Source organism: Mustela erminea, chromosome 19 (genome assembly GCF_009829155.1).
Source record: "Mustela erminea isolate mMusErm1 chromosome 19, mMusErm1.Pri, whole genome shotgun sequence".
Taxonomy (NCBI): Eukaryota; Metazoa; Chordata; class Mammalia; order Carnivora; family Mustelidae; genus Mustela; species Mustela erminea.
This window is the reverse complement of record NC_045632.1, coordinates 11,748,030-11,886,673: the sequence shown is the minus strand read 5'-3', so window position 1 is coordinate 11,886,673 and position 138,644 is coordinate 11,748,030. Positions and strand designations below refer to the sequence as shown.

At 43.5% G+C, this 138,644-nt stretch overlaps 5 protein-coding genes, 1 long non-coding RNA gene, 1 other non-coding gene and 1 pseudogene across 25 annotated transcripts; 3 read left to right on the top strand and 5 right to left on the bottom strand.

The window, feature by feature from the left end:
* Positions 1-9,551: 9,551 nt before the first annotated feature.
* Positions 9,552-22,879, bottom strand: LOC116579414 (zinc finger protein 28 homolog). Its single transcript, XM_032324820.1, has 8 exons — positions 22,442-22,879; positions 21,850-21,941; positions 13,519-13,645; positions 13,256-13,351; positions 11,294-11,457; positions 10,573-10,687; positions 9,942-10,037; positions 9,552-9,708 (listed from the first exon to the last, which is right to left on the bottom strand). The coding sequence occupies exons 1-8, from the start codon at positions 22,659-22,661 to the stop codon at positions 9,638-9,640; spliced, it is 981 nt and encodes a 326-aa protein (XP_032180711.1). The 5' UTR covers positions 22,662-22,879; the 3' UTR covers positions 9,552-9,637.
* Positions 18,700-18,806, top strand: LOC116580413. Its single transcript, XR_004281648.1, has one exon. It is a non-coding gene; the product is annotated as a U6 spliceosomal RNA (small nuclear RNA).
* Positions 22,880-27,393: 4,514 nt separating the features above from the next.
* On the bottom strand, positions 27,394-51,253 carry LOC116579358 (zinc finger protein 471-like). 3 transcript variants are annotated; one of them, XM_032324631.1, is made up of 5 exons: positions 51,050-51,253; positions 48,124-48,201; positions 40,302-40,428; positions 37,521-37,616; positions 27,394-33,733 (listed from the first exon to the last, which is right to left on the bottom strand). In XM_032324631.1, the coding sequence occupies exons 2-5, from the start codon at positions 48,154-48,156 to the stop codon at positions 31,716-31,718; spliced, it is 2,274 nt and encodes a 757-aa protein (XP_032180522.1). In that variant the 5' UTR covers positions 48,157-48,201; positions 51,050-51,253; the 3' UTR covers positions 27,394-31,715. The 3 variants fall into 3 exon arrangements, with proteins under 3 accessions (XP_032180522.1, XP_032180523.1, XP_032180524.1); XM_032324632.1 differs by lacking the exon at positions 51,050-51,253 and adding an exon at positions 48,937-50,247; XM_032324633.1 differs by lacking the exons at positions 40,302-40,428; positions 48,124-48,201; positions 51,050-51,253 and adding an exon at positions 38,924-38,949.
* A 16,728-nt stretch (positions 51,254-67,981) lies between these two features.
* LOC116579425 (zinc finger protein 28 homolog) lies at positions 67,982-78,377 on the bottom strand. Of its 5 annotated transcripts, none has more exons than XR_004281242.1 (5): positions 78,014-78,377; positions 75,962-77,787; positions 69,786-69,869; positions 69,440-69,525; positions 67,982-68,948 (listed from the first exon to the last, which is right to left on the bottom strand). XR_004281242.1 is itself a non-coding variant. In XM_032324833.1 (4 exons), exons 1-4 carry the CDS (start codon positions 76,275-76,277, stop codon positions 68,678-68,680), a joined length of 618 nt encoding a protein of 205 aa, XP_032180724.1. In that variant the 5' UTR covers positions 76,278-76,693; the 3' UTR covers positions 67,982-68,677. The 5 variants fall into 5 exon arrangements, 1 of the variants encoding a protein (XP_032180724.1); XR_004281244.1 differs by having other exon boundaries at positions 75,962-77,475; XR_004281245.1 differs by lacking the exon at positions 78,014-78,377 and having other exon boundaries at positions 75,962-76,135; positions 76,565-76,693.
* Positions 70,689-71,382, top strand: LOC116579422 (annotated as a pseudogene).
* Positions 78,378-80,801: 2,424 nt separating the features above from the next.
* On the bottom strand, positions 80,802-89,756 carry LOC116579437. Of its 3 annotated transcripts, XR_004281250.1 has the most exons (4): positions 89,717-89,756; positions 88,208-88,281; positions 85,650-86,363; positions 80,802-80,838 (listed from the first exon to the last, which is right to left on the bottom strand). It is a non-coding gene; the product is annotated as an uncharacterized LOC116579437 (long non-coding RNA). The 3 variants fall into 3 exon arrangements; XR_004281249.1 differs by lacking the exon at positions 89,717-89,756 and having other exon boundaries at positions 88,208-88,494; XR_004281251.1 differs by lacking the exons at positions 80,802-80,838; positions 89,717-89,756 and adding an exon at positions 83,122-83,139 and having other exon boundaries at positions 88,208-88,494.
* Positions 89,757-91,823: 2,067 nt separating this feature from the next.
* ZNF582 (zinc finger protein 582) lies at positions 91,824-107,870 on the bottom strand. The gene is made up of 6 exons (XM_032326142.1): positions 107,844-107,870; positions 106,930-107,104; positions 106,670-106,875; positions 103,094-103,220; positions 102,744-102,839; positions 91,824-93,456 (listed from the first exon to the last, which is right to left on the bottom strand). Exons 1-6 carry the CDS (start codon positions 107,868-107,870, stop codon positions 92,135-92,137), a joined length of 1,953 nt encoding a protein of 650 aa, XP_032182033.1. The 3' UTR covers positions 91,824-92,134.
* Positions 107,871-118,749: 10,879 nt separating this feature from the next.
* Positions 118,750-137,325, top strand: ZNF583 (zinc finger protein 583). Of its 11 annotated transcripts, none has more exons than XM_032324699.1 (5): positions 118,750-119,142; positions 120,454-120,550; positions 127,310-127,436; positions 127,724-127,822; positions 132,956-137,325. In XM_032324699.1, the coding sequence occupies exons 2-5, from the start codon at positions 120,542-120,544 to the stop codon at positions 134,431-134,433; spliced, it is 1,713 nt and encodes a 570-aa protein (XP_032180590.1). In that variant the 5' UTR covers positions 118,750-119,142; positions 120,454-120,541; the 3' UTR covers positions 134,434-137,325. The 11 variants fall into 11 exon arrangements, with proteins under 11 accessions (XP_032180590.1, XP_032180588.1, XP_032180586.1 ...); XM_032324697.1 differs by having other exon boundaries at positions 119,720-120,550; XM_032324695.1 differs by having other exon boundaries at positions 119,666-120,550.
* The last annotated feature ends 1,319 nt before the right edge of the window (positions 137,326-138,644 follow it).

The window sequence follows — 138,644 nt, the reverse complement described above, 5'->3', positions numbered from 1 at the left end:
CTAGTGCTTTCTGTCAAAAGAACATGCAAAGGCTACGGGACTCTGACGGGACCTCGCAAAAGACAAGTCAGGGGCAGGGACATAAATGTTCCAAGAAGGCGTTATAAACTTTTGAATTCCTTCGTGTCCTTATGTATTATGCAAGTAACTTCTGACCCTCAAAATACATTTCCAAAAATATTGCCTAGATTTTTAATGGTGTAATTAGTAAAGGATATTAAATATTTCGGGGTGAGATTAATCTCTTTATCTTTATTTCAAAGTATAGGTCATATTAAATGCAGATTTTGTTTACCAACCATAATGGTAATGGACTAGAACAGGCTCAATTTTAAGTCTTCCATCACGTGGGTGGTGTGACAAGAGTCAGCAGGAAGGTTTCGTAGGGTTTGAGAGAGTAAAGTTTTCTAAGATGATTGAAACCTTCATGGTAGTCGAGTTTCAATAACATACATTCAGATCTTTCCTCCGACTTAAATTTCATTTACAAGAAGCTGCAAGTTCGGGAATTCAGTAAAAATCACAGCTCAGCAACTGATCTACTGTTGCATTTGGCTTTCAGCATCGGCCGCCCCATGGTTAGAGTAAGATTGATTCTCGACACCATCACAAAGACCTTCACTTCCATTTTTGCTAACGGCCAGAATTTCAAGTGGCCTTTTAGTTCTCTAACTTCATTATAAATAAGCATTGCACATGCTTTTAGAACTAGAATTCCTCATCGCCTTTCGTAGTTGGTAAGATCTAGTCCTAACGTGCTGTGGGCCTTATAATCCTGCCGTTATCAAGAAGCGCTTTTTTTCAGGGTGCCTGGGTGGCTCAGTTGTTTAAGTATCTGCCTTTGGCTCAGGTCATGATCCCAGGGTGATCGAGACCCACATCAGCCTCCCTGCTCAGTGGGAGGTCTGCTTCACTCTCTGCCCCTCCCCCCACTCTCAAATATTTAAAAAAGCCTTTTGCAGGGATATATGCACTCATATATATAGCAGCATTATTTACAATAGCCAAATTATGGAAGCAGCCGAAGTGTCCATAGATAGATGAATGGGTAAAAATATGGTATGTACACACACACACACACACAATGGAATATTCAGCCATAAAAAGAATGAAATCTTGCCACTTGCAATGACATGAGCTAGAGAGTATTGTGCTCAGTGAAGTAAGTCCAAGGAAGACAAACACCTATGACCACTCGTGTGGAATTCAAGAATCAAAACAAACGAGCCGAGGGGAAAGAGAGAGAGAGAAAGTCAAAAAACACTCTTAATTACTGAGAACAAAGCGATGGTTACCAGAGCGGAGGCAGCCAAGGCTGCGGGAAATAGCGGCTGCGGATGGGAGCGCGCTCATTGTGACAAGCACCGGGTGACAGAGGGAAGTGCTGACTCGCTGAACCATACACCCGAAACTAGTATCACATGTATGTTAAGTACAATTAGAATTAAAATTTAAAAAAATGAAATTCAAAAAAAAAGAATAGCCTTTCCTAATACAAATAGAATTAAAAATGTCTGTCTTTTGATCTATCTCATTCCATAATCAATCCTTATTAGCCACTCCTCTATCCTTTACTAATCACTCTCTAGCATCAGTTGTCATAGGGGCCAGCATTCTTTGGTTGAGAACAAAAGCAGACTAACCTACAATCAGAAGTTAAATACTGGAAGAATATCAAGTCCCTCAGAGATTTAAAGAACTGAGCCAGGGTGTGAGAAAGCAGGGAAGGTTCCAGGGGAACAGGGGGTGAGCAGGAATGCAGAAACCTTCACGCTGCTGCAGGAGGCTGACCAAACTCCAACCACGGACGGCAGCCCCAAGGGACGTCTCACGTTCTGCAGAGCTCAACGAACACTCCAGGAAAACATCCATTGTGCCATACATAAGGCTGTGTATTGGCCCTGCTCCTGTCCCTGTGTCTCAATATCAATCAAATATATAAGAAATAAATCAATTAAATAAATAAAATATAAAGAATGAAACAACTGATTGGCTTAATTGGAGCCACGTGTAACTGCAGAACACCACAGAATGAAGAAAGTGGGCACAGCAACAGAAAGCTAGGAAAAGTGTGTTTAAGACAAAAACAGATTTCAACACATATACCAAAGAAACCATGTAGATACACACACACACACACACACACACACACACACACACACACATTCAATATTAATTTTGATGCTATGACTACAAGATTTTACACACTAGGTTTTCCAAGTCACACATCTCATTTAATATATTGTGGATGTACAGCTCTCCAAAGCAGCACACATAGAATCGAACCTCCTTCCGCTAACCAGACAATACAATATTGAATAACCACAATTTAATGAACCTGCTTGGCAGGACACTGAAATCGTACTTATCATAATTACAACAATTTTGCAATAGACATTATTTACATCTATTTATTCCAATAGGACAAAATCCCTAGATCTAGGATTATTGTTTCAAAAGGAACGCATCTTTATAATGTTGCCAGGTCATACTATGTTGCCATCCAAAAAGGAGACAGCTTTTCACAGCTAATGATCAAGTGTCTGTCTTCCCACACTGATGCCAGGACTGGATATTATCCAAATTTTAGATTTTAATCCCTCTGAAAGCCAAGGAAATTTGTTTTAATTTGTGGTTTTCTGGTTAATAAGGTTAAGAAATTTACAGATTTTCTCTATTCCTTTGAATTCTTCAACCAACATGCCCGTTGGCATGCACTGGCAATTTTTCCACTGCCTTGTATGTGTAATGGCACTTTGTTCCCAAATGACATGTAACTTCCTATAACTTCTATTATTTTGTCACCTGTTTTTTACATCTTTTTGGTGCCTTCCACCATGCGGAAGTTTTAAATCTTTGTATAGGCCAACCTACTCCTCATGTCTTCTAGGACCCCATGTCCTACTCAGTAAAGCTTTCCTCCTTTCTAGGTTTGCTTCTTACATATCATTTCGTAATTAGAAAGGTTAAATACAACTGCATGACATTTTTCTGTAATGTATGCGTGCTTTTTTTTTTAAGAGGGTAGACAACCACTGTCAAAACATCATTTCCCCTCTAACAAAAACCAGTCTTATTATATATCAAAATCTGAAATGCAAAAAAACCTATTTCAAAGATGTCCTGCTATGCTTGCCAAATTATCTTTCCTTGTGTAGTTTCAATTAAAACTGTCAAAGTAAACATATCCTACAGGACTCTGTCGTGAAGGACAATTTACCAATACTTTAACGGTATTGGGTATTTCATCTAGAAAAATGTATTTCTCCTCCACTGACATATTTTCATATCTCAATAGTCTAATAATTCCCTTTCACCTCTATTCATAAGTTGCCTTATAGTTTGTTTTTGAAGTGACAGTTGTATTACACACACAGAAATAATTAGAACCTTCAATACATTCTTCTCTGTGCCACAGCAGGGGTTGGCCAACTTCTTCTGTAAAAGGGTAGAGTAAAACTTGAGGCTTTGCAGGCCATATCGGCTCTGTCACAGCTATTCACCCCTGCCATTGTGGAATGAAAGCAGCCACAGGAAGATGTCAACGGCTGTGGCTGTATGCCAATAAAACTTTATTTACAGATGCTGATATTTAATGTAACTTTAAATTTAAATTTAATGTAACTTTCGTGTTGTCACAAAATACTCTTTGCTAGTTCAACCATTTAAAAATTATTATTATTTTTTTTTTTTTTTTTTAAATTTAGATCATGGGCCATACAAAACCAGTGAGACTTTGGTCACTGAGTCAGAGTTCACTGACACCTACTTTGGACCAGTTTATCTCAAGGTTGACAGTTCCTTAAAAGTTGGCGAGAGTCCATTCATATGCTCAGGTGATTTTAAATAGATCAAATCTTTCCAAACTAATTCTTGAGTAATATGTCAGCAGTTTTAACTCTGTAAATATACATCTTGCATTTTTTTTCTGATTGTTTCAGTTCTTTTGTTCCAAGAGGCCTACTGATCCATGTTCTCTACACACTTCCTAAAACTTATCAGACGTAGAGTAAAGCTGAATTCTCTTACCAATAGTCACGTCACCTTACCTGTATGCGGATGAGATGGAAAGCCACAGCTGTAACTCAACATTATAGAAACAAAATTTTAAACCACCATGGGCAGAACCTCACTGACTCCCTTGAAACTCCTGCTCCTGATCTAAACTGGTTTCTCCTGGCCGCCTCCTATGCATCTTTTCTATCCAGAGCTGACTGTTAATTCTTCAATGTCCCAAAGTAATATTTTACTCAACACTTGGTCTGGACCAGGCACTGTGCTAGGCACGTCTTACGTATTAACCAGGGTAAAGGATCTCAGCACAAGTTGTTACATAACGAGTGAATAAACTGTATTAACACTTATCGAAAATCAATCTAAGTGCAGTGTGACAAACACACTCATAAAGGACAAGACCGACCAGAGGGACCAGTTTTTCAACTAATGGAGGCTATGGTGACGGGAGCGAGGACTGACCCCAGAGAAATCTGGGAAGCAGATCCACAGGATTTGATGTGGAAGGTAAAGAGGGGCGTGCAGAAGGCTCCCCGCTATGAATTCTCTGATGAGCAAGGTGTGCGGTCTGCCTGAAGACTTTCCTGCTTTTCTTATAGTTATAGGATCTCTCCCCAGTGTGGACTCTCTTATGTTGATTAAGGTGTCCGATCTGGATGAAGGTTTTCCTACATTCTTTGCATTCATACGGTTTCTTTCCAGAATGAATTCTCTGATGGACACTAAGGGACTGACGATGGCTGAAGGCTTTGCCACAGGCACTACATTCATAAGGTTTCTCTCCAGTATGACTTCTGCGATGACAAATGAGCGAGGACTTTGTCTTGAACGCCTTCCCACATTCGATACATTCGTAAGGTCTTTGGCCAGTATGAAGCCTCTGATGCTGAGAACAGGATGAGTTATCACCAAAGGCCTTCCCACACTCGCTGCATTTATAGGGTTTCTCTCCAGTGTGTACCCTCTGGTGTTGAATAAGGTGTGTGGTTTGGCTGAAGGCTTTCCCACATTCCTTACACTCGTACGGTTTCTCGCCTGTATGAGTTTTCTGGTGCTGTGCAAGGTGAGCCTTCTGCGTGAAGGCTTTACTACAAACCTTACATTCATAGGGCTTCTCTCCAGTATGAATTCTCTGGTGAGTGGCCAGCTGAGAGCTGATGCTGAAGGATTTACCGCACTCCCCACATTCGAAGGGTTTCTCTCCGGTATGGATCCTCAGATGACTAGCAAGGTGAATGTTCTGCCTGAAAGCTTTCCCGCATTCTTTACATTTGAAAGGTTTTTCTCCAGAATGGACTCTCTGATGTTGAGTGAGTGACGCATGATGGCTGAAGGCTTTTCTGCAAACATCACACTCATATGGTTTTTCTCCAGTATGAATCCTTTGATGCACAGTAAGGGAGGAGCCGTATCTAAAGGATTTGTCACATACGTCACATTTGTAGGGTTTCTCTCCAGTATGAATCCTCCTGTGCTGATTGAGTCCTATGTGATCACTGAAGGCTTTCCCACAATCGATGCAATCAAAAGGTTTCTCCCCAGTGTGGTAATATCTCCAGTGACGGATAAGGGAAGTGTTCTGTATGAAAGCTTTCCCACATTCAATACATTCATAAGGCTTCTTGCCAGTGTGACATCTTTGATGTCTAGCAAAGGATGAGCCATCACTGAAGGCCTTTCCACATTCATTACATTTATAGGGTTTCTCTCCAGTATGAATTCTCTGATGAACAGTAAGGGATGAGCTCTGGGTAAAAGTTTTCTTACATTCATTACATTTGAAAAGTTTTTTTCCTGCATAGATTCCTGTATGTTTTATTACTACTGAATTTTTGGGCAAATTTTTCTTAACTGAGTCACGATTATGAACTCTCTCTTCTGAAATGTCCAAATGAAACCATCTCCCAGATTTATTAAGAGTACGTTCTCTTTCCTTAGAGAGGGTTTTGTTATGAGTGATTGTCTCTTGCCTGAATTGTGTCTCCTGACCTACCAGCTTCCTTTCAAACACACCCTTGGAATCCCAATTTCCTCTAAAAGTGGAACATTCCACATTTGGGTTTGAAGTTCTGTCGGTTACTTCAGCAAATGAATCTTGCTTTGGAAATAATTCCTGGGTCTCACGTATAGACTGTTGGCCTGAAAGACATCAAGAAAACAAGTTATTTCCTTTATTGTGCACTAGAAAAAAGAATTTGCTAAAAAGAAAATTGTGAATGAATTCACTAATTGGTGAAATAAACCCTAATTAAACCATATAACTATGTGGCTCTAAAACATGTGAACTGGCGGTCGATCACATAGGTAAAGCAAGCCCCAGCGTGAATTTATACTGGAGACTACAAGAGGTGAGCAAAAAAGAATCTATGTAGAATCAGTTACGCACTAGGAGAAAGGAACTGGGCAAATGTTTTGCAGTCATACCACCTGAAAATTCTGGTATTCCCTGCCTTTAGCCACTCTCCTGCCCTGCCTTGCTTCAGTGCCAGAGCGGTCACATCATGAAAGCTGTTCCAAGAAGCGCACCAAAGCATAAAGAAGGACAAAGTATTCGTTAGCATTTCTCAGGGTTATCTAAAAGCTGGTCATTCCCCTACAACCAGGAAGTGAGGTTTCTGCTAACCACAGCTTATCTGACTAATTTCAACAAAACCAACCTCTCCAGCCGGGCACTGAAGCTCAGCACACACACAGAATCATTTCTACGTGAGCGTGCGCACTTGCACTCACCTGACACTTGTCGGGCTGTTTGTTAACCTCGCACTTCTCTGGCCATATATTAATGAATAGGACCTTGCAGTTTAATTTCTTAGTTCAAAACAACTGTTTGTATGAAAATGATGAGTGCTGCCATTATGTTTAATGACATCACATACACAAATGAACAGCCATGTGTCGTCTTATGTCAGACTCTGAAGCTTACAGGGAGGAGCATAGACACCTGAAGTCCTTTTGCTAAACCACTTAGCGTGCACAAAAAAATTATGCACGTATACTTATATCTCGGTAAATACACACAGATATAAGTAGTATTGGGGAGATGATGCAGAGAATCAAATGTTTGGAAAAAGATGGTCTTAAAAAAGGGGAAATAGTCATTTTTAATGAAATCTAAGCACTTGAAGTTTTCCTTCTTAGATCACTAATAATACAAGGACGCCTGCTTTTGCAACCTCTATTCAACACTGTATTAGATGTTCCAGCCAAAGCAATCAGAAATAGAAATAAAAGGGATCCTAGTTAGAAAGGAAGAAGGAAAACTGTTACTTGAAGATGACATGTTCCCATATATAGAAAACCTTAAAGAATCCACCAGAAGAGTATTGGAGCTAAAAATCAATTCATCAAAACTACAAGACACAAGATCACAACACACAAAAATCAGTTGTAGCTCTATACACTTAAGAATGAACATCTGAAAAGGAAATTATGGAAACAATTCCATGAAGGAGAGCATTAAAAGAATAAATTATTTATGAGTAAATTTACCCAAGGAGGTACAAGATTGTATGCTGAAAACCGCAAAACATTGCTGAAGGAAATTAAGAAGATATAAATAAATGGAAAGACACCCTGCGTTCATTCACAGATAGGAAGAGAGGAAGAAAGAATTAAATAAGTAACAGAAACAAGACCAAGTTTGTGATGTGGTACAAATGGAAATGATAAATGAAAAAACTATGAAACCACAGGTCAACAAAGTAAATGCTTCTATAAAAATACCGCCCAACAAACTACTGTGCAGTCAGAAGAAACAGCATCTGCAAACTCACAGGCAACTCAGAAATGGGAACAAAATGTGTCCTATTTTTTTTTTAAAGATTTTATTTATTTATTTGACAGACAAGGATCACAAGTAGGCAGAGAGAGAGAGAGAAGGAAGTAGGGTCCCCGCTGAGCAGAGAGCCTGATGAGGGCTCGATCCCAGAACCCTGGGACATGACCTGAGCTGAAGGCAGAGGCTTTACCCACTGAGCCACCCAGGCGCCCCATAATGTGCCGTATTTTTGAGATAGCATGTACATCCATACAATATGAACACAAGGAAATACAACCCAAAAGAAATGTGGGTGATGAGTACAAAGACACCATTAACAGAATATGAACTCTAAATGGATTTAAACTATATATTTATCAACATTATGAGTACTCTGAGAAATGCAAATTAAATAAAACACCCATTTTCACCCAAGAGCTTGGCAAAAAATTTTTAAAATATAAAATATTCACTATTGGTGAAGATGTCTAGAAACAGGTATTCTCATATATTATTCGTGATATAGCACTTATATCCATGAAACTTTTTTTAAAAAATGTATACTTTGATCATACAAAGAGAGAAGTACAAACTGGGCTGAAATTCATTACAGGTAAAAACTGGGGAAAACCTAAATGCTCAAATGTCCTTTGTAAATCAGTGAAGTAAATTTGTATTCACTTATTGTAATACTACACAGCCATTAAAACAATGAAGTAAAACCACATATATCAAGTTTCTGAGAACAAAAATGGAAGGAGAGGGGCGCCTGGGTGGCTCAGTAGGTTAAAGCCTCTGCCTTCAGCTCAGGTCATGATCTTGGGGTCCTGGGATCGAGCCCCGCATCGGGCTCTCTACTCAGCAGGAAGCCTGCTTCCTCCTCTCTCTCTGCCTGCCTCTCTGCCTACTTGTGATCTTTGTGTGTCAAATAAATAAATAAAATCTTAAAAAAAAAAAAAAGAAAAGGATAAAGAGAATAAATGTAGAAATGGCATTCAATCTCTTTCACAATTAAAAAAGTAACTTTAGGATATAACCTTCCAACAAATAATAAACATTTTCATCAAAATAACCAGTGCTGGGAAGATGCAATTAATCCCACAGAGCAAGTTACAGAATCACTGCCAGTTGCAAAAAGCAAACAAAACATTGAGAGCCTAACAGATGTTCGCTTCCAGGGATGCAACAATTCCCCAAAGGTATAGTTTGCGCTTACATAAAGATTCCTGTCGCAAGCTCACTTTTAATACCAAAAATGTGAAGCGACCTCAGTGAACAGCGGGAGAGATGACACAGATACATGCGACAAACAGCTCTCTGTGTGACGGAACACACACTGCAATTCCAACCACGTGAAAAACGCGTGTTTTTCACAATGTGAAGCCTACGCTTGCTCAGCTAACGGACTATGACTACAGGTCATGGCTTTACATTCTGCTCCCAAACAGGTGATCAGATTACATTTCCTGTAAAAAATTTTCTAAATTTTCTAAAAATTTTCTAAAAAAATTTCTTCTTTCCCTTAGGTATCAATGTATATCAATCCCCCCAGGAGAAAAAAGAGGCAGAGATCCTGAACTTACATCTCTCCTGAACTTACATCTCTTGCTCTCCAGGACTGAGCTACTGGAGCTCAGTCCGCCCCTGCGCCTCTGCAATGCCCCACTGCAAAGTCTGCAAACTCTACTTCATCCATAACCATGTGTCATCCTCTCTACCAGACAGACCACTTACAAGTACAACATATGTGTAAATTCTCTCCTCCTCCAAGTACCTGCCAATGCCAAGCACAAGGGCTCCCTCAAATGACTTTCCGGTTGGGGTTCGTACAGGACTGGACGCATCGTCAAATAGGTGGGCTGGTGGTCACAAAGAACAGCTCAAAAGTACACTGGGGTCAGGACAGGGCATGCAGGGAACTGAGGCAACAGGAGTGGCTAAGAACAGGGAAAACATTACAGAGAATGAGCAATCACTAGAGAGAAGGCAGCAAAGGAGGAGGAAAGAGAGTCATGTGGAAACCCTAGACCTCCATCTCCTCTCTAGACCTGGAGGGCTTGGTAAAGTCCTGAGCATCCTTCCTGTCCGGGAGCGAGGACTGAGTTCTGCTGAGAGCTCGGATCTCTCCCCTGCCCCTGCTGGGCACAGCCCCCAGCCCTGCCGCACTCACCTGGGCACAGGCCCCTGGTCAGCTCTGTTCGCACCAGCCACGGCTCCCTCCCCTGCTCCAGCAGAGAGACCAAATCGGGTTTAGAAACACAGGGTCCTGCAGAGGGGCAGATAACAGGGTTCTGTCGCACACTTGACATTCTTAAATCAAGAACCAGTGTCTTGGTTCTGAGAGGAAAGTGTTTTATTACAGGAAGCAGAAAGAAAAGTGAGCAGCATCTGAGACACTGAAGACGCTGCCTCAAACATAATGAAGATGCCAACTTTCAGCTCTACAAACGTCAGATTCTTATCTCAGGAATCACGATAGAAATTTCGCCCAACACTTCAGCAGCCTCCTCCCTCCCCAACCTCTGCAGCCCAAAACTGACCAATGGGGCCCCAGGGTGGCTCAGTTGGTTAAGTGTCCGCCTTTGGCTCAGGTCACAACCCCGGGGTCCTGGGATCGAGTCCTGCACCAGGGTCCCTGCTCGTGGGGAGTCTGCTTCTCCCTCTCCCTCTGCCTCTCCCCCTGCTCATGCTCTAATAAAAAAATAAACAATCTTAAGACAAAACAGGACAAAACAAAAGCTGAGGAATGAAAGTGGCGGTGCCTGAAGACAGGTTCAGAATTAGGCGAGGGACACCCTTACCTACTGACCCCAGGTCACCATGGCTCTCCCATCTCACATTCTTACAGACGCTCTTCCGAGCTGGGTCCAGCTGCTGGGAGAAGTCTACAGCCACATTTGCGATGGCCACCAGGCCCTGAAATGGTACAAACACACTTCTTGCTCAAACGTGGCCACGAGCATGCAAAGGCTCTGGGGACGTATGTGAGGGGGCAACACGGGCAACGAATTCTGAGGTTCTGAGTGATAGAGGTCACCTAATGACTGGGCCTCGTCATATTGTCTATGTTTGGGAAACAAAAAAGGAGAAAAGATAGGAGAATCTGTTTCTGCCATGGAGAATCTGTAATTTTGCAGAAGAAAACAAAATTACAAGTAGCTGGAACTTCCTAACGCTGACCAAAGGCTTCCCCACTTCGACACGTCTGCAGGGTCTCCCTCTCTGACGTAATCTCTGATGAGAGGGGTGGGTTAAGATCCTGCTCAAAGACTTCTTAAGCCGTAGCATGTCCAATGTCTCTGATCAAGAGACTTGTTTGTGATTCGTTACAACTGAGTCGTCCCCCCCTTGTACTGTGCAGCAAGACTGCACGCTCTTCCTCCTGGAGGGATACTCTGCCTACAGGAAGCACCATACTCAGATGGAAACTTCTCCCAAACTCCCTTTGCTCATGGTCTCTCCCCTCAAAAAGGGTCTCTTTGGGAAGGATACTATGCCTTGACTAGAATTTATCTCACTTACGGGCTGCCTCTCGAACAGGGCACCATAATCCCAGTTTTCCCCTAAAATGGAACATTCCAGACTGTAGTTTGTGAGTCTCCCCATTATCACTGCCTGGGGTAACTTCTCTTTAGTGATGTCCTTCTTTGCAGGCAACTCCTTGATCTCTGGGACAATCTTCAAATCTGAAAGATATTAAGAAAAGAAGTTCTCTCCGTTATGCATTAATATGAAGAAAACTTCCAGAATGTAATCAGAGGAATTAAAATCCTCAAAAAATTATATTATGTCAAAAGCTTTTTTATATGACCAGCCAACCCTACATTCCCATATTTGTGTAGCTTTTATCCTAAAGGATACATTTATGAGCTGTCTCACCTAAATCTACAATGAAATATAGGTAAAATAAACAAAGAGGGAGGGGAGGCTTAAAAAGAAAATTGCTATATGAGCCTTATTTCAACATTATTAAGTAAAACTCACTTGGACTCTTTTCCCATTTTTCCAGGAAAAAATTCTTTTCTCCCTCTTTTTTAAACAATGCTTCTTTTATTACAATGCTAACTAACGAAAGTTCAAATCCCAGCCTTACAAGTGCAAGTTTTCATAATCAAGTAGAATCTTGGCAAGGAATGAAAGACTGACAGAAGAAAAAGCTATTTAGTTTTGTAAAACTCATTCGGGGGTGCCTGGGTGGCTCAGTTGTTAAGCTTCTGCCTCTGGCTCAGGTCATGATGCCTGGGTCCTGGGATCAAGGCCCTCATCGGGTTCCCTGCTTGGCGGGAAGCCTGCATCTCCCTCTCCCACTCCCCCTGATTCTGTTCCTTCTCTCACTGTGTCCCTCTCTGTCAAATAAATAAATAAATATAATCTTAAAAAAAACACAAAAAACAAAAAACAAAACTCATTCAGAAAACATGATTTAAATGTCAAATGGCAAAGTTTCACAGTTCTATATACTCTAGGACAAGCCATGAGAATTGGAAGTTCTGTGAGCGGCTTGTCCTGTTCTGTCAATACAAAGTCTTCCTTTGAAGTACGATTTCAAGGAAGACGTTTTACAAGAGTCTCAATTCTTCAGAAATGGCACCATCTCCTCTTGTGGTAACCTCCAAGAAAAGTCTGTAATTCTGACCCTGACCTTGACTGATTTGTTCCAGAAACAATGCTGTAATCGAAATAACTGTTTTCCCAAATGACAGAAATTTCATCACAACATCCTCAAGATCAGTCAAATCCGAACCCGCATTCTCTCCTGCTGAGAGCCAGTCACGCCACTGTCCGCTCCGCTCTGTGCCGGAAGGCCCACCTGCCCCAAACTGATGACAGCCCCACCCAGACCCGGCTCCGGACCTGCCGGTCTCCTTCTTGAGTTCTAATCCTTCTGCGGAAGGCTCTGCTCTCCTTCTTGTTTCTTTGGCTTGCAAGTGGGAGTGCTTTTTCCTCCTTGGTCCCTGTTCCTGTTCTCCGTGCACCGGATGGCAGTCTCTGCTCCACCCGAGGTGGCACGGATCCGCCCAGTCCCCCGGGGACACGGCTAATGCTTCAGGAGCTCGTGCTCTCCCACCAACCTGCACCTGACGGCCTTACTCAAAACTGACAACAAAAGTGAGCGAGAAAGTCTATACATGAAACAGTCACTTGATCAAAGAGAAAGAATATAAAAAAGACATCCGCATCAGCCAAGGATTGTTTAAACAAGAGACAGGATGATGCCAGCCTGAATGACAAGCGGTCTGAGAAGGAGCTGGAAAAATGGGATCCAAAGGAGGGGAAAGAAGTCCCGTTTTGGGCGGGGAGGGGGGGCAGCCAAGCTGGGAAGGAGGTGAGGCAGGATGAACACCTGGGGAGCCTGTGCTCAAAAGGCCTCAATTTCCCCTCCGGGCCTGGAGGCTTGGTTAGAGTCCACTGACAATCGAACATGGCTGAGGTCCTGAGCTGTGACCCACAGTGCCACCCCCTACAGTGGCCTCCCTTGCTCACCTGGGCACCGGCCTCTTGTCAACTTTCTCTTCGCCATCCAGGGCTCCTTCCTCTGTTCCAATGAGGAGATCATATCGGGCTTAGAAATGCAAAGTCCTAAGTACACAAGGAGAGGTAGAAGGGGGTCAGGCCGCAGGTCTGTGCAGACTCGGGCCACCGGGCTTGATGAAGGAGCAGCAGGGCCTGGTGCCAAAGGAGTAAAGGGCTCTGAGCTATAGCAGCAGCCAGGGAAGGGGGAGGAGTGGAGGCGGGGGCGCCCTTACCCAGCGACACCAGGTTCCTGTAGTTCTCCAGCATCACGGTCCGGTACAGAGTCCTCTGAGCAGAGCTCAGCCACTCCCACTCCTCCCGGGAGAAGTCTACGGCCACATCCCCAAATGTCACCAAGCTCTGAAAGGACAAAACCACATCCTTGCTCAGTCGACGCCCAAGCCCCCCTAGACCGGGGGGTTGTTATGGACCGAACTGTGTCCCCCAAATTCATATGTTGAAGTCTAACACCCAGTCCCTCAGAATGTGATTCATTTTGGCAAAAGGACCTTGGAAGAGGTGATTAAAAGTTAAATGAGGTCATGCGGCTGGGCCCTGATCCAATCTGACAGGCGTCCTTACAAGAAGAGGAGGAGACACCAGGGATGCGAGTGCACAGAGGGAAGGGCGTGTGGGGACACAGTGACAGTGCCACCATCTGCAAGCCAGAGAGAAGCCTCCGGGGAAACCACCCCCGCCAGCACCGTGATCTGCAACATCCAGCCCCACTGCAGACTGAGGCAGCAGCCTTCTGCAAGCACCTGGTGTGCTGCGCTGATGCACACAGGGCCTGAGGGCTGCCTCCTCCTTGCTTTGGGGGACAGACTAGCACACAAGGAGCGAGAGCCAGAGAAAAGAGAAAGACACCGAGATAGCCCGTCCTTGGAGGACTGGCAGTTTTGCGCAGCTGTACGCAGAGGAGAGCTATCTGACATCAATTCAGCACAACGAATAACGGAGGCTCCACTGCCCCACACACGAGAGCGACCGGAGCACTTAGCAGGAGGACACGCGTGTCACCTGGTCGGCACAAGAGTCAGAAGACCAATCTGAGGGTGAACCTTGACGGCACGAAGAACTCCACCTCGAAGTGGGTTCTAGGGAGTTCTGTTTCACTTCCAGTGTTCACCAGATGCTGAGCACGCACATCAATTAAAACAAAAACCCCAAAACTAAACTAAACCAACAAAATTCTCTTTTTTCCCAAAATAAAGATGAGTGTTTAATAAGAATGAAAAATACTACACGGGCGCCTGGGTGGCTCAGTTGTTAAATGTCTGCCTTCAGCTCAGGTCCTGATCCCAGAGTCCTGGGTTCGAGCCCCGCAACAGGCTCCCTGCTCAGCGGGGAGCCTGCTTCTCCCTCTCCCACTCCCCCTGCTTGTGTTCCCTCCCTTGCTGTGTCTGTCAAATGAATAAAATCTTTTTAAAATAAATAAATAAGTAAAATCTTAAAATTCTGATACATCCCTCTGGATGGAGATGACCAGCTGCCCGCAAATTCTAAAAGGCCACACCGAGATCCCGAAGCAAGGAAAGTCTGGGCTACCCTGAGGCTGCAGCCGCGGGCAGCCCCCGCTGCTGGCCCTGCCGTCTAAGCTGCTTCAGCTCCGTCCTGGCTCCCAACTGTGAAGTGGAAAAATCAGCAAAACCTCCCAGACCGTGGCCCGAATGGCGCACCCCGCACGCCGCCCTCAGGATGTGCAAGGCGCCATGTAGTGCGGATGCATGTCAGCTACCACGTGGCTGACCGCCCGAACTCTCCGGAAACCAAAGTCCCTTTGAGGTTCCTTTGAACCGAACTGTGTAAAGATGAGTCCAAAGGGCCTGTAAATGGCATCCGGACTGGCGTGAAGACAGGAAGCTCCTGACACAAGTCCCCCAGTCCCCACACCCGAAGACACCTGCTGACATGTGCACAAAGCAGCCAAGACCCCCGCAGCCCGAGCCTCCAGCAAGCGACACGCTCCCAGGCCGACTGGAGCGAGCAAGTGGGTGGTCACCGCACGGCCCAGACAGCCGATGGGACATGGGGACATGGCGACGCGACGCGTGGGCCAAATGAGCAGCGCGAGGCCTTTCGCCCGGCAGCCCGAGCCCAGCTGCGCCGGCGGGTCCCTGTCTCCGGCTCCGACGACCGTGCACGCCTCGGTGGCACCTCCGAGCACACAGAAGCACCGGGATTTCAGGGCCGACGCGGGGCGGAAGGAGCCGGACGCCGAGCAAACAACTCGTGCTCGTACCCACACGCGGGAGCCGGACTCCTGGCGCCTCCACAAGCAGAGGATAGAATGGTGGCTGCCAGGGCAGGGGGAGGAGATGTGGAGGTGACGGTCAGAGGGGACAGTTTCGTTCTGCAGGATGTGGGTACAGCCTCCGGCCTACAGAGAACGGTACGAGGTTACATCCTTACAGCTGCTAAGAGGGTAGGTCTTATGTCAAGTATTCTTGCTGTCAATAATAAAAATAATAATAATAATAATGGGAGGAGGAGGAAACTTTGGAAGGTGAGGAATAAGTGTCTGGTTTTGATGGCGGTGAGAGTCTCACCAGCATATACTCACCCTCGAGCTCACCAAGTGGCACACATGGACACCTGCCGCTTCCTATGTGTCAATCGTACCTCAATCAAGTGGCTTAAAAACAAACAAACAGGAGCACCTGGGGGGCTCAGTGGGTTAAAGCCTCTGCCTTCGGCTCAGGTCATGGTCCCGGGGTCCTGGGATCGAGCCCCACATTGGGCTCTCTGCTAAGCAGGAAGCCTGCTTCCCCTTCTCTCTCTCTGCCTGCCTCTCTGCCTACTTGTGATCTCTCTGTGTCAAATAAATAAATAAAATCTTTAAACAAACAAAAACCCATAACAATTTCTTTTTTTTTTAATATTTTTTTTATTTAAGTAGTCTGTATCCCCAATGTGGTGCTTGAACTCACAACCCTGGGATCAAGAGTCGTATGCTCTTCTGACTGAGCCAGCCGGATGCCCCCCAAAAACCCATTTCAGTGCAAATATTTTCAACTGGTTCAAAGGGATAGGTGCTCAGACACATACTACTTCTATGTTTTATTCTGACCTGATTCTAAAAGCCGGTTTCTCACAGATTCCAGCCTTACAGTCCTATCAGCATGCTCCTTGCCTGGCCAAGTCTTGTACTTACTTATTTCAGATATTCAAAATCTTTTCAGATGTTCTTTACCAAATGAAACATTATATAAAATACAATACATAGATTATATACAAAATGCCTTTCTAAAATCTATAGCATCTTCACAACATCTTTACAATAACTTTATAAATAGTCTGTTGGTGCAAGAGAAAATGGTGCCCAATTTTCTTGCATTTGTTACTATTTCGTCGTTGGTAAGAAAACTGGAATTTGGAGCCCCTACTACACAGAAGAGTAAAAGTTCCAAAATTTTCTCATACTTGGCAACACAGTTTTTTGAGAGTCTTTTTTTTTCTTAACAAGAAATGTCCCCTTCTCTACCTCTCTCCTTCTGTGTTCCAGAGGGACCTAGCATGAACCGAGTATGTGTAACCTTCCAAGTAAGGAAGACAAGTAAGGCAGTTTCTCACTTTAAACAGACTTGCCCTTTAGATAGAGAATCAGTGACTTCTGGGAGCACCTGGGTGGCTCAGTCAGTTAACTGTCTGTCTTTGGCTCAGGTCATGACCCCAGAGTCCTGGGATCGAACCCGCATTGGGGTCCCTACTGAGGAGGGAGTCTGTTTCTCCCTCTGCTCCTCCTGGGGGTGCCCGCACCCTCTCACTCATGTGCACTCTCTCTCAAATAAACAAATAAAAAATCTTTTTTTTTTTTTAAACCTACTCTTTTTTTTTTTTTTTTTAAGATTTTATTTATTTACTTGACAGATCACAAGTAGGCAGAGAGGCAGGCAGAGAGAGAGGGGAGGAAGCAGGCTCCCTGCAGAGCAGAGAGCCTGATGCGGGGCTCGATCCCAGGACCCTGGGATCATGACCTGAGCCGAAGGCAGAGGCTTTAACCCACTGAGCCACCGAGGAGCCCCCAAATAAAATCTTTTGAAAAAAAGAAAAAAAATGTAAATGCAACTACTTAAAGAAAAAAAAAGAACCAATGACTTCTGTTCATGCTATGGTCTGAATGTCTGCATCCCCCCAAAATCCATACTTTGGAATCCTAATGCCTAGTGTGACGGCATTTGGAGGTGGGGCCTTTTGGAAGGCCCTCTGGTCACGAGGGTGAATCCTCTTTAATGGTCTTAGTGTCCTTATAAAAGAGACCCCCCCCACTCCCCCCCAGCACCTTAGCTCCTTCCTCCGTAGGAGGACGTGGAGAGAGGGCGCCAGCCATGAAACAGGAAGCGGTCCGCACCAGCCAGCACACACCATCAGCCAAACCCACCATCCTGCTTTTCTCCAGCCTCCAGGACTCTGAGAAATAAAGGTCCATGGCGCATCAGCCGCGCAGTCCGTGCTGGTCTGTGATGGCAGCTGGGACAGACCAGGAGAGCCAGCAAATGCCTCTTACTGGGAACAGGAGCGATTACCACTCACAGCACTTGGAACATTACAGACACAATTCTATAGGCTTATACACAAGCTGACTCGACCCCCCAACCCTGACGGTTGGTCCCAGCACTGCTCCCACTTCAGAGATGAGGAAACCAAGAGCAGTAACTTGCCCACGATCACCCAGTCAACTGCAGGGCCAAGACTCTGAACCCAGCGGTCTGGCTCCACAGTCCACACTTGTAACCTCTACATCAGGGGCCAGCAACATCTTTGTGTACAAGGCCAGAGGGCAAATATTTTAGGCCTCAGAGGCCAGACGGCCTCTGCAACAGAGACTGAACCCTGCCCTTGCCACATGAGAGCTGCCACAGACCACGGCTAAACCATGTGTGTGCCACGCTCCAGGGAGACTTCATCCATGGGCACCAAGATGTACACTTACGTAATTTCACAGATGACACCATATTTTCATTTTTTTCAGTTGCTGAGAAACGTGACTGTCATCTGTTGCTCATGGGCTATGGGAAAAAAAAGGCGGTATGCCAGAGCGGGCCAGTTTGCCAGCTCCTTCCAGCACCATGGATCACCACGTTACTGGGCATCACCTGAGGGGCTGGCCCGTAAACTTCTAAATGACAACGAGACCAGGATGCTGACAGCCAACACCTACTGAGATCTCACTGTAGGCCATGCACCTTTATGTTTTTCTTGGCACTTTACGTGCATTCACTTAATCCTTCAACGAACCACATTAAGCCAGTACCATTATCATCCCCATTTTTACAAGTGAAGAAAATGTGGTTATTTACGTTGCCCTGAGGTTACATAGTGATTAAATGCGAACCCTAGCATCGGAACCCAGGCAGCCTGGCTCCTTTGCCACGCAGGACACCAGCAGGCCCCTATTAAAACGCTCTACTCTCGTGCTCGCTTCGGCAGCACATATACTAAAATTGGAACGATACAGAGAAGATTAGCATGGCCCCTGCGCAAGGATGACACGCAAATTCGTGAAGCGTTCCATATTTTTAAAAAAAAAAAAAAAAAAAAAAAAAAAAAAAAAAAAAAAAAAAAAAAAAAAACGCTCTACTCTGACAACAGCCATCATGCTTGCCATCCATTCACCCTGATGACGAAACAAGACCCACTGGGCAACATGGCTTTCAGATAGAACAAATTTTCTCCAACTCATGTCCCAATCAACCCTCTTTATTCAAAGGTACGCGAACCACCCTCGACGGAGCACGTCCTACTCTTATTCCCATTGTCAGCGTGGACATGCGCAAACTTCCCAAAGAGTTTTACAACATCACACTACACCAGAGAGAAAACATAATGGTAAATCCAGTGTAAGAATTTAATCTGGTGATCTTACTCTTAATCTTAATAAAGACAGAGACAAGGAGATTAAAGGCAAATAGAAAACAAAAGCAATTCTATCTTTACACAAAAATACTTTATGTTAATACTTCATAGGAAAAGAATGAAAGCCTTTTATAAGAAAAAAATGCACTAAAGAAGTTTCTCTTTGGTTCAAGTCAATTAATTTTTAAGGCACCTGAATGAACAGGTAATTTTTTCTATTTGGTGAAGTCTACTCTTTTTACACCATAAATTCTAGCTTCTGAGGCTCTACCCCTGTCCCATCTAAATAAAACTTTTAAAGTATTCTGATTTAGGGCGCCTGGGTGGCTCAGTGGGTTAAGCCGCTGCCTTTGGCTCGGGTCATGATCTCGGGGTCCCGGGATCAAGTCCCGCATCGGGCTCTCTGCTCAGCGGGGAGCCTGCTTCCTCCTCTCTCTCTCTGCCTCTCTGCCTACTTGTCATCTCTGTCAAATAAATAAATAAAATCTTTAAAAAAAAAAAATAAAATAAAGTATTCTGATTTCATGTCAGTTTAATAAACTTTAATCCACAAAGTAAAAACTTCTAGGAATGTATTCATAGGAAATGATCAGGGATAAAGCACACTTCCAGGTATAAAAGTGATTACCGTAATACTATATTAAATAGCAAAACACTGGCTACAAGAGACGCTCACACATTCCTCTACCAAATATTTTTTGAATCAGGACTCGCAGCTGAAACTGTCCAAAATCCCTGCCTGTTTCAAGTGTACCTGGAGCAGAAAAGCAGATGTATTAAGTAAATGTACTAGATGTTGAAATGTGCAGAGTTTAAAAAAGGAGTAATGCAGAGAAGAAGATGTGAGGAATTTGGGTGGGAGTCTTTGAAGCTACAGATAGAAGGTTCGGGAAAATGAGAAGGCAATTTTCAAGGAAGCAAAGTGAGTGATGGAGGAGGATGGAAAATGTGAGAGGTCCAGAGGACCAGGTCTTGTGGGGCCCTGTCAGCACATGAAGGATGTGGCCTTCATTCAGGGAAGCCACCGAAGGGTTCTGAGCAGAGAGCAACGCAGCAGTTAGAACAGAGCCTGCCTGGCTGCAGGCCTGGGACACGACTGCGGGAGCATATGTAGAAGCAGGAAGTCATGGGAGCAGAGTTGAGGGGCCGACTGTAGGATAATAAGGACCGGACAGCGACAGAGGAGTGGGCACGATGATAATTGTCAGGCTGGGAATACAGCATGAAAACAGTGCTGACAGGGTCTGCAATGAGGCAAACATGGGCGGCAGGGAGAGAGAGACAAGAACGAGAGAGCTTCTGCTTGAACAACTGACAGCATGACACTGCCACGGCCAGAGCCAGAGACAGCTGCGGGAGCAGCCAGGTGGGGGCAACTGCCGATGGCAGATGTGAATGTGTTAGGTCTGAACTACCTGCTCGACATTCAAGAGGAGTCAAGTTGGATGCACTGGCTTGGAGCTCAGAGGCCTGTGGCCGAGTTTTTATAGATGAGAACGGGCAGACCTCCTCAGGGGAATGTGGGCAGAGAGACGAGAACTGAGAGCCAAGAACACCAGCCTGAGGCACACTGACAGTTGTAGGTCTGGGAGATGAGGAAACCAGCAGTGAAAACTGAGACGCCAGAAAGGTGGAAGGAAGGCTAGATGCCTGCTGTGCTCTACAAGTCAAGGGGACAAAGGGTCCCACTGAAGAGCAAGGAATGAGCTATTTCAAGGGTGGGCAGGCACCTGTCTTTGTAAATAAAGTTTTATTGGAACACAGCCCTGCCATGCATTCACATATTGTCTGCGACTGCTTCTGCTCTAGACGGCAGAGTGGAACAGCCGCAGCAGAGACCTTACGGCCTGCAAAGCCTAAAACATTCACTTCCTAGCCCTTTACAGTGAAAGTCGGCCAACCCCTGAGCTACCTCAAATGCCAGTGAGAGCCAAAAAAGACTGAGGACTGGACAGAGCATCTGGTAAGGTGGCAATTACTGGTAACCTGCTTAAAGTAGTCTGGGTGGGCCAAGTGGAACCTGGTTCATTTATGAGACACAGAGGAAGAAACAAACAAAACTATCTGTTAGCATTTTAAGAAGCCACCCGATCAAGTGAGATACAGACAACTTCTCACACCGCACCAGCACCGCTCTTCTCTCTTCTGCCTGCCAAACATCCCCTTCTCCCTTCAAACCACGGCTGCAACATCACCGCCTTGGGGAAGAGCCTCCGCCCTTCCCTCACAGGCAGCTAGAAGCCAAGAGCTCCTCTAGTCAGCTCTCACCTGCACTTGAGAACCTTGTTTGCTTCCACAACTCTCCAACAGGCTGTGAGCTCCTTGAGCGCAGGGACTGGGGCTCAGTCATCCGTGTCTCCAAGGACTGGCACCAAGTAGATACCAAACCCACGGTATAGCACAAGCAGCTGTCATGCTTGCCCCAAGAGCACGTTTCAGCTCCACCAGAGTCCCTCTGAGAAAAGTGGCACAGCGAGGGGCTGAATCACTTCACCAACGAAGAATGAACACCGAATGGGATGAAGAGGAAGCAGGGAGGGAGGCCCTGGGCTACCCCTGTAGCCCATCACTCACCAGAATGTGAGGAAATGGGAACCAGCTCCCAGGACAGGTCTCTTAAACTGAAAACTTTTAAAAGAAAATAAACATTATTAAGTCCTGAAAAGCAAGACTGCACTTCAGAGAGGAGAGTGGAAATGCCAACTCACCTGAGACATGGCTCTTAGTTCAGCTCTTGTCCCTGCTGCCTCCTGTTTCTGCCTCTTCTCCTGGAGAAGGGCAGTGTCCCTGTAAGGAAGAGCTGGGGGAAGAGAAAGGAGTCGCTGGAGAGCGAGTCTACACCACGCTCCTGACCACCAGGCTGGAAATGGTCTCTTCCGGCTGCGTGTTCAACCAGGGCCGTAAATCAGAAAGGGCGTCAACAGGTGGAGAACCGAACGCTCGGGGACGAAAGGATGGGACCAATTTTGGAGGCACTGATCTGTCCACAAATGCCACTCCACCGAGGGACTGCCACGGCGGGAGAGGGGTTTCTTTCTCTGGGAGCATGAAACAGGATGGTGTGGGGTCAGGCTGACCCTGGGCGAGTCACGGTCCCTCCCGGCACCGCTGCAGGATGCGGGGACTCAGGGTAAACTTGGAAACCCTGCATTCCTCCGACCAGCCAGCCTCAGAGCCCGGGGACAACCACTCACCAGCACAGGGGCCCGAGCGGCCCTGTGCCCCAAGACCGCACTGCCCCCGCGTTCTGAGGGCGTGAATTCGCCCCAGTCCCCAGCCCCGACCACCTGTCACCCTCACCTCGGTTCTCAGGCCCCGCGGTCACCACTCCTCGTTGGCCTCTGAAGGGGGAGCCATTTCTCGCGCGCGGCCTTCCCCGGCCAGGGCGGGCGAAGGCAGCCGGGGTCCCCGCAGTCCGGCCTCGGCCCCCCCCGGGCTTTGTGCGGGGAGCGCCGCGCCGCGGTGGGGACCCCCGCCCGCGGGCCCGCGCGCCCCTGCCCGCACTCGCCACCGCCTGCATGTCGGCGCGGCGAGCTGGCTCTTTCCCTCCACCCACCGCGGGCGCGCCCCGCCCCGCGCCACCCCGCCCCGCGCCTACCACCGCCGCCGAGGCCCCGACCCCGCCAGCCGCCTGAACCCGGGCCCGGGGCCGCCACCGGAAGTGGGCGTGGGCGGCCACCGCAACGACCCCTGGGAAGCGTAGTCCCGGCCAGGGCGGCGGCAGGACTGAGCGGAGCGCAGGCCTCAGTGCGCCGGCCCTCCCCGGGCCCACACAGCGTCCGCCGTCTCCCTTAAGGGCCGGCTGCCTCCGGCTCTTCGGGACCGCTGCCTCCGGGTGGCTGTGGACACCCGGCCCGAGCCTGACCGGAAGTACAGGCCTCCCGACGGACAGACAGCGCCCCACGGGCTTCTGGGAGTCGGTGCCGGGTTAGGATGCGCGCAGGCGCGGTTCCAAGACGGGGGCGGGGCTGACGGCGAGGGGCGGGGCCGCAGGGCTGAAGTGGGCTGAAGTGGGCGGTGCTAGGGCGCGGCAGGTGGCTTGCTCCTCTGGTACGCGTCCCACGGGTGTTCCCGCCAACCGAGTGAGAGGACGCGCGCGCCGAAGGGCAGCGCTGGGGCCTTGTCGGTGTCCACAGTGTGGTTGTGCTGGGGGCGTGTGAGCACAACTTGCCTTCGCGTCCGATTCGCTGCGCACCTCTGACCCCAGGTGGGTCCCCATGTCCCTGGACACTCGGGCCTATCCAGTCCCCCCACGTCCGTCCTCCAGATGCCACTGCCCCTGCGCCTGTGGGTCCTGCACCTGCACGGCCTAACCCCAAAGTCGGGGCTAGTTCCCACCTATCACTCTCATAGATCGCTGCCCAGACTGTAGTCACAAATGCCACCACTCACCTCGTGACTTTTTAAAAATCTGCTGCATAACCTTCATCGTTATCTGGGTTAACTGGTGTTTTTCCACATTTACGTGTTGAGGGCCAGTCTTACCAGAGCCGTACAGGTGCCCAGGTCTTCTATATCTTGGTTGCAGTAGTTAGAGGACTGTAGGAATTTGTCAAAATAGAATTCTAGGGGGCGCCTGGGTGGCTCAGTGGGTTAAGCGGCTGCCTTCGGCTCGGGTCATGATCTCAGGGTCCTGGGATCGAGCCCCGCATCGGGCTCTCTGCTCAGCGGGGAGCCTGCTTCTCACTCTCTCTCTGTCTGCCTCTCTGCCTGCTTGTGATCTGTCAAATAAATAAAATCATTAAAAAAAAAATAGAATTCTACACCTAAAGTGATTATGTTTTACTGTACTAGCTTTTAAAAACTCATGAAACTTTACACTTAACCTCCTTAAATATTTTCTCATTAAAAATAAAGTTGTAAAGCCTTCACTGGCATAGAACTGAATTTAAAACACTTGAATTAAAAGACTTTCTTTGAATTAATAAAATGGCACTGGCTGGGGAGGGAGCTTAATTTTGAAGCAGCAAATAGAAAACCATGGGTAGAGAATATAACCTGTTCTTTTCTTTCAGAAACTGGCCTTGGGGTTATGATTGGTGTGTAAGACTTCTCTTTCACTTTATATAATGCCGGACTTCTCCTAGGCTTGATCAACATCTGACCCAAACCATCAATGGCCTGGGTGGTATCACAAGTGTCTTCCATTTCCACTTACCATTTACCATTGTACAATGCAGTTCAAGAAGGTGGACTGTCCCTAATACTCCCAAGCCCCAATATCCTATTTATTCTTGCCTGTCAGGATTAGTCACTGTAGCTTTTTTATCCTTCTAGTGGCAGGAGACATATGGAATGGACAGAGGTCATTTGGCCTTCATTGCAGCCATTGTCGTTCCTGATCTGAAGACTTCCTCCCAGGACTAAAACCTTTACACAAGCATAACTCAGAACTGGGAGACAGAAACTAACAATTTTGAACATGGAACATTATACCCAGACATGGCAATTAGCACAAGGAAATGCCCCAACCATGTTTTTCCAGTAACTTTGTAGAGCAACCCCACCCCACCCCTGCATTTTAACTTTCTAAAACCAACCACTATGTTTTTTCCCTTCTTTTCAAAAAATCTGCTCTCCTGATGACAAGAGCTTAAAATGGCCAGGTGACATTCAGCTTCTGATTTAATGACACCATTACTGTTTGCCATAATGGAAGAATTCCTCCATTCGACGCTAAAAACAAAACTCCATATCACCGGAACCCAGAAGCATGAGATAAAGAACCAAAAGTTTATATGTTTTTTTTAGATTTTATTTATTTGACAGAGAGAAATCACAAGTAGACAGACAGACAGGCAGAGAGAGAGAGAGAGAGAGGAAAGCAGGCTCCCCGCTGAGCAGAGAGCCCGATGCGGGACTCAATCCCAGGACCCTGAGATCATGACCTGAGCCGAAGGCAGCAGCTTAACCCATTGAGCCACCCAGGCGCCCAAGAACCAAAAGTTTTAACGTGGGTCCTTCAGCATAGACCTACCCTTTCTTTAGGATTTTTAATCCACTCCTAATTAAAAGTGTCATTAAGTGAAAAACTGTTCAAAAGGAAAAAATTTCCACTATGTTTAATATAAAAACGATGAGGCTTTTACATCCCAACCCTAAGTACACAATTTTTGCCAATAGAAAAATAGATCAACTGAACAATGAACACAAGCTTATGAGAGTAAGAGATATTGAGAGCAACAAATACAGTTAACACATAAAATGTAACATGATGAAGACTCGTTGTACTTGCTGGAGTGGAAATAAAAGACTTAGTGGGTGGTGGTACAAAGGAGTCTTTTTTTTTTTTTTTCCCCAGGAAGAACACTCCTCTTTCTGCTCCTCCCTCAGTGTTTTGGCCTTTGGGAGGGCCATGAGGTTATCTTGCACATTTCTGCTTATGAGTAGTCATGTCACAGAAAAAGGCAAAATATTTAGGCAAATAAAGGCCAAAGTGTTACAGAACATACCTATTGCTTGTTGTATGTATTAAAAAGCACAATATTTGGGTTCATCTATACACAGGCTGCCATTCAAATTCGTTCCACATGATAGCCTCTAACTAAAAACTGTTGAGTAAACTGGTTACGTGTGCTTTGTCTGAAACCCTACGTTGAAATACTACTCTTTACAGTGTATTTCGTGTGTCTACTTCTTAGTGATGGGGAGGGCAAGTAGTAGCGACTCACTCTGCAATATGCTCCCCAACCTCACAGGGAATTCACTAAGGTGGCAGTTCCCGGTGTTGTCTTGGAATGTGATTTAGGCTAGCATGAATGTTACCAAACCAAGTAAGAATAATGAGTTTTGTCTACGAGTCTTTAGTCAGGAAACCCAGACACCATGAGCTTCAGTAGAGGGAATTTGACAGAGGAAACTAATATAATATAAAGGTCGTGGGAGAGTGATCCGCAACTCGGATCAGTTACTGGAGAGCAGTTACCCACCCTGGAGCTTGAAGGCCAAAGGGTGGAGGGGATATTACCAAGCCAGGAACCAGGGCCACTTAGAGCTAGACAGAGCCACAGGGACATCCCTAGCAGGAGGTGGGACCATAATAAGGGGTGACTGGAAGGAGGTAGAACAGAGGTGATGTAGCTTTCACCATAGCCATCATGCAAAGCAGAGCAAGTGAGAGAGAAACACCCTGGCTTCCCCCTCAACTCTCACCTTCTGGTATATTGCTAGTGCCTCCCACTTAGTAAACCAGACAGAAAACCAGTTGTCAGAGCACCCGCAGAGCTTAAACACATGCGATAGTGTAGAGCAAGAGATGAGGCAGAAAATGGATCTTACAGCCAAAAGGCAAATGACTGGCACAGGAGCTCATAGGGCCTCCTCTGAGCTGGACCAGGGCAAGAATTGCCCCCATAGTCCCCTAGAATAACTACAGTACATGTCCTTGTAACCTAGAATTCTTCCAAAAATGCTATTTCCTGGGGTGCCTGGGCGGCTCAGTGGGTTAAAGCCTCTGCCTTCGGCTCAGGTCATGATTCCAGGGTCCTGGGATTGAGCCCCGCATTGGGCTCCCTGCTCAGCAGGGAGCCTGCTTCCTCCCCTCTCTCTCTCCGCCTGCCTCTCCGCCTACTGTGATCTCTGTCAAATAAATAAATAAAATCTTTTAAAAAAATGCTATTTCCTTCCCTTAATATGCACTTACCTTGGTAAATCGCTGCAATTCTTTAGGGAACTGTAGGAGTAAAAGTCATAGTGGTGTTATAGGAAGATTTTCCTCAGGAGTACCCAGCCTCCTGTCCACACACCCAGATCTGGGAACAGGGTGACAGGCAGCTTCTAGCATGGGTGATAACTGGACTGCGGCCTCCGAGACCAGATGTGAACTGTTTTTAGACAAGTAACAAAGTAAACTTTCAGCAGCTGACTACTGATTTCATTTGTAGATGAGCAATCACAGTCAGCAATCTGTCAGACCATCGGTGGTATGCTGGTAAAATTTGACTTGAAGCGTCCCAAGGGAAACAAGTGTGTGCATCCTACATGCAGGAAGTTTATCGTAATGTTACAGATGTGTAGCACACATTGACAAATGATAGGAAAATGCAAGCCTCTTGGATTGTCAATTCTGTATAGCAGTTGATTCTCTTAGAATGCCTTTGTTGACTTTTACCAACCTATGCTTAAAACTGACAAATGGGTAAAACTCTGACAATGTTGTTTGATATTTCCATTTACGTTAAAGAGTAAGATCAAAGTGAAACAAGCTGAGGACATAGGTCAGAACTTTGCTCGTTATGTCAATGACAGGCTGAATGAGCTCTTTGCTAAGTAATAGCTTTTGAGTACTAGAGGAATATTTCCTCTACTTTTTGCATAATTCACAATGTACAGACATGACACAACGTACAGGTTAGTAACCTGATTTACTAACATTTTCACTGTCAACTTTTAAAGTCAACCAGCCTTGATTTGTGGTGCATGCTGTTAAAGATTCCCATCATATTTGAGTCAAAGTTGCTAACATGTTGTCACCGAATGCAGAGTTGGGAAGAGAAGCAAAGTAGCAACAATTATGTGGTATGTTCCCCTCTGCAAACGTTAGTCATAAATAAAATATAGCAAATGCTCAAAACTCAGTTTCCAAACTATTGTCTGTGTTTAATACAACTTATTGGTTATAGTAAAAATTTAGACAATAACCTATAAACATATGTATATAATACATACAGGTTACATATTACCCAGTACAAACATGTATGTATTTCTATACACACATACATATATACCTTTTAGTAACCAGTTCAAAAAATCTCTAAAAATATAACAACTCTTACAAGCCAGAACGAGCCTGCCCAAGTGCACCACAAAATCAACTTTGCTTCTGGAGAGTTGCTGCTAGGGCTCAGCATTCCCTGGGCAGCTACCCTTGCTGGAGATCAGAAATCCCTTTCCAAGAGCAGCCCCCCTTCCCAGCATGCCAAACATCCTAAGGCTGGCAAGTAAAGTACTCTCTAAAGGTAGTGTTGCTTTCTTCATGGCACAGGTTCAAGGAAAGGCATTTTGGCCCTCTCTCAGGAAGCCTAATGACAAGGCAAGCAAGAAACTCAGACATGAGAAAGCAAGGTCAGCATCCCAAATTTTCTGGTTCCTTCCTGTATATCAGGCAAGGTCATTTCTGTGCTTTAAACATCATTTAGTTTCAGTCTGGCCTTATGAGATTTGCATGAATCTACCCAGAAAATTATGAGAAAAGCAATAAACTGCACAGATTAGCACATCAAATATCTAATACCCTGTGTGTATAGTGTAAATTCAGCCCAGTTCAAAATTTTATAATCTAGTATCTGAGGTCAAGCCCTATGAAAACCCATTTTTGCAGCCATTTTCTTGAATCTGATATAAATGTTGATACTTGGCAGAGTCTCTCAACCCTTCCCTAACCTCCTATATCAACCTCTAGGCTACTTTAGAATCAGATTTTCTTTCTTTCTTTTTTAAATCAAAGAAGCCATAGTGTTGGTGAGCTACAAGGGAAAGAGGCTAACCTTTAACCTTCATTCCCAGTTATCTCAGACAAAGGATAATTAGTTGGCATGGTTTCTTAAGATTTCTTATGGGCTTAAGAGTTTTAAAATCCCCAAATTCTGCCACAAATCCTCATTCCAGTAACCAGGATATCAAAGATGTCCTTTAATGTCAAACAAGTTACTTAAGAAATCTGCCAAAATTGTGAATTCACTTGGCATTGTAGCTCATTCTTTGATATTTAACAATCACAGAGCTACAGAGCTTCTTTTAATCATGTTACCAAAATGGCTGGGTGTTCTAGTCCATGCTTTAAAGCAAAAATTTTAAAAAGTCATTATTGCTTTTGCTTTATATTTTCCAATTCCATTATGAACAAGCATCATACAAACCCCTTGGACTGGCATTTCTTGTCTCTCTGACTGGTCTAAAAATTATCTCAACCACAGCTGATTAGCTGTTTTACTGTCGCTATTAAAGCATGCTACTTGGATGGCACAAAACACGAAGAGGAACCCTATAATCCTTTGCTCCGTTTCATCCAATAACCACATTTTTTATTTTAATACTAATCCACCTTTTCTCAGGATGTTTTGCCTGAAATCCCTTCAAGGATACCAATCTCTGCATTGGTTAGGTTTCTTTGGTTGACAGCAAAAAAACTTAATCTCATTTTAAAGTGGACACAAGATAATAATAAGACCCAACTTGGGAAGAATGAGAGACCTGTTTTCTGCAGTGAGCAGAGCAGCAGAAGCGCTGGCAGTATCCTAAGTTGTGGACAAAGGAGGACTCATTTACAGCCTCCTCCTGTGTCCTGAGGAGAGAGTTTCTGATTGGATTAAAGGGAACCAGGTACAACTGACAACACAAAACCTCACCAAACGACATCAGAGCAGCCCAGAGGAAAAGTCTATGTGTATCTCTGTGTGCATATTTTCAATTTGTATTGTAGACAAAAACAAAATAGCTGATATGTTTGTATTTTCCTAATTTTAACTTTATAAATTTCTGATATGTATAACCATACAATCATATTATCATTATGAAAATTACACCATCAGTTAGTACATTATGTCTTTCTGTGAGTACGAAAATCTACCTCATTCTTTTCAGTGAGTGTGTAATCTACTGAATTTTCTATAATTTAATTGATTAACTAGCTTACTAGTGCTAGACATTTAAGCTGCTCCAAATTTCTTGCATTTCTATAATAAATGTGCTTACGCATCTATATTTCTGCGCTTGTGCTTTTCAAGAAGATAAACTCCGAGATTTAGAATTGCAGCAAAGTGATTACATTTAAAATGTTGACAGGTAACACATTAGCTTCTAAAATGGCTTTTAAAAGATTTATCTTCCCAATGTACAAAAATATATTTCTCACATCTGCAACAGTACTAGATACTATCCATAAAATTTGTGCTGATTTATGTTAATGACAAGGACTTTTTAAATTTTTAATTTATCGGATCATTATTGTAGTTAGGAACTTCTATTTTATTTGACAATTTCATATTCTGTAACTGTGAGTTGCTTGTTGGTGTGATTTTCAAACTGTATCTTATCCTTGCTGCTTTTCAAGAGCACTTTTTAGAAGTATGTAATATGTATATTTTAAAAATTTCTCCCTGCCTATCATGTGCCTTTTAACTTTGCAATAGTGCCTTATACCATGCAAAAGGTTTAAATCTTCTACATGCTCCTTCCTGTCACTCTCTTCATGGCTTCTAGACTGTGTCCACCAAGTCTTCCCAAACTCAAAGGGATACAAATATTCTATAGTCTCTTCTAGAATTTTGTGTTTTCTATTACATCTTTAATCCAGATTCAGGGAACTTCTCTGTAAGGAGTAAAATGTAGCTCTGCTTTTACTTCTAGGTGGATAACTAACTGTCAAACACCATTTAAGTAATCCATCTCCCCCACTGATATATCAAAAATACCACTTTTGTGGAACACCTGGCTGGCTCAGTCAGAGGAACATATGACTCTTGATCTTGGGGATGTGAATTCAAGCCCTACACTGGATTTTGAGATTACTTAAAAATAAATAGAAACAAAAAAATACTACTTTTGCAATACACTGAATTCATGGGCATATCATCTTTTCCAAAAATTTCCTATTATGCTTACCCACTTAACACTCCACGTGATTTTCAGACCAAACTGTCAATGTAAAAATATCCTACAGTTATCATGACTGGAATTAGGAGAATGTAGACATCTTTACAATATTGAAACTTCTATCTAGAAACATGTGTGGCTCTCCATTTATTCAGAACCTCTGTTGTTCTTCAGCAGAGATTAATAATTTCCTTTCTACACAGAACTACCATTTCATTTTGGGGGGGTTGATATCAGAACTAAATTAGCCTCATGAAAGAAGTATTCCAAATACTACAAAGTATTATGTTTTAACTATGTTTAATTAGTTTTATGCTTTACACTCTACAACAGTGTGATTAGTGGTTCCTTGAAAGCTTAGAATTAATCTGTAAATCCAGGTGTCTTAAAATAGGGGTAAACTATTCCAGTTCTCTATTGCTTCAGTTTTAAATAATAAGGAATTTTTATTTCTTTGCCTTAATTAACTATAGTCTTATATTCTTCCCAATAAATTCTAATTCTTTTGTTTCAGTCTTATCCAGAGCTTTAGATACTTCCTAAAACATATTCTATGTACCAGGTCACACTCAATTTCTGCAGCAACAAAGACATACAGCCTTGGAATCACAAGAAAGCCACTATGTTATTCTGATGTCAAACTTTAAAAATACTACACATGCTAATCCTCATTATCCACCTTAAGATGTAGTTTCAGTTCCAAAATTATTATACTCTCCCAGTACTGATATACTGCTTTCCAGAGTTCACTCTTTAAAAATAATTTTTAAACAGACTCTGAATGACACTGACTTAACATTTATCAAGCACTTAGTCTGGGTCAGGCACTATGCTAAGCACTTTATAGGCATCAAATAGTTTAAATTTCCTAACCAGGGTTTTAAGAGAGTAGTTTAATTACATTTACATGTTTAAAAGACCACCATGGCAGTTGTGTGAAGAACGAACTTGAAGGGAAGAACACAGGATGTAGGACCAGTTTTTATATTGGAACAGTCCAGGAGAAATGACTGTGTTTGGGAGTAGGACAATGAGAATTGAAAGGAGTGGATGAATTCCAAAAATATCTAGCAGATATATCTACGGGGCTTGGTGACATATGGGGTGAGGAAGAGCTGGAGGCCTGAGACGACTCTGCAGAGTGAACTTTCTGATGATGACTAAGGTGCGCGCTTTGTCTGAAGACTTTTCCACATTCTTTACATTCATAAGATCTCTCTCCGGTATGAATTCTTCTATGTAGATTAAGGTGTCCAATCTGGCTGAAGGTTTTCCCACATTCCTGACATTCATATGGTTTTTCTCCGGAATGAATTCTCTGATGAACAGTAAGGGACTGACGATGGCTAAAGGCTTTACCACACACACTACATTCATAAGGTTTCTCCCCAGTATGACATCTTTGATGACAAATAAGGGATGATTTTGTTCTAAATGCCTTCTCACATTCAACACATCCATAGGGCCTTTGGCCAGTATGGAGTCTCCGATGCTGAGAACGGGATGAGCTATCGCTAAAAGCCTTTCCACATTCGCTACATTTATAGGGTTTCTCTCCAGTATGAACTCTCTGATGTTGAATAAGGCGGGTAGTCTGGCTGAAGGCTTTACCACATTCGTTACACTCATAAGGTTTCTCTCCTGTATGAATTTTATGATGCTGGGCAAGGTGTGCCCTCTGGTTGAAAGCTTTACCACATTCCTTACATCCATAAGGTTTCTCTCCAGTATGAATTCTCTGATGAGTAGCCAGCTGTGAACTGATGCTAAACGCTTTTCCACATTCTTTACATTCATAGGGTTTTTCGCCAGTATGAATTCTCAAATGACTAGCAAGGTGTATACTCTGTCTAAAGGCTTTCCCACATTCCTTGCATTCATAAGGTTTCTCTCCAGAATGCACTCGTTGATGTTGTGTGAGTGAAGCATGATGGCTGAAGGCCTTCCCACAGACAACGCACTCATAAGGCTTCTCTCCTGTGTGAATTCTTTGATGGACAGTAAGGGATGAGCCATAACTGAAGGTTTTCCCACACACTTTACATTTATATGGTTTCTCTCCAGTATGAATTCTCCTATGCTGAATAAGGCCTATGTGATCACTGAAGGCTTTCCCACAATCGATGCAATCAAAAGGTTTCTCTCCAGTATGATAATACCTCCAGTGACGAATAAGGGATGTGTTCTGCCTGAAGGCTTTCTCACATTCAATACATTCATAGGGTCTTTTGTCAGTGTGACATCTCTGATGTCGGGCAAAGGATGAGCCATCACTGAAGGCTTTCCCACATTCCTTACATTCATAGGGCTTCTCCCCAGTATGAATTCTCTGGTGCTGAGCAAGGTGTGCAGGCTGGCTGAAGGCTTTTCTACATTCCATACACTTATACGGTTTTTCTCCAGTATGAATTCTTTGATGTTGAATAAGGTGCACATTTTGGCTGAAGGCTTTCCTACATTCTTTACATTCAAAGAGTTTCTCACCAGTATGTATTCTGTGATGTTGAACAAGGTGCTGACTCTGGTTGAAGGCTTTCCCACATTCTTTACATTCATATGGTTTTTCACCAGTATGAATTCTCTGATGAACAGTAAGGGAGGAGCTGTGGGTAAAGGTTTTTTCACATTCATGACACTTAAAAAGTTTCTTTCCTGCATAGACTTTCTTGTGTTTCACTACCATGGAATTTTGGGAAAAGCTTTTCTTATCTGACTTGTGATTATAAACATTTTCTTCTACGTTGCCTAGATAGACAAATTTCCCAGTCTTGTTATAATTGTGATCTATTTCCTTAGTAAGGGTTTTCTCATAAGTGGTTACTTTTTGCCCAATAAATGCATCTTGACTTACCAACTGCCTCTCAAAAAGACTTTCACATTTCCAATTTTCTCTGTAAGTAAAACACTCAAGTCCATAGTCTGTTATTCTCTCCATTAACACATCATCATACATGAACTGCTTCAGAAATAATTCTTGTGTCTCATATATAGATCCCGAATCTGAAAGATAACAAAAAAGCAAGTGCTTCCTTTATCATGGGCTATAACAAGGGAAATATTTAATGTGGACAGGGTGGTTAAAAAATAGTGAATCCTGCAAAATCTATTATGTAACAGCACTTAAACTGAAAAATATGCAAGTATATTTCAGAGCTCAGGGAAACATGGAAAAAGTGATTAAGTGTAGGATAATGTAGGAAATGTAGGAAAAGAGAATTAAATGCAGGATAATGAGGTCCTAGAGAAGTAGGCTACAATAATAATACTGTCTTTTTTTAATCCTATATTAACATAACAGACTATAAATTAAATACCATTGCTCTATTCTTTCCCACTTCTAGTTGACTTGCATATACAGGTAGGTTAATGTTGTTTAAATATTAATATCATCACATAACTACTGCTGATCAAAAATTTCTACAGATTCCCAGCAACCACAAAACCATTATGCTTCATGACTTCTCTTGGGGTTTAGGTAAATGCCTAATCTTTTCATAACCAGGAATCAGTATTTCTATGTACCATTGCTACATGTTTCATACAGTGAGCTCCTCATTTCTCAGAGATCCCTGAACTCCAGGCTGCATAGTAAGGCATTTTTCCATTCATGTTCTCATTGTCACCAGCCTACGAAGAGTATCACTTCCCAGGCCACATCTTAATGGGGTTTTGCCATAAGTCTTTTTGAATAAACTGGTTTCATAATGATATATGTAGGTGCGTATTACTATTATGAAGTTCTTTTCACTGCCACTTAAAATAACTTTCTTGCCTTGTGAGATAAAATACAGGCTTCAGGGTAGGAATAATATGCTTTAAACACGAGTACTAAGTCACTTTACATGTATCACAGAAACTCAAACATTTTTAAGTTCTAAATAAAAGCATAAAGAAATTTATACTGAAGAGATGATACTAAGAGAAAACTTCAGGGAAAAGGCTGGCATCAAGGAAGGGCAAAAGGGGGCGCCTGGGTGGCTCAGTGGGTTAAGTCTGTGCCTTCGGCTCGGGTCATGATCTCAGGGTCCTGGGATCGAGCCCCACATTGGGCTCTCTGCTTGGCGGGGAGCCTGCTTCCTCCTCTCTCTGCCTGCCTCTCTGCCAACTTGTGACCTCTGTCTGTCAAATAAATAAATAAAATCTTTTAAAAAAGAAAGAAAGAAAGAAAGAAAGGGCAAAAGAGGGGTGCCTGGGTGGCTCATTCGTGAGGCATCTGCCTTCGGCTCAGGTCATGACCCCACATCAGTCTCCCTGCTCCGTGGGAAACTTGCTTCTCCCTTTCCCACTCCCTCTGCTTGTGTTCCCTCTCTGTCAAATAAATAATTTTTTTTTAAATCTTAAAAAGAAAAAAAAAAAAACAAGAAATGGCGAAAGAGAAAGTGCTTTCCTTTCCAATCTTATCCATAGTAAATTACTGACTAATCGAATGTTCTCTAAAGCAGTTTTCTACTATGTGTCAAGCACTATGGACACTAATGTAATAAAAGACCAGTTGTTCTTGAGGAGTACAGAAAGGGATTAGAAAGGCAAGACCAACAAAGAAAGTAAAAGAAGAAAACATGAAATATCAAGTGAGAGCCCATGTGGTAAAAAGTAAAACAAGTATTAAAGTTCAGAGATGGAAGAGATCAAATCTCCTAAAGCAGTTCAGAAGGGCCCTGAAGTGCTAACAAGCTTTCTACCCCTTCTTACTTCCTTCTTTCCCTCCTAATGCTCAGGCCTCAGTAATTCTAGAATTGAGGCCAATTCGAGAATTCTAGAAATGTACCTACTACCTACTGTTTTACTTACACAGATGACTGAGGGGAGAAATACTGGGCAGAAAAAACAGAAAGTTGGATACACCGTGGATTCTTCCTATGAAGGTAGCCTCAACATCACAACCTCCCATGGGAAACATGGTTGTCCCTTATCTTTTTGGCCCATCTCCACACAGATGCCGAGATAGCTTACTCACTTACTAAGAGTTGAATCTCTACTGTGACTCAATATCCCACCAATTTTATAGGCTTCAACCCCTTTTCCTTGTTCTGTTCTTCACAAGGCCAATTATTACTTCTTATCAGGGAAGTTCCTCCATTTCCCAATTTAAGGGAGGTGGTAGATTCCTATGTAACCAAAGTATAAAGTATATCTAAGCGGGGCTAATTTCCCTTCCAATATTTGGCTATTTGGAGGACCCTGGAAGTCTAGGATCCAAATCATCTCAAAATGTAAAGATCAAATCCTGTTATGGAAGTGGAAGGAGAATGTCATAAAGGCAAAATTATCACCTATGATCTCAACATTCCCTGAACTGAACATTCAGTTCAGTAGGGGAGGCAGAAAATAAGCATGCAAATCATAAGCAGGTTAATTATACACTTTCCTAAGTGTTACAAAGAAAATAAACTGGCTCGATAGAAAGTAACTGGGCTGAAATAAGGAATGTTCATTACAGAAGGTGGTCAGAGAAGGCCTTTGATGAGATGATGTTTGAGTTCTGGCCAGAGAGTCTGTGGGAATTCACAGTGCCTGGCTAGATAAGATTTAATAAACACATGCCTCCTGGGATGAAACTAGTTGGAAAACAAAGAAGGTGTGTCTAGAGAACTGAGCCCCCTTTAGGGTTTCAGGGTTGAAAAGAGCCAGATCCTCATTGTGGCTCAATGCACTAATCCAGGGAGTAAATGCATGTCTTAGGAGAAACATGTATCTTTGGCGGTCACACACCCCATGCACTCCCAGTCTACGTGCCTATCATAAGCACAGCTTGTTCTATTCACATGACACCCCCTATACCACTGTTCTGATTATTACAGCTTCATATTCATTCTTGTTTTTCTTATTCTCTTGTTGTATTAATAACATTCACAATAAAGGTGGAGGCAGAGTTTGGCTCTGGACCTTTCTTTGCCACTAGAGCATCTGGTCCCCAGGCTTCTCCTTTCTCCTACCAAGGTGTCTGGAGTACTCTTTTCATTCGCTGTCTCAGGGTTTGCTGGCCAAACCCAACAGGAGTCAAGCATGGACAGACAGCCAAGAGAAGGGCATAGTGGGCAGAGAAATCAGGAGGCGCAAAAGCCTGAATCAGTAAAGAGCTTGGTGAGTTCAGAAAAGGTGACTAACAATTAAGTAAAGAGCTTCTCAACTGTACTGTCAGGACTCATCAACATCTGTAAGGCAAACAGAGACTAAAGAATGATACTGCCTGCAGTCCAGAAGGAACCAAACTTGGAACTCAGACTGCGTCTGACCACACCTGGTCTCTCAAGGCTTAGAGATTCCACAGTTGACATACCTTTAACATATCTGAATACCTGGGTATCTCATAATTTAGAAAACTCTGCCCTAAAGTAGAGTGAAAAAGCTAAAAAATCACAGAGGATAAGTTAAGAGAAGTAGGATGGAGCTGGATGCATAAGGGGTGGTAAGGTCTTTCCTATTTGCAACAGAAAAGCAAAGAAAGATTTCAAGCAGCAGGAAATATTGTGATTTTCTAGTAGCACCTAATTTAGGAGTTAATATTTAAGAAACAGAGCAGCTTATTTAAGTCTAAATGGCAAAAAGAAAGGGGACAGGAAAGAGCTGGATAGAGATTTTTGCAAACTAAGTTAGCTATTAGAGAGAAGAGATATCTAGACATTTGGGGAGCCTATCCTAAGGAGCAAAGTTTCAATTTTCTCCTCGGACTTAGAAAGCTTGAAAAGAGTCTCTAAATAGCATAAGAAAGGAGAAAGTATCACCTTTGAAAATAGCTGAGCCATTATTTAGAAAGGATTCTCCTATCTGGTTCTCCCACACTCACCTGGGAATGGGCTTCTTGTCATCTCTGTCTTCATCTCCCAAGGCTCTTTCCCTTGCTCCAATAAGGAGATCACATATGGCTTAGAGATGCAAAGACCTACATACAAAAAAAACAAAAAACCAAACATGAAAATTGGCCATATTTGGGGCATTTCAGAACTATAAGTCAGTTCCTTAATACTGGTGGAATGATAGAACACGAATGATAAGATCAAAGGGTAAAACATTTTAGAGACAGATTATATAAAGCTTCTGGCATAGTCTAGTGGGACTGCCAACAGTCAACTCTATAATAAAGTTAAACAATTTTCTAAGGGAATTGGGGCAGAAATTCTGCCCAGCATTTACATAGGATCATCAGACAGCCAGTAACTGATGTATTGTAAAGAGCCCCTAGAGACAGAGTTTGGAGTCTGAGTCAAGTTAACTGTCTGGAATATTACTCAGCCATCAAAAAGGATGAATACCTTCCATTTGCATCAACATGGATGGGACTGGAGGGGATTATGCTAAGTAAAGTAAATCAAGCAGAGAAAGACTATTACTATATGGTTTCACCCATATGGGAAACATAATGAATAGCACGGAGAACATTAGGACAAAGAAGGGAAAAACGAAGTGGGGAGGGAATCAGGGGAGACTAACCATGAGAGACTATGGACTCTGGGAAACAAAATGAGGGTTGGGGGGGTATGCAAAATTGGTGAGCCTGGTGGAGGGCACAGATTGCATGGAGCACTGGGTGTTATACATAAACAATGAATATGGAACCTACATCAAACAGTAATGATGTACTGTATGATGACTAACATAACATAATAAAAAAAAAAAAGGAAAACAAAACTCTTCAAAGGAATATAACAGGGACGCCTGGGTGGCTCAGTTGGTTAAGCGGCTGCCTTCGGCTCAGGTCATGGTCCCAGCATCCTGGGATCGAGTCCCACATCGGGCTCCTTGCTCAGCAGGGAGCCTGCTTCTCTCTCTGCCTCTGCCTGCCATTCTGTCTGCCTGTGCTCGCTCTCTCTTCCTCTCTCTCTCTGACAAATAAATAAAATCTTAAAAAAAAAAAAAGGAATATAACAGAATCTATAGCCTCTACAATGTATCGTTTATAGTGTCTGAGATAAAATCCAGAATTATTACATCTAAGTAGAAAGAGGAAAAAGTGAATCACACTCAGAAAAATAAGTAATTAATGAAGAGCTAACCAGTAATAACACAGATGTTGGAATTAGTAGACTGGTATTTAAAAATAGCTATTATATCCATACCCAAAAACATAAAGGAGAACATGCTTAGAATTTTTCAGCAGAGAAATAGACATTATAAAAAAAGAGCCAAGTGGAAAGCTTAGAATTGAAAAATATACTCTCTGAGATTTAAAAATTCAGTACTTTCGGGCACCTGGGTGGCTCAGTGGGTTAAAGCCTCTGCCTTCGGGTCAAGTCATGATCTCAGGGTCCTGGGATCCAGTCCCACATCAGGCTCTCTGCTCAGCGGAGAGCCTGCTTCCTCCCCTCTCTCTCTGCCTGCCTCTCTGCCTACTTGTGATCTCGATCTGTCAAATAAATAAAAATAAAATCTTAAAAAAAAAAAATTCACTACTTTCATATCCCAGCTGGGGTACCAAAAACAAAAACAAAAAACAAAAAACCACGACAAAAAATAAATAAATACATATAAATAAATAAATAAAAATTCACTACATTTGGGGTGCCTCAGTGGTGCAATTGGTTAAGCATCGATCTCTTGGTTTTGGCTGAGGTCCTGATCTCAGTGTCATGGATCAAGTCCTCCATCAGGCTCTGTGCTCAGTGCAGAGTCTGCTTGAGATTCTCTCTCCCTTTTCCTTCCTACTCATGCTCAGTCTTTCTCAAATAAATAAACAAATATTTTTTGAAAATTCGCCACATTGACTTAACATGACATTAAAGAAGACACAAAAAGTGGAAGTAAATTTGAAGTTATGTCAATAGAAATTACCTAATCTGACAAAGAAAAGACATTTTATTTTTTTTTTAAGATTTTATTTTATTTATTTATTTTTTTTTTAATATTTCTTTTTTTTTTTTAAAGATTTTATTTATTTATTTGACAGAGAGAGATCACAAATAGGCAGAGAGGCAGGCAGAGAGAGAGAGGAGGAAACAGGCTCCCTGCCGAGCAGAGAGTCCGATGCGGGACTCGATCCCAGGACCCTGAGATCATGACCTGAGCCGAAGGCAGCGGCTTAACCCACTGAGCCACCCAGGCGCCCAAGAAAAGACATTTTAAGTAATGAACAGACCTTCAGCTACCTACAGCATAATATCAAAGGTTCTAATATACTTGTAATTGAAATACCGGGAGAGACAGCAGCGAAAATTATTTGAAGAAATAACACCAAAATTATTCAAATTTGATTAAAGAGATATATTTAAGTTTCAAGAAGCTCAGTGAACCACAAGCAGGATAAAAGGGGCTTCTCAGAGAAGCACTGCTGATGCATTGTTCATTCATCGATGAAATACATGTCTTCGGGGTGCCTGGGAGCTCAGATGGTTGTGCATCTGCCTTCAGCTCAGGTCATGATCTCCAGGTCCTGGGATCAAGCCCGAGTTGGGCTCCCTGTTCAGTGGGGAGTCTGCTCCTCTCTCTCTCTCTGCCCCTGCACCCCATTCGTGCTCCCTCACTCTATCTCCCTTTTAAATAAAATCTTTCTTAAAAGAATTTTAATAATAAATAAAAATGTAAAAATTTCCTAACGTAATTCTAAATTCTGTAGAGGGGAAAATATTCTTACCCAGTGATACCAGGTTCTGATAGTTCTCCAACATCATATTCTTGTACAAATTCCTCTGAGCAGGGTTCAGCCATTCCCACTCCTCCTGGGAAAAGTCTATTGCCACATCCTTGAACGTAACCAAGTCCTGAAATAACACAAACACACTCTTAATCAACCAATGCTCATTTCATGCATAACTCCAAGTTGAAGCTTTAAATTATTTCTACTTTATGTGAGAAATAGCCCTTGGAGGAGAAAAAAAAATTAAACCTTTATAATATGAAGCTCCAACCTAAAATAGTATTTACTAAAGTGTTAAACTGCATTTATGCAAGGATGCTAACCTATTTGTCGGCACGTGGAAATACGAACAGGTGGCCACAGGGCAGTAAATAAGAGCCTCAAGGAATGGCTTATATCTGTGGTTGAACCTTTAAAAACCAAGATTATCTAAACTGATATTTTGCAAATGGTACTCTATGAGATCCTAGAAGGGTTTTGTTTCAGAAGAGAAGGGGTTTCTGGACTGATGGGGCTGATTTTATCTTTTCTTACACAATAAAAACAATAAATATAATTAAAGTGCAATTTTCTCATTCTATACCATTTAGAACTAGCATGACATTCTACACCAGAATAAACTATATAGTAATACGAGAAATCACACAGCATTAAGACTATAACACATTCAATTTGTATACTGAGTCTAACAAACCTGTATGCTTAAGACAATAGCAAACTGAAACTGAATAAATAAAATTTTTAGTCTCTTTTTAAAATATATTTTTATTTATTTTTATTTTTTTAAGATTTTAATTATTTATTTGACAGACAGAGATCACAAGTAGGCAGAGAGGCAGGCAGAGAGAGAGAGGGAAAAGCAGGCTCCCCGCTGAGCAGAGAGCCCGAAGCAGGGCTCGGGGATCAATCCCAGGACTCCAGGATCACAACCTTAGCCAAAGGCAGAGGCCTTAACCCACTGAGCCACCCAGGCACCCCTAAAATATATTTTTAAAGATTTCTTTATTTTAGAGAGTAAGCAAGTGAGCAAGCAAGCACGGGGTGGGGGTGGACAGAAGGAGAAGGAGAGAGAGTCTTAGAGTCTTAGGCAGATACCACGCGGAGTACAAAGCCCGATGTAGGGCTCAATCTCACTAACCTGAGATCACAACCTCAGCCGAAACCAAGTGGTGGATGCTTAACCAACTGCACCACGCAGGCACCCCTAATTTTAAGTTTCTTTTTTTCCGTTTAAAGATATTATTTTTATTTATTTGAGAGAGAATGAGAGAGAGACCATGAGAAGGGAGAAGTCAGAGGGAGAAGCAGACTCCATGCTGAGCAGGGAGCCCGATGTGGGACTCGATTCTGGAACTCTAGGATCATGAACTGAGCCAAAGGCAGTTGCTTAACCATCTGAGCCACGCAGGTGCCCCCCCCTACTTTTTAGTTTCTTAAAGAATTAAATGCATTGAGAAAAATAAATGTCCAGTTATAATCACCAGCAGGTTGTAAGAAATTTTTTAAAATATGGGCATTTTTCATCTTCAGATTTGTTTATTTCCATCGAAAAGAAAAATCTTCATGCTTGTGCACTGCACACCAATGACAATGGTAACTGTCTATATAAAGACAAAGCTATACAAAGAATGTCTTAATTTGCTTTTTGACAATGGACACTTAAGTTTAGAACAAAGGCATGATACAAAGATATTCAAAGTATGGGACTTTAGAAGATATACAGACCTTTGAGAAAATATTTAGTGTATTTTTCAAATAAACGTATTAAAATTTTTTGTTATTTTTTTAAAGATTTTATTTATTTATTTGACAGAGACACAGCAAGAGAAGAAACACAAGCAGGGGAGTGGGAGAGGGAGAAGCAGGCTGGATTTCTGCCGAGCAGGGAGCCCATTGTGGAGTTCGATCCCAGGACCCTGGGACCATGGACCCGAGCTAAAGGCAGCTGCTTAATCGACTGAGCCACCCGGGTGCTCCTGTTATTTTCTTTTTCTTTTTTTTTTAAGATTTTATTTATTTATTTGATAGACAGAGATCACAAGTAGGCAGAGAGGCAGGCAGAGAGGGAGGAAGCAGGTTCCCTGCCGAGCAGAGAGCCCAATGTGGAGCTCAATCCCAGGACCCTGAGACCATGACCTGAGCCAAAAGCAGAAGCTTTAACCCACTGAACCACCCAGGCACCCCTATTTTTATTTTCTACACCCAATATGAGGCTTGAATTCATGACCCCAAGATCAAGAATTCATGATCTTCTGACTGAGCCAGCCAAGCACCCTGGTATTATATATTCTTTTTAAGATTCACTGTGAGCTACCGGTTCTCAGGAGTTTTGCTTTGCCCCTTCTAGTTAGTTGAGGCTGCCATTTTGGCTGATACCCATCATTTCCCATGTTCTTATAAAACTAAATGCATTCAGATGAATTTATCAAGGCAAGCAGAAGTAGCCACATTCTTTCCAATATTTAGTATAATTTGGTCACTAGTAAGGAAATTAGGTGTTTTGGATATTCCCACAGAAAAATGAATTTGATTGCTTGTGATCCTGGTACTTTGGCTAATTATTTGGTATGTACACCATCAGAATTTTCCCAGTGTTTATACAGGTATCTTTATATGCATTCTTATTTTTTACTGATAATCTTATATTAAATTAAATTCTAATTTTTTTAAAGATCTATTTATTTATTTGACAGAGAGAGAGATAGCGAGAGAGGGAACACAAGCTGGGGGAGTGGGAGAGGGAGAAGTAGGTCTCCTGCAGAGCAGGGAGCCTGATGCAGGGCTCGATTGCAGGACCCTGGGATCATGGCCTGAGCCAAAGGCAGATGCACAATGACTGAGCCACCCAGGCGCTAAATAAATTCTAATTTATAATATTTGAAGAGATTGTAATTATTTTTTAAGAAGAAAAACATTTACTGCAAGGTATCAAATAATATATGGGATTTCCAGAAGGACTAAAGAGCAAAGTTTGCATGATACACAAGCAAAAGCTATACATCAGGAGAAAAGCCTAAATTAGATCAAGATGGTGTTTTTCAAAAATCCCATTCTCCGTCCAGTGTCACCCACAGATAAAGCACCTAATATGCTAGGACTTGACCAGTAGGAATTTCAGCCAGAACTGCCCCAGAACAACCAAATACCTCTGCCACTATTTTGGCTTTAAAATCCTATTTCCCTGAACTTTGCTGCTGCTTCCTGTTGCTAACTTCTGCTTTCCACACATTGTACTGGAAGCCTCTACTTGGCATATATAAGTCATATACAGACCCTATTTGCAAAGGAGTCTGGGTAATGCCATTTTTAGCTTTCTGGTATGCCCCAATACACAATAAACAAAAACTCATCATATACTAGGCCAACAAAAGCCTTAAATTTTAACCTCCCAAATTTTCAGGCTATATATATATTTTTTAAAGATTTATTTATTTATTTGACAGACAGAGATCACAAGTAGGCAGAGAGGCAGGCAGAGAGAGATGGGTAAGCAGGCTCCCTGCTGAGCAGAGAGCCCAACATGGGGCTCGATCCCAGGACCCTGAGACCATGACCTGAGCCGAAGGCAGAGGCTTAACCCACTGTGCCACCCAGGTGCCCCCAGGCTATATTTTCAATTCAGGATTCAGAGCAACTGAAAACTATGAAGAGATGAATTTAAAACTTTATCTACTTGAAAACCTATACGTAACCAACAGACAGTAATAAAATTAAATTAGTGGGGCACCTGGGTGGCTCAGTGGGTTAAAGCCTCTGCCTTGGGCTCAGGTCATGAGTCCTGGAATCCAGCCCCACGTCGGGCTCTCTGCTCAGCAGGGAGCCTGCTTCCCCTTCTCTCTCTGCCTGGCTCTCTGCCTACTTGTGATCGCTCTCTATCAAATAAATAAATGAATCTTTAAAAAAAAGAAAAGAGGGGCGCCTGGGTGGCTCAGTGGGTTAAGCCACTGCCTTCGGCTCAGGTCATGATCTCAGGGTCCTGGGATCGAGTCCCACATCGGGCTCTCTGCTCAGCGGGGGCCTGCTTCCCTTCCTCTCTCTCTGTGATCTCTTCCCTTCCTCTCTCCTACTGTGATCTCTCTCTGTCAAATAAATAAATAAAATATTAAAAAAAAAAAAAAGAAAAGAAAAAAATTAAATTAGTAAAACAGAAAACAAATTTAGAGAGGATATGGAAAAATGGGAACCCTCATACACTGCTGCCAAGGAGGTAAAGTGGCACAGCCCCTTTGAAAAATACAGCTTAGCAGTTTCTTAAGAACTTAAATATGGGGGCGCCTGGGTGGCTCAGTGGGTTAAGCCGCTGCCTTCAGCTCAGGTCATGATCCCAGGGTCCTGGGATCGAGCCCCGCATTGGGCTCTCTGCTCAGCGGGGAGCCTGCTTCCTCCTCTCTCTCTGTCTGCCTCTCCGCCTGCTTGTGATCTCTGTCAAATAAATAAATAAAATCTTTAAAAAAAAAAAAAAAAGAACTTAAATATGAATTTACCGTATCACCCAGAAATTCTACTTCTAGGTTAATCTACCCAAGAAAAATGAAAATATTATGTACAAATAAAGATTTGTACATTTTTTTTAAGATTTTATTTATTCATTTGCCACAGAGAGAGCACAAGCAGGAGGAGCAGCAGGCAGGAGAGGGTGAAGCAGGCTCCCCGCTGAGCAGGGAGCCAGATGTGGAAACAATCCCAGGACCCTGGGATCATGACCCTGGGATCATGACCCAAGGCAAAGGCAGATGCTTAACTGACTGAGTCACCCAGCTGTCCCAAGACTTGCACATTTCACTATTTAATGTATACAGATTCATTTATTTATGTCTATCTCCCCCCCGCCCCCCGCCCCGAAAGTAAGTTCCACAGGGGCACGGTCTTTGTCAATCTTGCTGCACCAGCAGAATCTAAAAGACCATCTGGCATGTACAAGGTCAAAAAGTATCTGCTCAATAAATAACTTTAAAATAACCAGCAGAGGGGCGCCTGGGTGGCTCAGTGGGTTAAGGCCTCTGCCTTCGGCTCGGGGCATGATCCCAGGGTCCTGGGATCGAGCCCCGCATCGGGCTCTCTGCTCAGCAGGGAGCCTGCTTCCTCCTCTCTCTCTGCCTGTCTCTCTGCCTCTTTGTGATCTCTGTCTGTCAAATAAATAAATAAAATCTTTTAAAAAATAAAATAAAATAAAATAACCAGCAGAGCTTTAAAAAAAAAAAAAAGTTCCCAATTCTAAAATTTGCTAGAAAAATAAACTTGTAAGAACAGTCAAGGGAATTCTGGAAAAGATGAGTAATGGGAAGAATGTTAGCCCTTCCACCTTACAAAACACTGTAAATGCCCAAAGACAAGGCAAAAATTTCCCCAAATGTGCTTTATACCACAAATTATTCCAACACGTCAATATACCCAGTGCAATTTTATTCAGAGTCCCCAGGCAGAAGCAGATTGATAAAATCCTCACAGCTGACAAGCTGAAGAGTTCTGAAGAATGATGTAGGAGAAGAAACAATGATAATAAATGCTAATCTAGACTGTTCGTTCACAGAATACTATTATCTGCCAAAGAAAGGTTCTGGTAAATAAATACCCCAGGCTCTTGGTTGAGAACCCAAAGAAAGGACTACACCCCAGAACTGATGGTGAACCAGACATAACCCAGCTTTCAGAAGCACTGAGGCCCTGCCTCTAATCATCTCAGCTCCTGACCACACTAGGCCTGAGCTGATCTCAGCATAGCTACGCGCCGCAGGCAAGAGTAAACCGTCTCCATCAAAGTACACAGGAGGAACCTAGATATGCAGTACAAAGTCAGTGTACAACAAATCAAAAACACCCCACAATGATGCGGTATGTCACTGGGACACAGGACTATCTAAAAGAGCTCCTAATGACCAAACCTAGAACCTGAGCAACAAAAAAAAGTATAAAATAAATAAGCGTGAGTCCATGCTAGCTAATACAAATAAATGACTGGATAAAGAAATGGTGGATTTAGGCAGAAAATGGGGAATTATACAAAATAATCAGACATTCTAAAGCTAAAAATGTGGGGCGCCTGGGTGGATCAGTGGGTTAAGCCTCTGCCTTCGGCTCAGGTCATGATCGCAGGGTCCTGGGATCGAGCCCCGCACTGGGCTCTTAGCTCAGTGGGGAGCCTGCTTCCCTCTCTCTCTGCCTGCCTCTCTGCCTACAGGTGACCTCTCCCTTGTGTCAAATAAATAAATAAAATCTTTTTTAAGAAAATAATATAAAAAATAAATAAAACTGAAAACGCAATAAATGGAAGCTATGATTCAATGATGGACCTAACAGCAGATTAGAAAATTGAAGAGAATTAGAGCATAAGTGAAATATACAGAGTAAAAAAGATCTAGACTTTAAAGATTTTATTTATTTATTTGATAGAGACACAGCAAGAGAGGGAAAAGAAGCAGAGGAAGAGGGAGAGGGGGAAGCAGGCTTCCTGCTGAGCAGGAAGCCTGATGTGGGGCTGGATCCCAGGACCATGGGACCACGCCCTGCAACCAGTTCCTCACTATGCATGGATTCTGCTTAAGATTCTCTCCCTCTCCCTCTGCACTCCCCACCTGCTCATGCACTCTCTCTCTCAAATAAATAAATATTATTTTTTTTCAAACAAACAAACAGAAATACAAGTAAAACTGAATGTAGTGCAAGGCACCTTGGTGGCTCAGTCAGTTTAGCCTCCAACACTTGATTTCAGCTTAGGTCTTGATCTTGGGGTCATGGGATCAAGCCCCTAGTCAGGCTCACGCTCAGCAATTTATTTATTATTCCTCTCCCTCTGCTCCTCTCCTGGCTTATACATGCATGTGTGCAAGCACACTCTCTCTCCCCTTCTCTCTCAAATAAATAGTAAATAAATAAATAAATATCTTAAAAAAAAAAAACAACCTGAATGTAGTCCAGCAAAAGAATCAAGTATAAGATACAGGGAGCATTCCAAGTTAGTTAAGAAAGAGATGAGTTATTCAACAAATACCACTGGGTCAAACGGAGAGAGAAGTGGGAAAACAAGGAACCCTTGACTCATTTAGGACAAATTAAACATTTAATGTAACAACTTAATATAAATTTGGACCTTATCCTCACAGGAAAAAAATGACAAAAATCAAACATAAACTTGCAAGAAAACTATGAGAGGTAAAAACAAATCTTTTAGAAGAAAACCGGGTATCTACAGATGCTGGGGTAGACAAGGATTTCTTAAACAGGGTCCATAAAAACATAGAAGGGAAAAACCTATCTATATGAATAGAATTCCCTGAATGATATAGTTTCTCCTAAGAACTGGAAGGCAAAAAAAATCACTTTTATGTCTTAAATTTCATATATACATGATATAGATATCATATATGTAATTTCCAAAAATTGACTAGAATAAGGTTTTTTAGCTAAACAAAAAAAAAATTTAAGAACTTAAGGATAAAATTAGAGATCTGAACAGAATTCAGCCTGAAGGATGACTCCAATGCATTCTAAAAACAGAAGAGGGCCAGCAAATGCACATTTTACTTGGAACGCCACTCACTGGTACCAAGACACCTCTATTCCACATAACAGAAACCAAATCTTTTCCCAGGTGTCAACACTGAACCAAGAGTGAAGTGGAAAGAGGGCACTCAGAGAGGGTGCTGGGCCTCATCACACTCGGTTTCACTTACCCATCAGGCAGCCTGAGTTAGCACGCTCTGGGGAAAGTGGGAACCAGGCCAGTCAAAACCACTGTTAATCAGAGAATTTTCAAAAGAAAAGACGCCTTACTAAGTCCTGACGAGTAAGACTTTCACAGATGAGAATGGAAATAACTAACCTGGGATATGGCTTTAACTAGTTCAACAGTCATTTCCAGCCTTCCTCGCTGACTTCTCTCCTGGAGAACAGCAGTGTCCTAGAGAACAGGCGTGGAGAGAGAGAAAGGACAGTGAGGAGATGAGGCTTGTTCTCCACTCCTGGAACCATCAGCCTAAAAACTCTGTCCTCCCCTTCTTCCCCCGGCTTTCCTTGCTACTGCTGCCCAAACAGCCAGAACAGTCTAGGCACCTACAGCCAGGGAGGACTGCAACCTACAATTCTGTTTCTCTTATGCTCGCGTTCCTAAATTTAATCTTTTTTCCAAAAAGTTGCCATCCCATTCTTGGTCTTATTTTTATCGATAAACGTGGCTCTTTCCCTTTCCGCATCTCTGCTTCAGGCTTTGACACAATCTACAATTTGAAAATCTTTGCATTAGGCTCCCTGCTCAGCGGGAAGCCTGCTTCTCCCTCTCCCACTCCCCCTGCTTGTGTTTCCTCTCGCTGTGTCTCTGTCAAATAAATAAATAAAATCTTAAAAAAAAAATCTGACTCTTCAATGCATCAGATGCCAGGGTTATCATTCTCCACCCAATCCCCACAGGCCTGACCTGAATCTCAGGCTGGAACAATGGACAATGGGGCAACTTAGCATCTGATTTTGCCACCTTCACTCTCATCAGTCTTCAGTCCTTGGTTTCCCCTCCTTTTTGCCACCCAGAACTGAAGGTGTCACCTGCTCCAGTCGGGAGCTCTAGTCAGTCACCTCCCTGCATTGCTTTTTACTGGAATCCTTGAACTGGGAGCAGGGGCTTCTACTCTAGGGTTCTTACCTCAGCAACACACAACACCGAAAACCAACATACACCAAGAAGCTGGTGCTATCGGTCTTCCAAGTAGTGTCCCCATACACACCCGGCACTCTGGGCCAGCTACAAGCACACGGTGTGACACACAAACACTGGCCTAAGATCTTGTCGACCTCCTGACCACAGAGGACATCATCCCAAGCACCTAAAGGAAGCCACATCACACTCAGTCACACTCACCATGGTCTCGGAGGCCTGTGCACAAACACACAGGGTGAAACACAAACATCACACACACCCCCAAACTTACTCTCTTACACATACCACGGCTCAATGCGCCCTCCTCTCTGTCTTGCTCACGCGAGCACACTCCGCAGCCTAACCGAGGCTATACCTGCAAGCCTTCGGGGGACAATCTGCAGTCTCCATGGTCTCTGTCCTGCTCGCTCTGGTCTCACACAAAAGCACGTCTCCAGCTTTCCTCTCTGTCACACAAACAAACACAATAGCCCCTCACACTTCACACTCACAAACACACACACACACACGCACGCACATTCTCAGTGTCATCTGTGGTCGGGATTTCTGTCACACATAAAAACTGCTCAAGAACAAAATCCAACTGAGGAAAATTTAAACATCTAATTGGCTCTACTCGTCAGTTCCAGAACAGGGCTGCCGCCCACCCTGCAAGCAGAGGGGCTCCAAGGAGCTGCACGAAACATTCATTTTTCTAGAAAGGCGGTGGGGCAAGAAGCCAGCGAAAGAAAGGACAGGACTGTTTCGGGCACAGTAACTTCCCTTTAGCAGGAATGTGAGGGGTCGTGCACAGGTCACTTCGGCTTGCTTTCGGGGATGAAGGCCCACGTGACCTGTGACCTCACTAGAGCCGCCCAGAAAATTCTTGACTCCCCAGTGAAAACTCCATTTCCCGGGCAGGCTGAACCGCAGTTAGGATGGGTATTAACTGTCCGTCTGAGGACGTGGCCTCCATGTGGCCAAACTGGGCCAGAGGTTTTCTTTCTCCTACCACACACACACACCCTGGTCTCTCACCCTGTAGCTGCACCGCACCCATCTCACACACACCCAGTACACAGTGCCCTCTCTCACACCCAGACACCTGCACTACGACAGACACACCGACTGCAGCCTCGCATACTCACCAACGTGATCCTGACACCCCACAGTCTCTCACACACACCTGCCACCATCTCTGGCATCTCACACTTTATCTCACACATACCTCCCACATCTCTGGCAGCTCACACTCACACACACACCTCCCACATGTATGGCATCTGACCCTTTCCCTCTCTCACACACACACCTCTGACCATCTCTGGCATCCCACACTCTCTCACACACATCAACATGTGGCATTTCACATTTTCTCTCTCACACACACCTCTCCCACATCTCTGGCATCTTATACTCTCTCTCCCGCTCTCTCTCTCTCTCTCTCTCTCACACACACACACACACTCACCTCCTACATCTCTGGCATCTCACTCTCTCTCACACACATCCCACATCTCTGGCATCTCACACTTTCTTTCACACACACACACACACACACACCTCCTACATCTCTGGCATCTCACTTTCTCACACATTTACCACACTTCTGGCACCTCACACTTTCTCTCTCACATACACACCTCTCACCATCCCTGGCAGCTCACACTGTCACACACACACCCCACATCTCTGGCATCTCACACTCTCTCACACACACACCCCCTCCGCTCAGTCTCTCCCGGAGCCTCCCACCCGCGCTCCCCTTCCACGCGCAGGCACACCCCTTCTCTCGCTCTCTCTCACACTCCCGCCAGCGTACCCTGGTCCCTCGCTGGCCTCTGGGGTCCAGCCTCACTCACACGCCCACTCCCCTCACTCGCCCCGCCCAGCCGCCACCTAGCCGCGCCCGCCCCTCGGACTGCAAGATCGCGCCGCGCCGCGCGGGCCTCTGGGAAATGTAGTCGGCGCAGGGAGGGCTCGGCGGCGGCGAACGGGTTAGGACTACACCGCCGGGGTCAGGGCGGCCCGCCTCGCCTGCCCGGCCCGGTCCCCGGACCCCGACTGCCGACCCGCGGGAACAGCCCACCGGCCTCCGCCCGGAAACCACCGCCCTCACCCGAAGGGCCGCCAGGTCCGACGTCCGCGCTCCGAGCGCGCAGGCGGCGAATCTCCCGAGGCAGGCGGTGTAAGGGGGAGGAGCCCTAGGCAAGAAGGGCGGGGTGGGGCGGGGCTTGGCCGACGGGGCGTGTCCCTGGGCTGTAGAAAACCGGAGGAGGAACCCATGCGTCGGAGCGTGCGTGCCGGCGATTAAATAGCACGGCACTCGGGGGCGTGGCCCAGGGTTTGGGGGCGTGGCGGAGCTGGGCGGGAGTGTGCGCAGGCGCGTGGAAAGGGCACTCGGCCTCCCTTTGCCTGGAGACCGGAGCGTCCCTAGTTACCTGTTGGCAGGTGCGGCGAGAAGACAGTGCTGCTGCCGGCTCCCTGGGCGCGCTCAGGTGCAGGTTTTCGTGGCGACGCTGTGTCCGTGTGAGCGTGGAATGGCTCCGCGTGCGGCCCTCGAGCCTGTCCGTAGGAGCGTGGTTTTCCTCGTGCTAAGTTTTGCGACAGGAAGAAGAGCGGTCGGGAACCCCCACCGTGTCCTATCCCCACAGTGACGACAGCAAATTAGTAAATGTCTCTCCTTCTACGCGGGAGCGTCATCAGTATCTTTACTGTTGAGAGGCAGCGAATGAGACGACGCCCCTGCAGCCAGGCCGCGGGGCTCCGACACCGTCCTGCCCCACGACGGTGGACACGGACCCTGCTATGGGGCACCAAGAAAACTGTAGGATTGGGCCTGCCCTGGAAGGAAAAGTCACGCGGGGGGATAGCAGGGGAAAAAACAAAACAGACAAAATTCCCTAGCCTCTTGAGATCTGACTTTTAAGTGGACGGAGAACACAAATGAATGAGTAAAATCGTTTATCAAATGCTGGAAAAGGCTTTGGAGAAACAGCAGGGCAGAGGAATAGAGAGTAGAGGATATTAGAAAGTTTGCTTTGGAGAAATGAGTAAACGAGTGAAAATGGAGATAAGATACCATCCATAATCCCACAACTCAGAACTGCTGCTAACACTATGAACGTCTGTAGCCTGTTCCTTAAAACTTATTTTCCTCGGGCGCCTGTGGCTCAGTCAGTGAAGCATCTGCCTTCAGCTCAGGTCATGATCCCAGGGTGCTGGGATCAAGATCTGCATTGGACTCTCTGCTCAGTGGGGAATCTGCTTCTCCCTTGGCCTCTGCCCCTTGCCCTGCTTGTGCTCTCTCTCTCTCTCTCTCTCTCTCTCAAATAAATAAACTAAATCTTTATTTTTTTAAAACTAAATCTTTAAAAAAAAAACAAAACTCATGTATTTTCCTTTCACACCCTGGTTGAGATTTCTACACCTACATAAACAATTTAGAAAAATGCGGTACATAATCTCCGTAACATTTTTCTCCATTATATGGTGAACATCTTTCTGTATCAAAAAGCATTCTTGGGGGGGCTGGGTGGCTCAGTGGGTTAAGCCTCTGTCTTTGGCTCAGGTCATGATTTCAGGGTCCTGGGATCCAGCCCAGCGTCGGGCTCTTTGCTCAGTGGGGAGCCTGCTTCCCCTTCTCTCTCTGCCTGCCTCTCTGCCTACTTGCCTGCCTCTCTGCCTACTTTCAATCGATCTCTCTCTCTCCATCAAAAAAGAAATAAAATCTTTTTTTAAAAAGTGTTCTTCCGTGCATTTTTAAGTAATTGCAATGTCATAATAATTAATTGCCACATGCAATTTGAGCATAAGTGCTGTTGTTGGGCTCAAAATCCTGAACATTGAGCAAATTCTTACGATACTTGTATCTCAAGTCTTGGCCAACTGACCCTCCTGTTGGTGCAGTGTGGATGCCTGTAAGTGTCACTCATTTCTGGGGTCAGAGATGCTCAGATTTGTGAGGATATATGAACTACAGAGAATTGTATACTGTTATTTGTTATTGGAGAGCTACAGAAAGCATTTGGGTAGGAATTCATTACACTCTTCTACCCCAACGTCTTGGTCTACCCTCCACAGCTTCTGGCATCTTTTTCTAGAGCTATCTAGGCCAATTCTACAGACAAAAATATAAACTCTGTACAAAATATGAAAATATGAAAAACAGTTACCTGAAAGCACCAGAGAGTTACCAAAGAAGAAATTGAAGAAATACTGGCCAAAATTTTCTCAGTTTGATGAAACTATAAAATTACAGATTCAAAAATTTGAGGAATCTTAGGCAGAGGAGGAACCCAAACTTTTACAGTTGGAGTAGATTCAGAAGCCCTCCTATGTGGCCCCATGGCAGGAGGCAGTGCTGGGTGTTGGAAATGGAGAGGAAAAAATAAAATGCCTCCTCATTTTTTCCACCGCCCAGACTAACCTCTGTTACCTTTACTCCTTGTGCTTTTCCAAGTTCCTGTCAAAGAACAGCTAATCTCCTGGCAGCTACTTCAAGCCCCAGCATCTGTGTGCTAAACTCCTTGGATCTTAATTTCTGTAGGAAAAATAAAGTGCCCAAATTCAGCTGATAGGATGTAAGCAATGTTTGTAATGGGGATTGTTACGCCCCAATAATGGGTCCATGATTAAAGGAGCGAGACTGATATAAAGTGAAGGTCAAGCAAAGCTTTATTTTGCACCAAGTATCAAGAATCTAACCGAACATTAGGGGACGCACCTCTTACAAGAGAGGATGACCCTTCTCTGTTTCACAGTCTAGCTTTTAAGGGCAAAGGCCATGCGGTCGGGCCTGGCCACGCACAGGTGACCAATGAGATGATAACACACACAGGAAACTCCACAGTGATGCTAGGTGACCAATTGAGTTACAATTTACCCTAGTAGACATTTGACCCAGCCTATCACCTTGGTTGGGATTGGCGCCCATAAAAGGCTCCCAAAGGGCGGGGCCCATATTCCTTGATAACCAGGGAGACAGTATACATCCCTCCCCCACGGATCAGAGGTCTCCACCTGGCCTGACCCACCCTTGTATATGGGCTTTGTTACCTGGAGCTGGTTTCCAGGACTTGTTTTAAAGTGAATCCCCTGGGGGAAGGGGAGAAGGGACAGTTTAACTTTAATGAAAGCTTCTTGGTAAGTAGGTCCTTACAGGGACTGAGAACTAAAGTGATCTTGCTTTAGTACATAATGAGAAAAAAACACTATCTAGTGTAATGTCCTATCATCATGCTTTGTGATCGCCATTATACTTGTTAGGTTATATGTTTACTCATTTGTCTGTTTATTGTCTAACTCTCTTGCTGAAGCATATGTTCCATGTTTGTTTTACTTCTGTTTAGAACACTTCCTGGGACTAAGTGGGTACTCAATAAATAGATGTTGAGTGGATGAATTTTTAAAATCGGTGGGTTCTAACCCAGGAGACAGCAGGTATTGACAAAGATGTGGAGAAAGGGGAATCCTCTCGCACTCTTTTTTTTTTTTTTTAAAGATTTTATTTATTTATTTGACAGACAGAGATCACAAGTAGGCAGAGAGGCAGGCAGAGAGAGAGAGAGAGAAAGAGGGAAGCAGGCTTCCTGCAGAGCAGAGAGCCCGATGCGGGGCTCAATCCCAGGACCCTGAGATCATGACCCGAGCCGAAGGCAGCAGCCCAAACCACTGAGCCACCCAGGCGCCCCACCTCTCGCACTCTTGGTGGGAAAGCAAACAGGTGCCGCTGATGAGGGACCAGAAGGCAAGCTGAGGACAAAGCAGAAGCTGACACCCCACATGCTCCCCACCAAGGGACACATGTGACATTCCTCAAGCTGCCCTAAAGGAAAAACAAACAGTTAATTTACAGACAACACAATCCTGCAAGACGAGTCTCCCTCAGTTTACAAATGTCTTAGCAATCTACAAGAACAAAGCTTTTCTATCAATGGCCTAGCTTCCAGAAGGAAATGTAGGTACAGTTAAATGTCCTTGTAATGTGCAGCCCATTGACAGATACTTGAAGCCTGCAGAGTGGAATGTTCCTCCAGGAAGCTCCCAACTATCTTCTTGTTAATGAAGATCATGACATATATAGACCACATCTTTATCCATTCTTCAGTTGATGGACATTTGGGCTCCTTCCATAATCTGGCTATTGTTGATAATGCTGCTGTAAACAGCAGGGTCCTTGTCCCCCTGCCTGCTTCAAGAATCAATGGACTGCAGATTAGGACATTTAATTATGTTTACATTTCCTTCTGGAAGCTGGATTACGGATAGAAATGCTTTCTTCTTGTAGATTGCTAAAACATTGGTACCAGGAGTGCCTGAGGAATGTCTCATACATCCCATGGTCAGCGGGGGTCGGGGGGTGGTCAGCTTCTGCTTTATCCTCAGCTTGCCTTCTGTTCCCTTAATATATATATGTATATATATATACATATATATATGAATATTAACTCAGCCATCAAAAGGAAGGAACTCTTGCCATTTGCAACGATGTGTGTTGTACCCAAGTTTTCGGATCTGAGAGACCACCAAGAAGCCAAGCACTGATGCAATTGCATGAGGGTTTATTTGACAAGCTTAAGCTTGGGCCCAAGTATACCCAACACAGCGGAGTAGGGACTTGGACCCCGAGCCAGATTATAGTCAGAGTTTTTAAAGGCAGAGTAGGGGTGGACCCAGCAGTGGGTGAGGACAAAGGGGGTGTTCAGAAGCGCTATCAGGGTAAAGAAGACTGTCAGGATATTGAAGCCCTGGTTACTATCAAGCCAAAGCTGTTTTTCCCTTTAATGAGGCGCTAGCATGAAGACAATTGGGAGTTTCCTGGTGGAATGTCACATTCTTGCTATCAAGCGTCCTTGTTAGTAAGATTTGGGTTTAGAAGAAATTTAACTTTATTTACTTTTCCTTCTACCTCAGCCTCCTTCAGTTTTGTTTATGGAGGGGAGGGTGACATTAGGGCTTAAGGAACTGAGTTATTTATCTCTGGAAATTGGGCTAGACTGGAGGTGGGTACAGCCTTGTTTTTCTTGGCCTCCACATGTGGATGGTGCTAAAGTGTATTATGCTAAGTGAAATAAGTCAGATAATCATAATTAATAATCATAAATACCATACGATTTCACTCATGTGGAATTTAAGAAAGAAAATAGACGAACATTGGGAAAAATAAAAAGAGAGTGGCAAACCGAAAAACAGACTCAACTATAGAGAACAAACAGGGGTGCTGGAGGGGAGGCAGCCAGGGGATGGGCTAAAGCGGTGATGGGTGGGATTAAGGAGGGCGAGTGTTGTGAGGAGCACTGGGTGATATATGTAAGTGATGGGTAACTAACGTCTACTCCTGAAATCAATATCACACTATATGTTAAGCAGCATTTAAATAAAAACTTGAAACAAAAATAAATAATAAAAAAAAATAAAAATCGATGTGTTCTATGTGTATTTTCTAAATGCCCGCGAAGGACCAAGAGAGCTTATTCCATGCTGAGCTCACCCCATGAAGAGATGATTTTTGTCCCCTCCAGGGTGATCTAAAGAAAATAAAATGAACTTCCCCACGAAAGAAAAAAAAAGAACGCATTCGCGAAGAGGTAGCGCTCGGTGGCTGTTTCGCGGTCCAACAGTGCCACCTGCCGGACACTGGCACCACGTACAACAGCTCCATCTAGAAGCTGAGGTCTCTTGCAAGCAGGCCTAGGGGTTCTCTCCCCGACATCCCCCTTCCACGTGCATTTAGGCTGAATGATTAGCAAGCAGGGGGTGCAACAGGTTTTGCTGGCCCAATGAAAATTGTCTATTTAGCGGTGTAGCCAACCTCGCTCTAGTGCCCTCCGGTTTACACGGAGTGGCTGCCACCCTTTCAGGGAAGTGTTCTCTCTCTCCCTTAAGAGCCACTAGCTCGGTGGGTTTTTGAGTTACAGAGGTTCCGCTGAAGTGCCTGGGTGCAATTCATTGAAGTTTAGCCGAGTGAAAACGGACGGTGTCTGTCAACGGTGGCAGCTGCCCACACTGGTACAGGAAGGTCAGGCGGCAGAATGTGAACAGAGAGCCACTGGCCTTGCCTTAAACAATACTCTACGGGCCAGACCTTACAAAACACTAAGAATCTGGACGAGCAGTGACTGACTTACAACCCAGACATGAGGAAAAAAAGGGCAACTCATAATTTAAAAATCACAGGGTGCCTGGGTGGCTCAGTCGGTTAAGCGTCTGCCCTTGACTCAGGTCATGATCCTGGAGCCCTGTGTCAGGCTCCCTGCTCAGTGGGGAGCCTGCTTCTCCCTCTGCCCCTCCCCCTTCATTCATTCCCTCTCAAATACATAAATAAAATCCTTTTTTAAAAAAGGAAAGTAAAATTAAATTTAAAAAAAATAGAAAAATTTAAAAAAGAAAGCAAAAGGTGACATCATTCTTAAGGGAACAGTCAAAACTAGGCAACCTGGTGTAAGGCGCAAACTCACTGCTTACCTGGCTGTCCCGGACCATGCAGGAACACGTGCTCCTTTCCCCTTAAGAGCTGGGGCTGCAGATTTTCCCTCAAGGAAAGTGACTCTGTTTAGCTTGCTGAGGTAACCAAAGGCAAATGTGATTTTTCTTCTTTTTTGGGGGTGGGGGGGGCCAGCTTGTTTTTTTAAAAATTCTGGTAAAATATACATAAAATTTACCATTTTAGCCATTTTTAGGTGTGCAGTTCAGGAACACTCAGTACAAACACATATAGCACAACTGAGTTAGGCTTCTCCATGGAATACAAGGTTGTTTTAATATTTGAAAACCAAGCAGTATAATTTACCATCTTAAAAAAGCTCAAAAAATTAGAAACCGTATCATTTCAGTAGATGCAGAAAAGCTTTTCACAGAATGTAACATCCAATCCAGATAAAGACGCTGAACAAACTAAGAAAGAAAGGAACTTACTCAGCGTGATAAAAACCACTTTCAAAACCAGCTAATTCGATACATAATGATAAAAAAAAAAGAAAATGGATGCTTTCCCCTAAAATCAGGAGCAAAGCAAAGACATCTGCTCCCACTTCTACTTACTACCGTACTAGAGGTTTCGGCCAGTGCGATAAGGCTAAGAAAAAGAAATGAAACATCCAGATTTGGTGGGGGGAATTGCCTTTATTTAAAGAAGACAGGATCATCTGAGGTTGAACAAACTATCTAATGTACCAAAAACAAAACAAACTAGACCAACTGAGTTTAGTGCGATTGCGAGATACAGATGAGACACATGGACATCCATCATATGTCTATAAGAGCAACGAACAACAGGAAATTGGAATTTTAAAAAAGACAAATATTATTGATCTATGTGTCTGTTTTTGTGCCAATACCATTCTGTCTTGGTGATCAAAGCTTTGTAATAGAGATTGAAGTCTGGCATTGTGATCCCACTAGCTTTGGTTTTCTTTTTCAGCATTTCCCTGGCTAAAAATAGAGCTAACCCATGACTCAACAGTTATGGTAGTAGGTATTTACCCCCAAAATACAAACGTAGTGATCTGAAGCGGCACCTGCACCCCAATGTTTATGCAGCAATGTCCACAATACCAAAACTGTAGAAAGAGCCCAGATGAATGGATAAAGATGAGAGATACACACACACACCATGGGATATTACTCAGCCATCAGAAAGGATGAATACTTACCATTTACAGTGATGTGGATGGAACTGGAGGGGATTATCCTAAGCGAAATAAGTCATCAGAGAAAGATAATTATCTGTGGTTTCACTCATATGTGGAATAGAAGAAACAGGGCAAAGGGTCACAGGGGAAGGGAGGGAAAGTGGAATGGGAAGTCATCAGAGGGAGACAAACCAATTCCTAGATTAACTCTAGGAAACAAACTGAGGGTTGCTGGAGGGGAAGTGGGTGAGGGCATGGGGTAATTTGATGATGGGCATTAAGAAGGGCACGTGATGCAGTAAGCACTGGGTGTTATCTGACGAATTACTGAACTCTACATCTGAAACTAATGACAGTTAACATAGATAATATGCTGGTTAATTGAATTTAAATTAAATTAAAATTTAATGTAATTTAATGAATTTAAATTAAAAAATAATAAAAATTTAAAAATGCATGACCCTCATGTATAGTAAAAATATACTTTATATTTAAATAGATATATAATAAATAAATATACTATATATTTAAATAGAAATATGCCCTGTTTTCTGAGTGAAAAAAAAGACAAATAGAATTTAAAAAATATGAAATGTCTAAGGAATAGTGTGATGAAAGCTATGCAAGATCTATTAACTGAAAACTACAAAACACTGTTTAGAGAAGTAAAAGGCCTGGCAAGTTACATTTTGCACTCTTGGGAGTTCTGATCTACCCTGTGAGGAATCCAGCTAGTCCGGCTAGACCACGGGAGGTCGTCAGCGAGGGGCTCTGGGACTTCACGGAGAGGCCGAAGCGCAGCTAATGGTGGAAACGAAGGGCCTGTAATTACGTACGACCTCAGCCCCTCCGGTTTGGGGTCAGACGTGAATGAAGAAGCCATCTCCCTGGCAGGAGCCACATAGACCAAAGGGGAGACACCCATCCCCCCAAGTACAATATGAATGCTTCATTCACAGAATCATGAGAAATTTATTTAAAAAATGGTCCCTGGGACGCCTGGGTGGCTCAGTTGGTTGGACGACTGCCTTTGGCTCAGGTCATGATCCTGGAGTCCCGGGATCAAGTCCCGCATTGGGCTCCCAGCTCCATGGGGAGTCTGCTCTCTCTGACCTTCTCCTCACTCATGTTCTCTCTCACTGTCTCTCTCTCAAATAAATAAATAAAATCTTTAAAAATAAAATTAAAAAATACAAAAATAAAATAAAAAATCGTTCCTGCTCTGGCTCCTGTGGTTTGGGGCAGTCTGGTAAGCAGCAATAAATGATCAAGACAGCATGATTCTGGAAACCACAAAAGGGCCGTTATTTCACCTCATCTGCCTCCATCGCAAAAGCTTAGTGAACTCCGACATGCAAAACACCTTTTTCTGCTGTGTCAACCCAGCGAAGCCAAAGTGCTCCATGGTTCCAGAAATATGTATATTCACGTTTTTCAAGATGTTATTTTTTAAATTTTTAAATCACTGTTTATTGCTATTTTTAAAAATCGGGTTAAATGAATATATACACACAGATTACCAGTTCTGCAAATGTCATACTCCCACGTACTAAGTGAAAGAGGTGAGGGGGTAAAATGAATCTGTTTTAAATCTGTTTAAAAATGAATCTTTTTTTTTTAAGACTTTATTTATTTATTTGACAGAGAGAGACACAGTGAGAGAGGGAACAGAAGCAAAGGGAGTGGAAGAGGGGGAAGCAGGCTCCCCACTGAGCAGGGAGCCCGATGTGGGGCTCGATCCTAGGACCCTGAGATCATGACCTGAGCCGAAGGCAGACGCTTAACAACTGAGCCACCCAGGTGCCCCAAAACTGAATCTGTTTTAAATCAAAATATGGAAAGTAGCTCTTTGAGTTATGAGATTACTGATAATCTTTGTTTTCTTCCATTACATACTTGTTTTGTCAAAGTTCTTGCCAATATATAGCACTATATACAAATAATTAAAATTGGGAAATGGAAGCTTCCCCCTCACCAGCGCAAAAACAGTAGAGATTCCCCATTTCTTACACTTGGTCATGAGGCTGAATCTCACATATTTAAGAACACTTTAGCATGAATGAGTGCATTACCTTAAATTTTTAAAAATGTTTATATATGCAGCAAAAAGGGCAGAAATCCTAAGTGTACAGCTTGACGAATTTTCACAAGACAATCTACCCGTGTAGGCAGCACCCTGAATAAAAACAGAACATTACCAGCACCTTTCAAATGTTCCCGCTCCCCCTTCCAGACACTATCACCTCCCCAAGTGTAACCGCTATCCCCGTGGTTCTCAATCACAGTGATTTTGCACACACACCCTCAAGGTACACCTGGCAACCTCTGGAGACATTTCCGGTTGTCACACTGGGAGAAGAGGTACACCCTGGCCTCCAGTGATTAGAACCCGGGGGCTACAATGCATAGGGCGGCCCCTCCCCCACCTCCTGGCCAATATAGTATTATTTGTCCAGAATTACAATGTGTCAAACTGAGAAACCTCAATCTGCAGTATCATCATTTTGTGTCCACAAGAGATCATGTACAAGAACGTTCAGGGCACCTGGGAGAACGTTCAGGGCACCTGGGAGGCTCCGTCGGTTAAGTGTCTGACTTTGGCTCAGGTCATGATGTCAGTATCCCAGGATCAGGCTCCACGTTGGCCTTCCTGCTTCTCCCTTACCTTCTCCCTCTGTCCCTCCCCCCACAGGTGCTCTCTCTCTCTCTCAAATAAATAAAATCTTTTTTAAAATGTTCACAAAAACTTTATAATTAAAATATCCAGAAACAATCCAAATGTCTCCCAGCAAGAGGATGGATTAACAAATTGTGGTATATTAGCAGGACACAATACTACTCAGCAAAGAATAAATACTGAAAGACACATCAGTATCTCTCACAATATTGAGGAGAGCCAAACCAACAAAACCAACAAAAAAGCCCACCGTGCTTGGTCCCATGTAGAAGAAAAAACAACAAAGTGGTCTTCTCTGAGGCTGGAGGTATGAGAGAGACGAGACTGTATTTGTTACATGGGAAAAATCAATGGCCGACATACATGAAACCCATGTAGAAGCCACCCTACCGGAGGAGGTCCTGTGATCAGAGGGCTCTCAAGAACAGCCATTCGCTATGAAAATGCTTTTTAAGAGTCTCCCAGTGTTGCCTCACGCAAAGACCCACAATCCACTCCAGCACCGTAATTCATTAAACCTTTCCACATCCTGTCAGGAGAGTATGGAAACAGATTTCTCATGTCACTCGACATTCCATATATTACCTAGTACATGTCTATACCAGTCACTCCAGAACTGTAGTGACCTCTCCTGATTTAATCCATGTTGGTATATTGATAAGCCACAAGTCTGACCTACTCTCGTTGGATGCGAAGTCCTAGGGAATGCTTGTATTGGTTCTGGAGTGTCACTCACACCTTCCCTATTATCCCTCCCCAAGTCAAAGTCTGGGCAGTATTATAACTAGATTCTGGATCTCAGCCAGGCAAACGATGAGATGGACTAGGAGAGGTAGGATTCCTCTATGAGGACCAGTTACACACTGCGGCAGAAAGCTCTCCAGGCCCTCTGAATACTGACTGACAGATATACTTTTCCCAGTAACAATGATCTCAGTCTTTGTCCCTGGATGTTCTCAACATCACACAAGCCACCAGGCATAGGGAATCTGAATTACTAGTGCAGATGGGACCACTGTCTGAACGTGACTGACAGCAATCAGTCCTGAGGCGTACAGCAATAGAAACTTTCAACAGATCTGCATAAAAACTGGAGATCAAGTCAATGAATTAAGTAAGGCCTTCCATTCATTTAGTCATCTACTTGATAAATATCTACTAATGACCTACAACATCTAAGGCACCTAAGGACTTGGGAAAATTCTTTTCCTCATGGAGATTACATTATGACACCAGGAGATACACAAACAAATATTAAATGGTTTAATGAGTAAAATAAGTATTAGAAAAAGTAATGTAGGGGGCGCCTGGGTGGCTCAGTGGGTTAAGGCTGCTGCCTTCGGCTCAGGTCATGATCCCAGCGTCCTGGGATCGAGCCCCACGTCAGGCTTCCTGCTCAGCGGGGAGCTTGCTTTCTCCTCTCTCTCTGCCTGCCTCTCTGCCTACTTGTGATCTCTGCCCGTCAAATAAATAAATAAGAATCTTTTTTTTTAAGATTTTATTTATTTATTTGAGAGAGATTTATTGAGAGAGATCACAAGCAGGCAGAGAGGCAGGCAGAGAGAGAGGAGGAAGCAGGCTCCCTGCTGAGCAGAGAGCCCAATGCGGGGCTTGATCCCAGGACTCCGAGTTCATGACCTGAGCCAAAGGCAGCGGCTTAACCCGCTGAGCCACCCAGGCGCCCCCAAATAAATAAACAAGAATCTTTGAAAAAAAAAAAAGAAAAGAAAAGAAAAATAATGTAGGAAGGGAAGTAGGACACACTTCTTGACAGAGTTGGATGTAACATCTAACTTTTACTGGGAGAGTAAAACTCAGGTCTTGACTTTCATAAGCCCAGGGAGTTTGCAGACCTTTCCCCTGACTTGAATGTATTGACTCAACTTGTCCTTGAAATCACCTGTTCATTTTTATTTTTAAAGATTTATTTATGTATTTATTTGACAGAGATCACAAGTATGCAGAGAGGCAGGCAGAGAGAAAGGGGAAAGCAGGCTCCCTGCTGAGCAGAGAGCCCGATTCAGGGCACGATCCCAGGACCCTGGGATCATGACCTGAGCCAAAGGCAGAGGCTTTAACTCACTGGGCCACCCAGGCACCCCCTCATTCCCTTCTTGGTGTTAACACTAATCAATGTTCATTTTCTTGTACCAATTTGCACACTATACTGTAGAACTGTATACACAATTTGAACTCCGTAAAATCTAATTCTCGGGGCGCCTGAGTGGCTCAGTGGGTTAAGCCGCTGCCTTCAGCTCAGGTCATGATCTCAGGGTCCTGGGATCGAGTCCCGCATCGGGCTCTCTGCTCAGCAGGGAGCCTGCTTCCCTCTCTCTCTCTCTGCCTGCCTCTCCATCTACTTGTGATTTCTCTCTGTCAAATAAATAAATAAAATCTTAAAAAAATAAAATAAAATAAAATCTAATTCTCTGTCCTTTGCACAAAATTTAAATTAGGTTACCACTTGAATTTTGTTTTTGTTTTTTTTTTTAAAGATTTTATTTATTGGAAACAGCGAGCACAAGTGCAGAGAGGCAGAGGGGGAGAGAGAGAGAAACCCAAGCAGATACCACGCTGAACATGCAGCCTGATGTGGGACCAGATCTCACGACCCTGAGATCAGACCTGAGCCAGAACCAAGAGTCAGACACTCAACAGACTGCACCACCAGGTGTCCCACCACTTTGCATTTCGAGTCCTGTCATTAAGAAAAGTAAGGCAATGTCATGATACTGAACTCATGAGGCTGAGAGTGTTACTGAGTAACTTGCTTATCTATTTTCATGGCACCTGAGGCAACGTCTGAGAAAGGTCTGAGGAGGAAAGTCAGCACAAGACCACAAGTCGTGCTAGGTTTCACCTCGGTCTCACTTAAAGTGAGGCCCCATGGATTTAGAATGTACCCATCCCTGAGAACTCTCACTGCAGAAACATTGCTACAAGTACAGCATGTGCAGTACCACAAGGCCCTGGAGGAATTAGTGCACATGGGCACAGTTCAGAAGTCCGCTCTAAGAACTCTACTCCAGAGGCAGGCTTGTAAATGGGACCAGAAGTCATGGAGATCATCAGTGCATGTCCCACAAGGGCAAAAACTGAGCACTGACCAACCCAGGTGTTCACCAACAGAGGAATGGGGACAACGGCTGGTCCATCTACACAGGGTGGTTATGCTGTGGAGAAGGAGAACCTCATTTAATGTAGATGTAAATCTCAAAATCAGTTTGAGATGAGAGTCATGAAGACTCCACAGTGCGATTCACTTTCAAGTTCAAAACCAGAACATTTCATTTAGGATTACATCAACGTGAGAAAACAACGAAAAGCCAGAGAATGATAACCTAACTCTGCAAATTATTTACCTGAGGTACTGAGGATAATAGACATGGCTTTTCAAGGACACTGGTGGCTTCTGAGGTACTGGCAATATTCTTCTTGTTAGCTTGGTTGGTGAGTTCATTCACTCTTCTCTAACACAATACATGTAATTTACAAATGTTGTCATATATGCAGTTGAGAGAAACTCAAGGGAAAAAAAAGCCGTGTGTGTTCAGTTTAGGAATATTTATCTCTAACATCTCTGTGACTCCTCTTTTTTTTTTTTAAAGATTTATTTATTTATTTATTTGACAGAGAGAGATCACAAGCAGGCAGAGAGGCAGGCAGAGAGAGAGAGGAGGAAGCAGGCTCCCTGCTGAGCAGAGAGCCCAGTGCGGGCCTCGATCCCAGGACCCTGAGATCATGACCTGAGCCGAAGGCAGCGGCTTAACCCACTGAGCCACCCAGGCACCCTCTCTGTGACTCCTCTTACAGGCGGTCCTGGGGATGCTCTTTTATCAGTCTCTGCCTCTCTCTATTCTTGCTCTTGGGCAATAAAAACAGTGACAAGATCTCTAAAACTCAGCGACTGTAGGATGTGTGGGAGAAAATTCGGGTGACACCATGGTCGGGTAATCCAAACCTACATCTGGAACCATGTTTGGCCACCATTTTTAGGAAGCAAAGCATCAAGTAGTAGCTACTGGTTCTTCCATGTTGTATGAGGTCTAATGTTCTCTTGTTTGAGGGGGAGCTCTCCAGTGTGGCTGAACGAGGTAGGATACAGCATCTTTCTTGTTAGGACAGAAGCAAAAGCCAAGAGATCTTCCCATCTACTCTTTGGCAGTTAGGGCACAAGCACTGTGATCTTGGCTTCAGAGTACTTAACGAGACATGACAGAGACTGAGGACCAGTGCAGTTTCATTTGTAGAGCACTACTGCTCATGACTGCTCACTACTGAGGGCACCGTGCAGGCCTCCTGTGGGAGGAGGAGGCCAGAGCTGCCCAGGTCATGGGGTAGAGGTCTCACTTTCCACTCTTAAACCAGATTTCCTTTGTCCTCTCCACTTTCACAACTGGGTTCATTGCTATTCTGTCCATACAATGAGAACTTGGGCCATTGTATAAACTGCTTTTTAAGAGAATTGGCATCATTTCTGCTACCTGTTACCAAGATCTTGATTGATTGTTACCTAATGAGAATGTGCACACTTCCAAGTCCCGCCAGCTTTCGCTAACATTCTTCGCCATGAATTCGCTGATGGTGCGTAAGCTGTGACCTGCACCTGAAAGGCTTCCCACATTCGGGGCAATCAAAGGGCTTTTCGTCAGTATGAATCTTATGCTGACAAAGCGATGAAGTATTAAAGGCCTTCCCACATGTGTGGCATCTGAATGGCTTCACCCCACTGTGCGTCCTGTGGTGTGTGACAAGTGAAGAGTGGTTACTGAAAGTTTTCCCACACACGTGACATTCGTAAGGTCTCTCCCCTGTATGAGTCCTCCTATGAATGATGAAATGGGACCTATAGGAAAAGGTTTTGCCACATTCCTTACATTCATAGGGTTTCTCGCCAATATGAATTCTCCTGCGAAGTGTAAGTTGCATGACCGGCAAAAGGTCTTTGTGCAGTCCTCACAATGATACGGTTTTTCTCCAGTGTGAACTCTCTGATGCTCAATGAGGGAAGAGAGGCATACGAAGGACTTCTTACACTTAGTACATGTGTAGGGTTTTTCACCAGAATGAATTTTCTTTTTTTTTTTCAAGATTTTATTTATTTATTTGACAGAGAGAGAGATCACAAGTAGGCAGTAGGCAGAGAGGCAGACAGAGAGAGAGAGGAAAAAGCAGGCTTCCCGCTGAGCAGAGAGCCCCATGCGGGGCTCGATCCCAGGACCCTGGGCTCATGACCTGAGCCGAAGGTAGAGGCTTCACTGAATAAGCCACCCACGTGCCCCCCCCAACAAATTCTGATGTTAAAATCCTAATTCTCAGTGGGGCAGTATTTGGAGGTGGGCCTTTGGGAGGTGATCAGGTCATCAGGGTGGATCCCTCATGAATGAGATTAGTGCCCTTGTAAAGACTCCAGAAAGTTCCCTCTCCCTTTCCTTCATGTGAGGACACAGTCAAAAGATGGATGTCTGTGAACTAGGAGGCAGGACCTCACCAGACAATGAATCTACCAGTGCCTTGATTGTCCACTTCCCAGCCTCCAGAACCATTAGAAGCAAGTGCCCGTTGAGGTATCTGGGTAGCACAGTCAGTTAAGGATCAGATTCTTGGTTTTGGCTCAGGTCGTGATCTCAGCGTCATGGAACTGAGCCCCACATCAGGCTTTTTGCTTAGAGGAGAGTCTGTTTAAGAATCTCTCTTCCTGGGGCGCCAGGGTGGCTCAGTGGGTTAAAGCCTCTGCCTTCGGCTCAGGTCATGATCCCAGGGTTCTGGGATCGAGCCCCGCATCGGGCTCTCTGCTCAGCGGAGAGCCTGCTTCCCTCTCTCTCTCTCTGTCTGCCTCTCTGCCTACTTGTGATCTCTCTGTCAAATAAATAAATAAAATCTTATTTAAAAAAAAAAAAAAAAAAAAAAAAGAATCTCTCTTCCTGGGGTGCCTGGATGGCTCAGTGGGTTAAAGCCTCTGCCTTCGGCTCAGGTCGTGATCCCAGGGTCCTGGGATAGAGCCCCGCATCGGGGTCCCTGCTCCTCCCTCTCCCACTCCCCTTGCTTGTGTTCCCTCTGTGTGCGTGTGTGTCTCTCTCTCTCAAATAAATAAAATCTTTTTAAAAAATTCTCTAACCTTGGCTCCTACTTTGCCAAGGCGTTTAAGAACATCTCGTAATTCCCTTTATTAAATAGTAAATTCCTTGGCTGGGCTATACACTCTTAGAGAAAACCCCCACTCTTGGCCAGAATTAAAGATCGAATATGTTTATTCATGGAATAGCTCTCTTTTTTCCCTTATTATTTAAAAGATTTTATTTATTTATTTGACAGAGAGAGAGAGATCACAAGTAGGAAGAGAGAGAGGGGGAAGCAGGCCTCCTGCTCAGCAGAGAGCTTGATGTGGGGCTCTATCCCAGGACCCTGAGATCATGACCTGGGCTGAAGGCAGAGGCTTAACCCACTGAGCCAACCAGGCACCGCATGTTCACGGAATAGCTCTTGGATGGATACACTTATCCAGTTACTCAGAGGACAGAATGAGTATTTTTTTTAAAGATTTTTATTTATTTATTTGAGAGAGAGACAGTGAGAGAGAGCATGAGAGGCGAGAAGGTCAGAGGGAGAAGCAGACTCCCCATGGAGCTGGGAGCCTGATGCGGGACTCGATCCCGGGACTCCGGGACCGTGACCTGAGCCGAAGGCAGTTGCTTAACCAACTGAGCCACCCAGGCGCCCCAGAATGAGTATTTCTTGCATAAAGAAAACAGAAGCCCTGATGAATGTTTTCGAAAGAATAGCCATATGAATGAAAAGAAAAAAAGCAGGAAGATGAGCCAGTGAGAAACCACCTGGAGAGCAAAAGCAGGAAGCGGATCATTAACTGCGGAAGCTAGGGGAGACTCACTTCCATCTGGAGGCTGGAAGGAATTATTTTAAAAGACAGATGAAAGCCAGATCCACTCTGGAACTGAACTAAAGGGCCCTCTGAAGGGAGGTGTCCAAACACCTCAAGGCTGTTGTCAGAGCAGCCGGCCTTACGCATGTGTCGCCTCCCCCTGCCTGGTTCCCCACTCATCTGCTCATGAATATCTTGCCTCCTTGCTTCTCATCCCCCACACCTGTTTCCCTTGCTACAGTAGGAAACCTACATCAGGCTTAGAGATAGAAATGCCTGGGCAAAGAAAAAGAGACAGCAAACGGCCATGCCATTATTACCTGAGAATTGAGCCCCGCTACCACAGCCCTCAGGAAGAAAAGCCCTTATGAAAATGACCAAGCAAAGTTTAAAGATTTCCTGAAAGATGAGAACAAGAGAGTTGCCCACTTCTCACTGCTCTTTATGGGACATGGAACAAAAAAATAAAGCAAAGACCACAGTAGTTCCCCTAGAGAATTCTACTGAAAGGAAGAAGATCCACCAGAGACCAGACACTGAATTCAAGGCTCGATGCACTTACCCAAGCCAAACCAGGTTCTGATAATTCTCCGACATCACCACTGTGTACAATTTTCTCTGAGCAGGGTTCAGGAATCGCCATTCTTCTTGGGAAAAGTTGGTGGCCACATCTTGGAACGTTACTGATCGCTGAAATTCCAAACACTTTCTTATTCACAAGGTCTTGGAGAAAAGGGCTAGGTCTTGGCGGAAAGACTTGCAAGGTGTGGGTGTTATGGCATGTATGACAGGATCCAGATCTTTTTTGGACAAGTATATGTACATACGTCTAGACAGTAAAAAAAAAAAAAACAAAAAAAACCCAGCTCTTTGGATAGAAACAAGTATACTATATTTTCCACCAATATGTTAAAACTGCTTATAGGAGTTTGGATTTCTCCTTTTGTAAGAGTATATCACAATTTTCTAGAATACTGGGAAACACACTTCCCTAAATCTGTATGTGTGAAATAGGAAAACTGTTCTCCAACTAGTATGGAAACAAGGGAAAATCTCACTTCTTTTTTAAGTTTGCCGTTGGACATGGAATTAAAGTTTGGGGCACCTAAAAATCTACACTATTCACAAAGCTCTCCATTTCACTAATGACTTTATTCTTCTCATTTCCCAGCCACTTTGCTAACTCTACCTCTTTCATGGCGCGTAGCTGTGTTTTAGCCCCGTCTGCAATCCTGAGGACAAGTCAGTTGGACTCAAGTTCACACATACTGACAACAGTCTCACCACAGAAAAAAAAGGAAAAATGAAATCCTAACTCACCAGTGATGTGCCTTCTAGAAGTCCAGGGGTTACCCTCCCCTTCATGGAGCCCCTCTCTTGAAGACCGGAGTCCTGTGGATGCAGAGCTGAGGACAAGAAGGGAACCAAAAAACAAAACAAAACAAAACAAAAGGCTAAACTCTGCTGCCTAAACTCATATCCATTCCCCCCTGTAAAACATCAAAACAGAGCAGCATGTCCAGCCACACACCTTCCTAAGAGCATTACCGGTTCTTAAAGGTGTGAGAGATCATGTTGTGACGTCTCCAACATCCATTCCTCCAAATGGCCCCTGGTAATGATGATCGAACAACACTTATTGTTCTGAGAGCTTTGCGTGTATTACCTTGATGCTCTGCTGGCGCTGAAGCAACCATTCCTCTTTGTCTAAATGTCTCTCCCTGAGAAGGGCTGGATCCTGAGACACCAGCTGGAGAAAAAGAAGGGAGGGATAAGAATTCCCAGGGCTACTCTGCAGCTTCTCGCATCACTGGCTTATGAATGCCTCGTTCTGAAAAAACCGCATGGTCACAAGACTTCCCAGCATAATTAAGAAGCACGAAAGAGCTGCCTGGCATCGCTTCTCATCCGTGAAATGGAACTGGATAGGACAATGAGAACTAATGAAAACAAAGCAAAACAAGAAGTTTCCAGTGAAGTGGCAATGTGGACAATTAGGATAGAGAAATAAATATCCCAGGTAACCTCAGACAGTAAAGAGAGGACATAATGGGAGGGAAAACCCCTAGTGCTAGGGTCAACAAAGATAAAATACTTAGAAGTTTAACAAAAACTGTATGACAAAAACCTACACGACCATCTTTCAAATATGGCTGAAAGACAAAGTAGATTTCAACAACGCAAGGATTCCCCCTTTACTTGGGCAGGAAGACCAACCCATCACAATGGTAAGTCAGCTACTTAAGATGACGTGAACTCTGTTATTTGGCCAGTATATCCTCAGCTAAAGGCAGAAAAAAGGCTCCATGCTCCCCAGATGATTCTGTGTTAGCAATCCCGAAAGTCCGTGCAAACAGGCAAGGCTGGGACAAAGCAAATAACAAATAACATACCGTGGGGACTGGGAGTCAGGTTTCCTTCTACCACAGAACCAAGTTTTAAGGACAGAAAAGCAGAAATACAGAAGAAACTCCACGCTGCTGTGCTGTAATGTTATCCGTGAGTGCACTGGTTTCAACCAATGTAGACAAGTTGTGAAACAGAGGCATGGGTATTTGGCTGCTTCAGGATGGAGCTGAGCCTCTCCTTCCCAGCTGCTGGCTGGGTCTCCCAGAGCCTGACCAAAGCGGATGATGAACGCGCACTTCACAGCTCTCACAAGGACTGTACGGTCACAGAAGTTGCTGCCGAGGCTCTGGGTGAAGAATGGAAGGGTTATGTGATCCAAATCTCTGTTGGGAATGACAAGGCTTTTCCATGAAGCAGGGAGTCTTGACCCTCGGCCATACCCACTGGCTATCTGAGTAAGGGGCATTCCCGTTACAGACCAAGCAGGACTGGAGAAAGAAAGAACAAATCTGTTCAGGGTTGCACTGTGGATGTCAATAAGGGTGTTCTCCACTTAGTAGAAAGAAGGGACACTCCTGGACTCATTGATATTACCATGCCTCATCACCTGAGGCCTCAAAGAGCTAGTAGAACCTGCAAACTTCTCGATCTCTCTAAAGAGGACATTCACCAGCATGTTTTGAGAAAGCCCCTAAATTAAGAAGGTAAAGAGACCTAGAATCAAAGCACCCAAGATTGTCTTGATAATCCATGTGTCCTGCAACGCAAATGTTGGTGCGTCACTCTGAAGAAACAGCATACTGAGGAAAAAAGGAAGATGCTGGAGAATATGCTAAACTTTGGCCAAAAGAATGAAAGAGGCCAAAGAAAAACACCAGGAACGAACTGCCAAGAGGCAGAGGCTGTCCTCTTGAGAGATTCTACCTCTAAGACCTGTCAATAATGAGATTTTCTAAAAGTAACAAATAAATAGGACCAGACAGCAAATCTCAAGGAAAAAAAAAAAAAGATGTGCATATGAATGTATATAGTAGGCTGTATGTTAGGATATCCCATCTGTCCCCTAATCAGGGCTAGAAACAATAACATCCAAGCGGTAATAAACACTCTCAACCCCTACTCAGCCCCAACCCTTGGTTTCTAAGTACCAGTCTCTAGGAAAGAAGGAAGGAGAAGGAAAAGGAATGGGGCAGGTAGGGAAGGGAGAGGAAAAGAGGGAGGGAAGGGGGAGGGTAGAGGGAGGGAAGAGAAGGAAAGGGAAGAAAACAAACCCCAGGATGCCATGGAGATATAGACTCCAGGGCTAGACAAAGTGAAAAATGTGCCTGTATCATCTCGTTGTGCTAGAAAGGAAGTGCTCATAAAATAATGGGGCATGTCTAAAACACACAGGAACCAAATAGAGGGTGCTCCCCATAGCAAAACCAGGGACAGCTTGAGCAAATCAAGTAATTATGAGTACTTCCTCTCAAGATACTTGTTAATTACAGGGACTAAAATAGTAGCTTCACAATGGAGAAACCTGTCAGGCATCACCTCAATCATGTTATCAAAGCAAGCATTCCCAGCTGACATCAGGTACTGCCTGACAACTACGATGTACATAGGAGGGCACATGACATCTGTGGTATTCATTTCCAAAATGAATAACCTTGATCTAATCATGAGAAAACATCAGACCTACCGAAGTTAAAGGTCCTCCTACAAAATAACTGACCTAGACTCGAGTGTCAAGGTCATGAAAGACAAAGAAGACCTAAGGAACCTTCAGCAACTGGAGACTTGGGAGACATGCCAACTAAATGTAATGTGGATTGGATCCCAGAACAACAAAAAGTACAGGAGTGGGGAAACTGGCCAAATTAGAATAAGGTCAATAGAAGAATGATTAGTTTTTTATCAATATTAACTTCATGTGTTAACTTCAGGTGCAGCTGGATAAAGGGATTGTGGGAGTTTTGTACCATTTTTACAACTCTTCTCTAAGTTCAAAATTATTTCCTAATAACATATTTATGTATTTGAGAGAGAGAGAAATGAGCAAGGGAGAGGAGAAGCAGAGGGAGACGATGAAGCAGACTCCATGCTGAGTGCAGAGAGTGATGGCAGGGCTTGATTCCACAACCCTGAGATCATGACTTGAGCCAAAATTAAGAGTTGGACACCCAACCGAATGAGAAGCCCAGGTACCCCATCATAACAACATTTTTAAAAGAGGGATGTCGGGGTGCCTGGTTGGCTCAGTGGGTTAAAGCCTCTGCCTTCAGCTCAGGTCATGATCCCAGGGTCCTGGGATTGAGCCCCGCGTCGGGCTCTCTGCTCAGCAGGGAGCCTGCTTCCTCCTCTCTCTCTCTCTCTGCTTGCCTCTCTGCCTACTTGTGATCTCTGTCTGTCAAATAAATAAATAAAATCTTTAAAAAAAAAAGAAAAGAAAAGAGGGATGTTATGAAACACAAAGACTGAGGAAATGTCAGTCAGGTTAAAGGAGACTAAAGAGACATGGCACTTTAATGCAATGTATGACACTCAATTTTCTTTTGCTATAAAAGACTTCACAAGGATAATCAACCTAGGATTAAATGACAGAATTATAACACTGTGAATTTTTAAAAAATATTTTATTTATTTATTTGACAGAGAGAGAGATCACAAGTAGCAGAGAGGCAGGGAGAGAGAGAGGGAGAAGCAGGCTACCCACTGAGCAGAGAGCCCAATGTGGGGCTCGATTCCAGGACCCTGGGATCATGACCTGAGCTGAAGGCAGAGGCTTAACCCACTAAGCCACCCAGGCGCCCCTCACTGTGAATTTTTTTAAAAGATTTTATTTATTTATTTGAGAAAGAGAACGAGCACAACTTGGGGAGGGGCAGAGGGAGAAGCAGGCTCCCAATGAGCATGGAACCCAATTCGGGATTCGATCCCAGACCTGAGCCAAAGGCAGATGCATAACTGACTAAGCCACCCAGGCATCCCTACATCAGTGTGAATTAACTGATTTTGATAATTTCACTGCAGTTATGTAAGAAATTCACATTGAAATATTTAGGTTAAGGAGCATCACGTCAGCAACTTACTTTCAAATATAACATATATTTCACATATAACAAATATAATATATAACTATATATATTATATATATTTCAAAATAACATATATAGAGAGAAATATATGGATAAAGGGAAGGCAGTAAAAGGTCAGCATTTGAGGAATTAGAAAAAGAGGATGGGAAATTCTTTTTACTTCATAATTTATTGTAACATTTTTTAAAATTTGAAGATATGTCAAAAAGCAAAGTAATCATCATCATAATAACCTAGGTAATAACCTCATTGGGAAGATTATTCAGTTTTGTGATTGCCATTTGTTAAAAGCACTTTAGTCAGTTATGAAAAGTATAGCATAGAGAATATAGTTAATCATAATAACTTGGCATGATGAACAGACAGTAACTCTACTTATTGTCTTGAATGTTACAGAGTTGTTTCATCATAATATAATACTGTGTGTCACCTATACTTCAATTTAAAAATTTTAATTACTTTTTAAAAAAATATTTTATTTTTTTAAGATTTTATTTATTTGTTGGAGAGTTCAAGAGAGCATAAGCATGAGCAGGCTCCCCACTGAGCAGAGAGCCTGACTCAGGGCTCCATCCCAGGACCCTGAGATCAGGACCTGAGCTGAAGGCAGACAATCAACTGAGCCACCCTGGCACCCCTTAAAAAAAAAGTGTTTTAGTCAGAATTTGCTACTCTATTATTTCTACCTGGTTCTATTTCTGGAGCTCATAGATGAAAATAGCAATTGAAATTCCTTTTTACCAGAGACATACTTTCACATATCTCTGCAGCTATCTCCTCTCCAGGCAAACATATAGAGATTTTTCTACCCCTTCTCAAGAGACATAATTTCTAGACTCCCCACCATTCTGGCCTCCCACTAAGTAGAGACCCAGTTTATCAAAATCCTTCTGAAAATGCTGCTCCCAGTATCAAATTCAATCCCATGGTGCTTTAGTCATTACAGGACACAGGAGGAATATGAAGTTTCAACTGAATACCACGAGGTAAAGGAAAAAGTAGATCCCTAGAGTCTCCCAGCTGTGGTGGGAACTCCAGCTGTGGTACCACTCCCACCTGGGGTCACTGTACTAACACTGCAAGGAAATGACTTCAGGTTCACTGGGATAAGGTCATTTTCATCTTGTCTTTTGTTTGACCATTTCAATTCTTTCCTACCTCTTATCTTCACATCTTTTTGTCCTTTACTCCTATCCTCTATTTTTAAGAGAAGTGGAATCATCAAAGTAAAAAGGATATGGATGAAAAACTGATTCAGCCAGATATGAAGAAGTTTCTCACAGCAACCTTCCTTACAGAAATTAAGTACACAGAGTATTTCCAATTAACAGGTAAGGTATCAACTTGATTTGTTGAACAAACATTTCTGAAGGTATAATGAATGCTTAAGAAGGGCAATGGACACTTGGGGTGTAAATGCCAACAGGCCTGCCTACCCACAGTCCACCAGTAAAGCTAGACATCATCTAAGAGTATGAACTGCTGGAGAGTTTTTGGGCTTGGGAAAAAAGAAAAAAAAAATCCTCGGGTGAGGCAAATAATGGAGAAAGAGGACCTGTAGGGTAATGGTAGTTTTCCTAAGGTCATCATTCTTCTGCAGGACTTTCTGAACCAAGTGTAAGGAACAGACATCTTACCATATGCACTTGTGATACTGCTAATGAAAGAATTTGAGAACTAAGTAAGAGTTTTCAGCTATTTTAGTGTGAAAATCAGTAAAAGGAAACCTCACTAATATGGAGGGGAGCCGGCAGCAGTAGTTCTCATGTCCCACCACTCCTGTCAACTGCAGACTAACAGGTGACGAGGGACCTTGCACTTTGAGACTACTTTCCTATCCCAGCATGTGGAGGGACGGTTCCCCCCAGTAACAGCCCAGCCATGAGAAGCCACTACACTCCCAACTCCAAGTCTTTTCCCACGGAGATTTTGTTTCTAACAAAGTTCCCAACTCTCCCGTCTCCTGTATACAGGAGTGTTCTTTCTTTTCCCTTCCTCGCCTTTGTTCCCTGGGCTTGCCTGTGATTGTGCCCTGGCTGGCACATCCCTAACTGCGAGTATTTGCTATTCCTGAGAAAAAAATTATCTTTTGCCCGTAAAATAACTGATTTTTAATTTTTAGGTTAACTCTGGGCAAGTAATAAGTCAAAACAGTAAAATTAAATTTGCTTCCTTGAACAATGACATATTACGATATACACTTGCAGTTTGTACATATTCCAATAAAGCATTTTTAAAAGGACAAACGTCTATCCTTGAGGACAGGCAGGCACGGCCACACGGAATTAGCCACACCCCAATGACTGAGAGGCTGTGGTAGGGTTGGCCCATGAAGGTCAGGAAAAGCAGCAGAAGCTACCCGATTTGGGCGCAGGCCCGCGATCGAGCTCGCGAGAGGGCGCTGGGGCGGCACCTGGAAGAGCGCGGACCCCAGCAGCTGCAAGCGCGACGCGCCGCCCGAGGCCCAGCGGTCGAGGCGCACGCTCCACTGCGCCCGGCGCCTGCCCAGCGCGCGTTTGGTGCAGTGACCGCCGTACTACTACACAAGCGAGCCCGCGGCGTCCTCTCCAGCCAGCACAACTGCCAACTGCAACAAAACACACTTCGTCTTCCTCATCGGACAGATATGAGGGCCGCGGCTGGTTCTGAAAACCGCAATCTCGGGGCGCGGCGGGCAACCACTCCATGGCAGCCAGGCCCCCGCCTGTTTGGGCGGGGCAGGGCACCATTCCCGGCACCGAAAGGTCGGACGCTGTCCGCTGTTCGAGAGACGGCGTCCGGTCTCCCGCGGGAGCGAGTCGGGGCTCGGAGAGACGGACGACGTTCCCGTCACACAGCCTCCGTGGAGCTCCAACAGCGGTCCCTGCAGCCCCCACCCGGGCGCCTCCAGGGCCCCACCGAGGCCGCCCACACCCCGACGCTGACCCCCGGGCCCCCGCCCTCAGGGATCACCAGTACCCGAGCCCCTCCGACGCGCCCCCAGAGCGTCTGTTCCGCACGGCGCGGAAGTCCCAACCTGCCACTTCCGAACGCCTCTACCACTCCGCGGAGAGCGGCGGCGTGGGACTCCACGCGCCTGCGCAGCAAACGTCCTTCCGCCGCCCCGCACGCCAGCCCGCACACATGCGTGTTCCAGTACTCCCGACCGCGTTCCCTCCCAACGCTCCCACCGGAGACACAGGAAGCTGAGGCACCGCTTCCGCTGTCGCCCGTACGCATGCGCATCCTCATCCGCAAAAGCTTTCCTTCACCCATGCCAGTCCCGAGACCGGGAGAAAGGAGACCATGCTTTTTTGGATAAGGGCTTTTGGTTTGTTCCTAACCCAGGCATTCCCGGTTCTATATTCGCCCCTCAATACTGAAGCTCTGCTTCTGGCTGGGCAGAACAACGGGGCGTTTGGGACTCCGAGACCACGGCGGCGGGGGCACGCATGCGCACACCGCAGCGGAGCGGACTCCCAGAATCCACTGCGGCCGGTGGGCGAGGCAGGGCTGTGAAGTGGACTCTCCGTTCCGCGCGGAACCTCGGACACCTTGGGCGGGTGCTTGGCCTCCTCTTGCTCCTTGGGGCTGGTCTTCACCACGCCGCTTGTTGCCAGGACGGGTATGGGGCTTGGCCGGGGCGTCCCGCGCTCAGATCCGCTCATTCCGTGTCCAGTACCGTAAAATTTCCTTAGTGTTGACCTGTGATACGGCTGCAAGTAGTGGCGCTGTGGAGGGCTCCGTGGGGAGGACCGTGCGGCCAGGGGCAGGTGACTGGAACCTCTGAGTTACCGTGTGCGGGTTTGGTGAAGGAAGACCGGCTGTGACCCAGGCCTCCCCAGCCCTACTACTCTTTGTCCGTGAGCAGCTGGGGATGGAACCGAACTGGTGGCAGGCTCGGGCGGAGGCAGATGAGGCGGCGCGTCTGCGCCCGGGTCGGAGGCGCTGCCCGGGAACAAAACTGAGTAAACTGAAGGTCCGATCGCCTTCGTGAAGCGATGCATGCACCTGGCAGCGGACGAGCGAGTACCCTGAGCACCGAGGAGGGCCACGTAGGACTTTATCGGAAGCGGGTGGGCCGAGAGGGTTATTAGCAAAAGAAAAGGGTTGTTCCGGGCAAGGCCATCTTCCCTTGGAGCAAGGGTGGGGGTCCTAATTAGGTGGGTCATCTCTTCCTTTGGGGGATAGAGGACCTGTGTGACCGATGACCGTTGTGGCGACCCGGAGGTTCTTGCATGGCAGGTTAAGACTGCATTTCTGGGAGAGGATGAAAGTGCACTGGGGTTAGTACGGCCCCGATTTGGTGACGTGGCCTCAGCGACACCATGTGGGGCCAGAGGTTTTCTTTTTAAATGTCTTTAACGTTTGTGGCTACATAACAAAGTCTACCGAAAATGGAGTAGTAGCCAGGGCGAGGACCACTTTATTATGTCCTGTTTCTGGGGGTGAGGAGTTCAAACTGGGCGGGATAGGAACGATTTACCTGTTATTCGGTACCTGCTGCTTGGATACCGAAGGTGGCCTCTTCGTTCAGAGCGTGAAACCTAACTGGAAGTCCCGTGGCTAGGCCTCTGTTTTCGCTGCCAGTGGGTTCCTCAGCTTTATTTCATGTACTCTCAGACCCTGTCCCTCTTCACTTGGTCTCTTAATGCCTTTCCAGCAGGATGGCTAGACTCCTCCCCTGAGCTTCCCTGAGGATAAAACAGCCTTCTTAGTTTCTGACCTGGAGCTGGCACCGCGTCCCTTCTGTCACGTTCTCTTGATGAAAGCAAGTTGTAGGCCCAACCCAGATTCTAGGAAAGGGGAACTGCATTTTGTTTTGGCAAAGAGAGTGAATTAGCCTGATAGTTTTCCTAGAGGTCACTAAACGTAACCTGCTTTAGATTGCCTAAAGTAGAATTGATTATGAGTGGCTTTCAGCAGAGTCTGGGTGTGCTCATATGCATATATAGGATTCTAGAAACCATTGTGGTAGGTATTCAGTTCTTTTTAATCACCCTGTTTATCTTGAACTTTTCCCTTACCATTCAATTTTTTTTTTTAGATTTTTAAAAAAATTTATTTTGCAGAGATCACAATAAGGCAGAGAGGCAGGCAGAGAGAGGGGGAAGCAGGCTCCCTGCTGAGAAGAGAGCCCCATGTGGAGGCTGGATCCCAGGACTCTGGGATCATGACCTGAGCCAAAGGCAGAGGCTTTAAACCACTGAGCCACCGAGGCACCCCATTAAATATTTTTCTGCACCCAAATTGTAATGAACAAATAGTATGTCACAGTATTCCCCTTTAGTGATAAAGCTAAGCTGCTCTTAAGAGATACAGATTTCTGATCAGCTCCTTTTCATGCCTCCCAACTTCCTATTATTCAATTAGACTCTTTTAAGGAAGTGTTTGTCATTTCAGGGATCAGTGACATTCAAAGATGCGGTCTTTGGCTTCTCCAAGGAAGAATGAAGATAACTTAACTCTGCTCAAAGAGATTTGTACATTACTGTGATGTTGGAGAACTACCAGAATTTGGTTTGGGTGGGTAAATGCATCCAACCCTTAATTCAGCATCTGATCTTGGATGTGTCTTCTTGTTTTGCTGGGAATCTTTAGTCAGGCTCTGATTTTCCATGAAATGTGAGTGGCTGTCTTTATCCCATCTGCCGGATACCAAGGACTTTTCTCATTTTATAATGGCCTCTATCCTTATTAAAATATGGCTGCGTTGGGGCACCTGGAGGGCCTTCGGCTCAGGCCATGGTCTCAGGGTCCTGGGATTGAGCCCTACATTGGGCTCTGCTCAGCGGGGGGCCTGCTTCCCCCCTCCCCTGCCTGCCTCTCTGCCTACTTGTGATCTCTGTCAAATAAATAAATAAAATCTTTAAAAAAAAAAAAAAAGACCAGTCACATTTCTATATGCTAGCATTAAAAAATTAGAAACTGAAATTAAAATACCACTTAAAATAGCACCAAAAAATAGGATATATTTAAATAATCTGTACACTCAGAACTACAAAATTCAGTTGAGAGAAATACTGAAGAAATAGCTACGTTACGTTCATCCCTTGGAAATCTCAATATTATTAAGACATCACTTCTCACCAAATTTCATTTATGTGTTCAGCACCATCTCATTCAAAATTCCTGTAGGCTTTTAAATAGAATTCAACAAGCTGATTCCACAATTCACAGGGAAATGCAAAAGCTACAGTAATCAAGACAAATATTGGCATAAAGAAAGAAAAAGAGGTTAATGAGACAGACTAGAGTCCAGAAATAAACGGGTACATACTTGTAAATTGATTTGGAGGGAAAAAGGCAAAGTCAATTCAGTAGAGAGTGAAAGTGTTTTTTCAGTTGGTCCTGGAACAACTGGATATGTATATGTAAGTAACAACTTTGATCCATGCCACTTTGTACCATATACAAAAATTAACTCCTAAATAAGGCTAAATGTAAAACCTAAAACTAGAAAACTTCCAGGAAAAAGTATTTGTGACTTTAGATTAGGCAAAGATTTCTTTGCTATTTCACCATAAAATATAAAAATGATAAATATAACCTCATCAAAATTAAGAATTTCTGGGGTGCCTTAGTGGCTCAGCTGGATGTCTGACTGTTGATCTCAGCTCTGGTCGTGATCTCAGGGTCATAGGTTCAGGCCCCATGTTAGACTCCACACCCAGTGCAGAGCCTACTTTTAAAAATTAAGAATTTCTGGGGCACCTGGGTGGCTCAGTAGGTTAAAGCCTCTGCCTTCGGCTCAGGTCATGATCCCAGGGTCCTGGGATCGAGCCCCACATCAGGCTCTCTGCTTGGCAGGGAGCCTGCTTCCCCCTCTCTCTGCCTGCCTTTCTGCCTACTTGTGATTTCTGTCTGTCAAATAAATAAATAAAATCTTTAAAAAAATTAAGAATTTCTACCCCTCAAAAAACAAAACTAAGATAATGAAAAGACAACAGCCTAGAGAAAATTATTTACATATCACATATGCACATAGGTACTTGTATCTGGAACAGATACAGAACACTCAACTCAAAAGAAGGCAGACAAACCAATTTATAAATGGGTAAGAGATTTGGGCAGATACTTCACTAAAGATTAAGTAATGGCAAATGGTCACATAAAAACATGCCCAGTATCATTAGTCATTAAGGAAATGCAGATTAAAACCACAATGAGGGGTACCTGGATGGCTCAGTGGGTTAAGCCTCTGCCTTCAGCTCAGGTCATGATCCCAGGGTCCTGGGATCAAGCCCCACATCGGGCTCTCTGCTCAGCGGGGAGCCTGTTTCCTCCTCTCTCTCTGCCTACTTGTGATCTCTGTCAAATGAATAAATAAAATCTTTAAAAAATTTTTAAAAAAACACAATGAGATACCATGATACACATTAGCATCTGAAATTATAGGGAAGGACTAAATACCAACATTACAATATTGAATAAATGTTGAAAAATACTAAATTTGTGGGGCACCTGGGTGGCTCAGTGGGTTAAGCCGCTGCCTTCGGCTCAGGTCATGATCTCAGGGTGCTGGGATCGAGTCCCCCATCAGGCTCTCTGCTCAGCAGGGAGCCTGATTCCTCCTCTTTCGCTCTGCCTGCCTCTCTGCCTACTTGTGATCTCTCTCTGTCAAATAAATAAATAAAATCTTTAAGGAAAAAAAAAGAAAAATACTAAATTAGTATACTGTTTGTAAGCATGTCAAAGTGTATGTTAATATAAAAATATGACACTTGGAAGGAGTAATGTTAATGTATTAGAAATCTCTTTCACACATAATTATTCACAATAAGGGGCACCTGGGTGGCTCAGTTAAGCATCTGCCTTCCACTGGAGTCATGGTCCCCAAGGCCCTGGGATTGAGCCTGCATTGGGCACCTGATTGGCAGCAGAGGGTCTGCTTCTTTCTCTCCCTAGCACTTACCTTGCTTGTGTTCTCTCTATATAAAATAAATAATAAATAAATAAAATCTCCAAAAGTGAATAAATAAAAGAGCTTTATGCCGAAAGAAATTCCCACATAAATGGCATTTAAAGGGTTACTTTCTCATATACATCCTTTTATGTAGCTTAAAGTAATAGGTTTCCAAAATTTCTCCACTTACATGGTTGCTTGCCAGCATGGATTTTCCAAAGAATAATAATTGATATGTAGTATTGGGAGACTTTTCTCTTTTTTTAAGATTTTTATTTATTTATTTGACAGAGATCACAAGTAGGCAGAGAGGCAGGTAGAGAGAGAGGAGGAGGAATCAGGCTCCCCGCTGAGCAGAGAGCCAGATGCAGGTCTCAATCCCAGAACCCTCATGATCCGAGCTGAAGGCAGAGGCTTAGCCCTGGGAGACTTTCCTACGTTACCATTTTAATACGGTCTTTAGTGATGAATGTGATGATGTTAGTCTTTTGATAAATATAACATGAGTTGAACAAATAAACATTTCCACACTGGACAAAGTTTGTACATAACCATAAATTATTTGATGATCCATAAGGGAAAAAAAACAGTGAAATCTTTACTTATTTATAGGAATTTTCTGTAGCATGTATTCCTTACGGTTGAGGAAGATGACAGTATCTGAAGGCCTTCCCGCATTACTACATATATAAAGAATGATGTTGAAGAAGTTGTGAACCCTGACTAAAGGCTTTGCCACATTCCTTACATACATAGGGCTTTTCACCAGTGTGAATTCTCTGACATTGAATAATTAGTGTTAAGTGACTAAAAGCTTTTCTACATTCAGTATATTGATATGGGTTCTCACCATATAGTTGCTAATATATCCATGAAATTATGAAATCCAACTATAAGTTTTCATTACACTTACATGGCTTCTCGCTAGTCTGAATTCTCTGGTGATGATAAAGTAGTGAGCCCTGCGTAAAGGCCTTTCTACAAACCTTACATTCATAAGGTGACTCACGAGTGTGGATCCTCTGATCTGAGGGAGATACGAATGATGACTGAAGGCCTTTCCACGTTCATTACATTTATATGACTTCTCATTGGCGTGGGCACGGATACTTTGATGTTCATTAAGTTGTGTGGTACCTCTAACGGCCTTCCCGTATTCCTTACAGTCAGGGTTTTTCTCCAGTATGAATTCTCTCATGTTGAATAATTGGGAGAAGTAACAAAAAGCTTTTATGCATACAGCATATTGAGAGAATTTCCCCCTAGTATGAGCTCAATGGTGTATGTTAATTTTTGAGAGCCAAATACAGCATTAAAAAAAAATCCCTATATTCACAGGTTTTCTCACCAGTATGAATTCTCTAAATTTGGGTAAGGAGTGAAGTAAGACTAAAGCCCTTTCTGCATTCTTTACCTTCACAGGGTCTTTCCAGTGTGAATTCTATGATGCTGAGGAAGACCAGAACAGTGATGGAAAGACTTCCTGTATTGTTTGCATTCATAAGGTTTTTCAGAATAATTTAACTCCTTAATAAGGAACCAGCATGGGGTGCCTGGGTGGCTCAGTGGGTTAAAGCCTCTGCCTTCAGCTCAGGTCATGATCCCAGGTTCCTGGGATCGAGCCCCACATCAGGCTCTCTGCTCGGCGGGGAGCCTGCTTCCTCCTCTCTCTCTCTGCCTGCCTCTCTGCCTACTTGTGATCCCGTCTGTCAAATAAATAAATAAAATCTTTTTAAAAAAGTAAGGAACCAGCATGATGGCCAAGCAGCTTCAAAGGAGAAGTCCATAAATGAATACACAGACAAACACAAAGAGATGCTGAAATGAGCGAGCTAATGCATCAAGAACTGGTTAATGCTGTACAGACTATGAAAATCATAGCATTTGGGGTTATTTTTTTTCTGCTGGCCAGCCATGTCCAAGTTAAGCTAACTGCATGAGTCTCCGTCCTAATCGATAATAAGCAATAAGTCAAACAAAGGTACAAATCCTCTAGAAAATGAAACAGCCCTTGGGCATACTTGTTAGGCAATTTCCTGGCATGATATTTAAAAAGCATGAGTCTTGGGGCACCTGGGTGGCTCAGTGGGTTAAAGCCTCCGCCTTCGGCTCAGGTCATAATCCCAGCGTCCTGGGATTGCACCGCGTCGGGCTCTCTGCTCAGCAGTGAGCCTGCTTCCCTTCCTCTCCCTCTGCCTGTCTCTCTGCCTGCTTGTGATCTCTTTCAGATAAATAAAATCTTTGAAAAGAAAAAAAAAGCATGAGTCTTGCCTACCAAAATCCCCTCACCTCTGGGAATTTACCCTGATGATACAGTTCCAACAACATGAAAATGCACATGCACAAGACCATTCATTACAGCTTGCTCATCATTTTAAAATACTGAAAACAATCTAAGCACCCACATCTGGGGTAGTGGTTCAGTAAACTGTGATCTATCTACACCCGGTGTTACACAGCTGCATATAAGAATGAAAAAACTCCACAAAATTATAAATAATTTCCAAGATATGTTCTCAAGTGGAAAAAGCTAAGTGCAGAAGAGTATATAGAATATGTGACACTTTCTGTAAGAAAGGCTATATAAGAAAATATACATGTATCTACTCAGTTGTACACAAGAAATACTGGAAGAAAAAGAATGAAAAAGGGTGAGAATGTAAACTACGAGGGGGTGGTGAGGTTGCAAGGAGGAATGGGGGCATCTGGGTGCTTAGTCAGTTAAACATATGACTCTTAGTCTCAGCCCAGATCATGATCTCGGAGTGGTGAGATCAAGCCCTGCATCAGGCTCTTCACTCAGCAGGGGGTCTGCTTGGGATTCCCTTCCTTTCTTCTCGCTCTGCCTCTCTCTCTCAAATAAAAATAAAGAAATCTAAATTTAAAAATCTTAAAATATATTTTTTTAAAAAAGGAGTAGGTAGCAGGAATGAGGGGGAGATGCCATACTTTTCTAAAAGTCTGCTTTTTTGTACAGTTCTGACTCTTAGAGCAATGGTAATGTTTCACACAGCCTCCACATAAATAACCAAAATAGAATACAAACAGTGATGAGTGAACCTGCCTCTACCACAAATGAATACAGCCCCAGTGAAGTGAGTAGGGAAAAAAGAACTAACTTAAGTGTATTTAGAAAGCAGTATTTTGACTATGCACTGTAAGGTTAAAACCAAAAAACCCTCACAAACAAATAATGTACTCTTACTCTAGTTAATGTATTTCTCACAGGGGTATGCTAATAATTACAAAAAATTTGATTATATAGAATTTTTTAAGATGCTAAAAAACGTTTGACAGCAGAAATGATAGGCTGGTGTAATCCTACATCTGAGGATGAATCAGAAGCAACGTTAGGGCCCAGGTCAATACACAGTCTTACTCAAAATGGAAAATGAGAAAATGTGGCTTAGTTCGTTAAGCGACTGCCTTCAGCTCAGGTCACAATCCTGGAGTCCCAGAACCGAGTCCCGCATCAGGCTCCCTGCTCAGCGAGGAGTCTGCTTCTCCCTCTGACCCTCCCCCACCCCCATGCTCTGTCTCTCATTCTCTCTCAAATAAATAAATAAAATATTTTTAAAAGATAAGGTATATGATAATACCAACAATAATTTTTTAAAAAAGAAAGATTAGAGTGGGTTGGCTGGGTGGCTCAATTGGTTAAGCATCCAACTCTTGACTCCAGCTCAGGTCATGATCTCAGGGTTGTGACATTGAGCCCTGTGTCAGACTCTACCCTGGGTATGGAGCCTGCTTAAGATTCTCCCTCCCTCTGCCCCTTCCCCTCTGTCTAAAAAGAGAAAGGGTGAAAGAATGTACAAAATCTGAATCTGGAAAAACATGTCAAAGGAAAAAAATCATTGGGCAGTAACCAAAATAAGTATTTTTGGAAACATAGTTTTAGATGGAAATAATTACTCAACTATTAAAAAAAAAGAATAGGGGAGAAGCTGGGAAGAAATAATGTTCCCTGGGTACATAAAGTCATACTTAAAGAAAGCACCTTCCACTTTCAATGGAGACACGCTCGGGGAGTGGTGTATGTGAGTACAAGAGAGGCCCCTCCAGGAGCTCACGCTGATAGGAGTAATGCTCTGTTCTGAACACCAGGGACTCTGACAGGACCTTTTCAGGCATCTTCCCAAAAGGGGTCCATCCCCTTCACCTTCTGGGCCTTGACCTACAGCGCCACCACCCTTCTTAATAATCCGTCACTCACCCGGCATGGGCTTCCCATTACATCTCTTTCTGCCAACCAGGATTCATTCCATTGTTCCAGTAAGGAGATCACATTGGGCTTAGAAATAGAAAATCCTGTGTACCCAAGAAGAAATGCAGCAGAGTCACAAAGGAGGTGTCTCAGTATTAATTTCCAGTTCCTGGTTACCAGAAAATAAGGCCAGAGAAGAGAAGGAAGTCATTTTTGTAATGGAGAAGAAGCTTCTTTAGGTGTTATCCTACAGAACTATACATCCCTGTTCAGTACAATCTCATTGAGAGCAGAGTGGAAATTCAACCAGAGTCTTGAAAGGCACCTCAGAAATTCACACCAAAGGCAGCAGATACTCCAGTAGACAAATTACACCCTTCCAGGGTCCTAACATCTTACCTAGAGATGAAGTTGCTTAAGTTCTCCAGCATTCCGTCTCTGCACAAATCCTAGCAGGGTCCGGCCTGCCCCCCTCAACCTGAGAAGACTGTTGCCACATCACTATACATCACTGACCCTTGAAACAACAAACCGAGAATGTGTGCCGTTGAAGTAAATATTTATGACTAGAAAAACAGAAGGACGGAAACGGACATGGCAGAGCTGAGGCTGGCGAGCACAGTAAGGTAACTGTGGCAATTCAAGGGAAGGGTCCATACTTGGTGTTTCTGTTGAGAGCAGCACAACTTCCTTCATCAAGGGAGGTATGTCCATCGAAAGACACTTTAAAGAACAAAAAGACCTCAAGTTCAATGCTTCCCCAATAAATTAAACTATAGAAGTTCAATGCACAACTTCCTAATATGTCTGAATTGTCTTTACTCCTTCTGTTCGGAAATTAGAGAGCGAATATGGGAACATTGATGTATTTTTAAGAGTTTGCATGGTTTCATAATGTTTCGAGAAAATCCAAACGGGAGAAATGGTTCTCAGGGGCAATTCCACAACCCCAGAAGGCAGCTGGCAACACCTGCAGCCCTTCTGCTTAGCACCATGAGGATGGGGATGTTGCTGATACTGAGTGGGTAGAGACCAGAGATGCTGCTGACCATTCACCAATCTATAAGATAGCAGAGCCACGAACTACAAGCCTTAAATATCATTAGTACTGAGCTTGATAAATCCTGAGCAAGAGAAACATTTTTTTCATAGAATCATTGCAAAATGGTTAACAGAGTCTGTTAGGAATTACGACTGGTGAATTATTTTAAAATACATTGTAGAGGGGCACCTGGGAGGCTCAGTGGGTTAGGGTCTCTGTCTTCAGCTCAGGTCATGATCTCGGGGTTCTGGGATCGAGCCCTGCATCAGGCTCTCTGCTTGCCGGGGAGCCTGCTTCCCCCCACCCTCTCTCTCTGCCTTCCTCTCTGGCTACTTGTGATCTGTCAAATAAATAAATAAAATCTTAAAAAAAATACATTGAAGAGTCGGGTTCATCATTGTCTGAAAGCTACCTTTCCTTACTAGGTCAACTTGTTTAATCCAGATTTATTTTCACTTGCTGCACACTTTCCCATGACATTTGCACTAAGGGGCTCAACCTTTCTTTTATTTGGGGGCCCTTGAGGTTGAACACGAGATCTTTAGGGACTTTCCTAGCTCTGCTGGTTTATGATTTTCAACACCTCGCACACTCTCACTAGTCTCACCTAGCCCATCCACAAGTGTGCTTTTCCCTTGTCCCTGCACAATAGGATGCTCATGGGGTGGGTAATCCAGGCTCACACAGATGTGGCCCACGACCCACACATGTAGCTCAACATCAAATCCGACCTTGGGTCAGGCATACATCTGGAGGAACTGCAGGGCAATGTCTCTATAACCAAATTCCCAATGCCACCCCCAATCCAAAAGGTCTGAAAAAGCACTGTCATTACATCCTGAGGCTGAGACCCATCTTAATCTGTTCGGGTTTCTGTAACAATGTACCCCAGTTTGGATGGCTTGTTTACCACAGAAGTTTGTTTTTCGCAGTTCTGGAGCCTGGAAGTCCAAGATCAAGGTGGCAGCAGCACTGAGCTCTGGTGAAGGCCCTCTCACAAGTTGCAGATGACCAACTTCACATTACATCCTCACATGGTGGAAGAGGGTAAGGGATCTCTCTAAGACTCTTTTATAGGGACATTAATCCCATTTGTCCTGACCTAGTCACTTAAATACCATCACATATGGATTGGAAGAACATATTCGGACCACAGCAGAGACCACCACCACCACTGTCCATCCTGTCTAACTCGGAAACCCTGGTCTGAGATTACCACTAAAGCATTATTATGTGTGGTTCCTTTAAACACTGATTAGTCCATTAAATCATATTTCACATAGGAGTCTTTCACATTTTACCCAAGCAACGCATTTCTGGTCCATCGAGTCTCCTGCAGAACTGAGTCCACACGAGATGCGAACACACGAACCCAGGTCAGAGAGAGAGGGATTCTTAGCGAGAACTTAGGGTTATTTGATCCTTCCGTGCATAGGGTGAAACTTAGGCAGGAAATCCCAAAAAATTTTCCTAATTCATATAAAATAAGCACAGTTTGAGGAAGGAAAAAGAAAGCATGACTTACCTAGGCCATGGCTTTCAGAATAGCAAGGACCATTGAGTCCTCCTCCAGGTTCCTCTCCTGGGGAAGGGTGAGTCCTGAGAAGGCAGAACCAAGGAGGAAAGAAAACATGAACGGTCAGGCTTGCCTTCCAGAACAGGTTGCAATTCTCTTCTTCTCTCATCTCGTGTCCGCCTTCCAATGTTCATGAAAATACTGAGCATTTTGGACAGACTTCGAACACATACCCCATTCCCAAATTCTGCTCCTCCCATGTTACTTGCCCTGCATGCTTATAATTTTTTTAGAGATTTTATTTATTTATTTGACAGGCAGAGATCACAAGTAGGCAGAGAGGCAGGCAGAGAGAGAGGAGGAAGCAGGCTCCCTGCTGAGCAGAGAGCCCAATGCGGGGCTCAATCCCAGAACCCTGAGATCATGACCTGAGCTGAAGACAGAGGCTTTAACCCACTGAGCCACCCAGGCACCCCCATGATTATAATTTTAATTCTTGGGACACCTGGGTGGCTCAGTAGGTTGATCATCTGCCGTCCACTTAGGTCATGATCTCAGGGTCCTGGCATTGAGTACCACATCAGGCTCCCTGCTCGGTGGGGAGCCTGCTTCTTCTCTCTCTCCCTCTGCTGCTCCCCCTACTTGTACTGTCAAACAAAAATTTAAAAAGTTTAAAAAATAAATAAATAAATAAAAATATTTTATTTATTTGAGACAGAGAGCATGGGAGCACAGAGGGAGAGGGAGAAGCAGAATCCCTGCTGAGCAGAGAGCCCAATGTGGGGCTCGATCCCAGGACCCCGAGATCATAATCTGAGCCGAAGGCAGAAGCTTAACTGACTAAACCATCGAGGCACCCCTACCTGAGTATATTTAAGTTGAAATGGAAATCATGAGTGGGTCTGGCAGAAAGTAATGTAGGCATCAAATAAATGACATAAGAGCAAAACTAAAAGCTTCAGATTCAATTTATGTTAGTGAAATGGAGGAAATGTGAAAGAATGAGCTGTGAAGGAAAGGAAAAAGAAAGCAAGAGTGTTCTCTTCTTGGAGGAGAGTGGCAAAGGCAATTAATGATTGGTGAGGAGGTTTAATACTGCTTTCATTCTGCCCAAATAATGATTAAGAATGGGGAGAAGGGCACCTGGGTGGGTCAGTTGGTTATGCGACTGCCTTCAGCTCAGCTCATGTTCCTAGAGTCCTGGGATCGAGTCCTGTATCAGGTTCTCTGCTCAGCGGGGAGTCTGCTTCTCCCTCTGACCCTTTCCCTCTCTCAAATAAATAACCTGAAGAAGAAAGAAGAAGAAGAAAGAAGAAAGAAGACAGAAGAAAGAAGAAGGAGAAGAAGGAGAAGAAGAAAAGAAAAAGATGATAAAAGGGAGATAACCACTACCTAAGCACCGCAGGACATTCCAACTTAGCAAAAGGGGAAATAATCAGCCAACATAAGGAAAGGAAAAGACCAAAATAACACAAATAGGACATACAATATAAAATGAAAGAGATGAAGTTGAATTACATCAAAATGTGAATTTTAGGGGCGCCTGGGTGGCTCAGTGGGTTAAAGCCTCTGCCTTTGGCTCAGGTCATGGTTCCAGGGTCCTGGGATCAAGCCCCACATTGGGCTCTCTGCTCAACAGGGAGCCTGCTTCCTCTTCCTTTCTGCCTGCCTCTCTGCCTACTTGTGACCTGTCAAATAAATAAATAAAATCTTTTTTAAAAGGTGAATTTGACACCAAAAAAAAAATCATACTTTGTATTTTAAAAAGTCAGCTGTTTCTTTTTTTCAGTTTTAAGAAATAACTGAAATGACAGGGGTTGAAAATAAAGGGACGAGCAAAAATATACCAGGTGAACAAAGACAAATCATTATTAGTGGTGTTACCCAGTATGGAAATAAAATGCCAAAGGGTTGACAAACTTTTTATTTGAAGGCCAGTCAATATAGACTTTGTGGTTATAGTTTTTGTTGCAACCACTCAGTTCTGCTGTTGGTAGTGCAAAAGCAGTAGACCATGTGTAATAAATGAGCATGGCTGTGTTCCAATAAAGCTTTATTTATAAAACAGGCAGCAGGCCAGATTTGGTTTGTCAACCCCTACACATGGCAGAGTAGGATATTACATAATGATAAAAGGTACAATTCATCAATAGGGGTCAAGTTGCAGGTCTTTAAAAATCCAGCAACATAAATTAAAAAGTAAAAATCTCTGAAAATTCAAGATTTGGGTTTAAGAAATTCATTTTAGGAAATTCTGATCCAGTGTACCAAATTATGTAAGAACCTGGAGGATTTTATCATTATAGTCCACTGGCTTAAACAGAATCTTATAACCAAGAAAAGTAGAATATATACTCTTTTTCAATGTTACAGAAGATATACAAAAATCCATCCTATATCTAGCCACCAAGAGAAATGTCAAATTCAAAGTAGATATTTATTTTCAGGCCACATTTACCAATCATAGTAAAATAAAATTTGAAGTTACATAATTTAGGATGGTTTTGGCTACATGTTTACAAAACAACTAAAAGTAATTTCAGCAATAAAGGTTTCTTTTCTTTTTAAACGTAACAAGGCTTCACAGAGAGTTCCAAAATTGGCCTGGTGGCTCTGGGTCAGCTCCTCTGAGCTATTCAGTTTTCTCCTTTTGGTTCCAACATGGCTTCAACAGCTGTGGGCATTATGCTTTCACAGGAGAATATTTAAAAGCAGAAAAGGGGAGAGGGAGTCTTCCTAATAGATCTATCTTCTGAATGAGGAAATTCTTCAGAAGTCCCTACAGATCCCTGGAACATACAGGCCATCCTGAGCTGCATAAGAAGCTGAAAAGTTAGCATCTGATACCATCAGAGTATAAGGCAAGACACAGATGCTGCCAGTAAGGAAGGGGAATCGGGTACGGGTGCTATGTAGCCAACAAGCCCCTTCTGTTTGTGACGGAAGTGATGAAAGATAATCTAAAACAACATGGAAATCGAGAAGTACTAGCTTAAATTTTGTTTATTCTTGGGTCAGGGAGAAATAAAAACTGAGATTATTGTAAGATAACCAGTTTCTAATTTCATTATTTTTATTTTGTACCAATTTGTTCTTTCATTGCCTTAGTGTTTGGGACTGTCTTTTCTGGCTTCTTGAATAGTACATTTAATATATTTGAGGATAATCTTTCAGGTTTTCATGCTTTCCATGCATTTAAAAACCATACAAATTCTTCTGAGTAACTTTGTCCACATCCTACAACTCCTGGAATATAAATCTCTCAGTGATAGTTCTTTTCATTATCATGCATGATAATTTGCATGATTTATTTCTTTATTAACCCAAGAGTAATGGGGTATCTGGCTGGCTTAGTCAGTAGAGCATGTGACTCTTGATCTCAGGGTCATGAGTTTGAGGTGCACATTGGGTGTGGTGCCTACTTTAAAAAAAAAAAAAAAAGTTGAACCCAAGAGTAATTTGGCTGGATTTTCTTTCTAATCGCCAAGAAAATTAAAACTTCTGGCTGTTGTTGGGATGTCTCGGTGGCTCAGTCGGTTAAGCATCTGTGTCCGGCTCAGGTCATTATCCCAGGGTCTTGGGATCAAGTCCTGCATTGGATTCCTTGCTCAGCGGGGAGCCTGCTTCTCCCTCTGCCTGTGCTCGCTCACTTACAGATGAATAAATAAAATCTTTAAAAAAAAACAAACTTTTGGCTGTTGTTAAAATTATTACAGTGTGGTTAATAAATGTGATCCTGTAATATGTTAGGGACAAAATCTTTTTCAACCTTTCCTTGCTTCTTTAATAATCATGGTCTAAACAATTTATAACCATAAAATTTTTCATTATGAACATTACGACTCAGGATAAAGGACAGCTTGAATGAAGACATTCCCATTTGCAGTACATTTTTCAAGTCTTTCTCCAAAATTTAAGGAGTAAGTTGGGCCTTGCCTAAGCTAATGGGCTCTCCCCATTGCTTCCACTGATATGGCTGCTTGCTAACATCAACTCTCTGATGATTAGTAAAGGGTAAGTGCTGATGGAAGGCTTTTCTACATTTATTATATTCCTTTGGGTTTCCTTCTTACGCATTCTTTGATGTTGACCAGCAGTTGAATCGCAATGTAAAGTCCTCCCACGTCCCTTATATTCACAGGACTTTCCCTCAGTATGGATCCCTTGATGCTGAATCAGTTGTGAGCAGTGACTGAAGGCCTTCCCACATTCTTTACACTCATACGGCTTCTCACCCGTATGAATTCTGTAATGTACAGTAAGATGTGAGACCCGTTTGAAAGCCCTACCGCAGACCCTGCATTGATAGGGTTTCTCTCCAGTGTGAATTCTCTGATGTTGCTTAAGCTGTGAGCTCACCCTGAAGGCCTTCCCACACGCCTTGCAGTCATAGGGTTTCTCGCCAGTATGGATTCTCTGATGTCTAATAAGCGTTGAGCCTTGGTTAAAGGCCTTCCCACATTCCTTACATTCATAGAGTTTCTTGCCCGTATGAATAGTCTGATGTTGAATCAGCTGAGACCGATGACTAAAGGTCTTCCCACACTCCTTGCATGCATAGGGTTTTTCACCAGTATGAATTCTAAAATGTACTTTAAGATGTGAGATCCTGTTGAAGGCCTTGCCACATTCCTTACATTGATAGGGCTTCTCACCAGTATGAATTCGCTGATGTTCAATCAGCTGCGAGCTTCGGCTAAAGGCCTTTGCACAATCCTTACATTCATAAGGTTTCTCACCAGTATGAACTCTCTGATGTTGTATGAAATTTGAGCCGGAATTGAAGGCCTTTCCACATTCATTACATTCATAGGGCTTCTTGCCAGAATGAATATTCTCATGTTGAATTAGTCGTGAGCCATATTTAAAGGCCTTGCCACATTCCTTACATTTATAGGGTTTCTCATTAGCATGAATGTCTTGATGATTAATAAGGAAGTCTTCCTGCCAGAAGTCTTTTCTACATTTGTTATATCCATAAGGTTTTTCTTCAGGATGAATTTTCTGATAAAAAGGAAAGGATGTTTGTTGGTTTAAAGTAGGTATTTCTTCACGACTGATTGCCATTTGACTCAGCTGTCCATCCGCATTTCCCTGTTGTCCATCAAACTGGCTTCTGCATTCCCAATCATCTTGAAACCTCGAGCACTCAAGTCCGTAACTTGTAAGGCTTTCCATTATCTCCCACTGTGGTAACTGCATTTCATAAATGTGCTGCTCTGGGGAGGATGCCTGGCTATCACACTTGGACTCCAAGACTGTAAAAACAGAAAAAACAAAAAACAAAAAACAAGTATTTGGTTTTCTCCCCATTTCCAGAAAAAGGAACTTCTGTAGTGAAAACCAGAAAACTTAAACCCATGATTCTACCTATAAACTCTTGAATGTGGCTGGGTAATTAGAAAATGGATAAGTAGAACAGAGACAGAGGAAATATGATAAATTGAGATGAAGTAGTCAGAGGGAGGTTATAAGAGTAGATCTAAAATGTTAGCATGGATCAGAATCACCTCCGAACCATGTTTTTTTAAAAAATGAATGTTTCAGGGCATCTGGGTGGCTCAGTGCGTTAAGCACCTGCCTTCAGCTCAGGTCATGATCCCAGGGTCCTGGGATCGAGTCCCACATCGGGCTCCCTGCTCGGCAGGGAGCCTGCTTCTCCCTCTCCCACTCCCCCTGCTTGTGTTCCCTCTCTCGCTGGTCTGTCAAATAAAGAAATAAAATCTTTAAAAAAATCTTAAAAAAAAAAATGAATGTTTCTATGAACCCCTGGAAAACACATACAATCTAGAGTAACAGACGAAATCACTGGGTGCCTGGGGCTAGGAAAATGAGCAGTCGTGTGTAGGTGCACAAAGGAAGTTTTCAGAGTGGTGACTGTGTTCTCTAGTCTGTGGTTACAGTTATGCAAGTGCACAGATGAGTCCAAACTCATCAAAATATTGTACTTAGAATGTATGCATTTTATTGACTATAAATTATACCTCCATAAAGAGATTTTAAAAAATGATGGGGAAGGGTGGCTGGATCTTCATCTGGCCAGGGGTACACGATGGCACATCTGCTTGGGAGGAGAAGTGGTAGGACAGGGAGGCTGGTCTCACCTCTTTACCGGAAGCTACAGTAACACAGCTGTGGTGTCCTGCTGTGATGCTTTCTATCTCTGAAGTTCAACTGAATACCATGGCTTAGACCTGGTGGTCTACTAAACCAGCCTCTCTGGGACCTTTCCATTGCCTAAATGTGACCCCGGAAAAAGAAGGGCTCTGTTCCTTGTTTGGAGGATCAGGCCACAACTTAATGGGGCGAGTTCTTTGGAGCAACATTCTTTGCTGCCTATTCTGACTACAAGGAAAAGTCAAATGGTGTACTCGATCCTGGTTTTAACTATGACGTGGTTTCAGCTGCAGCGGCCTGTTTTATGTAATCACAGCAACCGTTCCCATTTGGCTAATAAAGAATTAGTTATAGCTTAATGCAAGGAACTGTGGGGAGAGCAAATGGGTGCTTTTGAATGTGCTTATGAAGTGTAGTAGACAGGGGTGCCCGGGGGGCTCAGCCAGTTACGCGTCTGCCTTCAGCTCGGGTCGTGACCCCAGGGTCCTGGGATGGAGTCCTGCATCGGGCTCTCTGCTCAGCGGGGAGACTGCTTCGCCCTCCGCCTGCCGCCCCCTCTGCTTGTGCTCTCTGCCAAATAAATAAATAAGATCTTAAAAAGAAAAAAAAAAGTGCAATAGACAGAGGACTAAAGAATACTTTATAGGAACAGGTCTGCTTCATACAGTGGCATATCACAGAACACTATTCACTTGGTTATCTGTGAAAGTATTAAGGAAAAACTGCTAGAATAAAAAATTAGTTTGACAATGAAACATGATGAAGAGTCTATGAAAGAAATATCAGTTTGTGGGAATGACGCTGGTGTCATCTCACAACCTCGTACTATAACCCCAATGCGTCCACATGAAGTTGTAAGAACAAGACTATGTGAAGAAGACACAAAGTATAGATTTTTTTTTTCAGACACCATGTGTGGTTGTTCAGAAGGAAGGTTCTGGGTTTATTCACTGTGGTCTGACAACTCCAGTGAGACAGACTTCGAATCGGCCATGATGATGGCAACTCGTGAATTAGTGGCTGACCTACTCAACGACGAGCAACATCCGCCTGCCATCCTATAAATGACAGCCGGAAGATCACAGTGGAACAAGGGCCATTAAAGCCAGCCTGGCAGAAACAGAAGACAAGTCTGGGAACGCTTACCTATGCCCAAATGGGAATTTGGTTTTAGGAATTAAAGTAAGGCAAAAAATTGCTTTTTGGGCAATATGGGGAAAAACCCTGGCTGTCTCTGAGGACAGGCCACTAAAAACACTCCTCTCTCCAGAACACCACTTTTCTATCACAGACACCTGACACAGTTGTATTGATTTATGGCCAAGTATGATGTTGTTTATTATATGAGCCCTTTCACACTCATCTACATTAAGCCATCCCTAACTATATACTGTGTTGGAAGCATCCAAAGGTAATACTGACAGTCATAATTTCTGACTTCTGGCTTCTGTTCAGCTCCCTATTAAGTTCCAAAATCACAACAAGAATAGTGAGGTCTCTTCTGTGTTAACTTAATGGACAGGAACTGGCAGAGTACCTTAAAGTTCATTACTTAGCATTAGTGTCACTGTTTTGGACAACCGAAGAAATATGTCTAAAAATCTCATATATAGTCTCAGCATCAAGATATTTTAGCTTCCTCATCCGAACCTGAAGGGATCCCAACAGCCAAAATAATCTTGAAAAAGAACAAAGTTGGAGGTCTCACACTTCCTGATTTCAAAACATACCACAAAGCCACAGTAATCAACACAGTGTGGTACTAACATAAAGGCCAGATGTATAGACAAATGGAACAGAATAGAGAGCCCAGAAACAAACCTCCATGCATATGGCCAAATGATCTATGCTAGGGAGCCAAGACAACACAATGAGGAAAGGACAGTCTCTTCCACAAATGGTTCTGAAGAAACTGGATATCCACATGCAAAAGAAGGAAGCAGGACCCTTACCTTATACCATATAAAAAAATTAACTCAAAATGGATTAAATACCTAAATGTTAAGACCTAAAAATGTGAAGTTCCTAGAAGAAAGCATAGGGGGAATGTGCAATGTCATGACATTGCATTTGGCAATGATTTCTTGGATATGGCACTAAAGGCCAGGTAACAAAGCAAAAATCGACAAATGAGACTGCCTCAAACGTAAAAGCTTTCATGCATCAAAGGAAACAGTCAAAAAAGTAAAAAAAAAAAAGGTATATCTTCACAAGAGAAAATATTTCTAAATCATGTATCTGACAACAGGTTACTATCCAGGATCTATGAAGAACTCCTACAATTCAACAACAAAAAAACTACCCTATTCAAAAATTGGCAAAGGACTTAAATAGACATTTCTCCAAAAAAGGTATACAAATGGCAAAGAAGCATATGAAAACATGCTCAGCATCACTCATCATTAGAGAAATGCAAATCAAAACTATAATAAGATAAGGCTACAAAGCCATTAGGATGGTTACTATCAAAACAAAACAGAAAGCAACAGGCATTGATGAGGATTTGGAGAAACTGGAACCACTGTGCGCTGATTGTGGGAATGTCAACGGTGCCATCACTATAGATACAATATGGAGGGGCACCTGGGTGGCTCAGTCGGCTAAGCGTCCAACTTGGTTTTTGGCTCAGGTTGTGATCTCAGGATCAAGACCTACTTGCTCAGCAGGAGGTCTGCTTGAAAGATTCTCTCCCTCAGGACCAGCTCTCACATAAACTTTCGCTCTCTCAAAATAAATAAATAAATCTTAAGAAAAAATAAAGAAAGGAAAGAAAACAGTATGGAGGGGCACCCACCGGCTCATTTAGAAGAACACGCAACTCTTGATCTCAGGGTCATGAGTTTGAGCCCCATGTTGGGTGTAGATTACTAAAAAAGAAATAACTTAAAAAAAAAAAACAGTATGGAGTGTTCTAAATATAGAATTACCATATGAAACAGAAATTCTACTTGAGTATATATCCCAAAGAATTGAGAGAATCTGAAAGAGACACCTCAACACCCATGTTTACTACAACATTATTCACAGCAGCCAAGAGGTAGAAGCCACCTAAATGTCCACTGACAGATGAATGGAGAAAAAAATCATGTGCATTAAGATGGAAGGAAATCCTGCCACATGTTACAACACAGATTAACCTTAAAGGACATGATGCTAAATGAAGAAGCCAGACTCAAAAGGCCACATATTCTATGATTCCATTTATGTGAAATGTCCATAAGAAGCAATTCCATGGAGATAGAAAGCAGATTACAGGTTGCCTGGCTGACGGGAGAGGGCAACCAGAAGTGACTAAGTAAGTACGGGGCTTTCTGTAGGCTGTGTTCAGGAAAGACATACCTCTCAACACAACTCCACTACCCATATGTCCCTTCTGATCCTTCTGGTGACAAAATGTGTGCGGGCTTCTCCCTCACACCAAGCAATCCTCCAACTCTAGTGGATACCAACTGGGTGTCCTACAGATTAAGTCTGTTTTCACACTGGCTCGCTGCAGAGATCTGGCTCTCTGCATCAGATCCCAGAGGTTAAGAGCTCAGGCTACAGACCACCACTATTCCCTTTACCCCCCTCACACCACCCCAGTAAATTGGAGGTTCCCACAACCCCTCTTGGGGTTCCATCATTTGACAGAATGCCTTACAGAACTGAGGAAATGGTTTACTTACTAGATTGCCAGGTTACTACAAAGGCTGTAACTCAGGCTCAGTCAGACGAAAGAAATGCAGAGAACAAGGTACAGGGCGAGGGGTGTGAAGATCCCAAACCCTCTCCAGGAACACCACCCTCCCAGCACTGCCACGTGTTCCCCAACCCAGAAGCTCTCCAAACACTGTACTTTAGGGACTTTTTTAAATGGAATCTTCATTACATAGGCAGGATTGATTAAATCCTTGCCCTTTGGTGATTCAGTCAAAACTCCAGTCCCTCCAGAGTTTGGGGGATGGAGCTGACAGTTCAACCTTCTAATTACAAAACTGGTTTCGCTCTCAACCAGCCCCCATCCTGAAGTGATCCAGGTGTCCCCAAACACAGTAATCTCATTAGCATATAAGAAGACACTTAGTATCTCAGAGACGCCAAGGGTTTAAGAGCTGTGTGCCAGCAGCAAAGGGGTGAGAACCACAGGGTGATAAAAATATTCTGAAACTAGATAATGGGGACATTGCACAACACTCTGAATGTACTAAATGCCAATGTACTATATCCTTTATCTTATGTATTTATTTTTAAAGATTTTATTTATTTATTTAGAGAGCACGAGTAGGGGGAGGGGCAAAGGGAGAGAGAGAATTGCAAGCAAACTGTGCGCTGAGCATGGAGACCGACGTGGGGCTCGATCACCACCCCGAGATCTCGTCCTGAGCCGAAATCAAGAGTCAAATGTGCCACCCACTGAGCCATCCAGGTGCCCCTGTACTATTCTCTTTAAAATGGTTTAAAAGGTGAATTTTCTTATGTGTATTTTACAGTATTTTTTTAAAAATTAAAAAGAAAAATTTCCAGGAAAAAATATAAATTACCACAACTGACTCAAGAAATGCAACATTTGAATGTTTAGATTCAATGTTCAGTATTAGGAGTTTAGTATTAGGAAATCAATTCACATAACTCAGACTTCACAGGTTAAAAAAAGAAAATTTAATATGAAAAGGCAGATGCTTCTTTAACCAAATAAAATATCTCTCTTTCATTCCTAGATATGTTATGCTTAATGAAAAGACACAAAAAACTTTCCTACTAAGGTCAAGAACATGATTAGGATGTAAACTACCCCCATTAACAATGTTCAAGGTACTACATAATCAGTTTTCTAGTTGAGCAAAAAAAAAAAAAACCCCAAGAGCTATAAAAAGCAAAAAGATTATCATCATTTACAGATGATGTGACTGATTACTTGGAAAGCTCAAGAGTATTATATGAAAAACTGTTATAAATAATAAGAAAATTCAGCACGTTGAGTTAACTACAAAATTAATCTGAAGATGTGAATGGTTTCTGCCATATAAAAAACGCAACTGGTTGGGTTATAATAGTGATGAAAGAGCCCCATTTCCAGAAACAGCAATAAATAAATAATACCCAGCAATAAATATAATAAACCATGTACAAGATCCATACTAACAAAACTTTAGGACAACCAGGAGGTGGAGATAAATGAAGGGAAAAACCCATCATGTTCTTAAAGAGATAAAAATCAATAAAAAGACAAGTTTTCTCTTCATTCTGTAAATTTACTGTGATCTCAAGTAAGAATAATGGCATGATTTATTTTTTTTAATTTTTATTTATTTATTTTTTTAAAGATTTTATTTATTTATTTGACAGAGAGAGATCACAAGTAGGCAGGGAGGCAGGCAGAGAGAGAAAGGAGGAAGCAGATCCTCCACAGAGCAGAGAGCCCGATGTAGGGCTCGATCCCAGGACCCTGGGATCATGACCTGAGTCGAAGGCAGAGGCTTTAACCCACCGAGCCACCCAGGCACCCCGGCATGATTTTTTTAAAACCGGTATTCTAATTTGAAAGTTCAGATGGAAAAATAAAGGAGGAGAGCCAGGAATATTCTGAAAAATAAGAATGAGGAGGAACTAGTCTACCAGATACTCAAAACCTTCAATAATGAAAACTGCTTTTGGACACACAGATGAAGAGATTAATGAGACAGAACAGGAAGTCCAAAAACAGATGCAGAGGTTAACAGAGTGGATGATAAAGGTGGCTATACAGATTAGTGGCAAAAAGATATTAGTTAACAGATGCTGTTTGCATAAATGGATGACCACCGGAAGATACTGAGAGATGCTGTCTGGCACGCAGGATACCCCACAGGGATCATTGTCAGCAGCACAAATGCGCTAGGAAAAATCACAGGAGACTTATGTACAATGTCGAAGGGGGACATCCTCTTTGATTATGATGTACACCCACAGATCAAAGAAGTCAATAAAACTCAGCCCCTCAAACAAACATGTGCTGCCAGACTGAATGACAGAAGTAGCACATCTGTTCTCTTCTTCTCTCCTTTTTTTTTTTTAGAAGATTTTATTTATTTATTTGCCAGAGAGAGAGAGAAAGAGAGAGGGAGGGAGGGAGATCGCACAAGCAGGGGAGTGGCAGGCAGAGGGGGAGGCAGGCTCCCTGCAAGCAAGGAGCCGGATGCTGGCCTTGATCCCAGGACCCTGGGATCACGACCCGAGCTGAAGGCAGACGCTTAACCCACTGAGCCACCCAGGCGCCCCCACATCTTCTCTCCTGATGCTCACTCTGCACCCCACTTCGCTCGCTCCCAGGGGCCAACTACCACCTCCGTATGGATGAACCCACCGCGTCCGTAACGTTTGGTTCCTCCTTCCCCACCTGACATCCTCTGACAGAACACTGCATTTGGTTAAAAGTGTTTTTGGTGGAAACTTTGTCAACAACAACACATTCTTGGTCTCGTGTCGTCACACTTGAACTCTGGTTCTCCGTAAGGGAAGACTTTGACCCTGGGGGTCATCAGGCCATATCTGGAACATTTCTGTCACAGCTGAAGAGGGAGAGGATTCCTAGAAACTAGTGAGTAAAAGCCACAGAGGCTGCCATCACCCCACCGTCCACTGGATGCCCGCCCCCCGTCCGCCACCACCACATCGTGTCAACACTGCAGAAACTGAGGACCTGCGTCCAGAGCGAGAACCCCCCAGGCAGAGGGAAGAGCAAGGGAGCAGCCCTGAGGCAGGACGCGCTCTCAGCCTCAAAGCCTTGGCCGAGTGCTCAGGTTGCCGCAGCAGAGCGGAGCAGCCCTGATGGAGATCACACAGGGCCCACGAGGCCTGAAACAAGAAAACACTTGCCAGCTCCTACATTAAAGAAGAGCGGAGAGGCTTGTGTGGCTGGAGCGGAATGAGCCACAAGGAGAGAAGCAGGAGAGGACATCCCAGAGGAAGCGGGAGGCCGACCAGAGAGCAACACAGGCCAACGAACTTTCTATGATGCTGAAAATGTTCCACGGTACCCTCATTTGGTGGGGTGACTCGAGGCTACTAGCGATTCGAGGCTACGGAGCATTTGAAATGTGGCTACAGGGGTGCCTGGGTGGCTCAGTGGGTTAAAGCCTCTGCCCTTGGCTCAGGTCATGATCCCAGGGTCCTGGGATCGAGCCCCACATCGGGCTCTCTGCTCAGCAGGGAAACTGCATCCTCCTCTCTCTGCCTGCTTCTCTGCCTACTTGTGATCTCCGTCTGTCAAATAAATAAATAAAATCTTAAAAAAAAAAAAAAGAAAGAAAGAAATGTGGCTACAGGCTTCATGGAGTGGAATGTTACATTTTACTTAATTTTAAAGTTAAAATTTAAACAGCACATGTGGCTGGTGGCTATTGTATTGGATGGCAGATAGAGGCTTCGAGGCCGCGGTAATCGATTCTGGATTTTCTCTTGAGTGAGATGGGAATTTGCTAGTAGGTCTTGAGCAGAGATGCACTACACCCGCACTGAAGTTTTGAGCTCCCTCTGGCTGCTGTGTGGACAATACAGTGTAGTGGGCCAAGACCGAAGCAGAGGGATGGAGGAGGCTACTGCAGGAGTCCTATCCAGAGATGATGGCGCCGTGGGCGGAATGGTGCCAGTGGTATCGATGAGAAGTGGTTAAGTTCTGGCCATATATCAATGTAGAGTCAAAAGCACTTGCTGACAGACCGAATAAGAAAAGTCAAGAATGCTTTAAGAGTTTTTGACTTGAGCAAGTAGAAGAATTGAGCATCCAATTACTGGAGTGTGAAAGAAAAGGAAGAGCAAATTGTTAGGGAGGATCAAGGACTCCTTTCTGGACTTACTAAATTCAATCCCCAGTGAAAACTAAGTGGGCATGACGAGAAGGCAGCTGACGAGGGTGGAAACGTTCTTTGTCTGCACCGTCCAAGGCGGTGGGCACAAGCCACAGACGGGCTACTGAACCTCTGAACAGTGGCAGGGCAACTGAGGTACTGATCTTTTTCAATGTACTTAATGGTAATTAATTTAAAGTACAACAGCCACATGGGGCCAGTGGCTCTGTACTGGACAAGACAGGCACAAACAGTATTTACAGCATGGTAATGGAGAAGATCCTCGGGAAGGAAAAATAAACAGGAAAGAAGACAACCAAGTATGAGCCCTGGGGGGGGCTCCAATATTTAAAGAAAATGGGAAAATCCCCTCAAAGGACGCTGAAGGAGGTTTAATGAGGAAGTAGCGATGACCCAAATACACAGAAATGTTTCAGGAAGAAAAGAAGAACCACTTTTGTGAAATGCTGCCAACAAGCTACAAAGATGGTAACTGGCACCTGGCCTCTGAATTTGGCATCTTGGAGGGAAAATGTTCTACTTAAAGGTCCTCTTTTCTCGTCCACCCACCAGACGGTTATCTGTGATGGCTTCTGTCTTCCCACACAGGCCTCACTCACCTGGACACCGGCTTCTTCCTGCTGCTTCCTCTACCAGCCAGGGCTCTCTGCCTTGTTCCAAGAAAGAGATCACGTCAGGTTTGTAGATGGCAAGACCTGGAGGTGGGAAAAAAACCACGTCACCAGGCTATGATGTGGGACCCCGGAACTCGGATCCAGGACCTGATCAGTGAGCAGAAGAGGTGGTTGCAGGAGAGCCCAGAGGAAGATGTGACAGTCACCCGAGGATGGGGGCAGATTCAGCAGCAGCCCAGGTAGCTGCTCTTTGACTACTCAACAGGTCCCCGGAAATGGATAAGGAACAGATCTGCCAAGGGTAACATAGAAACTAGCCGGCCAGGCCGTCTTACCCAGTGAGACCAGGTTGCTATAGGTCTCCAGCATCACGTCTCTGTACAAAACCCTCTGAGCGGGAGCCAGCCGTTCCCATTCTTCTCGGGAGAAGACTACGGCCACGTCCCTGAACAGGTCTGAATCCTGAAACAACAGGCAGGTGTGTTATTGGCATATTTCAAGGAAATGCTACTTGGCAGGATGAGAGGAGACGGAGGAGGTCTTTGCAGGAATGGGGCGTTCTGGTGAAAAAGAAGGTTGGGGCTGGAGGCCTCCAGTGTGAGCAGGTGACCAGAGAGGGCGGGCATGAGTAAAACAGTGTCGTCGAGATGTTCTTGAGCACTCCTTTTTTCCTACAAACCCAAGCTCTGTACACAGATCTGAGAGGAAAATTAAAATTCAACCAAGTGGGAGTTTCCCCACTTGTGACAAGCAGTGTAGCAGACCACATCGCCTACTCTGTCCTTGGTGTACCACAAATTCTCAACAAGAGACCTGTAATTTCTACTTTTGTACAATAACAACAAAAGAAAACAAATTTTGATAGACTTACCCTCAAATGTTTTATTAAAGAAATGTTTTCTAGCTTGGAAAATAGGATTCTCATATACACTGAGAATTAGCTGAAGACATGGGTTCATCAGGGGCGCCTGGGTGGCTCAGTGGGTTAAAGCCTCTGCCTTAGGCTCAGGTCATGATCTCAGGGTCCTGGGATCGAGCCCCGCATCAGGCTCTCTGCTCAGCAGGGAAACTGCTTCCCTTCCTCTCTCTCTGCCTGCCACTCTGCCTACTTGTGATCTCTCTCTGTCAAATAAATAAATAAAATCTTAAAAAAAAAAAAAAGGGGTCATCATTATGTTAAAACATATCAAAGCATTCTGCTTTTTTTTCCTATAGGAAAAATCGTAAATGAAGATTACTCTTATTAGCTGTACAATTTTCTATCAAGCGACGAAATGACTCAGCCACCCTCTTATTTTGGATGCAGAGTTTGGACCAGACCTCTGAAGGCTCTTCCAAGCTCAGCCTATCAGGATTCTGAAAAACTCATCCGTCTAGTAGGTTACCTCACAATGCCCTCACATCTGCACCCTTCTCGTTCTCAAGCTGAAGAAGCTGCTATAGAATGACCCAAATGCCCTGTCCGACCTCAAACCGGACCTTAAATCTGGCATCTAATCCCCCACAGATACCCAGCTAAGCCTCAATTACACACCCAATCACCAATCCCTCCCAAAGCAGGAGATCGTGCCTCACACTGAAACTGAGACCAAGCAAGACCTATCCCCATGCTTTTCCATGTCATATCCCTCATAAGCATTCATCTCCATTTCATCTAGCCTCGGTTTTTATTTTATCAAGGAAATGTGTTTCTGCTTTATCTAGCCTCCTGGCAGAACATCACACCATCAGAAGATACGGAATGCTACACAGAATGAACCCATGGGCATTGGTCAGAGTGGAGGGGGCAGTGGGAGAGGAAATTAGCTGCCTGGTCTTTTTAGTCACTAAAATGGGGACCTCTGAGAAGAGGATTCTTGGATGAAACCCAGGTGGGAGGCTTCAAGATAAACAAAGCAAATATTAACATGATTTTAAAACTCACAAGGGACATGACTTTAAGAATTTCATGGGCTGATGGGTCCTCCTCCTGGTTCCTCTCTTGGGAAGGGCAGAGTCCTGAGATGGCAGAGCTGGGGGAGGAAAGAGCAAACATGAGAAGCCAAGCTTGCCCTACAGCTCCCAGAATGCCATGGTTACAAGTCCCCACCTTTTTACCCCCTCACTCCCCACAAAAACTAGAGTTGGAACACTGTGGCCCTTACCCAACTCTAGGAAGCATAACTTTAGCTGTCGCAATGAGACAGTGGCCCTTTCTTCCCACTTTCCCTAAATATCCAGGGAATCCCACCTTCTTACTGATGCAGATCTGTGATGGGGATGCTCAGTCCTGGTGCAGTGACTAAGACTACATGGTGTCCCAAGGCCCAGCAAGGCTGTCCTCAAGCCAGGGAGCACAGTCTGCCTAATCCGGCATCAGCGCAGCCCACACTGAAGCCTTCCCAGAAATAGACCCTTTAACTGTGTCATGTCCCCAGTGTAACACCTCCCTGGCTCCTTACCCAACTTCCAAATTCACGAAGTGTCGCTCTCGCCAGCAAGAACGACCAGGATACACGGATTGACAAGCTTGCGAATCTTTATTATTCTCCCCTTACCCGGATGTTTACCCCTATTTATATCCTCTCTCCTCCAATCAGCAGACTGTACACGTGAAAGGAAGCATGATCAAGCTTAGCATGATAGAAAGCACGCAGTGTCCACGGGCTTCCTGTTCTGGGCATAGCCAATCATCTTTCAGGTGGTGTGCAGGTCCTCTGCCTGGCCGGAGGCGCAAGCGCCATCTTGCGTATTATGTACATAGCTGCCCCCGACAACGAAGAACCTTACAGCCCTACCTAAGGCCTGGTGGACACCACTTTGTGGACCCTGCCTTGAGCCCACAGAGGGAGTGTGGTTGCAATGGGCAGATATGATGGCTCCATTACCATCACATAAGTGCGCTCCTGCACAGAGACGAACAGTGAGCAAAGCTGTGTGCACAAAATTTACTGGAAAACAGAACAAAAATGAGTACATAAAAGTCTACAGGTAGGCAGCTGGCTGAATCACTGTTGGCAGAGCCTCATGATGGAACACAGACAACTGTCGAAAATTATGTGGGGAAACGTTAACAAGTGGTGTCTTTACACAACATGAGAACATTCTGCAAAAGAGGCCAAACGCCCCACCTGTTGGCACATGGGCTTAAAAACAGAACTGGAAAAAAAGAATCCAAGTATGAAGAACGAGGTCATTCAAGCACTTGGCGAGCTCGTCACCCAACCAGCAGCGTTCTACAAAGGAACGCAGAGCAGCGCCCGGCACGTTACAAATATTTACTTCTAGGAAACACGTAAATGAAGGAACTGATCGCTGCGGAACAGGTAACACACCCTTTTTCTTATTGTGACCACTGCCTGAACATTATCTGTAACAGGTTTATCACATCTTATGACACGAGCGGCCCGTGATTTACTCAACCATTTCCCCACCGTCGGACACAACTTGTAAAAGTACGGGATCATCTGAAACGGTCTCAAGTTGAAGCATGGGCTTCTGAACGAGTCGCGCTCAATACTCTGAGGTCTTTGCAACTGTTTGAGAATCTCATGCAACAAGACTTTGTTCCACATTTAAAAAAAGAAAGGAAGGAAGGAAGGAAGGAAGAAAGGAAGAAAGAAAGAAAGAAAAAGAAAAGGCACGCGTAGGAAAGGCTGTAAATATCCACCAGCATTTCTGGGAGTCGGGGACCCTTCACACCCACATAAGGGGTCCGGACACCGGGGCTATGAGCCTGTACGCGGAAAGGGGGCGCTCGGGTAGAGCGCGCGCCGCGGAGGCCGACGGGAAATGTAGTCCAGTGCCCGGAAAGCCGGACACCGACGCTGGGGCGAGACGTTCCGGTTCTTCCCCGCCCCGAGACCCGCCCGGCCGTGGCGCCCGCTCCCGCAGGGACCCCGGTGCGCCTGGCAAGCTCCAAAGCCCCTCACCTGCCGCCTCCTCGGGTTCAGGTGCCACCGTGGCCGCACTCCGCGGAGCCCCGGCTGCGTTTCCTCCTCGGTATCGGCGGGCCAGTCGCCTGGAGCCGGAAGATGGCGCAGGCGCACAAAGCACCGCCGATGCTGCCTCGCGAGTGGGTCGTCGCCGCAGTCTCTTCTGGGAAACGTAGTCTCCAGGCACGAAGGGACAGCCGAGCCTCAAGGCCGGATTTCACGGAGTTTCGAGGTGGGCGGGGCGCGGGCGTGCCCGCGTGTGGCGGCGCCTAGTGCTCGAGGGGGCGCGTTGCAGTCTGGGGTCCCCGAGCCGGTGTGCGCGTCGCCTGCGCGTGTGCCGCGCTCGGCTCTCAGGTGGCGGGACGACGGGCGTCGTGTGCGGTTCGGGACCGTCGTTGGGTGTGAGTGGTACCGGCGCACGCTGGGTACACGCTCGTGGGAGAGGGTCGCAGCGTCTGTGAAATGTCATTTATTCAGTCGTCACTTCCGTGGAGCAGTCGTTTTACCAGAAGTTTCGGAGGAGGGAAAAAGCCCGGGCTTATCTGAGAGCTACTTTTATTTATTTTTTTTTCTAAGATTTTATTTATTTATTTGACAGAGATCACAAGTAGGCAGAGAGGCAGGCAGAGAAGGGGGAAGCAGGCTCCCCGCTGAGCAGAGAGCCCGATATGGGGCTTGATCCCAGGACCCCGGGATCATGACCAGAGCGGAAGGCAGCGGCTTTAACCCACGGATCCACCCAGGCGCCCCTTAGCGCTCCTTTTTGCTGCTGCCCCTCGGAACAATTTGTTACTTAAACTGTAACCCTTGGAGGATTTTACTAGTTGCCAAACACATTTAGATATGGCCTTAAGAAATCCATATACTGACAACAGGTCTTTGGGGAGAAGGACGATATATGACCGTGAAGCTGGGCAGCTAGGGATGCCCGGCTTGCTGAGGGTGGAACCCCGCCCCTTCACAGAAGCGGGGCAGCCGGGTCGCCTGGCCCGCCCAGGGCGGAACGCTGCCTGCTTCAGGGAAGCCAAGCACCCGGGAACGCTGGGTCAGCTCAGGATGGAACGAAAACCGCCTGCTTGCCTTTTTCGTTGTCGCTCCTTTCTCTTCCCAGAAGTGCCCGTTGTTAGTTAGATGAGTCCTTTGAATGTGCTTGGTTAACTATAAACCTTACCCTCCTCCTTGCTTGCCTGCGAGACATGTCTAACGTTTGACCTTCATCAATCCTTCTGATGGCTATTGTTTTTTATCCAATAAAAGTGAGACTGCGGAGTTGCTCGTGGCAGCAGTCCTTTTCGATTGTTGTCCCCTGATCCCAGTCTTTTGCAGCTGACTTGTTTGTGCCTAATTCTTCTCTCGTCCCGGACTGGAAGCGGCACTTTTAAACGTTATCGTCTGTTTCCAAGTAAACGTGGTTCGGGAAGGAGAGCGCGGGGTGAGCCAAAATACTCCAGACACCAATTTTACTGTCGACACCAATTTTACTGTCGATTTTAGCGATCCCTGCGCCAGTGTGGCCATGAAGGTCCGCAGTCGCCCGCCCGTCCCCGCGCGTCCGCCGGAGCTGTCCAGTCTCCCGCTGTGGGTGGCAGCTCTGCCGCGTCCTCTGGCGCCGCGCGCGGCTCGACTTCGGTGTGAGGAAGCGGGAGAAGCCCCGGGTGTTTGCGCCGCGCGAGCCCCCGCGGTCGCTTGTGGCGGGGCTGCCCGCGCGCTGCTGGCCCGGCCGGGGAGGCGCCTGAGGGACGAGGCCTCTTTCCCGTCCACGCTGTCCCGGAGCCGCCGGAGCCGGGCGCTCCCGCGCCGGAGCTGGCCTTGTTGCTCTTAGGACACGTCCTAACGATATGTCGCTGGCCTGTGAATGACACGACGGGGTGACCGGTGCGTCCTCCGCTCCGAAGCGTCTGAGTCGTCGCACACTTCCCGAGGGTCCGGTCCTCCGAGTTAACCTGGAAGCGCAGCTCGAGCCCAATAAAAATGCCGGCCGTGTTTTCCCTCTCGGAAGTGCACAAGCGGCGGTAATGTCCGAGCGAAAGTAAGGTGCCGGATGCCAGGAGTCCTCTGCAAGAGAAGCCGGACGGCGGGCGGACCCTGCCAGGGGCTGCCGCGTGCCGGGGGCGCCCGCTGGCGGGTCGGAACACCCTGTCCCCTCCTGGTCTCCGCGCGGCGAGTGGGAGCCCTGCGCCGTGGGTGGAGATCGCATCAGGAAAAAACCTCAGGGGCGCCTGGGGGCTCAAGTCAGTTAAGCCTCTGCCTTCGGCTCAGGTCGTGATCCCGGGGTCCTGGGATCGAGCCCCCAGTCGGACTCCCTGCTCAGGGGGGAGCCTGCTTCTCCCTATGTGTGCGCTCCCTCATCTCTCTCTCTCTCTCTCATATAAAATCTTTAAAAAAAATAAAGTATTAAAAAAATAAAGCATTCTAAAAACTTTGTCTAATTTAGATGAATGGATAAAGAAGGTGTGGTATATGTACAATAACGGAACATTACTGGGCCATTAAAAAGAATGAAACCTTGGGGCGCCTGGGTGGCTCAGTCGTTATGCCTCTGTCTTCGGTTTAGTGCATGATCGCAGGGTCCTGGGATCCAGCCCTGCATCGGGCTCCCTGCTCAGCCGGAAGCCTGCTTCTCCCTCTCTCACTCCTCCTGCTTGTGATCCCTCTCTCGCTGTGTCTGTCAAATAAAATCTTTTAAAAAAAAAGAAAAAGAAAAAGAAATCTTGCCATTTGCAACCATATGGATGTAACTAGAGGGGATGATGCTAAGTGAAAGACAAATACCATATAATTTTATTCTTAACGTGGCATTTAAGAGACAAAAAGACTCTTCTTTATATAGAGAACAAACTGATGGTTATCTGAGAGGCGGTGGGTCTGGTGATGGGCAAAACAGATTAAGGAGGTTAAGACTACCCTTATCTTGATGAGCACTGAGTAATGTATTCAATTGTGGAATCACTATATCGTACACCTGCAACTAATGTAACACTGTGTGTTAAATATACCAAAAAAAATTTAAAATTTAAAAATTTAAATATAGAAAAAAATTTTAAATTTTTTAATTTTTTATAAACATATAATGTATTTTTAACCCCAGGAGTACAGGTCTGTGAATCGCCAGGTTTACACACTTCACAGCACTCACCACAGCACACACACCCCCAACAATGTCCATAACCCCATCACCCTCTCCCGACCACCCACCCCCTAGAAAAAAAATTTTTAAATGATTATAACTTTCTGGTATTGGCTCTTGAATTGCCAGACAGCAGAAGGAAATAGAAAGTCAGAAATACTACCAAATACAGAGGGAAATTTAGTGTATAATAGTTGGAAATTCACTGGGGTAAAAATGGACCTTTTAATAAATAACCTTGGAGAATAACTAAATAACTAGATCGTCATTTAGGAAAAAAAGTAAAATTTGATTCATACTTCACATCATGCAAAAGAATAAACTCCAAATCGATCAGAGGTTTAAATTCATACAAGTACCAGAAACATACAGAGTTGCCTTCATTTGTAGCCTGGATGTGTGAAAAGACTTTCTAGTGATGATGAAAAATCCAGACTTGAAAGAAAAGACTGCTACCAATGAGAATGTAAAACTAAAAAGTACTTTTTTATGGCAAAGGACACCATAAGCAAAGGCAACAGACAAATGACAGGAGAATATTTACAACCTCGTATATATCAGATAATATACAAAAGACAAAAACCAAAAAACTTCAAGCAACTTCTGAACTAATTTAGAAATTGTTCTCATAATAACATGAGTGTCATGATTTGGAAGCAAGTCTGTATGCATTGTAGCATTCGATAAATGTATTGATGGGAGCTGGTGTTTTCCTGTGGCACAAGAGAGATAAATAAGGGCTGATGGAAGGTAAAGAAGCTGTGATTGATTGATATAATCTCATGATTAAAAATGTGAGTGTTGGGGCAGTTGGGTGGCTCAGTGGGTTAAGCCTCTGCCTTCAGCTCAGGTCATGATCTCAGGGTCCTGGGATCGAGCCCCACATCGGACTTTCTGCTCAGCAGGGAGCCTACTTCTCCTCTCTCTCTCTCTGCCTCCCTCTCTGCCTACTTGTGATCTCTGTCTGTCAAGTAAATAAATAAAATCTTTTTTTAAAATGTGGGTGTCTATCTCACCCAGGTGATCAAGGTTAACATCACTAGTGATATCATTTTGATAGTGCATACTTTTGATGAGATGTGATTAAAAAGGCATTTAACCTCTGTGGTCTTGCTCTCCAAAACATATAACCACAGTAGAATTAGAAAACAGCAGACAAATACCAGTTCAGGAACATTCTACATAATATGTGACCAGAACTCCTCAAAACTATAAAGTTCAGTAAAAACAAGGAAAGTCTGAGAAACCCTACAACCAAGAATAGCCTAAGGGGACATGACTGCTAAAAACAATGTATCCTGAATTAGATCCTGGAACAGAAAAAGGACAGTAGATAAAAACTATGAAAATTACATAGGAATAAAGTATGGACATTAGTTGGTAATGTATCAATTTTGGCTCATTAATTATAACAAAAGTACCATACTACCATAAGATGTTAATAGTAGGGGACAGAGGTACCGGGTGTTTGGGAATTCTGAACTATCTTTGCAGTTTTTCCATAAATCAAAAACTTCTAAAAAAAAAGAAAAAGCTTGAACTTCCTCATTAAACTCTTACCAATTCCTTTCAAAAATGTGTTTTGGGGCAACTGGGTGGCTCAGGGGTTTAAAGCCTCTGCCTTTGGCTCAGGTCATGATCCCAGGGTCCTAGGATTGAGCCCCGCATTGGGTTCTCTGCTTAGCAGGGGGCCTGCTTCCTCCTCTCTGCCTGCCTCTCTGCCTACTTGTGGCCTCTGTTTGTCAAATAAAGTCTTTTTAAAAATGTGTTTTTATATTTTCTGTTTCTATTTGGTGAATGAGCCTGGAAGCAGTGTTGCCCCAGAGTAATGAACATAAAAACCTAGTGCCCAGACCTTGGTTTCTAAATACCATTCTCCAGTAAAAGAAACCAAAGCTTCTTGGAGACGTGTCTGATTCTAGGACTGGAACAGGGAAAGTGCACGATGAATATGGGAATTTTCCTGTGCCAAAAAAGAAAAAAGGGCAACGCTCAAAACACTGGGAGGGTTCCCTGCCTTGAACAATGATAGTGTAGTTGCACTAAACCGGCCATCATGCTCTTAACAAAAAACGAGATAATGTGTAGGAAACAAGTCTTTTCAGATATTGACAAGTAGTGCAAGACTTTGATCCCTGAGAGAACGGACGTAAATGAGATCCTATCATTGCAATGGCTTTCTCTCCGAAGACCTATTACATACCACAGAGTAAACAGGAGGAACCAAGGCAGAGCACCGATTTGCTACGTTGACACAAACCAACAGTTTGGGAAGCCGGAGTGACTAGAATTTCTGGGGCAGAGTGTGGAAGAAGAGTTGGTATTTCCACAAAACAAGAACTCGGAATCTGAGGGTGGGGGAAAGTCTCCCTATGCCCTCTGAGTTGTAGAGGAGCCAGCATGGTGGAACCTTAGAGAAAGCTTTGGAGACAGACATTTGCTTCATGACATCACGAGGCCACAAGCTCTCATGGAACCAGAACCGAACAAAGTCTGAGCTGGCCCCTGGAGGAGAGGGCGGGATGGTTCCCGGAGAAGAAGGTCACTGGCCCATTTCAGGCTTGTGCTAGGCTGACATTTCCAAGAAATGACCACAGGGGATAGAATTAACATCAGGGCCTTTGGTCAGACTTGTAGGGTGGGTGGGTTGCCTGCGCCTCCGAGACTCTGAGCATTAGGCAGAGGGACGACCTCACTGGGAGCAAATACGAGCTGGGACACAAAGCCGCAACATGCTGCAGGTCCCCAACCAGGTGTGGGTTCAGTAGCCAGCCGGCGTGGCCATACTGGACTCAGATCACAGGTAGATGAACTGAGTTGCCTTCTCAGCTAGTCCTGACTTGTGGGGTAAGTACTACATTTCCCATAAGTGACTGTGGCTCCAGGCCCACCATCTCCCTCTTCTGCTTAATGTCCACCTCGGCCTAATCTGAGAACAGAATGGCACCAGAGGATAAGGAGAGAAAGGTTTGTGTGTGTGTATATATATTTATTTATTTAAAAGATTTTATTCATCTGTGAGAGAGAGAGCAGGGGAGGAGGGGGAGGGAGAAGCAGGCTCCATCCCCGGACCCTGAGATCATGACCTGAACCAAAGGCAGATGCTTAGTGACTGAGCCACCCAGGCGCCCCTGGATTTTGTGTATATTTTAATGGTTGAGTGACAGGATTGGCTGGTTTATTGGGTGAAATAGCAGGAGAAACAGGAGAAGTGAAAGATAATGTGAGGAAACTCCGAGCTGAGTAACAGGAAGAACGAATGTGCTTAACTGAGATAGAACACCCGAGAGGGGTGCATCTTTGGAGGTAAGAATGGGTGGTTAGGAATGTGATAGATTGAAATGACTGTGAGACACGCAAGTGGAAATATTGAGTATCATTTTAGGGGCAGTATCTGGGATAGAATCTTAAATAGAAAATACTCTTATCATGTAGCTAGTTTCTATTATGTACTGAGGCCAACCAATGTTTTTCATTTATTCTACCTTTTATTATGCTCAGAAGTTGTTTTCATACTGTAAATTGTAATTGTTATTTTTCTGTAGAACGTTATGTGGATATCTAAAAATGCATGTACATTGTTTGCAATTTGTTATGCTGTAAAGTGTGATGAATCAATGTTATCTGTAATATTTGTACTTTGAAGATTTATTAAAGTTTTCCTCACAGTCTATAAAAAATTGTACATACTACATGGCTCTTTTAAAAGAATGAGTAGGGACATGTGCATGGCTCAGTTGGTTGAGCTGGGCATGGAACCTGCTTAAAATTCTCTCTCTCCCTCTCTCCCTATTCACTCTATGATTTCGTGACCTTATTTCAGAAAGCTGTGTGTATGTTGTGTCTTTTTCAAGATTTATTCACTTATTAGAGATAGAGGAGCAGGAGAAGGGGCAGAGGGAAAGGATCTCATGCAGACTCCCTGCTGAATGTAGAGCTTGATGGAAGGTTCAATCTCATGACCCTGAGATCATGACCTGACCCTGAGATCACAGACGTGCTCAACTGACTGAGCTACCAGGCGCCCCAAACTGTGCATGTTTTAACCAGAATTACAGAGTTGTGCAACTAAACCACCTGCCATCACTGCCTATTCATACTAGAAACTTGAGTGGCATCCTGAACTCCGCTCTGCCTCATACACCAAACCCGCTGAGTTTACTTTCCATATAGAGGTTTTCTTTCCTGGTGAACAGAACGCATTTCATCAGTGCTATAGACTGAATGTTTATGGCCCTTAAAATTCATGTGTTGAAAGCTAATTCCCATTGTGATTGTATCAGGAGGAGGGCCTTTGGGAAACTATGAAATCACTAGGCAGAGCCCTCATCAATAGGTTTAGTGCACTTAGAACAGAGGCCCTGGAAATCTCCCTTGTCCTTTCTACCATGTGAGGGCACAGAGAAAGGCGGCTGTCATGTACCAGGAAAAGGGCCTTTTCTGTATACTGTACCCTATGCATCCCTTCATCTGGAAGTATCTGTATCCTTTACTGTATCTTTTTATAATAAATGGATAAATAGTAAGTAAACTTCTGACTCTGTAAGCCATTCTAACAGATTAATCAAACTTTTGAAGGGGGTCATGGGAACCTCTAATTATAGCTCATTGGTCAGAAGCATTGGTTATAACTGGGACTTGAGCCCTTAATCTCTGCGCTGTGATGCTAAACTCAGGCACATTGGGTCAGAATTGAGCTACATTTTAGGGCACTCAGCTAGTGTTGCGGAATTGCTTGATGTTGGGGGGAGAAAAGCCCTCACATTTCTGGTGTCAGGATACTAAGATGACTAGTAAAGGAGAAACACAAGAGGAAGAGTGTAGGTTGTCTTTACAATAACTTAACCAATTATGTTTGATGCATTTAAAGCAGTACTAAGAGGGAGCTTTATAGTACTAAATGCTTACATTAGAAATAAAGAAAGGTCTCAAGTCATTATTTCTAAGTTTCTACATCAAGAAACTGGGACAGCAAAAATGAACCCAAACCAAGTAGAAGGAAATAAAAGCAAGGTCTTTCGTAGACATAGATAAGCTTTTTATAAAATTCACATGGATAATCATGCTCTAAAATAGCTAAAATAATTTTGGCAAAGAAGAACAAAGTGGGAGAAATTACCCAACACCAATACTTAACTCCACTGGTGCAAGACAATGTGTAAACAGACATGTAATCAAGACCAGGTAGCAGAGACCAAGGGATATAAACGTAGGTCAAGGAAACAGAAGAGAATCCAGAAGTAAGCCCACACAAATATACCCAACTAATTTTTATTTTCAGTTACTATTTTTCTTTGAGAGAGAGAGGGAGTGCACACAGGTGCAAGCCAGGCAGGGGCAGGGGGAGAGGCAGAGAGAATCCTAAACAGGCTCCACGTCCAGTGCAGAGACCCATGCCGGGCTTGATCCCACAACTGAGGTCATGACTTGAGCTGAAATCAAGAATGGGACGTCTAGGGGTGCCTAGGTGGCTAAGTGGGTTAAATCCTCTGCCTTCGGCTCAGGTCATGATCCCAGGGTTCTGGGATTGAGCCCTGCATCCAGCCCCGCATTGGGCTCTCCACTGAGCGGGAAGCCTGCTTCTCTTCCTCTCTCTCTCTCTGCCTGCCTCCCTGCCTACTTGTGATCTCTGTCTGTTAAATAAATAAATAAAATCTTCCCAAAAAAAAAAAACTTAAAAAAAAAAAAAAGGAGTGGGACGTTTAACTGACTGAGCCACTCAGGCACCCCTCAACTAATTTTTAACAATTTTAATAATGTTTAACAATTCTTAGCAATTGTATTGAGATATAATTCACACACCATGCAATTTCTTTGAAGTGTACAATTTAATGGGTTTATTATATTCATAATATATTAATATTAATATATTAATATATATTATATTATATATATTAATATAATATTATTATATTCATAATATAGTATACTCACCACAGTCTAACTTAAAAGTATTTTTGTCATTCATCACAAAAAGAAATCTGTATCCATTAGTGGTCATTCTTTATGTCCTCCCATCAGCTCTAAGCAACCACTAAAATACTGTCTTAATGAATTTGCATATTCTAATTATTTCCTATAAGTAGACTCATACAATATGTGGTCCTTTGTGATTGGTTCCTCTCACATAGTGTAGTTTTCAAGGTTCATCCATGTGGCATGTATACTGGCACTACATTGCTTTTATCACTTTTTATGGGTGAGTAGTAACAGGCACTTGGGTGGTTTACACTCTGCCGACTATGAATAATGATGCTATGAACATTTCTGTACTAACTTTTGCATGTATCTAAGTTTTCATTTTTCCTAGGTATGTACATAGGACTGAAATTGCTGGGATCATAGGGTAACTGTATGCTTAACTTTATGTGGAACTTCTAGAATGTTTTTCAAAGTAGCTGCATCATATTCCCATCGTTAACACTGTGAGGGTTAAATTTTTCCCCATCTTTACCAACACTTGTTATTTAACTTTGATTGTAGCCATCCCAATGGGTAGTAAGTGGTGTGCCATTGTGGTTTTGATTTGTATTTCTCAAGGGCAATGGATGTTGAGTCCCTCTTCATGTGCTTATGGAGCATTTGTGTATCTTCTTTGGAGAAATACCTATTCAAATCCTTTGTCCATTTTTTAAAATTTTTTTAAAACATTTTATTTATTTGACAGAGAGAGATCACAAGTAGGCAGAGAGGCAGGCAGAGAGAGAAAGAGAGGAAAGCAGGCTCTCCACTCAGCAGAGAGCCGGATGCGGGACTCGATCCCAGGACCCTGGGATCATGACCTGAGCCGAAGGCAGCGGCTTAACCCACTGAGCCACCCAGGCGCCCCCTTTGTCCATTTTTAAATTGTCATTTGTGTTAGTCAGTTTTAAGTGTTCTTTTCATATTCTGGGATATAAGTCCTTGTTAGATACCTGAACTTATTTTTTTCTTTTTTCTCTTTTCTTTCTTCCTTCTTTTTTTTTTTTTTTTTTTTTTAAAGACAGAGAGAAACCAGGAAGGAGGGGGAGAGGAAGAGGGAGAGAGAGAGATAATTTTAAGCAGGCTCCATCTCACAACCCTAAGATCGTGACCTGAGCTGAAATCAAGAACGGGACATTTAGCCGACTGAGCCACCCCAGGCACCCCTGAGCCGATTTCTGATGAAGGTACAAAAGCAATTTAATGGAGGAAGGTTAGCCTTTCCAACAAATAGTGCTGGAGCCATTACACATCCATAGCCAAAAAAGAAAAAAAAAAAAAAAAAGAAGAAGTTTAACCCCCTGCTTCTTAAAAAATTAAAATACACCATAGATTTAAACTTGCTCCAGTACTAACCAATGAAAAAATAAATGGATTGCATCTTCATTGTGACAACTGAAGACAAAATAAATGGGTCCTTTTTTTATATTTTTAAAGATTTTATTTATTTATTTATTTGACAGACAGAGAAATCACAAGTAGGCAAAAAGGCAGGCAGAGAGAGAGGAGGCAGAAGCAGGCTCCCCGCGGAGCAGAGAGCCTGATGCGGGGCTGGATCCCAGGACCCCGGGATCATGACCTGAGCCGAAGGCAGAGGCTTTAACTCACTGAGCCACCCAGGCGCCCCTAAATGGGTCCTTCTGTCTCTGAGGATTCTGTATTTATTTCTACTTCCGAAGATTATGTAGTTTATGACATTAAACTTAGATGCTGGGCAGACATGTTTGTTGATTATCAATTTGAAATTGGAAACTGTATTTCTTATATATATCAAAGTAAATTTGATTCACTTAGTGACCACCGCCAAGATTCATAGAGGGTTCTGCCAACAAAAGAAACTTAAGAGATAATGGCTGAAAAGAAAAATGTTACCACACGCTTTCAGGCTAAAGATACCCAATCTCTATACACTTGTGAAATGTAGAAACAGCTGCAAAAACCTGGAAATTGATACGTCTTCACTTACATAAGGTTTTTCTGTACGGCTTGAAACGGCAAGGGGGGACATCATCAGAACTTCAAAACTCAAACACAAAACCAACTGCAATTTTCCTTGTGTTCCTTCTACTTTTTACACAGGAACAGTTTTCCAGTGTCGCCGTCTTAGTGCAACGCAACAGCTCCCGTTCCTCCTTTAAAAAATAGAGGACCCTGGGCGCCTGGGTGGCTCAGTGGGTTAAAGCCGCTGCCTTTGGCTCAGGTCATGATCTCAGGGTGTTTGGATCAAGCCCCGCATGGGGCTCTCTGTTCAGCAGGGAGCCTGCTTCCCCCCTCTCCTGCCTACCTCTCGGCCTACTTGTGATCTCTGTCAAATAAATAAAATATTAAAAACCCTACAGAACCCACCAGCACTTTGAGGTACGGCCTCCTCGCCGTACCTCAAAGTACCTTTGATGAAGCGGGACCGTGCTCCAACCCGTAGACGTGCAGTTAACCCTCCTTCCGCTCGCGGCCGTGCTGTCTGCGCCCGTCGTTCTGCGACTGTTCACGTTTCAGGGAATCTCCCTACAACGATCTGCGTTTATAAACCTCCTCGCTGGAAAATGTCATCGCACGCGCTCCTCGCCGTCGGTGGCTGCGGCGGAAGCCCTGAGGCGCGGAACCCGACTTCGGCACGGCCGAGGCCCCAACAGGCGCGCGGCTGGGGCAGAGCGGACCGAACGACGGATCCCCGCCGCTTTCCGTCAGAGCACCTGTCCTTCCGCGTCTGTAGCTCGCGAATTCCTCCCGCCGCAGGAGGGTGGGGGCTCTTCTCCGCCCCCAGCGCCTGCAACATGCCTGGCACACAGTCGGTGTTCAATAAGTGAATGGTGAGACAAGAAAGCCAGAAAAGGAACGAAGGGCACGAGACCCCAGCAAGCCGCGCTCCCGCCCACCCGCACACACCCCCTGGGGAGTCCCCTGCTGCGCCACGCCGGACTAACCAGCGCCCCAGTTCCCTTCTCGCAGCACAACCAGCGGCCCCGCCCACCGCGCATGCGCACCTCGCCCCTCCCCGCCGGCGTGCACCCCGGCTCGGGTGTCTTCCGGAACTGGGCTTGCTGCGTCTGCGCACCCGGTCGTTCAGGCCGGGCTGAGCCATCCCTGTGTCTGGGTTCGGAGGCCCGGGGTTTGGAGAGCGCGCAGCACGACTCGGGGGCAGGAGCAGGAACCGCCCTCCGGGCCCCACGGAGGGCAGTCCCAGGATGCCCTGCGCCGCGCCCGGTCGGGACTCCACTTCCCAGTGGCCCCTGCGGCCGGCTCCGCTGCCCGCCCGAGCGCCTCGGCCCCTTTGTGAGCCTGCCTGTCCGGCCGAGAGCGAGGCCCCGCCCCGGCCCGCGGGGCGCTGGGCTCCCGGCTGCCGCCGGTGCGGAGGGAGGTGCCGACCCGCGGGGAGGAGGCGGTGAGGACGCCGGGGGCAGGCGTGCGCCCCGGCAGGCCTGCGGGGCTGGAGCGGGCGTACGAGGGGGCCTGGGACCGTGGGAGACCGTGTCGCCGTGTGTGAAAACTTGTCACCGTGTGCGTGCCCCTGTGTGTGACTGTGCGAACGTCTGTGACCATGACAGTGACGGTGAGTGTGCGGCGGTGTGGCCGGCCATGTGAGACGGCGTGAGGCTCTCGGACCTTATGTTGCTGTGACAGTGCGACCCACCAGGGGTGCACGGGTGCCAGGCTGCCGGGAGAGCTGCCCGCCCGAAGACTGTGTGGCTCCGGCGGGGTCGGGGGGCGGGGCGGGTGCTTGGGGAGGCCAGGGTGCTCGAAGCGGGGAGACTGTGTCGGGCAGGAGAGCCTGAGAGGGACTGAGATGAAGGGGAACGCTCGGGTAGGGAAGGAGAGGGGGAGCCCCCACTCCGGGTCTGGAGGGCCGGCGAGCAGTCTCCAGCCTTCTGTGGCACGGAAGGAAGATCTTTCCTTTCCTCTCCTAGACTCTTCATGTATGTTCTTGGACAGCCCACCTACTGTGTGCTGTCCATGAACAGGCATGACTCCTGGTACCGAGCGCGAAGCTCTATGCCCACCACTATGCTAAATGCCTCCTGTGGACCGTCTCAGGGTCCTCCCAGCAACGGGTGGGAGGCAGGTACCATTTCACCGAAGAGGAAACTGAGGTTTGGAGCGGTTACTGGGTCATGCAGGTTGCAGAGCTAGTGTGCGGTAGACGGTAGCCGAGGGCAGGTGTTCTGATCCCCAGACCTGGCGGTTCTTAGCATTACGCGGCTTTTGAGTTAATTGCTTCGCTCTCCAAGGTAGCGAGGTTTAGCGGAAAACAACTCTTGAGGAGGAGTTTCAGTGACTGTTAATGCATAGTCCCTCCCTCATCTCTTCTTGAGGAAACTGCTCAGAAAGTTAAGAGATTGGTTTCCAGGTGCCGTATGTCATAAATCAGGACTGCAAGCAGTGTTCCGGCTCTTTGGCCCACTGTCGTCCAGACCAAAGGATCCCTCTGATGCCTACTCTGTGTAAAGATGCTTTCTCTGAGGCATTGTTTGTAGCTTTATCTTATTTTGAAATAAGGGTGGTAGCATATTCTCTTTTATGATCATTATCTGGTGGGAAGACTAAAAAGTCAGACCTGGATTCCAACTGGGCTCACTTACTACCAGGGAGCCTTGAATAATTTCAGTAATTTCACTGACGGACACCTTTCCTGTGTGAAGGGGGGAAATAATACTGACTTGATAGTGCCATTTATGGTTTCTTTCTACCTCTCCAGCCTTATTTTTCCAGGCACTGCCCTTCCAGTGAGGAGCGTGAAGTAGGACGACGGAGGAGCTGTCATAATTTCTTAAATTCTTAAAGCCATGTCCAAGGTAAGGGAGGATTTCTTCTCCCTGTGGTGCTTTGTTTTTCAGGTTTCATAGAAACATGCTTTTCTTTTCAAATTTCCCAGCTAACAAAGCCGCATTCATTCAGTGACCTTGTACTCATGTTCTCCCAATCCAGTAAAACGTGGTCCCCAGTGAGGAGGTCTTTTATCCTCAGCATTTTCATCCTCATTCAAGAAACAGTTGAGCACTCCTGCAGGTTAGGTGTTCTGTTAGAAGCTCTCAGAAGCAAAAATGCACTCCTTGGTGGGATAGGAGAGTCTTCTATGTAAGGAGTTTGACTCACGGAGGTCAGGGTACATTTTGACATGGTCATTAGCTTAGAGCTTTTTCACAGACCTAGGTTTGAGAGGAAGGCAAGACAAGACAAGGGCTGTTGGGCTATCTTAGTCACGGTGCATGACAAGATCTCTTGCTCAAGGTGATTTTGAAGAGTAGTATGTGTTGGGTTTTGAGTATTAAAGTGTGGGTCAGGGCGCCTGGGTGGCTCAGTGGGTTAAGCTGCTGCCTTCGGCTCAGGTCATGATCTCAGGGTCCTGGGATCAAGTCCCGCATCGGGCTCTCTGCTCAGCAGGGAGCCTGCTTCCTCCTCTCTCTCTGCCTGCCTCTCTGCCTACTTGTGTTCTCTCTCTGTCAAATAAATAAATAAAATCTTAAAAAAAAAAAATAAAGTGTGGGTCATGTAGGGCACTCCATCAGCTCTGAAGAATAAGGTTCTATGGGAGTGGTAAGGTCCTGCTACAGGCCATTCTGAGTTATTAGTGGACATTCTGGGTCATCCAGTTAAGATTAGTGGAATTATTTATGGAAAAATAGGACTTTCTTTTGAAAAAATGAGAATAGGAGAGAGTATTTGAATCTACATTTTAAAATGGCTGCATACATCTATAATGAAACAATAAATAGTATGGAATGGGAGCCAGAAGAAATAAATGAGAAGATCAATATCTAATGTCTAGAAATAAACACAAGTGTAAATAAGAATGGAAAATATTTATTCATTCACTAAGTATAGAGTTATTAAAGACTTACTGCTATATACTACATGCTGGAAATAAACACTGTCTTGGTTTTCATGGAGTTTAATGTCTACTAGTTTGTTTATTATATGATAATGTAAGTGACGTTATTTTATTCTTTTTTTTCTTAAGTTTTAATTTGTCAGAGAGGGAGAGCACAAGCAGGGGGAGCAGCAGGCAGAGGGAGAAGCAGGCTCCCCACCAAGCAAGGATCCTGATGTGGGCCTCATCCCAGGACCCTGGGATCATGACCTGAGCCGAAGACAGACGCCTAACTGACTGAGCCACCCAAGTGTCCCTGTGATATTATTTTTAATCAGTGGAGACTGAATGGATTATTCATTTAGAAAAAAGATTTCTACCTCTCACTTTGAGGTTAAATACATTCTGTAGGTTAAATGTAAAAAGTAGGGGCGCCTGGGTGGCTCAGTGGGTTAAAGCCTCTGCCTTCGGCTCAGGTCATGATCTCAGAGTCCTGGGATCGAGCCCCACATCGGGCTCTCTGCTCAGCGGGGAGCCTGCTTCCTCCTCTCTCTCTGCCTGCCTCTCTGCCTGCCTCTCTGCCTATTTGTAATCTCTGTCTGTCAAATAAATAAATAAAATCTTTTTCTTTTTAAATGTAAAAAGTAAAGCCATATGAACTGCTAGATGAAAATATAGAGAATGACTATAAGAGGAAGATGAACCAGAAGCAGAAATCCACTAGAGCAACACTGTCCAGCAGCACTTCCTATGGTAAGGGATGTGTGGGCAGCTCAGTCGGTTAAGTGTCCGCCTTCAGCTCAGATCATGATTCCAGGGTCCTAGGGTCGAGCCCCACATTGAGTCCTTGCTTGAGGGGAACCTGTTTCTCCCTCTCCTCCCAGCTCAGTGCTGTCTCTCTAATAAATAAATAAAATCTTTAAAAAGGGAGGAAAAAAATACCTTCTTGCGATGACTGATGACAGAAATGTTCTATATCTGCACTGTCCCATACGGTAGCCACTAGCTACCTGTGGCTATGGAACACTTCAATATACTAGTGTGACTGAGGAACTCAATCTTTAACATTAATTTTTTTTCAATGAATTTTTATTTTAGAATACTTTTAAATTCCAGAAAAATAGTGAATACTAGAGAATATATACCACACTCAATTTCCCTTATTTCTTTAACGTTAATTGATTTAAATTTAAATAGCCACATGTGACTAGTAGCTGTGTAATGGGCAGCATACATCTAGGCTAATAAAATAACAGAGCCAGGTGAATATAAAATAATATATGCCAGGGGCGCCTGGGTGCCTCAGTCGTTAAGCATCTGCCTTCGGCTCAAGTCATGATCCCAGGGTCCTGGGATGGAGGCCCGCATCAGGCTTTCTGCTCAGCGGGAAGCCTGCTTCTCCCTCTCCCACTCCCCCTGCTTGTATTCCCTCTCTCGCTGTGTCTCTATCAAATAAATAAATAAAATTTTGAAAAAAAAATATATGCCAAGTTTTGGGTGATCTTGTCCAAGTCATTCATTTTACAGATGAGGAAAGACAGGCCAAGGGAGGAAAACGACACACCTACGTCACTAGTGATTGAATCAGATGTAGGCAGTTATAACATATGTTGAAAGTCAGCGTAAATAGAGGCTGATGAGTGATGATTTGAAGAGTGCGTAGAAAATAACGGAGAACTGGGGAACAGTGATGGGGTATATCATTTCCCTTTGCCTGGAACTGTCACTGGCTTCCCAGTGTTCTCTCTACAGTCTACAAGGCCCTGCGTGATCCCCCTCTTGGCTACCCCAGACCTCGTGTTCTCCAGGTCTTCACCTTCCTGTGCTCCAGGCACACTGGTCAGCTTGCTGTTGGGCACACAAGTTCTTGCCTGTCTCTGGACCTTTGCATCTGCTCCTCCCTCTTTTGGAATTCTCTTCCCTTACATCTGGACATCGTTTATTCTCACCTTTAGATTGTTTTTTAAACATTACGCTTCATTGAGGTTTACCTTGACCATCTACCTCATCTAAAACAAACACGCTTCACTCTCAGTCACCCTGGTTTTTTGTCACAGTGTCACTACCTGACATTGTATGACCTGATGTTTAATGTCTTTCTCCTCTGTTAGAATCTTAACTCCACAAGAAGAACTGCATTTTGTTTACCTTTGCATTCCCAGTGCTTGGAACACTGTAGGTAGTAGGCATTCAGGAAATATTCATCAAACTAATACATAAATGAACAAGACTGTGAGTTCCTCATCTGTGAGTATGATCAGAGAGGTAAGAGCCAGCTACTTCTTTTTTCCTGATGCAAAATTGGTAATGGAAAAAGCAGAAAGCAGAGGGTATGACCTGTAGAACAGACAGAGCCCATCAGCCCAAATGCTGTTTCTGGGACCCCACCCCAGACCTTATGAATCAGGCTATGATGATGAGGCCCAGGAAACTGCATTTTTATTAAGTCCAAGGATCCTTGCCTCACACAGTTTTTGAAAGCCTCTCATTTCTAAAGATTATATTTAAAGGGTGCCTCTATAAACACTTTCTTGGTTGTCAGCTGTGTGCCTCTCAGCTCTGTGCGGGCCATGATTCTCTGTACTCACAGGAAGGCACTTGAGTGGCCGTGTGCCTTCCGTGATTCCATGTGCCTCCCCAAATCCCATGTCTTCATCAAAACATTGATTTATAAAGAAATCCAGTCTGAGAATCTTTGTCTTTTAATGAGTGTTTAGTACATTTTTATTTAATGTAATTACTGACATATTTAAGCCCATCATTTTGCCGTTTGTTTTCTACTTACTCCATCTCTCTTTGTTCCTTTATTTCTCCTTGTTTGCCTTCTTTTGGATAAATCAAGTACTTTCTCCTTATCTTATTAGTTACACATTATTATTCTTTAAGTGGCCACTATAGGATATTTACCCATTTCTTTTTCTTTTTAAGATTTTATTTATTTATTTGACAGACTGAGATTACAAGTAGGCAGAGAGGCAGGCAGAGAGAGGAGGAAGTAGGTTCCCTACTGAGCAGAGAGCCGGATGTGGGGCTCGATCCCCGGACCCTGGAATCATGACCTGAGCCAAGGCAGAGGCTTTAACCCACTGAGCCACCCCGGCGCCCCTACCCATTTCTAATTATGTAATTATGTTTTTTTCTTTCTTCCTTCTGTAATCCTCCTTCTATAATTGGTATCCTTACTACTTTCCTGGACAAAAAATTACCTCAATAGTGGTTTAACTCCAACTTATCATTAGTAGTAGATATTATATATATAGTTATTCCTTTGAGGCTCTTGATTTTTTCTTGATTTTCATTTCCATTTCCTTCTACTCGAAGAACAATTAGTATTTCTTTGCAGGTCAACACTTTAGTCCCAGACTGAATTATCTTTTCATTAGCTCCTAGTCTTGCTAGATCAAAAAGTGTAATTTAAAATTTTTTCTGAAGTCAAGTAAGTTTGGGAAATCCTAGTCTCAGTGGAGAGAATACCTCCTTGGATTTATTTTAAGGAAACAGAGACTTCTGTTGAATCTTTAATTCATACAGTAGTATTATATGAGAACTGCACTGTAACATTTAAAAATAGTGTGCATCACTGTTCTCACATCATAGTGAAAAATTCGGATTCATGTAAATGAAAATAAACAGGGAGTTAGTAAAGATAATGGCATATTTATACCACGTAATGTTATCCACTTAACAAAAGTGATGTTATAATGAACACGGATAGATAATCATCGACATGTCCGTATAAGGAATTATTTGAACAAATATATACTAGCTGTAAATTTTTATTGTTTCTAGGAAGAAGGATGACATTGTGGGTAGATGTGGGGATGGAGGACTTGCAATTTATAAAAAGGAAAAATCATTGAGGGTAGAAATACTGGACATTATTTGTTAAGTTTCCTTAATGATTATAAATTGTAAGAAATTCCTGTTTTATCAAATAAAAATAAATACTAAAACATTTTAAAGATATTCAAGTCCCATTGAATGGCTAAGAGGAAAAGGTCAAGCAGACAGTTGAAACCTGGAATCCATTAGTTTGTGTGTGAAGCTAAACAAGGTTTTTTAAGGACTTTAGCTAGCAAAAGCTGCGTCTCTGTTTACTGAGGAAATGTGTGTAGAACATTTTTGTTTGCACAAAATATTAGTTTATACTTAAGTGTTTGAGTTTTAATGGAATTGATGACTGACAGTAGCTAGCCTTGTCTAGGACAAGTTTCATCTTTTAAGACTCAGTTCATGTTCCCTTCCTTCCTTGAAGCTTTTACTCACTTCCCGTATTTCCCAGTGTTAAGAAGTGTTTTAGAGATGGAGGCTTGTGAGATCAAGCTGATGCAAGTAACTGATGTTTCTTGGAGGCAAACTTCTGCTTCCCTTATAGTCTCCTTAAACATTTTTGTCCATTACTTGGGTACTAGCAATTCACATATGAACTCATTTTCTCCATTAAAAATGTTTCTGCATAAAATCATTGATGTGCTTAAATGCATTGTCAATTGGACCATTACTCTGCAGAGTCACACTTAATAGGAATGATGTTCATATTCAATAACCACTGAGGCAAGGGCACACACCAGAACTTACCCCAGCTGGGAAACTGGAGGCTGCTGCTGTGCTGGGTGTTCCCCTTTAAGTTGCTGGGTTGTGAGGAGATCTGTGATGGTCACTAGCAGGGCTCAGTGCAGTAGCTGTTTACCAACCAGTGGCACTGTTTCAGGATTTAACAAGTCAGTTCAGCCCTTCAGATGTGTACCGTTAATTGCATCTGTGTATCAGCCCAGATAAGGAGCACACACTGCTCTGTGACATGCCACACCACAGCCGCGTAAAGCAAACCGTATGAAAGCCCTAGGAAGTCTGCAGCAGATATGCCTCATGCGGAAGAACACCCGTTTTGAATTTTTAGGAAGCAGACAAGGTCTTCTTCCAGGTTATAAAGATCCTTTATTCAACGGAGTATTACTTGAGAACTGTACTTTAACATTTTAAAAACTCACATATGAGACCTGCACAACTGGGTATGTTCCTCTAGTGAGGATTTTTTGTTGTACTTCATGATCACATCTGAAATGTTCACTAATAGTGCTTAAAATTACTATTTTATCTTTGTTACAGCTACCAACTGTCTTTGAAACTCAGTGGGGTTAGCAAGAGCTGGTGGATAATCTTATTGCCCTTGTCGTTCTCTTACAGTGTATATTCATTTAAGTTATATTTTTGCAAAATCACTGTAGAACTTGCTTAAATTTTTATTACCTGTATGTTTAGTTTTAGGAAATCAGTATTACAAGCATCAAATATATTTATGTATGTACTGATCCAGCTGGAACATTAGCCATTCCATTGAAGAGCTCGGGAAATGTAGGTTTAGACCACCTACAAATTACAGGGTGAAACTCATGTTCCCGCCTACTCAAAGCCTTTCTTCACTGCTCTAGTCTATCCTGATTTTCCATATTGAGAAATGCATTAGCATTTAGTATGAATAAGTTATTTTGCTCATTTGCTCTTTTCCCCATCAATAGAGGCTATGTTAGAAATAGTATACTTTCCATGAGAAAATATTAAAACCAAGCACAGAGAATTTTAGAAATTGCTTGACATGTGTTGTAGAGAACCTAAAATATTGCCAGAAAGTTTTGCTATATGCAATATTTCTTTCCAAAAGTACAAATTAACTCTTCAAACTATGCCAATCTGAGGTGAAAAGGCTAGTTGAGCATAAAAGAATATATTCATGTCATTTCAGGTTTTGGTGACATTTGGGGATGTGGCTGTAGATTTCTCTCAAGAGGAGTGGAAATGGCTGAACCCTGCTCAGAGGAATTTGTACAGAAAGGTGATGTTGGAGAACTATAGGAGCCTGGTATCACTGGGTAAGGAGCTTCCCCAGAATTCAGAATCCACACATAGGGCTTCTTTCCAATGTTTGGGAAGCCTCCGATTTACTTCACTAAGTTTCCCTTTCTTGTGCTTCCCAAAATAGGCTGAGTTTGTAGAACTGGCAGCTTCACGGGACTGTTGTTACGACATCACTTTCCCCTTTCTTCAGAATACTTCACCTCGCCCTCTGCTTCCTTCTGTAATGCCCTTGACTTCCTGATGACCAAACACCTTGATCTGACTTATGGGCCCAGCTAATTCCTCCTTTATTTCTTGTAAGCAGGAGTTTCAGTTTCTAAGCCAGATGTGATCTCATTATTGGAACAAGGAAAAGAACCCTGGATGGTGAAGAAGGAGGGGACAAGAGGCACATGCCCTGGTGAGTGGGAAAGAACTAGAAAGGTAGAAGAGGCCATTGTGAGGAAAAGCTCAGCTGTTCTGAGAGGTTCCAGCTTATCATTGATGTTTCCTGGGTAATTTTTCTTAAAGGTGTAAGGCCTGGGAGGAAGCACTGAGGTGCCATTAGCATGATCTCCCTAACTTATTCTCCTTGTATATATTCTCTCACAAATTATGTTCTTCTCTGATAACCTTTTCCTATTCTCTGGGTCCAAAATGTCAGTGTCTGCTTGTTATTGCTTTTTAGTTTTGCATAAGTTGCTCCATCGTACTTTAAAAAATCTAGACACGCAATGTCTATTTTTTCATTTTCAGTCACCCATTCCTTTTAGAATGAAGGTTTGATTCATCTATTCATTCACTTACTCTTTTACCAAGATTCATTTAGTGTTTACTTTGAGAAAATTATTCTGCTAAATTCTCAAAATTATTCAGAGGCTTATTAACCATCACAGAAAGAATTTCCAGTTATATTTTCAAGTCTGGGTAACTGGAAAGTGAGATGGTTTAATAGAAAAAAGAATATACTGGTGGGGGGAAAGATGATAATTTGACTTAGGACATGAGACTTATTTTTACAAGATGGAGAAACTTCTGAGTGAAGAAACACAGCATGCCACTAGATGGGGACAGGCTCAGAAAAAAGTGATTTAGAGATGCCACTATGAATGGATGAGATCACTTAGTTTTACAGTTTGAGATAAAACCTGGCATGAGGGCTTTTTTGGGAAAGTGGATCTTTGACAACTTTCTGAATGTTCTCTCTGGTAGTCTCTTTACAGTTTCTGTGTTGGGTGAAATTTTACAAATTTTTACTTTTCCAAATAACTATCTCTTAATTTATGTTATCAAATGTATTTCCATGAATCTGAAGAATATAATCTTATAATTCTTTTTTTATAGCTATAGTTTTCAACTTTATTTTGTATAGCTGTTCTTTTTAAAAAAAAATTATTAGGTAAGCTAGACATTAATTTTATTTTTAAAATCCAGCTTTATGGATTTATTAGTGTTACCATTATTCACTTTTCCAATTCTTTATTTTCTGCTTTCCCTAATGCAATTATTCTCATTTTCTAAGGTTTATTTTTTTTCTCCATTTTGCTGAAACAAATGCGTAATCTATTTGTTTACTTGTCTTATTCACTAATTAGGGGCTATGAATTTTCCTCTGAAATATAGCTTCAGCTGTCCTGCAGATACTCTAATACTCACTATTTTTGTTATTGCTGTTTCCTAGATAACCTACTTTTTAAAAAATTCTCTTTTACACGAGAGTTGTTTAAAAGTAAGTGTTCTGGGGGCACCTGGATGGTGCAGTCAGTTAAACATCCATCTCTTGATTTTGGGTCATGATCTCAGAGTCATGGGATTGAGCCCTGCGTGGGGCTCTCTGCTGAATGGAAAGTCTGAGTGTCTTTCTCACTCTCTCCCCTTCCCCCCTCATATTCACATGCTCTCTCTCTCCTTCTGTGGAATGAATAAATAAATCTTTAAAAAAAAGAAATTTTTCTGGTTTTAATGTATTTTGATCAAATAGGACTAGTATTAATTCTTTGACACTTAAGGATTTTATATGGCATAATATATAGTTGGTATCTATAAAATGTTCCATAGGTTCCAAGGTTAAGTTCTATTTTCAGTGTTAAGAGACTATTACATGAGTTTTACTATTTCTATGTTATTGAAGTCTATCTTTACTTACCTTTCTTGTTTCCATCTGTATTTTTCTTAATAACTTTATTAAGGAATTATTACATGTAGTAAATTGCATCCATATACTCCTACAATGTGACGAATTCTGACTGTTGTATATACCCATGAAACCATTACCACAGTCAAGAAATACAGTATTTCCATCACCCCAAAAAGACCGCCTATGCCACCTTGCAGTCCATTTTTGTCCTCCTGGCTTCAAACACTAATCTGATCTTTGTCATTTTAGACTAGTTTCCATCTGAACTAAATGGATTCATATAATATATATTGTTGTGTCTGGTTTATTTTACTCATAATTTTGAAAATCACCCATATTTTTGCATGTATGACTACTTTATGCATTTTATTGCTGAGTAGTATTCTACTGTATAGACATCCCATGTTTTGTGTTTCCTTTCATCTGTTCATGGGAAGTTGGGTTGTTTCAGGTTTGGGCTATTATAAATAAAGTTGCTGTGAAGCTGTCATTTACAGGACTTTGTGTGCATGTATGTTGTCATTTCTCTTGGGTAAATATCTGAACATGCAAAGAGTTATACAAAAGGAATAGGTTTAACTTTCTAAGAAACTGCCAGTTTTCCAAAGTGTACCATTTTCATCCCCAACAGCAATGTATGAGACTTCCATTTCCTCTGTATCTACACACCTTTGTATTTTCAGTTTTTACTTTTACTCATTCTGATGGTTGTGTTGTGGTATCTCATTGTGGTTTTTATATGCAATTCTCTGATGACATAATGTTGAATGTCTTTCCAGTGCTTATTGGCCATTCATATCTTTTGTTAAGTGTTCAAATCTTTTGCCCATGTTTTAAGATTTATTTATTTGACAGTGATCACAAGTAGGCAGAGAGCAGGCGGGGGGTGCGAGGAAGCAGGTTCCCTGCCAAGCATAGAGCCCGATGCGGGGCTTGATCCCAGGACCCTGAGATCACGACCAGAGCCAAAGTCAGAGGCTTAACCCACTAAGCCACCCAGGTGCCCTTGCCCATGTTTTATTGTTTTGTTTTTCTCATGAGCAAATTGTTAAGAGTTCTTTATGTAATTTTTAAAAAAGATTTTATTTATTTATTTGACAGACATCACAACTAGAGATCACAAGACAGAGAGGCAGGCAGAAAGAGAGGGGAAAGCAGGCTCCCCACTGAGCAGAAAGCCTGATGTGGGGCTTGATCCCAGCACCTGGGATCATGACCTGAGCTGAAGGCAGAGGCTTAACCAACTGAGCCACCCAGGCGACCTATAAATAGAATTCTTAAGAATTCCATTTTTCACTTGCTTGTTGCTAGTATGCAAAAATGTAAATTGATTTTTATATTAACTTTATATCTTATGATCTTGACAGATTTATGTCTACAGTTTATTTCTTCCTTTCTAATCTTACAGGTTTTTTTTCCTTGACTTACTGCAGTAGCAAGGACATCTTCTACAATGTTGAAAAGAATTATTAGGAGTAGATATACTTGGATTATTCTCAATCTTAAGGGAAAATGCATTTAGTCCTTCACCATCAAGTTGATGTTTCATAGATGCCCTTTATCAGCTTTGTTTTGTTTTGTTTTGTTTTTGCCCTTTATCAATTTGACAAAGTTTTCTATTCCTGGTTTTGCTAAGAAGTTTTATAATAAACAGATGTTGAATTTAGCCAAATACTCTTTCTACATATATTGGAATAATCATATGATTTTCTACCTTTAATCTGTTAATGTGGTGAATTACACTGGCTTTCACATATTAAACCAATCTTGCATTCCTGGGATAAGCTCTTCTTAGTAATTATACTTTCATATTTTCCTGGATTTGATTTGCAGTAATTTTACTAAAGGTTTTACATTTATGTTCATGTATTACATTGTTTTATAAACCATTAATAGTAACTTTGGTTTTATTATAAATGTGAGAAACCACTGGAAAGTCTTGAGCAGAATACATGATTTGATTGGGGAATGGAAAGAAGGTGGCAAGTTAAGCCCTGTGGCAGGTTCATAAAATCAAGCAGTTTGATACAAAATTACTTTTTGTAAGTAGGCTCCACACTCTAGAGTCCAATGTGGGGCTTGAACTCACAACCCTGAGATCAAGACCTGAGCTGAGATCAAGAGTTGGACACTTAACTGACTAAGCCACCCAGGTACCCTATATAAAATTACTTTCATGTGAAGGCATTTTAGCTTGGGGTCAAAACTGAAAATTTACATTTCATGGGCACCTGGGTGGCTCATTTGGTTACACATCTGCCTTTGGCTCAGGTCCCGATCCTGGAGTCCTGGGATGGAATCCTGCATTGAGGTCCCCACTCCGTGGGGAGTCTGCTTCTTCCTCTCCCTTTGTCCTTCCCCCAACTTGTGCTCACTAGCTCTCTCAAATAAATAAAATATTTAAAATTTACATTTTGTTGAAATATATCACATAGAAAATGACTGACAAGAAGACTTTTTTAAAAAAAGATTTTATTTATTTATTTGACAGAGATGACAAGCAGGCATAGAGGCAGGCAGAGAGAGAGGAGGAAACAGGCTCCACGCTGAGCAGAGAGCCTGATGCGGAACTCGATCCCAGGACCCTGGGATCATGACCTGAGCCGAAGGCAGAGGCTTAATCCACTGAGCCACGCAGGCGCCCAAGAAGACTTTTTTTAAAAAAGTAGGCTGCACACCCAATTTGGGGCTTGAACTAATGACCCTAAGAGAAAGAGTCACATGCTCCACTGACTGAGCCAGCCATATGCCCCCAAAAAAGACATTTTCTAAGCTACAGAAGTTTAGCCATAGTTGGCATGTACAACCTAAAGCAAATAATAGTACCTGTTGTATCTCTGGGTTTGGGGATCTTATAGAAATTTTTTTTTCAGCCACACTGACCTTATGAAGTTGACTTTTTAAAGATAATGAACTTAGCTTGAATGAAGTATAACCTGAGGCAAGGAAGGAAGGGTATTTGGAGACTGTAATATTAAACTAGATAAAAAATTATTGGGATTTTAAATAGCTTCTTCAGTTTCTAATTTATATCCGAATTCTTAGTTTTTCATTCTTTATAATCTCATACGTTTTATTTTATTTTAAGGATTCTTATTATTTATTTGACAGAGAGAGACACAGTGAGAGAGGAAACACAAGCAGGGGGAGTGGGAGAGGGAGAAGCAGACTCCCCACAGAGTAGGGAGCCTGATGCAGGGCTCAAACCCAGGACCCTGGGATCACGACCTGAGCCAAAGGCAGACGCTCAACAACTGAGCCACACAGGTGCCCTATTCTCATACTTTTTAGACTGCATCTTAACAGCTGTTAAATCCCCAAACTTCTTATGTATTTTATTCACCGATTTTTCTTTTAGAAGTTCTTCTCTTCTGATTAACAAATACAAAAGACGTTTGTTTTCTTGATATCTTTTAGATTGGGAGTATACATTTGAAAACAATGAGTTTTCATCAAAGCAAGTTATTTATGAAGAAACGTCCAAACTAGTGAAAATGGGAAGAAGCCATCTTAGTTACAGCCTTGACTGCCCCAGTTTGAGAGAAGACTGTAAAAGTGAGGACTGGCTTAAGAACCAGTCAGGAAGTCAGGAAGTACATTCCAGACAACTGATCATCACTCATAAAGGAATCCTTACTGAAGATCCAAGTAATGAATATACTAAATCTTGGCAAACTTTCCATCAGGATGCAATATTTGATATACAAAAGACTTTTCCCACCAAAGAAAGAGTACATAAGCATGAACCACAAAAGAGAAGTTACCGGAAAAAATCTGTTGAAATGAAACATAAGAAAGTCTATATGCAGAAGAAACTTTTGAAATGTAATGAGTGTGAGAAAGTTTTCAACCAGAGCTCATCCCTTACTCTTCATCAGAGAATTCATACTGGAGAGAAACCCTATGCATGTGTTGAATGTGGGAAAACCTTCAGCCAGAGTGCAAACCTTGCTCAACATAAGAGAATACATACTGGTGAGAAACCCTATGAATGTAAAGAATGTAGGAAAGCCTTCAGCCAGAATGCACACCTTGCTCAACATCAGAGAGTTCATACTGGAGAGAGACCTTATCAGTGTAAAGACTGTAAAAAAGCCTTCAGTCAAATTGCACACCTGGCTCAACATCAGAGAGTTCATACTGGAGAGAGACCTTTTGAATGTATTGAATGTGGAAAAGCCTTCAGTAACGGTTCATTTCTTGCTCAGCATCAGAGAATTCATACAGGAGAGAAACCCTATGTATGTAATGTGTGTGGGAAAGCCTTTAGCCATCGTGGATACCTAATTGTACATCAGAGAATTCATACTGGAGAGAGACCGTATGAATGTAAGGAATGTAGAAAAGCCTTCAGCCAATATGCACACCTTGCTCAACATCAGAGAGTTCATACTGGAGAAAAACCTTATGAATGTAAAGTATGCAGGAAAGCCTTCAGCCAGATTGCATACCTTGATCAACATCAGAGGGTTCACACTGGAGAGAAACCCTATGAGTGTGTTGAATGTGGGAAGGCCTTTAGCAATAGTTCGTCACTTGCACAACATCAGAGAAGTCATACTGGAGAAAAACCTTATATGTGCAAGGAATGTAGGAAAACATTTAGCCAGAATGCAGGCCTTGCTCAACATAAGCGAATTCATACTGGAGAGAAACCTTATGAATGTAACATTTGTGGGAAGGCCTTTAGCTATAGTGGATCTCTTACTCTACATCAAAGAATTCATACAGGAGAGAGACCCTATGAATGTAAGGATTGCAGAAAATCTTTCAGGCAGCGTGCCCATCTTGCCCAGCATGAGAGAATTCATACTATGGAGTCATTCTTGACTCCTTCCACTCCCTCACCCTCCATGTCCAATCAGTTGCCAAGACCTGTTGGTTTTATCTCCTAAATATGCCTTGAATCTGACTCCTTTAATCCATTTCCATTCCATCATCTTTGTCCATTACACAGTAATCTACTTCATATGCACTATGGAAATAGCTTCTGATGGGTCTCCCTGTATTTACCATTTCCTTTGTCAGTTGCCTCCACTGTGGTCAAACTTGTATTTTAAAGGTTCATATCGCTTCCTCATCGATACCCTTCACTGGTACCCCATAGTTCTTAGGTAAAAGCACACAGTCCTCAGAACAGCCTAAAAGACCCTCCTGCCCCAAATACCTTGTCCCAGTATACCTTCCAGTGAACCAATTTCATGTCAAAATCCATCTCATTCTTTGGCTATTTATCCAGAATTAAGAACTCATATTCCAGCATCAAACCAATCTAGGTTCTGATCCCTGCTCATCCATTTTCTAAACCTCTAGTTTCAGAGAAACATTTTGTTCTTTGTAAGGTTCAGTCTTCTTATTTATATTACGGAAATAATAGTACTACCTCAAAAGCTGACGGGAGGATTAAATGAGAGAATGCATGTAAATTGCTCAGAGTGCCTAGTATAATCATTTAATAAATGTTACCATAAAATAAAAAGATGCTGTGGTATACAAAGAGGACCTGATCATCTCAGAAAGGTTCATCTGAGAAACAAAATCAGCAGCAGTTCAAGACTGAAGAGATTATAAAGAACTGGGATTAGGAACAGTTCTGAAGGTGGGTGATAAGAGTATCTAACACAGTAGCACTGATGTTAAAGTCCATAATGATATAGAGTAAGGCATGACTTTGTTGGTAAGAAGAACTAACTTCATTAGATACTCAACAGTTCTAAGAAGCCAGATTTTAAAAATCAGAAGTAATAAGTAGAATTTACTGAGATATATTCATCATTTGCAGTAAGACAAAGGCAAAATAGATATTTTTTTAAAAAGACAGAAAAATCAATAACCAAAGAATAGAAAATAAAATATAAATTTGATGCCCTCGCCTAATTCCAGGTGGTTGAACTATATTAAATCCATGTTGTTTAAAACTGAAAATATTGTTAAGGTAGTTTTAAACTATAATTCCTAAAACTAGAGGAGAAGAAAATTATAGACCAATACTCATAAACTGGTGGCCCACAAACATGTTTGACTTGGTACTCATCAAGTTTAAGATGAATTAAAAAAAAAAAAGAATACAAATAACTTTATTTGGGCATGTGTTTTCCAGTTCCACAGTTCAAACCATTCCTCCTTCCTGTACATCGGACTTATTTTACATTTTGTATTACTTCCTGACTCCTGGAGGCTTTGAATATGCAATCACCTTAGTAACTAATTCACATATGAATATAGGTACAAAGAAACTGATGAAATGGAGGGTGAAAATGAAGACTTGAATAGACACTTAATCCTGCAGGGGAAGACTATTCTCAAGATGTTAGAAGGCCCCAAATTAATCTACAGATTCTTTGTACCTATCAAAATCCCAAGAATTTTTTAAGGTCTGAAACATTGTGTGCATGTGAACATACACACCTATACATTCATACAAATATATATATAAATAAAAGTAATTTGTCAGTGGCTTAACAGTATCGTTAAAACTGATTCTGCTCTGTACAAAACCAGTTTCTTCAATCTTTTATCCAAATGTGTATGAGTTATTAGAGGACACAGTAACATAATTCATAATCATAATTCCTAAACAAGATATGAGATCCAGAAGCAACACACATAAGATTCTAGGTTTGACTATGTAAGAACTTTATTAGGCTTTTATATAGTCAAGAGTATAAACACATAGTTTTTAAATATCAGTATTAGAAGTAATTATTACAACATACATGAAATCTATATCCTTAACATAAAAGTGCTCCTACAAATCACTTAGAAAATGACACTACTATTCCCATGGCAAAGGATATAAAGAAGTAACAGGGAATGAATGTAAGATAAATACTGAACGTCACTAGAATCAGAAGAAATACAAGTTAAAAGAATGAACTATCCATCTGTCAATATCAGATTGATAAAAAATACACATTGCAAAAACAGGAAAGGAGTACATGTGGGATTATGAATTTGTACACATTTTTGGAAAGGCAACTTGTCAATATCAGAATTTTCATTAGAAAAATCAAGATTTTCTTTTGTAGTTAACAAACAGTATATAAATTTACCTTCCTTCCATATCCCATTAAATGGATAATATAATGTAAAAGATACCAAACAAAGTTCAGAAAACAGGGTTATCAGTGGATGAAAAGAGGAACAAATAAAAGACAAAAGGGAGGAGAGTGTTCCTTCATGAAATGTAGCAAAGGCTGCTGCGACCTGAAATGTTTGAATGATAGGGATTTCAGTAACAGGACCCACTCTGCCCAAATGCTGTGTACATCCCCAGAGGACACTGAACTTCAAGCTGGTTTGTATATAGAGGCTGGGGGTTGTGGGGAGGTTGGTAATGAGGAAAAACAATGACAAGACTGTGAAAGCCTTTTCTGTGTGGAAGCCAACAGTTTCCTCACTCCACCCTCTCTTCTAGAAATTGAATAGGATCCTTACTTCACACCATCCACAAAAAGGGAGTTCCAATTGATTAAAATCTTAAATGTAAAACTAACAAGTAAAAGTATTATAAGAAAATATAGTAGGATATATTAATTGGTGTCGGACATAGGTTTGTAAAAAAGAAAATACTCTTAAAATATAAAACAACAAAAAGGAGGAAATTCTTTGTAATATAATACAAAGGGAAAGATGTAAGAACACCTATAAATAAGCAAAGGCCAACTGAGCAAGTATAAAAATGGACAAAATACGAGAATAGGCAAATCATAGAAGAAACAGGTAGCTGATGAGTCTCTGCCTAACCTCACTGGTATTGAAATGCCAATTTAAATAGTGTATTCTGAAAAAGTGGCGGTTGCGCGGAACAGGAAGAACTCACTGCCGCTTTGGAGGCAGTGAAGTTTTTAAGGTGTTCACCACAGTCCAGTCCCTTTGGAGGGCAGTATGATTAGTATGTGAAACATTGGAAACAATCTAAAGTTCCATGGGGCTTGACCAGAAATATTAGCAGCAGTTTGAAACAATGCACCAAGGATACTGACTTGGATGGATTTGACTAAAGGACATTGAAACAGCAAATTTTGTAGACTTGCATAGTATTAAATGTTTTTAAAACTTTTCTAATGCATTTAAATAAGTGTGCAAATGTTTCAAAAAGGTTCTGGAGAGACACACCCAAATGATAAGTGTTCCTTCTAGGGAGGAGACTGGGATTGGATATTCTGGTTAAGAGGACCCTTCCTATTCGGGAAACTGATCTATATGTACCTAGGGTAAACAAGCCGTATCTTTTTTTTTTTTTTAAGTAATTTCTACACCCAATGTGGGGCTCAAACAACACCAGGACAAGAGTCACATACTCTGTTGACTGAGCCAGCCAGATACCACAAGCCATATCATTCTTGAATATTGGAACATTTAAGGATCATAACATATGAAGAAAACTATCAGGATGATAAGGACCAAAAGACAGAACTAAACCTACAGTGAAGAAAGTTATGTAATGATAGAAGAAAACTAAAAATTTATGTCAGATTTGAATAGGTAAATATGGAAAGCTATAAAAAAAAGAATTAGAGGGACGCCTGGGTGGTTCAGTTGGTTAAAAGTCTACTGTCGGCTCAGGTCGTGATCTTCTTGGGATCAAGCCCCATGTCAGGCTCCCTGGTGAGCAGGGACTCTGCTTCTTTCTCTACCCCTCCCCAGGCTTGTGTTCTCTCAAATAAATAATTTTTTAAAAAAGAATTAGATAGTATTGTACACCTGAAACTAATATTTAAACAATGCTAACTAAATGCTGGAGTTAAAATGTTTAAAAATCACTTTTTTAAAGAAGAATATGTACAGAAAATAATCATCCATTTTCTAGGAAGGAAGGATAAGTCAGAACGCCTAAGAATGAAAAGATGTTATTGCTGTAATAAACTTAATAGAAGTTTAAAGGAAAATTAAGAAAACTTTCCAAATTCATAAAAAGAAAATAAGAAACAAAAGGACATAGAAGTTTAATTAATAGGAGTTTCAGAAAGGTTTACAGAGAAAATATAAGGGATATACCAAATAAATGATAGGGAATCTTTTTTTTTTTTTTTTAGATTTTATTTATTTGACAGAGATCACAAGTAGGCAGAGACAGAGAGAGGGGGAAGCAGGCTCCCCACTG

Coding starts and splice junctions, on each gene's coding strand:
- LOC116579414 (XM_032324820.1), bottom strand. CDS start 22,661: ATGCAGGCGGTGGCGAGTGCGGGCAGGGGCGCGCGGGCCCGCGGGCGG. Junction 11,458..13,255: donor GACAAGAGGCCGGTGCCCAG/GTGAGCAAGGGA, acceptor AATATCTTTCAG/ATTTGAAGATTGTCCCAGAG. Junction 9,709..9,941: donor GACCAGGGGCCTGTGCCCAG/GTGAGTGCGGCA, acceptor CCCTGTTCTTAG/CCACTCCTGTTGCCTCAGTT.
- LOC116579358 (XM_032324631.1), bottom strand. CDS start 48,156: ATGACTGTTGAACTAGTTAAAGCCATATCCCAG. Junction 37,617..40,301: donor TCAGAACCTGGTATCACTGG/GTAAGAATATTT, acceptor TTTTGTATGTAG/GTCTTTGCATCTCTAAGCCA. Junction 33,734..37,520: donor GACAAGAAGCCCATTCCCAG/GTGAGTGTGGGA, acceptor GTTATCTTTCAG/ATTCGGGATCTATATATGAG.
- LOC116579425 (XM_032324833.1), bottom strand. CDS start 76,277: ATGGTGCCCTGCCCCGCCCAAACAGGCGGGGGCCTGGCTGCCATGGAG. Junction 69,526..69,785: donor AGCGCCAGCAGAGCATCAAG/GTAATACACGCA, acceptor TCTTGTCCTCAG/CTCTGCATCCACAGGACTCC. Junction 68,810..69,439: donor TTCTAGAAGGCACATCACTG/GTGAGTTAGGAT, acceptor TTGGAATTTCAG/CGATCAGTAACGTTCCAAGA.
- ZNF582 (XM_032326142.1), bottom strand. CDS start 107,870: ATGTCTCGCAGGCAAGCAAGGAGGAGG. Junction 103,221..106,669: donor TGAACCCGAGGAGGCGGCAG/GTGAGGGGCTTT, acceptor CTGTTGTTTCAG/GATTCAGACCTGTTCAGGGA. Junction 93,457..102,743: donor AGGAAGAAGCCGGTGTCCAG/GTGAGTGAGGCC, acceptor CTGTTTTTACAG/TCTTGGAGTCCAAGTGTGAT.
- ZNF583 (XM_032324689.1), top strand. Junction 127,437..127,723: donor TAGGAGCCTGGTATCACTGG/GTAAGGAGCTTC, acceptor ATTTCTTGTAAG/CAGGAGTTTCAGTTTCTAAG. Junction 127,823..132,955: donor GACAAGAGGCACATGCCCTG/GTGAGTGGGAAA, acceptor GATATCTTTTAG/ATTGGGAGTATACATTTGAA.